The sequence below is a fragment of the Anguilla rostrata genome, chromosome 5 (genome assembly GCF_018555375.3).
Source record: "Anguilla rostrata isolate EN2019 chromosome 5, ASM1855537v3, whole genome shotgun sequence".
NCBI classification, from domain to species: domain Eukaryota; kingdom Metazoa; phylum Chordata; class Actinopteri; order Anguilliformes; family Anguillidae; genus Anguilla; species Anguilla rostrata.
Window position 1 is genome coordinate 12,725,864 of NC_057937.1, and position 144,179 is coordinate 12,870,042.

At 41.7% G+C, this 144,179-nt stretch overlaps 3 protein-coding genes across 9 annotated transcripts; 2 read left to right on the forward strand and 1 right to left on the reverse strand.

Moving 5' to 3' along the window:
- The first annotated feature begins 4,368 nt into the window (after positions 1-4,368).
- On the forward strand, positions 4,369-43,600 carry npnta (nephronectin a). Of its 4 annotated transcripts, XM_064335172.1 has the most exons (14): positions 4,369-4,925; positions 10,474-10,574; positions 14,269-14,319; positions 17,470-17,562; positions 22,795-22,884; positions 27,299-27,418; positions 29,400-29,519; positions 31,169-31,303; positions 32,229-32,351; positions 34,025-34,420; positions 37,161-37,250; positions 39,095-39,193; positions 40,432-40,691; positions 41,394-43,600. In XM_064335172.1, exons 1-14 carry the CDS (start codon positions 4,855-4,857, stop codon positions 41,502-41,504), a joined length of 1,860 nt encoding a protein of 619 aa, XP_064191242.1. In that variant the 5' UTR covers positions 4,369-4,854; the 3' UTR covers positions 41,505-43,600. The 4 variants fall into 4 exon arrangements, with proteins under 4 accessions (XP_064191242.1, XP_064191244.1, XP_064191243.1 ...); XM_064335174.1 differs by lacking the exon at positions 22,795-22,884 and having other exon boundaries at positions 4,371-4,925; XM_064335173.1 differs by lacking the exon at positions 14,269-14,319 and having other exon boundaries at positions 4,371-4,925.
- Positions 43,601-46,468: 2,868 nt separating this feature from the next.
- On the reverse strand, positions 46,469-99,547 carry tbck (TBC1 domain containing kinase). 2 transcript variants are annotated; one of them, XM_064335176.1, is made up of 26 exons: positions 99,392-99,547; positions 98,586-98,801; positions 97,624-97,696; positions 96,279-96,393; positions 95,929-96,002; positions 94,785-94,926; positions 94,379-94,439; positions 93,897-93,958; positions 93,653-93,714; positions 92,619-92,767; positions 92,049-92,187; positions 91,449-91,548; positions 91,084-91,133; positions 90,709-90,838; positions 90,092-90,190; positions 89,926-89,988; positions 89,677-89,803; positions 89,155-89,205; positions 88,862-88,945; positions 88,018-88,103; positions 85,656-85,692; positions 81,745-81,906; positions 75,327-75,502; positions 64,474-64,649; positions 59,106-59,265; positions 46,469-48,413 (listed from the first exon to the last, which is right to left on the reverse strand). In XM_064335176.1, exons 2-26 carry the CDS (start codon positions 98,776-98,778, stop codon positions 48,303-48,305), a joined length of 2,682 nt encoding a protein of 893 aa, XP_064191246.1. In that variant the 5' UTR covers positions 98,779-98,801; positions 99,392-99,547; the 3' UTR covers positions 46,469-48,302. The 2 variants fall into 2 exon arrangements, with proteins under 2 accessions (XP_064191246.1, XP_064191247.1); XM_064335177.1 differs by having other exon boundaries at positions 98,586-98,798; positions 99,392-99,531.
- Positions 99,506-112,731, forward strand: aimp1a (aminoacyl tRNA synthetase complex interacting multifunctional protein 1a). 3 transcript variants are annotated; one of them, XM_064335180.1, is made up of 8 exons: positions 99,506-99,584; positions 99,933-99,981; positions 103,614-103,747; positions 104,522-104,635; positions 106,155-106,322; positions 107,010-107,215; positions 109,577-109,745; positions 112,447-112,731. In XM_064335180.1, coding segments are annotated over exons 2-8 (960 nt in total). In that variant the 5' UTR covers positions 99,506-99,584; positions 99,933-99,979; the 3' UTR covers positions 112,614-112,731. The 3 variants fall into 3 exon arrangements, with proteins under 3 accessions (XP_064191250.1, XP_064191249.1, XP_064191248.1); XM_064335179.1 differs by lacking the exon at positions 99,506-99,584 and having other exon boundaries at positions 99,845-99,981; XM_064335178.1 differs by lacking the exons at positions 99,506-99,584; positions 99,933-99,981 and adding an exon at positions 100,179-100,225.
- The last annotated feature ends 31,448 nt before the right edge of the window (positions 112,732-144,179 follow it).

The following is a 144,179-nucleotide window of genomic DNA, read 5'->3' on the forward strand; positions in this document are numbered from 1 at the left end:
TAAAGCAGTGGTTCTCAAACTGTGGCCCCTGCACCACTGGTGATCTGCAAAAACCTCCTCGATGATCCATGGATAAAGTTACTATTTTATGAGAATTATATTGTTAGTTTACTGCTGTATTATTCTTACAAGGCTTTGCAAGTCTGCCAAGATTGGCCTAATTGTTTTGGTGGTTCATCTGAAAAAAGGCTTGAGACCCTGATTTAAGGAGGAGACAAATCATTAGCTCTTGCAAAATGGCAAGCATTAATTTCACTTAAGTCAGCTTAGGTAGCTCAGCGACCCTTTCACTGCCCGCGGACCGTTTGCGGCCTCCCTGCTTAGAATGTAAGCCCGAGATGGATGCTGCAGTAGGGTAGAGTTTTCCTCGCGTCTCATCGGAATTCCAGGAGCACAGGCAGAGTCTGTCAGAGGGGTGAATGGCTAGGGACGGTGTATTCTGGAGCTGGAATCATTTCAAAGGAAATTCATCCTCTCCCTGTCTTGGTTTTCAGTCCCGTCCGTGTGGACCTGACACAAACGTGTGGGCAAGGAGAGGGCAAACAGCTCGCTAAACGTGTACTAAAACTGCAAAGCAGGTTCCGTGGATGTGGACTGTGGGTCCGACTTGATTTTTAGGAACGATAAGAACCTGACGTGGCCGTTTGTGTTGGAATGGAAACAATGCACAGACTTTATCTCAGTGAAATGAAATGAACCAGCACGTTGTGTTTCCTGCTGTGCATGTCCAGAGATGTGTGTTATTGTTTTATGTTTGTGAGTTGGTATTAGTTTTTATTTTTATTTTTTATGAATATGCTCTGCTCAATGTGATTTGTAAACATTTATATTACAGCTTTCCCTGTGTCATCTCTGCCTGTCTGGAGGATGCACATAATTTGTAGACTCCAAATGGTAAAATCTTCTCTATTCATTTATGTTGTTTAAAACTGATATCTGTGGCTTTTTACACCACTTTGAGATTAATATGATGTTGACTCCGATCAAGAGATAGAAAAATAAAATATCCGGGAAAGGCATGCCAGAGAAACTGATATGTGCTTTTGCTTAAAAAAAGAACAGATGACAAGCAGACCGCCTGTCGTGTTGGTGTTGGTTTATTCAGACAGACAAAAGCAGAGAAAGTGACAGATTGAGATGGGATCACAGTGCAGAAAGTGGTGGGGGTTTGAACTGCCAACCATGCAGGGGGATGCAGTGGATGGTTTGAGTCAGCCACCCTACAGACTGCAACACACATCTCACCTTTGCAAAAAATATTAATCAAAAACAAAATCAAATATACATTTACATTGTTGTGTTTTTCTGAAGGGTCTTGGCAATATGTCCTTTGAATTTCCTGTGAATGTCAATGCCATTCTTCCATATAAACTTAGGGCAGTAAAGCCCTTCTTGCAGTTAAATATATGCAGGTGCCAGGGTCCAAGATGCAGCCTAGGATGTGATGGGGAAATAACTCTGCCTGGGGAAAAAGGGAAATGATTCTCTTTTAAAGCAGATTCATATGAAAGACAAAATATAGTCATTTCTTCACAGGTGCCAGAAAAGCAAAAAAAAAAAAAAATTAAAATGAGAATTTTATCTAGAGACTCAATAGACTTGTGCAATAAATGCTGTTTTGAATTTAATTAATCATGAATTTCATTAATTAATCATGTGGGGGGTATTAAAGCAGGGCACAGGCATTCTTTACTGTTATTGCTAAGTTCATTTTTATATTGTTTAGAAATGGATGCAGTAATCTTATACAGTGAATATACAAAACCAACTAAATGAGATGGAGAATTGATGGAATTGTGTTTACTGCTTGTGCTTTGTGATGTTGTAAGATGTCACTATATCAGGAGCAATTTGAACTGAATATGTGTGCATTTTTATAATGTGGATAGACAATGTGCATCTGCGTTATTTTAGCAGACAAAAACAGGTCCAAGGTTCAAATCATTGCTGATAGCATCAAGTTAAAATTTGAATCTTCTATGATCCAGGAAATAGGTAACTGTTTCTTCCTTCATACATGTCACAAGATGCAGGAAGAAGTACCTAATTAGATCAATTTAAGCCTGTGCTTCATTTTTCAAGTACTAGCTTGGAAAAATGAAAACACATACAGTAAGGCAGACTTTAATAATTTGAGGCTGTGAGACTTGTGACAGAAAGATTAGCCATTAATAAACTGAATTTGTAAAGATGCAATGAAGTGTTGATGGCAAAGCCACTGTATCAGCAGACTTTTGTCCTTTTACTGAAACACTGACTTGACTGCACAGCAGTCTCATCAAATTTCTTTACTCGGATTAGATCGAAGTTTTCTGCTGATGCCCCTAAAGGAAATTCATCAGAAGAGTCTAAAAATGATAAAGGGTACTGTAGATTAGTGGAGTCTGCAAGAAAACATTTCAACTGTAAGAATTAAACATCACACACATATGCACATACACAGACCTCCTCCAAATGTATGTAGAATTTTGATTAGGTAAAAAATGAATATTTGACAAATGATTTACAGTATGATTGCATGAATACTGTGCAATTTCAGTTATCCCAAAACTACACAGAGTCATGGTATATTGTTGTTTAAATTTTTAAAAAGAAAGATCTAATATATGTAAACTTAGTTCTCTGAGAATAAGGTCCTGCAAATGCAATTCTGCATCAAGTTTCCTGGAAGTGGATAGAGGCTTCTGAAACTTCAAACACCTTTAAAACCACAAGGGGTTGCAAGTAAATGGGGTTGCACATGAGTGTTACCAAGGGATTTCTCAGAGTAGAATGTATTTCTGTAATGAGAGTCAGAGCGATTGCTACATTATTAAAATGGTCAGATACACTGTTTGCTTCATAGAGATTTAGCACAAGACACTAAACATTTCAGTTTCTGCATGAACTAGGGCGCATTATCAAATAGCTCAAAGTTGCTCGCAGGCAAGCCATCTTGCCAAGAGGAACTTTCTGTGAGGAAAGTGGTTTTGGATGGAAAACGAAAGGCAATTTTGTTGTTCCTGTTAGAGTTGTAAAAAAAATATGCCCCTTCAGAGACCACAACACAAATGCTGTGATTTTTTTTAAAAACTGCATCTTTGCAAGTATGGATATACAGTATGCTTAAGTTAGCAGTAGGATAGGTTCCAGAAATATGAGGTTCCGGCGGAAGAGAATGTCATTTCTTGTTGTGGTTTATTTACATTTGTGTCATTTACATCTTGGCACTTATACCAGAATCTAAGGAAAAATCGACTTACATGTCAGCAGGACATTTTCGATTAAAAAATGAACTTTGCCCTGTTGAGAGGCTCGATATTGGTTGGAAAAGGACATTATTACATGATAATGATCTGAGGCTTTGTATGATAAAGAGAGGGCAAAATCAATATTCTCGACTACCAAGTGCAAGTCTAATCAAACAGCACAGTCCCGTCAGACATTTTATTTCAAACTCAAAGTCATTTGAGAGAGAAAACCAAAATATCAGAAAGGGCTGTATACATTATGCAGAGGCATGTTCAAAAATCCCTTTGAACCTCAAAGAACTGTCTTCTTAAGAGTCAACATATATGTGAAGCTATGCAATCATTTTTAAAATGTGTGGTTGTTCTATGCTGGGCTGGTACAGAGGCTATAAGAATGAACATATATTTATTCCATTAAACTGATTGTTCGCTTGATTCTTTATTTTATTTTATTTTTTGTTAATTGATTTATGTACTGCCTTTAATTAATATATTTTGAGGCCTATATGTGGGTGTATGTACAACTGAGATAGAATTCTTAATGAAGTTGTCTCTGAGTCTAATTCGAAAGCGCGTCTTCCCAGATAAGAGCGAAACCTTTGTGCTGACAAATTCGTAATACTGAAGAAGAAAAAGCACCTTCTAATTCGTACATAAGAGAAGTTTTAATTTAAAACATTATAATGCAAATCAGGCCTCTGCAAATCCTGTCTGAGATCTTACAATTGTAACGCAGCATATAGTGAATAGCGAATTAAGACACCACACTGTTCTAATTAAGCTATTTAAGCAGCTTTGTGACTTGTATTTGAGCAAAGAAATACGTAATATCACATATAACACAAAGAAGCAAAGCGGCCTCACCCCTCTATAAAATTGAAATGGGGTAAAACACATGCAAAAATAGCTTTTAATCGTTTCATGGTCATTTACCGTCATTTTGTTATTGGGCTTTTGTGCTCGGAAACAATCAGATGGTGACTTCAACTAGCAATCAGTTAATTGACCGTATAACATGGCAACTTCTTGTCTACCTGAGAAACGTAACAGTTAAATTCACCCACCATCTCGGTGCGCGAACATTGCTAAGAACTTCTGCACAACCTGATGCGCAATATAACTCAATTTGTGATGCATGCGGGCGCAAGTGCAGCAATGTGAAATTTGTAGTAGGCTATTTGTTCTGGATGCCATTTTTGCTTTTTTGATTTTTAAAGGGGTGCAGCGCTTAAGGGATACTGTCTCGGCCGTGTGATTGTCAACAAGCAGGAGGGTTTTGCTGCGCGCAGAATAGCAGTTTTATTGGGCAGGGAGGTTGAATGGAGGGGGGAAACTGCGGGGACGCTTGAGCGCCAGTAGAGTGCACTCCGTTCCTCGCGCATTGGGTCATTCCTAAAGGCAGCGGACTTTCTTCAGCACCTCGGGAACACTGTAGCTACATGATCGCTTTCAAGGACACCATAAAATCTTTCATGCAGCCCTGGTTGTAACGTTTCAGCGACCTCGGGGGCTCACTTTCGCCCTCGTCTCTCCGTTAAATATCTGAATGCTGTGGTCTGCTCTCTGAGCGTACATTTGGATTGGAAGTGAACCGACGCTGCGTGAAAAAAATATATATCTAAACATGGAATTATGGATAAAGTTAATGTTGTTGGGCAGTTGCTGTATCGGTGCAAGTGCAGAGTTTGACGGCAGGTAAGTCATCTGTAGCGTTCTGACACGCGGTTGTATAGCTGCTCCAAGTTATTATTCTGTGGTGCGATTTTACTTGTCATGACGAAATTGATTGGGATATAAATGCCGAATAAGGCTGTTTATCTTCATGTATATTTGGGTAGTATTTTAATGTAAGCCTATTTGAAAAATAAACAAGTGGCACGTTGCACGTTATGAATGAGTAAGTTTTGAGGACGGTGGTATTTGAATTGTGCATTTTATGTGACTTTTTAACAATACTATCTGCTTCAGTGTGATATGGCAGCAACTGAACCGAGAAATTTAGCTCAACCAACGTAATGGGGAAAGGTTTGTGCGAAAAATAAGGAGGCACTGCAAGACCTGTCGCAGGGGTCTGTGGTATTCATACAAAATGTATCTGGGATCATGTGCGCAAGCATTGCAGTAAAACACGTGAAGTAGGCTACATCTTCAAAGCACTTTTTAACTTCGCGGATATTTAACATGGGAGTACTTTTATATTTAGCCTTACCCATTGCGACACTGTTTCATTTTCTGCCAAGTAAGTTATGCTGTTTTACGACGAATATCGAAACATTTTGCCGATTAGTCAATGTGGGCGCATTCAGAAGATATTCACGTCGAACGGGAGTTCTTGCCATTTTTCCTTCATTTGCTGAAATAGTGACAGCCTTCACTATTCCTGGATTTTCAAGTCCATACATGAATCAGGTGAAGTAGGCTATTTGAAGCACAGGGGCGAATCGTGCCAAAGCTGAAGAATGTGCTTAACGTTTGCATCAGCGAAAAAAAAACGCCGAGTTGAGTTTGGGTTAAATTCTTCTTAACAATTAAAAGCAAAAAGTGCGTGTGCGTGTGCGCGCGCGCGCGCGCGTGAGTATGTGTATGTTTGTATGAGTGGGTGTACACACACACACACACACACACACACATAGACATACACTTTAAACTGTATGTCAGTGTATGCCTGTGTACTTATAATGTCGTGAAGTGTTACCTAAAGTGTTTCTTTTTTCAAGTTTTACATTATTTGAGAAAGTCTTCATATCTCACCGCATAGGTGATCACCTTTCAGGATGCACTTCATATTATAGGCTACCCTTTATTTACAGGATCGGTCATTATGCAGACAGTGTGTACAGGATTTAGCCGGCCATTTGCATGGGAGGTTGCGCTGAAACTATGAATCTTGACGAAGTGCGGCACACAGATGCTGTTAGCGTAGGTTCTTCCTACACCCAATGATATTAACCATTTTGTATCGGCAAGTAAAATTAGTTTGACACCATGTCTAAGGGATTGAAAATGTTTGACCATTATTCTCACAATGGAAATTGTACAGCTACCTGACAAATTGAGTTGGATTATTTATAGACATCAAAAATATATTTGCAAGGGGATTTACTGGTTTCATAGCTTCATTATTAGCCTATTCATCCGTGTCTGTTCCCGAAGATGTACATTGCCTCAAGTGGCCTGGTAGATATACAATTTACTTGTAAGAATGACAGATTTTCAGAAAAAGGTGATTGTGGTGCGAACGTCTCAGTGCCAGTTAGATATCCTCAGTGGTCAATTCTGGCTGTACAAGTCTAACGCATGCAGTGGTCAAATTTTTGAGGCCGCTTTTCCAGCAATCTCTTGTCAATCGATAACCTGTTTAAAGCTCGCGATCTGCCGAGGTATCTCAGGCCGGGATTCCGAGAGTGACGCGCCGGCTCTGTTCCGTGAGCACGGTCTGTTGAAGTGTAATGGTTTTTCATCAAGTGTAGGGCTGACCATAATGAGCATTTAGATTAACCCAGCGGCATAAGTTATTAATGGCGGGACTGATGGAGCGAGGTTGTCACATGGGCCATTATTTGCCAATTTCCCTGGTTATAAACCTGCTTCACTGCCTCGATCTAAATTCATAGAAAGAATATCCCCCGAGAATACTGTGAGAAAAAACCATTTGTTATCAACAGGGTTCACGTACGGCTGTGCACAGTAGTATCTAATGGCCCAAGCTTGGCTTGAGGGATAGCTTGTCAGGAATTCTGCACCACTAGATTTGTACAAGTACAGATTTGTACAGTTTTAATGAAGTATGGTAGTAATCATAATAATGTTATGATTATAAGGAATCATAAAACTTTTAAATACAGTCGTATGTTATGGGTATAAGTTGAGATGATGGTTCAACATAATATAGAAGTACAATCACACTTCAGGCTTTTATTGATATTCTTTCAAGAAATACTACCCATGTGTGGTCTAATAGGATAATATTTTTAAGTACACTATCTCAAATGATGGGAAATACCTTTAAGTTTTTAATTTCCTGATGATGTAATTTAATATGTCTGGTCATATGTCTATGTCATATTTGACTTTGTTCGTGTTAATCTTTCTGGTTGTGGTTGTAAATCACACTCTTGCTGGAGGGAAAGTACCTTTACCCCCAAATTAAGTCTTTGGCTTCTTGAATAAATGCTTAAAAACATTTTGCTTTGCTTCTAATTTATACACAGTCAGTTGAAAGGGGATTGAACGGGGATTACTTATATACAGTGAGTTTATGGAGAGCTTGTGGGGTACTGGGATTAAAACATTGTGCTTAGCCCATTTGTGTCTCTGATTCATAGTTGCTCAATCCCCTTTCTCTCTCTCTCTCTTATTCCCATTCGCTGTGTCTTTGTAACCCCCCCCCCCCGACACACACACACCCCACACCCCGCAAGATACAAACACAGACACAGCATACCTTTCTGCTAGGGGGGGACACATTCTGGAGTGTGGTCATTCTCTCCTTGACACAGAAGCCATATGTGGATGCTCATGTTGTTGCTGTGGAAATTAATTTGTTTGTGGTCAAACCAATTTCTGCTGCTATTAGAGACAATTGTGAGGTTCCTTAAGCACTTCTTTCCAATATCCCTCCCACTTGACCCATTGGGGCCTGCAGCAGACTTCACCTTGCTTTCTGCTCTTAATAAGAGCTTGCAAAGGCCCCAGAAGACTGAGAGTTACACTGAAGAGTAGAAATAAATGGCTTTTCACAGAAGGAAGGCCATGAATATGGACATGCAAATTTAATCTAGTCGATTATTATCGCAATTCATCTACACCAATGCTTGGATAATACACTTAGGCCTACATGGATATAACCTAAGTATAAAATGTATGCCTTATAACATACCGTAATCTCTAATTAATTGTAGTATACCCGTCACTGAATGTTCAACTATTAAACTAAAATCATAACACTACTTACTTTAAAACAACATGGTATTTTTACAGCTAAATTTGTAGAATCAAACGCAAAACTTACTGTAAATGGAAAGCAAATATACAGCATATTGCATGCAAGCAAATAGCTTCACTGCAATGGAATGAGGCTCAGTCATATTTAACAAGCAAGTGGCTCAATATTCTCTTTTGAGGCAGATTGATTAGTCTGTAGAGGGACTTTTGGCTCCTTGACTTGGTGTGCTGGCAATAACACTTGTTGTGACAGTCCAGTTGCTGAAGTAAATGAAGCTGTTACTTTTAGAGTATTGTGTCTGGTGCTTGCGCGTGTGTGTGTGTGTGTGTGTGTGTGTGTCCGTGTGTCTGCGCGTGTGTGTGTGTGTGCATGTCTGTGCACGTGTGTGTGTGAGCTCATGTCTCAGTCTTCATGCCTCCCTTGGTGCCTCGTGGAGGTTGCTGCCTGCTATGTTGGCACGTGATTAATCTCTCCTGGCTTTTATAAGCTGCACTCCTTGTTCATTTGCATCACTTGTTCTGATACCCAAGCACCAGATCGTCTTGCAGTCTAGCCCCCCCAAAAAAACGCTTGTGGGCAAATGCATTACCATAAGCTTTCAGCTGGCAAGCTGACACCACTATTAGACCAGGATGCTTATTCATTTTATGGGGGCATAAAGAATAACTGCTGAATAATATCCATGATGTTGTTTAATTATTCATGTTATGACCAAGCATTCTCCTAAATTTTAATGCATGGCTTGTTGCCAGTAGTCACACTCAAAACACTTCTTGCACTGATGGTTTGCAAACAGGGATTGGAAATATATTACTTGATAATTGGTGAATTTGGTACATTTGCTTAATAGGGATTACAGCCTCACATGATGCCCTTCCAGGCTTTTGATTGGTGGGCATGGGCGGCCTGCAGGGGCATATAAATGGCATCTGGCAATAATGTGACCGCCAGACGCAGAACTGCATTGCATTCCCTATGCTTCTCTGTGGACTGTTTGGGTTTTTTCCCGCCCCGAAAGACAGCAGGCAAACTGTTTCTCTCTGGGTGTCATTCCCGGTTACGTTTTGAAGTCAGGTTCCAGGAAGTTGAGTGACAGCACGGGAACATTAGCATTTCATCACTTGGCAATGGAGACGATCTGGCCCAGAGAGCTCGCAGAGCGTGCCCTGAATACACCTTATTACTTCAGTTTGGAGGCAGCAGTGCACTTATGGTAATGTGGCACAGGTGGTGCTCACGGCAACACCAGAATGCAGTCTTCTCTTTCATTTGACCAAAAATGAGTTTGCATCATAGCTAAAACTGTGAACATTGCCTTTAAAAAAAATAACAAAAAATTGAAACAGGCATGGTTCTTAAATTCTGTCCAGAAACGTTTTGAAACATTTGTGTAATTTACCTCCACACTAAGGAGGTTTAAATATTTGACAGATTTTTACAAGATAACATATTGGAAGAAAATTTTTTTTTTAAGTTTACTATAAAAAAACATAGCATAGCAATTTTTATATGCTCTTGTGCACATTCTTTAACAAAGGGTGCAGCATTCCAAAGTGTTTGGCTAGCGTCCTGTACAGGCACCCCACTCAAATACGTCCTCTGTTATTCTGCAACAGGCTGCTACCCATGGGCAGCTGTGCGGAGACCGAGATTACAGCCAAGTTACACAATCCTTCTTTATACCCCGTGTGTTTCAGTGCTCTTCTCCTGATGACAGTCTCTCCAGAGATGCAGATAAAAGTGACACTGACCCGGGGATGAAAGCAGGACACGTTGTTCCTGTCAGATCGTATCGAGCCTATTACCTGCCGCGGTTCGGACCTGACCTCAGAAAGTCATTTGGCTGAACGCGTCCTCCGGTAATCTTCCTGGGCCGGGACCGGAATGTCTCCTTTTATCAGTTTGTTAAGAAAAACAAAAGGAGAAGAAGTGCTTCTTTTGCTGATGCCGAGTTTTTACGGGTCATCCTAAGGGACTAACGGGGGGGGTGGGGGGAAAAACACAACGCTTCCCTGGGTTTCATTGCATGTTTAATTGATCGTGTTATTGCCGTGGACCTCCGAATGCGCCCGTTTCTGGTCCTGATCCAGCTGATATATTTACTGTGAAAGACGGGCTTGCGGGCACCTCTGGATTCTGGCTGCTGGCGTGAAAAGAAAAGAAAAGAAAATCCCATGGCATCCATGCAACGCCGCAGGATGAAAGTCTGCTGTGGATGGATAGGCCCTGGTGGTGATGGAGCTGGGGTTTTAGCGAGTGTTTTATTGGCCGTGACCTGACACAGCTCCTCTCTGACAGGTGGCCCAGGCAGATGGCCTCCTCCAATGGGCTTTGCCGTTACGGTGCGAGGATCGACTGCTGCTGGGGATGGACCCGGCGCTCCTGGGGCCACTGTCAGCGTGAGTACTGCTGCTTTTTTGGGGACGAATCGGGCCTAGCTGGGGCTTCTACACTTTGTGTTCGCTTTAACCTTATCAGTGTAGTTCAGAAGCAATAACCGGGGCTCTCTGGTACACACAAACACACACACAGGGGTTTAATATTGGCAGTAATGAAACAGGACAATCTTTGGGCAAAGATTGATTCCCGTAGAATATAGCTGGCATATAAACAGACATGCAGTGTCCATGCTGTGATTCAGTCAAGTCTACCCTCACCATATCTATGCTTCACCTAGTCTTTAGTGCTTTAGTGCTAATTGTTAAATTACTTCTCAGTGACAAGCTTGTGTTTGGCCCTTGTTAATTAAAAGGGAGGGTACTGTATCTTAAAATTGCACACAATCCATGCTGCGATGCAGTCAAGTCTGCTTGCCATTTGGAAAATGAAGTGGGAACGCTTTCCTGTTGAAGTGATTGGTATGGCAGCTGCTTTAAAACACAGTTATGTGTTTCATTTCTTCTAGCTGATCGTTTCCATCAAGCGTTGGTTATGTACAAGGCGTCTTTTATGGATACACAAAAGCTGTAATTCAGTTGAGCTCACAGATAGATGAACTGTAACTGCAGGGTAGCTACGAATGAGAGTAATTTACAGATCTAAGTAACTTCACATAAGCATTGTACTGGGATAGATATCGTTCTATTGTCAACAGGTGTACAAGAGATAAAATGAAATCTTGAGGACAGTCAGTTATATCAGGAGTTTCACTGGTTTTTCAATGGTAGAGTAAGAAACAGAGGTTTTTGGAAAATTGCCATGGGCATTTTTGGTATCTGTACAGTTTACTTTCTCTAGATAGCTTCAAAAAAGCTCTGTGGAGCTGAGTATTTGTTGAAAATTTTTATATTTTCATGACATGTTTCCAAATTCACAGGCTGACACATTTGAGACACCCTGCATGGCTGCTGCATGAGTTTCAGCTGTCGCTTGCTACGGAAGTGTGATAAATTGCGGCTTGCGTGTACATTTAGAGGAGAGGCTGCACGCTGTCACAACTGCCTTTAAGCCCTAACTAATCGTTAACACTCTCTCAACCGTGCTGCTGCTGTTTTCCTCATTTCATGCAGTTTATAAGTCACTGCCCTGACACACAAATTGCCATTTTCCTTGTCATGTGCTTGTATTTATCTCATGTGTTGTCAAATATGTTGGCACTAATGCTGTGCTTTTCTGTCCCGCTTTATGTATTTAGAGATTTTTTAAAAAGCGCATTCGGCGCAACAGTTCCTGTCAAAAGTGTTTATTTTTCTGAAACAGAAATGTTCTTCCAGTCCAAACAATGGATGGCAAAGATTATGGTTCCAACAACAGATGACTGTTGAATATCGCCCAGCGCTCTGCTCTCTAAGCCAATAGGAGAACATGAATTCTTGTGTAAGTGTGCAGAGCACATACGTTCAGCACAGTGGCCAAGTCCTAGTATGCGTCACTGGGCACATGCCTGTCAAGTTAGCGTGTAACTCGTGGCATGCTGACCTTGTTCCTCGGCAATCTTTCACCGTTTGAGAAATACAAGTTGTGCTAACGACATTCCAGCCTAAACCCTGTTTGAGAGACAGAGCTGGAGAGCGGCCGGTCACCAGGGCCGCTCGCGGTGGGGCAAAGCGGTGTTCACAGAGCCGTGGAACACTCCTGTCGTTACGGCAGCCATTTGTTTGGGCGTGTAGCAGGTCAGAGTTGAGCCTACCCTCACCATACGTCTATGCTTCACCGAGCCTTTAGTGCTAAAGCTCCATGTTCCTGTAAAAAATAAATGCCCAGTGACAAGCTTGTGTGTGGCCCTTGTTAATTTAAAGGAGGGTACTGTATCATACAAGTGCATTGGCTGGGCCTGTTTTTTTTTTTTTTACCAGCTGATCCTGCCCATATACAGCCACACAAAGTATGGGCTCTATAGGGCATGCTTCTGCATTGCGTATAACATGGAGCCTAATGTATCGAGTAGATTCTTGCATCAAATGTAAAATAAATGAATGAAATGCACAGCAGCAAAAAAGTTATTTTCTTTTCCAGGCGGTTAAACACTTTTGACAGGATCTGCTCTAACTGTTGGTTTCATTAGGCTGGCGCCAAAATGACATGTGTTGCCTGTTGGATGATTTCACCCAAAAACATGCCCTTCCATAAAATGCTTCTCTCACCCAACCACACGTTTAAGGTAACAGTATCACCTCCCATCCTCATGGCTAGTTAACTGCTGAAAGAAGGCACAGAGTGCTGTTTGTTATCCAATTCCTCAAAACGTTCTCAACACGACAGTCCCCAAGCACCACAAAAGAAAAAGGAAAAAAAATACCGCCACCAGAGCTCAATCACTGACCTCCTCAGGTTCCCGGGGCCCTCGCGGAAGACAGCGGCCATCGCAAATATAACAGCGGTCAGTTGGGGAGCGCGATTAGATCGCCGCTATCAGGTCACGGCTGTCCCCGCCGCAGAGTTCAGCAAGCTGAGCGGGTTCACTGCTCGCGAAGAATGAGGAACCTAATGAATCGTCCCGCCAAATTTCAAGCCTCAGTAACCGAGGCGGTCCAACTTTGTGCTCGATTACCGACGGGTTCCATTTGTAGCACCTTGACACGCTGTATAGCCACCTAAATGGGAGAAGACATGCTTGTGCTGTACCCAGGTAGCTATGTACACACTGGCTTTTCTTTTCTAACTGGCTCAATATGTTCTGAAAAACATAATGAATATATTAAAATCAGTGAAGAGGTGCCTGGCTATAAATGAATAAATGAGTAAATAAATAAATAAATAAATAAATAAATAAATAAATACTATTCATAAAATGATGTGCATGTATAAATGCTGTAGAACAGAGGATTTGAAATAAGGGCCCCAGAAGGTCCTGAGTTAAATTAATCTGAGATGGCGTTCTCAGGAATTGGGTAGCCATTTCAAGGGACCTAGAGATTAAAGAACCCTGACACAGAATACCTGGAGATTGTTGAACACATCCTATTAAGGTTATGCTGGAGACATGATCTGGGTTTGAACTGAAAGTTCAAGCCTCATATCAGTTCCTCTAGTCTTTGGCTTTGATCTCACAAGGAATGTGTAATTCCACAGTGATTCTTGGACCATTCCACGGTGGATCATGCCTTGTTGAAAAACATAAAACTCCCACATTTATTTAGTCAGGATATAACTTTGCAGTTTAAGTAAAAAATATAATGAAATCCCTTAGTTTGGGGAAACATCAAAAATAATCATTACTGAAACACATCCACAAATTCTTTTAAATAGATGAAATATATAGATGGATGGAGAATCGATACTGTGTCCTTAAAATGTGGTGAATTTGTTTTTCCTCATTGTTTAATTGAATGTAAAAATGTTGAATGCGCTGTCTTACAAAATATAATTGATTAATAAAAAAAGTGGCTGGGAGGCATCTTACACTCCAGCAGAAAAACATTATTTCATAATATATAATTAAATAAATACTTATGCACTTTTTAATATACTTTTATAAATGAAAGTTGAAAGTAGATCTTTATAAGCCTGTACTGCATGACTGTTTGAGACTGTTTGTGTTTGTAAGGTTTTAGGAATGCTTGCTTGTCCAGGGACCAAGTACAGCCTCCTTTCATGTTTTCTTTTTTTAAGAGAAAAGCCTGGAATTTCTTTTTTTGGACATTTGTTTTCCAGCCCTCTTCGTCTTAACGCACAGGGTAGCCAGGATAAGGTGCCGGCCCCAAGGTTAGCTCAACATATTTCTTGAAATAATCTTGGCAAGTTGTGTCCTGAAGGCACGTCCTCTGAATCCTCGGTTAACTTATTATATTTAGCACCCCTCCAGGAGCAAATATTTCTCTTCCCCCACCCCCCCACCCCCCTCTGGCCACCCCCCCCCACCTCAGGCCACCCCCACCCCCCCCCCCCTTGCAAACACCTTGCATTTTTCACTGCCACTGTTTGTGTCAACATACGTGAAATGAATGTCAGCCTTTTTCAGCCAATGAGCTTTGATTTTGTCCTCAAGCCTATTTAAGTCAGTTTCCTGCTTAGTCATTAACTTGCATCACAAACACGGTGCTTTTCTGAAGAAAGCCTTCTTATTCAAACCCTCCAGTCAATGTAAAGTAAACGTAGCATATGTATGTATGTATGTAACAACAACAACAACAACAGTAATAATAATAATAATAATATAAAAAATGGTCTATGGGTATTACTTTTTGCCCTTCAGACATTTACTGTTTTTGGTAATCTGTAATTTCACCAATTAAACATTGTCACAAGTGATAACTGCAGATGCATGCCTTGACATAAAGAGATGGGTTAACAATCAGTGGAAATTCAAAAAGTCCAATAAGTGGAGGAGGTTTTAAGGGCAGTGATGATCTATGTTGTAATTGGGCGCAAGAGAAAAGTGAGACGTACGTAAGCCTATGCGGTCATAGGGGCTAATTTAGAACAAGACAGATTTTGATGAGGTAAACGAATACAGGATATTTTCTCAGCTGACTCTTTATTAAAAGACGCTGCCCTTCTCTGAACCAAAAGCATGGATTGGCTTCTTCTGAGCATGCTCTTTTTCTATTGGCCCACATAAATATGTATAAATAAAACTTTGCTCATGACTGCAAATTATTGCCAGTAGTAATAAATGGTTCCATCGGATTTAATCGGGAATCATCTGACTTGACAAGGAGCCAGCCCAGATCAACTTTGAGTACTTTAAATTTATATATTTCCATATTTGGCAGGATTTCTCTTACGACCAAATTAGGGGCTACATTTTACTCTGTACTTTTACCCTTCTAGTTAATCAGAGCTTTAATCTTGTGACTGAGGTTTTAACGGTCTGGCCTTCAACACCCTATCTTATATCATAGGTTTTTTAAAGTAGGTTAACAGGGTCTCTTGATTAGATTACACAATCCAATGAAGTGAAAGGCCCTTGATTATATTATCTGCTTAAGGGAAAAAAGAGCCAGACTAATGCCAGTGAATGCCACAATGAACAGTGTCTCTTACTAGACAAGGGGATATTCAGACCACGTCAAGCTGAAAAATGCAGGTTCAAGCTTGAGTTGTTTTTAAAGCTATGACTGGGTGTCAAGTGCAATCAATAACCATAATCCACCTAAGGATTATTTACATTTCACACCATTAGAGTATTGCTGTACTATAGCAACACACATACACACAGACACCGGCTCACACAGAATAAGCTATGTGTCTGTACAGTCAAAAAAAGAAAACAACATTCCTTGCGGGGTATTCACTCAAAAGAATGTTCCATAGAACCCACTGCAGGGGTAGTGATGATGTCATTAAGCATAGCAAGTCGACACCTGGCCAGTTAGCTTGACAAATGGGAGTAATAGCTGAACTTCGCCGCTACTGGATTTAAACACTCAGAAGTGTTAGGATTCCAAAATATCCGTTAACAGGTTCACACATATCAGTGGCTATAGTTTAAATAAATATGAATTTAGGCCTATTTATTTCTGTCACAGATGCACTTATTCGGGAGCTTGTTAAATGCAGACCTGCAATTCATGTTTTCCATCAGACAGAAAGTGCAGTTCTCCGATTGTTGTCTCTATCTAAATGGCAGAGATAATTAATTGCTCAAATTGCCCCATATTGTGACACACTCAATGATGCTTTTAATGGTAATTAGCAACACTTGGCTGCATCCCACACGTCAGGTCTGCTTAGCATTCAGAAAACATCACCGTCAAATAAAAAAAATGAGTGTTTGGCTATGAGCGGAAAAGGTGTTATAAAGTTATACGATCCTCATGGCTGAATGGTTTCTAGCATTCAAAGAGTTTTATCTTTATTTATTTACTTTCTGCTGTGAGTCACTACCGGTCTCCCAGCTGTTGGCTGTCATGGTTGATAGTTATTTTACCATCAGATTCTGTTTTTGCTTATTATCAATTCATCATATCACATGTCATTTCCCCTAAATGGAGACTTTCTAATCCTGGGATAATAATTTTGGATTAAGCTACTGCACCCAGCCATGCAGATGCATGTAACCCACATAATGAATGAATACTAATCACCATGACTTGTTGCTGCCTTTCATAATGTCATGTGGAGCTTGCCACAGGATATCTTGTTTACTGTATATGGATGTGCAGGCATGGCTGGTATTACATGAAAGGAGTGAAAGATTTGGAATGAGGGACTTTTATTGCAGAAGGTACAGGTCCAGGGCAATTTAGTGGTAGTTTGGTTTGATGGGACTAAAATCATCAAGGAAAAGGTAGGTTCCACAGATACATTTGGAAAGAGCTGCGATTGAACAGTTGGATAGTATAGTTGGATTCATTGTTTTGCCCAAACATGTAATACAAAAGCCATAAACAACCTATTTGCTCATGAATTTGCGAAACAAATGCCTACCTACCAATGATGACCCATGTGTGCCTTATTGCTATCACTACAATACTGTATATAAGTCTGCTTAACTGAACATGTACAAAATGCTAGTTAGACTGTAAAATGTGGATTAAATTGCCTTGAATGTGTTTTGAAGGATCTTGAGCACTAATATGTTTTACTGGTATTAATAATACTTGCAGTCTCATTATTGGGGCCCCTGTGATCAATGTCCTTGTGGCTCAGTGCAAACATCCCAGGGGCCAGTTTTCGGGCCTCTAACCCACAGATTAAGACCCAATGGCACAGATATCAAAATAAATACATACTGAATAGCACATTGGCTTCTGCTTTTATGGAGGCTTGGCTGGTGCTGGACTGCTGCACAGCAAGAAGACATAAAAACGATGATGATGATGGATGGAGCGTTTATATGGGGTAGTTATCAGTGCAACTGCGTGCCGTTGGACGTCCCTTATCTCTCTTATTTTTTTGGCTGCCCTACAGCTGTCTGTCAGCACGGCTGCAAGCACGGGGAGTGCGTCGGGCCAAACAAGTGCAAGTGCTTCCCCGGGTACACCGGAAAGACCTGCAATCAAGGTAGGCCAGCGCTCGGGTACTCCGAAATAATTGTAATGCATTCGGCGTGTCCGGACTGACTGCGGACCGCCGAGGGGGGGTTGAGAGGTCATCCTCGCAGCCCAGTGTAACAGCGGGAGAAAGTGCTGTTATTGCCCAAGCCCTCCGCCTTCTCTGCATCAACTGGATTGATAAATCCAGCCCAAAAAAAAGGTGTCTGTTATGTCTGAATAATCTGTTCAGCTGGGATTGCGACTGCCAAATAGCACCTTTCTTTAGAACTATCCATGTGTACTCGTACTCTTTATCAGAATTCTAAACCTTACTGAGAGGCAGATAACATTATTCAGTGCAGCAAGGGTGGCTTGCTTGCTGACAAAGTTTCAAATGTCAAATCTTTAAGTACCAATTGAAAATACGTGGCCAGTGTCACTGTGGGTTACATTTTGCTAATTGATTCAGAATAGCAAAGCACCATTTATGACAGCTGTATAGGATGTAGATTAGCAGCAATTCCATGAGTTATCTTAGTATCTCAGTATTGCGTAGGATGAAAATGATTAAAAGATGAAGTGAAAATGCATTGTGCTTTTTTAAGTAAACTGCTGTGCTGTTCAAGTCTGAATATTAATCATAACTGATTTATTGATTATATATAGTCTCCCTTATGAAATATAGTATACATATTAACTAACCAATTGTCGGTAAGCAGAAAGAATTACAATGTGAATTCATGATAGAATGGTTCAGCATCATTGCTTACTCCCTAAATGTGGGTTTCAGTGGTTAGACCAATTACATCATTTGAAAACTTCCCCATCCCTCAAAACATCACTGGGTCAGAAGTAGTATCCCAGTCCAATAGAAGCTGGTTGATGCCTGATTATAAGTGATAGTTTTCCCAGTGGAAGTTTTAGTATCTGGCTGGGTTCTATGGTGGTGTCAAATTAGCCCTGTGCCAACTACCTGCATAGGTACACATTTCTATGCACCTATGCTGGCAAGTGATTGGTACTTTAAAATAACCTAAAAAAAACTGTTCAGGATCAAACCGAAGTGTTTTTTTATGTCTGGTAGACCATTGCTGGTTGCCAACATGAGAGCAAACATTTGCCTGCACTGTTTTGTATCAGAATGTCCTATAAACAATGTAAGAACAAAATCAGCTTGCAAAATATGCCAAAGATAATCACTAAAAAGGAGAGCCATCACTTGGGAAGCCCAAGCAGAAGAAAAAAAAATTCTAATGGGACCCTAATTACAGTTGGTTTAATTACTGGTTACTGAGTTAAATCATGAGTTGTTCATGTCTACAAAATAATAGTAGCTAGGAATATGGGTATACAATTATAATTAAAAAAGAATTCCATATTTCAGAACATTTCAGTTTGAACAACCCAGTGTGTTCCTGTTGTATAGCAGAAGTCAAAGCTGTCATATTGAGCTGCTGCAGCCATCTCCATGACCCATTTAAACAACTCTGTCATTCAGGAACTTCCTAAACCTGTTGTGGATTGGTATCCAGCCATATGACCTGGGCATTACTTCTCGTACTACACCGTGTCATCTGTGAAACTAACATATTGAATTTCATTGGATAGATTATCGAGTCCAGCACTGGTTGTATCAGGTTGGTCTCTGAGCTCTCGGGGGGGCAAGATTGGGGGTTTATTTTTGGAAATGTCTTCTGCAAGGTTACAGTACATTGTGATTTGCATGGGTTGAGGTTGAGCTAACCTGAAATATTGGAGAATTATTGAAAATGGGTTTGAGGTAGAGCTTTAGGGATTTAAGATGAGTGTGCACAGTATTATCTGAGGTGCTAGACCTTACTGAAAAGCACAGAAAAGCTCTGATAGAAGCAATTATATGTTTAATTTAATGGCACTGAAATGGATTTAGATGTATGAAATTGTTTTTGGAATTTTCGCCCCGAGAAAGCAATTGGATATTGTGTAATTAAAAAGCAAGGGACTTAAAATCCTCAGTGGAATGTGGAAATTAGCCATCTCATCTTTCTCCTTTAAGAGGGTTTACACCACCTTGGTTTGGTGCAGCCTTTTGACTGCTTCAAACTGCGTGATTGGTCCATGAACAAGAAAACTTCCACAGTGCACTCATATTGCCATTATTGATATAATTAAATTTACCAAGCAAAATGTTATTACAATTGCCATGTTTCAAAAGCAAATGGCACATTAAATTGATACATCATTTGTCAGCTTTGAATGTAGGACAATGGTATAATAGAAAACTTAAACTGACCTACAAAGTAAGAAAGCAACCATGAGGTCTAAGGCTAGTAGGCCTTAATTAAATTGGAAGAATGTGGTATTTTTGCTGTAATGTTTATGTATAGTATGTGATGTCTGTAGTTTTGTGAGACTACAACAGTTCACATGCAAAAACAACAAAAAATGAAATAAATTTTGAAAATGCCATAATTAGACACAAAACCTCATGACATAGAATGTAAACTATGCAGTTTTAAATCCAAATCTTTTTATCTGCCAAGCTTGGCTACATCATAATCTCATAATCTGCTTGCTTCCAAGCCCTGGTCACACATTATTTATGTTTTTCCACTATCATCTGACTTCGCAACTATAATTTGGCATCTATTGAACGAATGCATTTCTCCAGAAATGCCTCTTTGTGTACACTAGAGGAAAGTATGCTCATCCACTATTAGACAAACACGCGTGACCGCAAGTTCCCTCGGTCACTGCGACGCGAAGACAGAAGCATGACCGAGGCACTCTTTGATTAACATGAACATGAAAAGCCTCCTGTTCAGTAGACGGGTGTGCTGGAACGTGAGGGAGGACCCGCAGTGAATGAAAGGGCTGAATGCGGGGGGAGGCTGGTCCGAAATAAGATCTAAGCAGGGCTGCAATCTCTACGCTACTTACGCCTCAACTCCACAGCAGGCAGAAAGACAGGGACAAGACTTTCAAGGGCACCGGAGAGGGGTCATAACTCACCCTCTCTCAGAAACAAAGAAAGCATGCCAAATGTCAGAAATGTACTATGCTATGCAACAGATCTTTCGTCCTCTGTAGATCAAATAAAATGTTTCCTGAATTTGGGAATATAAATTAATAAATCAATTAATCAATCAAGCAATCACTATTTTATATAGTGTAGTACAATTTGCAACTGTTGTCAAGTGGAACTTCACTGTCGACATTTTCTAGAGGGAATTAAAATATAGTAATATAAATTTTCTCTGATTCCTTAAGAGATAATGAGCTGATTTTTTTATTTATTTGTGCACATGTTTAAACTACACATGACAATGCAATAGGAAGTGAGATGGAACACCTCAGTTCCTGTATTTCCCAGCTCTACATATCTTTTCAATATAATGCGGTCATCCGTTATCAATTAGCCTCATAATAATTTGCATGATCTTGCTCTTGAGAAACACTGTAAAAGCTTTTTAAATGGGCCTTTTGTTGGGACAATCTTTTTCTTCAATGCAGAAAAAAAAGCACCAGTCCCAAACTTCTGAAAATGTGTGCTTGAGGCTCCCCACTATTAAACACTGAAAAGCTGAATTAATGAGCCATGTGAATCTCTAACTGAACCAAAACCGCAAGCCAGAGTGTAACATCGAATTACAACTGAAAAGGAACAGCAAAAAAAAACTGAATATGGTTAATAGATTAAAATTTTGCACGCGGTGCATAGGAAATTGTCTTAAAGGGCATTTACAATGTACTTTTTTAATGAGTAGACACCCATTTCAAGTGACTTCCAACTTAATTGTAAATTGTCGCAAGCAGCATATGAATCGGTTCTGCTGTGTGGGTGTTTAAAAAAGCAGATGGTCTACATTTCCCAGAACAAATAATCTAATTAAAAATCTAATTTGGTCAGAAGTGGTGTGGAAAGGGGAATACATTTTTTCCCCTTACAGATCAACTCATTTTAATAAAACGATTATTTCTCGGGATAGGGACAAATGAATATTCCATGAATATCCCAAAGTTTCCCTGGGGAAAAATAGTTATTCCATTCTATTTTACATCTGTCTACCTGCCATGTTGCAGATGCTCTTATATGCTTTAAGGCTTCTGTTAGAGACTAGTGATTCAGTATTGTTTTTTTTTAGATAGAAAGAAATGACGTCCGCAGTGGTTTCTTTAAAATTCCCAAAGCTTTTTCCCACATGTCACTTAGCATCAGCTCTTCAAACATCATCGTCCTCCATTCAAGCATCAGTCGACCGTCCTCTCACACCTATATTAGCTTTCCTGTTCCATTCCCATTAGTGCAGAGCTGAAAGCTCAGCACTGGCGTAGGCCTCTGGCTACATCTAAACACGCATGAAGCCAAAAAGTTCACTGCTTTCGAAACTGCTTAGATTTCATACTGTTTTTTGGTTTGTTTTGGGGCAGTTTGTTGTGTTTGTTTCTGGTAGTCTGGAAGCCCGAATGTTGGCGCACACTGCCGTCTGAACGGTATTTATAAGTTGAAAGTAAAAAGCAGCTGCTGGGATTACAGTTGATGCTATACATGTCATCATATAATTAGTCATAACCCCACTGCATTGTCCAATTAGAATGCATTTGATCTTTCTGCTGGACCCCACCCTCCCTCCCCTGTTCAAGGTCACTTTTTGTAGCTGTCTTTCATTGGTTACTTGGATGTTGGGGAAAGTTTGTGGTGAGAGGACGCAGAAGCCAACTAGTGTGGGTTTGGATGAGTTACAAAGATCTTTTTTTGAAACGACAACAAAGCACCTAAACTATTCCAACTTTGCAACACTGCGCAAGTGGGCCTCTCATCTTTCTCAGTTTGATACCACATTAATGAAAGCTAGTGAAGGACGAGGATCACCATCACGAGTCTCATAAGTTAAAAATAGTGTTTGTTTTTTTATTTTATGTTTTTATACCACGGTTTCATGAAATGAATTGCAGCCTCAAGTTATTTACAATTAAAAGTACACGATGAGACATTGAAGTCGAAAAAGAGGAAGACATGGTAATAAGAATATATAATAAAACATGAAGTGCTATTATTCATGCATGGCTGTTCTTTTTTTATACACAAGCTGAAGGTGAAAACTGAAAAGGTGTGACATTGGGAGTCTGGTGAACTTGGGCTCCCACAACCACCCCCTTTTCCTGCCTAATGTCATTCTTCCCCTCAGGAATGTGGTTTGGTGAGTGCTGTCTGATAGGTGTTTCTGTTCACTCCTCTACTTGCTGTCTGTTTTTTCCCCCCCTCTGGCTTCGCGAGAAGACGAGGAGTATTTAACCCCCCCAATATGGGACAGTCATCCTCCTATCTTTCTCCCCCCGGACGTCCAGCCAGCAGGTGTCCCTCCAGAGGGTGAGCTATTCCACTGATCGCGAGGCAACCCCGCCTTCCACCTGCCCCCCGCATGGCTCACCCTCAGTGAGGTTGAATGCCCTCCTTCCTCTAGCAGATGCCAGTGCTTTGCCAGGCAGCCAGAATGACATGCCAATTCCAAGCATGACATTGCACCAAGAAATGGCACCTCCTGAGCCTCTGAATCCCTCTCTCCTGTTGACTTTCGTCTCTCCTTCTCCTTATTGTAGCTCAAAAAGGCTGCTGTGCTGTCCTTTGTTGCATTTTGTTTCAGGGCCATCTTGTGCATATGCATTCATACTTGTTTTTTTTTTGTTTTTTTCAATTTGCTCCCTATTGTTTGATGATAGCGGGTAGCCACCTTTAGCACAGTAGATTTTCTAGTTGCCTGAAATGTATGTACTGCTGTGAAGAAACTTTAAAATCCTGTGTGTTCTATTATAGAAAAATGAAGGAAGATTTGAAGGAAGAAGTGCTGAAACACTAAGATGCCTTCAGAGTTACCATTTACTGAGTTCATCTTAGACATTTTGTTCTGCGTTTGTAAGTATAGTACATAGGTACACATCTTTTTTTTCAGTGCCTTGGAATTTGAGGGTCATCTAATGGCCCTTGGTCATGGCATCAAACTGCTTGAAAAACAGAGCCAGTTCAGAGCAACGGCTTGTAGAGCAAATTCCACAGCTAAAAAGCCTAATGGCTGTGGTCTAAAGTTTTAGGAACCTCTCCAATCGCAAACCTGTGGGTAGAATCGTGGCAGAAACTAAAACCATGAGGGAACCATGGTAACGGTATTTAACAGCAAGTTACACTATTGCTGCCAATTGGATAAATGCTCCAGATTTTTTTTTGTTTTATTTCAGGCCAGGATCCTTCAACTAGTTTTTTTAGAAAGGAGAAAAATCTCAATTATCTCTTTTTTATACTCAGTTTTTTAGCGCGCTAATGAAGTTATCCTCATTCCAGAAGAGTTCACATATTCTGTTCCCCCACTCAAGACAATGCATACAATTGTGACCAGCACTGATAAGGACCAGCACATTCCTTGTCAGTGTCTTAAATCCTTCAGTGATAGTGATGTGTATGTGTGTGTGTGTGTGTGGGGGAGGGGCGGGGGAGACATGTCATACCATGTAAGACATGGATAATAAATCACTTCTCTTAATGCATCAGCTAATGTGATTTCAACAGTTTGTCTCCAGTGGAATCCCAGACAATGCCCCACACATCCCGCTGTGTGGAAGCCGGTTGACCACTCTGACTGCTGTCTCCTTTTTCAGAACCTCTCCCCTCTCGCCCCCTTTTTCCAGGGAGAACGCACTCGCTTACTTCTCTGGCATGTGCTACTGCTCAGAGCTGAATAATCTTCTTTTGGCTTTTCCAGCTTGGTGCAGGTGAAGATCCGTGTCGTCACGGTGGTGTTGTGCTTTCATGCTGTTGTCCTCTTACTGTTCACAGTTGCTCTCGCTGTTGACAGTGTTTGATGGGAATTCTGTCACAAGGGTAGGCTGGCTAAAGCCAATGGGAACACGCTGATATAATTTTTTTGTGTGTTCCAACAGTGCAGTACTCCTGAGAGACCCACAAATCTTAAGGAATAAGGAAATAAAGAACTCCAGTTCTTTAGGGGTTCAATAAAGGGTGTTAGTCATGAAAAATGTCCTCATGAACTGGGTCAATCTTCTTAAACATTTTTATTTATATGACACTAATGTTACCCAACAAGAAGTTATTGTTATTATTACTATTAATAAATGACACTTATGACTTTGTTAGATATTTTGACTGTTTTAATTACAAAGAAAACGTTTGTATATCTTTGCATATCTTTGTTGCATCTGGTGCATTCAAAACAGAAAAAAATAGAATAAGTGGTGGCATTAACACGATAGATTAGCTTGAAAGGGTCACTTTCTCTCAATTATGGTTCAAGCCACCCTTTAATTATGACTGAATTTGCAATCTCGCAGGCAAAATGTGAAGCTCAGTTTTTCATCATACGAAGCACAAATTGACTGAGCTTGAATAATAAATCTTTCTGACACCTCATTATTTTTTTTCTGAATTAAATGCATGGTCTGAGTATCAGACAAACGTGGGTTAAAATAGTGTTTTGTCCTCAGAACCTGCTATATGCAAGTGTCAGAATGAGTTGTGATATATAAGATCATAAATAACAAAGTTTGAGATCCCTGAAGTCTTCAAGCCTTGATGTTGTTCTGGATCAGGTGTGGATGAAATAAGCCTGAGCTCCTTTAAAGTCACCCTAGATTTGTGGAACTGAGGCGCGCGGATAGAGACAGTGAACGCTGGCCTTTCTCCCCAACCCCCCATTCCATTTTCACCACTCCACGATTGTGACGTTCCGAGGAGTCACAGGGCTCAAACCGGCCAATTAACATTAACCTTGTGGAATATGGAGTGAAGTCCAAGAGCCATTCATCTATTTAAAAACGGTATCATCTGTCAAATATACAGAGCGTGCCACTCCAAAGAATGCATTCCGGGCATTTTCCCGAAGCTAAAAGCGGGTGCCGTTTACTCTGAAGTGGGTCAGGCAGTCGCTTGCGTACGGTGCTCAGTCTATTTTAACACGGCACCATTACACCACGGAAACACGTAGCGTGCGTGGCTTAAAAAAAATAAAGGCCCCGTAACTTATACAGTTGTTATTTTATTATTAGACCACTTCACCACTCCTGACCCCCTCAATGGGCCATCAACTGGGGTCGGGATGACACTCTGAACAAGTTCCGGAGAGGACCGCTTTTGAGATCCTGTCTGGCCCCATGTCGCTTGAAGTGCATTAGAGAAGGTGGGGATGTTGTACTGGGGAGGTAGCTATGACCACCCAAGGTTTTAGGATGAATGGTTGGATCTACTGGGATATTATACATCAACTGTACACCCGCTGCTCATTTTCATTTATGATGTATCCACAGATGTTCTGTGTAACTGACCAGATATGGAACTCCAAGTAGGGTTGTGTCAGTTTTTGATGCTACCAAACAATACAGTGCTGAAAAGCTATTGGGGAATATTCTCCAGTACTGGTTGTACAGTGAGTCTTGTGGTCATAATCAAATTGCACATGGACTTAGTGCCTGAACATTTGTTTCCTGTTTTCCACTGGTGCAGTTAGACATGCAAAGTTTAATTTGGCAGTAACAAAGGCCTAGAGCCTTCTCATATACTTCCTACATTATTACATTTGCTTTTGGACCATTCTTTTCCCCCTTGCACTTATACATAGACTTATGCTGCACCTAACCATCATAATAGCAGCAAATATTTGGGGTATAGCTTATATACTATGACTGTGTTTTAGTTTTGTTTTAGTTTTTTTTTAATTTTTATTCCTTTTTCCAGTTAAAGCTGTTTTTTTCCTCCAAAATAAACAGCAGCAGTTGCCCCAATGTTGCACAATGTTTTGTTTTCTAATAATTCTTTTTTAGCTTTTTTTCAGATTCCAAATGCAAGAGAGATATTTTGAAACCGTCTGGGTGTGATTCATTGTAGTATAATGGTTGTAAAGTGATGCAGAATCAAATAGCCCAGAAACACAGAATGATCCCTTAAGAATAATCATAACTTGCCAGCAAATGAACTTACGTAATCAAAGAAATTGAGCTTTGAAGACAACAGACAGAACACTAAGTGTATTAAGCATGGGACGCCATTTAGAATGCAGTGCATCTGCTGTATACTGTATATAAAGCAAATATTTTCCATTTGCTGTCCTGATTAAAATGGTTCCGGGAAACCGTATGAGCAGTTTAAATTTCAATAAAAAGCGAACAGCGGGATGAAACACTGATACAGTTTTTCCGGTATCCTATGGTTCCCTTTATGACCTCAGGCAAAAATTCTCAATCATTTGCAGGGTAAGTGTTTCGGGGAATGCTAACAATCTGAGTTTAATTCGAGAACACCACGTGTCATATGTTGCACTCCGATTGCGTTATACTTGCCCCATAAATAACGCCCATTACTGCACTATCATTTTCTAATAATATTTTCCTTTGGCTGCTAGTAGGTGTGTTCAGACATTTATAGCTGCATAATTATTTAAATACACCTGCATTGAACTAATCTAAATGTCATCAGGGTGAAATTAACAGAGTTATGTAGTGTCGTGGGTACGAAGGCATAAATGAAGGCATTTTACCTTTTGTGAGTAATGAGCGCTTTCTTTGAGCTGCGCCATTTCCTGTGAAAGAATAAAGGAAGAGAAAAAAGCAGGAGAGAGGGAGTGGGCTTGTTGAAACACAGCATCCTCCTCGCCCAGAGCCAATGATCCGACCTTCACACAAACAGATGGGGGAGGTTTGGGGATTGACCTCTGACCTCTGACCCACGCTAATTGCCCTGTATCCTGGAGCCTTGACCCCACCCCTTCCTTCCCTGCCTGCAGATCTCAACGAGTGCGGACTGAAGCCCCGACCCTGCAAACACAGGTGCATGAACACCTACGGCAGCTACAAGTGCTACTGCCTCAACGGCTACATGCTGATGCCCGACGGCACATGTGGAAGTGAGTCATTCTTGTTTGTCCTTCTTTTCCCATTACATTACATTCCAATACATTTATTTGGCTTTTATCCAAAGCGACGTGCAATAAGTGCATACTGAAGGTCATTGGAACGACTACAAAACACCGATAAGGTGGAATACTCATTGTGTAAGTTATCCGTAGCCATGAACACATTGAGTCCAGTTCACGCAGTAAGCATAGGCAAGGTCAGAAAGTTATGGTAAGTCGAACTAGGAGGCATGACGACGAGCTACAGAATCAAGACAATGATTCAGGTGCAATATAGGTGCTGGATGGAGAAGTGTAATATGAAAGTGCTAGAGGAACAAGACAGGATACAAGTTGGGCTGACGCATTACTAATGTTCACTCAGGTTGGTCTTTACCAGTTTTCACAAGGGAAACTGGTGAAGTTTCCCTTGTGAAATTTGCCCCCGCGGCCACAAATAGAATTTATGTCAGACTCTTTTCATGATAAACGGATATGATGAAGTGTTGTTCTAAAATAATGACCATAAATACTGAGGACTGGCTGAGGGGAGGCAGACCGTATTCTTGAGGAGTGACTTAAGACGACTGAAATGAAAAATATGGGGGAGAGATGAACTTCAGCCCTCGAGTAATGTGCTGTGCTTATTGCTGGCCTCAAGGTATTCATACCCTGGGCTGAAGCGGTGTCTAGACTTGCCACGCAGTAGCTGCACTTTGAAGAGGTTGAGATTCTCCTTGGAGATAAATGATTTTTTTCCCTCGCACCTTTGCAAACACGGTCCCATCCACAATCTTATCATCGCAGATGGTGAACCTTTGATGGGGGCCACTAACGATATAGCGAGCGTGTGAATGCGGACGGCGCCTTCTCTCCTGAACGAGAGCATTTCTGCAATCTGATTCCAAGTCCAGCATGGCTGGAAGGCCTGCCTTTAATTATTCAGTGCCTCTCTGCATCAGAATATCCATCAAACACCTTCGAAGGCTTTTTTTTTTTTTTCTTTAAACTGCAGAATAACTGGATTTGCAGTGTAACCCTTACCATCAGGGCAATGCTGGAATGCATTGTTTGGAGAGAGAGAGAGAGAGAGAGAGAGAGAGAGAGATTATAATTGCGAATGCATTTTAAGTGTTTCTATACCTACCTGCAAAGTGTGTGTGTGTGTGTGTGTGCGCTTTGCGCTCTGTGTTGGCAAACTGTGACAAAGATGTGAATACGCTCTGTCTACATTACACAGCACAACCGTGAAGGCTTGCTGGTGTTTAGAGTCCACAAACTCAACCCTGCCTGAGAGAGAGAGAAAGAGAGAGAGAGAGAGAGACTTAAGAATAAGTGAAATAAATGAGCAAATCACATAAGTGAATGTGTAAACAACATTTTTGTGTCCTTTAAATGATTGAAGGGTAATGCTGTTGCTTTCTCGGCTATCTGGTCAATGAAGTAACTTGCAATCTCGCAGGGCTCTCTGTATCTCGGTGATTTGTTGCGTTTGCAGCGAAAGTAAAATATGTTCTTGTGAAGGGAAGTCGGGAGAGTTTCACAGAGCGATTTTGTGTAATGGCGGAAGCGCAGCGGCCTGACTGATTGCGGCAGGACCGTTACTCAGTGTGAGCGGAGCCGTGGCGCGGAGATCTCTCGGCAAACATAAATCAGAGAGCGAGAGCGAGGAGGCACGGAGGACATCAGATGTACACTGCAGGAGGAGCGGCTTCTGGGAAGGAGAAATCTAATAACACCGGGGCTATCTCCCGCTTCTTCCCCTGAGCCTCTCTGTGATATTGAGAGGTTTGCACCAAGGCTGCGACAGATGCTAAAAAAAATGATGTTGTGTTTGAGTTCTGAGCTTCTCGCCGCGCACGGAATCGGGGATGATGTGTCGGGACTCGATCGCAGGCACGCGTGCTGGTGCCGGTGCGTGTGCATGTGCATGGTACACATGATATGGATGGCTCCCGCGTTGCCCCTTACCTGTTCTCTGTTCCCTCTCCAGATGCCCGCACGTGTGCCATGGCCAACTGCCAGTACGGCTGCGAGGTGATGAAAGGAGAGGTGCGGTGCCAGTGCCCGTCGCCCGGGTTACAGCTGGCCCCCGATGGCCGCACCTGCGTGGGTATGTGCACTGCTGGCACGTGTGTGTGTGTGTGTGTGTGTTTATGCATGTGTGTGTGGATGTGTGTGTGTGTGTGTGTGCGTGTGTACGTGCATGTGAGTTTGTGTGTGTGTGTGTGTGTGCGTGTGTGTGTGCAAAATGCTTTTTGCTCTGTAATTTATTTGCATGGATAATCTGTTCTCACTCAGGAAAAATGTGTTTCATTTATTTATTTATTTTTTTTCCTGGTCGTGAAATTGATTAATTGTCAGGCAATGATCAAAGGAATGTAGATGACAACATTAAGAAAATTTGGGCCAGAAAAACACGGTTCAGAGATTTCAGCAAGGCCCACCATTCATGACAAAAAAACAACAATATGTGGCTAAAATACTGCTCTGGTCTCCGTCTGTCTAATTGCCTTTGAGGTTTTTGGCAGCGCCTCCTCCCACTGCTATTCTAATGAATTTTTTAGGATGTGTGTATGGTATGTTAGTGTTTTTGAGAGGATACACCAGGATTCATTTGGACCAGAACCACTGAGTCCTCTACTTCCAGATATGCCACAGCTGTAGGTGTGAAGATCAATAAATCACAGACGGAGCAGGACAAATTGCTGCTGTTAACTCAGATCCTTTTAAAGTATATGTTTCGCTCATTGGTCAGACCTAGGTTGTAACCCCTTTAGCGGCCTGTTATTCATTGATTGTCACCTTTGTTTGGTGTACCACCCCCAAGGTTAAGCCAGGACTTCAAAAACCACCGAGCATGAATCAGGCGAAAGGGGAGATTCTGAGTCACAGGTGTTTTTTTTGGAAATAATTTGGAGGCTGACAGCTTCAAAATGGGAGCGGGGACTTTAAAAAGGAATCGCATTCACAGTTGTTTGAAAGAGAAGGATCTTCAGTTACTAGTTGTGAAGCCTGACAGCCTGAAGCCGTTGTTCTCATTTTTGTTGTAAACCGAAGGAATTGCAAACATCTGCTGCTCGGTGTTATGAAAAAAATGTGACCTTTTTTTACAAAACAAGCAGTTCACTTTTTATTCATCGAGCAGCAAACGCGATTGAGATAAATCATTTCTGTGCACTGAAAATTCCTGATTTATTATCGAGGCTTGGTTCTTTGTTGTTTATTACCAATATTTTTAATCAGATCTCATTTTTCATTTGTATGCTTTTCCGTTCCAATTAATCAAAAGCCTTATTTTGGGGGGAAAGGAAGAACAGATGAAGGGAATTTTTTTGAAAGAGGACCCTCTTTTAGTGGATGAGTGACTGCAAGTATAGGGCAAAATGATGAATAAGAGAGCACTGCTCAATATCTCTAGAGTCCCAAAGCCAGGACTACACACCTTCTAACACAGCAGGCAAAGAGTCACTTACATCTCTTCCGATGCGTTTTTAAAAAGATTATTCTCGCCACACACAAGATGGTGTACCTTTTGGAATTAAGAATCCAAAGCCCATGGCCCTCAGGAAACATCCTCCTCTGTGGTGATGCTCTATAGATTTCCCGACCCACAGAGACGCTTATAGCAAATCCCTTGATCTTGTTCCTCCTGTCCACACAGGGTGGTGGGCTAAAGACACGACTCGCGGATGAATGCGTGTTGAACGCGCTGAAGGGAGAACCCCGCGGAGGGGCTAACCGGTGGCCTTATGCTTGCAGATGTGGACGAGTGCGCGACGGGCCAGGCGGTGTGCCCCAGGTTCCGGAAGTGCATCAACACCTTCGGCAGCTACATATGCAAGTGCCACGAGGGATTCGAGCTCCAGTACGTTAACGGGAAGTACCAGTGCACAGGTAATGAGCGCTTTGATATTCCCACGATGAGTGTTTCCGGAACAATCCGTCAACCGCTGTCCCCCCCCCCCCCCCCCAATCTGCTTCCCTTGCTTCTTTCGGCTGTGTGAAACCGGGGAGAGAGCCATCTGTTAGCTAAATGAATATAATAATCTATTATTGCCGTGTGATTATGATGATATTATTTCTCTGTTGGTAGTATTTATCTCAGTGTTCCAGCAGAAATAGCGCTGATTCTTTCTTTTTTTTTTCTTTCTCTCCACTCCGAATGTCAAGTTCTTGTTTTCAAACAAATGGCATCCTCCCTCTGAAAAGCCTGCTGCGTTCGGGGTATTTTACACCATCAGTCAGGCAAATCGAAATTCGGGAGCTAAAGACTACGACAGAAATATGCGCGCCATCAGATTTGTGGATGCCCTGCCCCATTTAGGAGCAAACCAAATTAATCTCCTTCTTCATCAATGGAGCTTGAAATTAGTGGGAGAGGACTTTAACGGGAAATCATTCATACGCGATAGCAGCTTTAGTGTGCGGTCTCCTCCCTGTTATTTTTTCTCTTTGTGCGGAAAGGAGCCGGCGATGTGGGGCATGGACTCTTTCACCTCACGAGAGGCCAATTAGCCCTAATCAGCGGCCCGTGTGTGCATGTGTGTGTGCGCGCACGCGGTGCGTGTGTACGCGGGAGTGGGTGTGCGAGTGCTTGCATTTCTGTGTGTGCGTGCATACGAGGGCGTGCGTATGTACGTATGCAGGTGTGTGTGTGCATCATTTTTATGTGCTGCATGTTCATGCACTTACTTGTGTGCGTGTGTGTGTGTGTGTGTGTGTGCATGTGTGTCTGTGAAAGCTTTCTTTGTGGTGTGCTCTGTGGTGCAGCTCTCTGTCCTTTTTTAAAGTCCTTCTTTCTGTTGTGTGGCCCTTTCAGATGTGAATGAGTGCACTTTGGCACAGCACCAGTGCGGTAGCTTCTCCGTGTGCTACAACACGCCGGGCTCCTACAAGTGCAAGTGCAAGGATGGCTTCCGTGGGATGGGCTATGACTGCAAACGTAAGTGCCGTGCACCGCCAGGCCCTCCGGTGTGTGTGTGTGTGAGTGTGTGTGCCTGCCTGTGTGTGTGTGTGTGTGTGTGTTTGTGTGTGTACGTGTGTGTGCGTGTGTGTGTGCGCCTGTGTGTGTGTGTGTGTGTGTGTGTGTGCATGTATGCTTGTGCGGGAGCAAGTGTTTCAGTCTGTCTGTCTGTCTGGGGCTTGGGTGTTTCTCTGTTGTTCATAGACACTTCTTCTTTAAAGAAAGATTAAAGGGAAAAAATCATGCAAGGTATGAACCAAGAAAAGAGTGGTTTTCTTTTTTTAAGGTTTGATTGGCTGAGATCTTTCCTGCTGTTAATCTCCCAGTAACTGAATAAGCTGCAGCTTCAAAAATTCTAGTGTCTGATCATTTTAATCTCAAAATGGCAAATTATCACATTATCTTCTATGTCAAACACCTTTTTCCCCTGCTCCTAGGGATTCCCACGCTTTTTATGCAGGGGCGGAATCCTGCTTACATTACCTAAACCACAGACACATACTTTTGTGATCTGGAGTTAATGTGTGAAGAGTACCCTGGTTGCCATTTGTCTGTGGAAAGTAAATCATTATCATTTGTTTCTCATTGAGCTTTTGTTGAAGTGCTTGATGGGGTTTCGCACTGGACTGAGTTTTAACCTCTGAACTTTTACGAATTCCAAATTTCATGAACACATAAACATCTCTGTCAATCTTTAATTTGGCTGTTGTAGAAGCTGTGGGGGTTGAATAGTAATGTCCTATATGTGTATTATACATCAAAGACCTTACACACGAGTAACATGAGAAACTGTGGGTTAAAAGAATCTACTCCCAGACATGAAGCTCCTTCTAGTCCCTAGATGGCTAGCCTTGCCTTGGTCGTCTGGAAGGCAAGCGTGAACTCTGAAGAGTGTGTGCCAACCAGTAATGTATTTTTAATGTGGTATCACACTATTGACATAAAATAGCCTGCGGCATTAACCAGCAGCATAGTCTGGAGTTACATACAGAAAACAACAAGCTGAAGGAGAAAAATCCCTCTGTGCAGAAGAAGGCTTATATTCAGTTATTCAATTAGATAAAATCATTCCGTCTGGCTTTTGTAAGAGTGACATTGCTAACAGATGTGCATTGTTACTTGGTCCCATTTCCAAAGGAGGGTCATTTGTAAAAAGTATACTTGATTCAATAGCTGTTTTGTTCAGCGTAAGTAAAGCTGAAATATTTCATGAGATTTCCTTACGATGCTTATTTTAGAATTACTTGAATAATAGCTGAGTGTTTCAGTTTTATTGAGTTTTGCCTCGGTTTTAAATAATAGGCACTATCAGGCCTGTTCTCTAATCGAATCATGTCTTCTTTCTTCTAAAGACACATATTGCATTACGTTTCATCCGAAACAGCCACTTTCATTTATTCCAATCCCAGGTACTCTAACACACAGAAAAGGCTCATACTTCTGTTATACCAGTTGGTTACTGTTTTTGGTGGCGATGAGGCTACGATAAAACAATGATGTGGCTGTTTGGACCCACAATCACATCACAAACCATGATTTTTTTTTTCAAATATGCAAAATACACAATTACATATTGTTAAGAAAATCAGTTGTTGTTTTTTTTTTTTGTCAGTTAATATCAAATACTAATTCTGCAGATGCTCCCTTTTCAGCCATCCCTAAAGTGATTATTGAACCGCCCAGACCTGGGAAGGAAACACCAGATCCGAACAAGATCCCAGACTCTGACCGCAAGAGGACCACCACCGTCCGCCCACCCGTAACACCCAAGCGAATCCCTACCACCACCACCCGTGCCACTGCACCACCACGCAGGCCCCCCCCGCCCCCCACCCGGAAACCGGCCGTCCCCACCCGCAGGCCGGTAGTCCCCACCCGGAGGCCGGTTGTCCCCACCCGCCGACCGATCATCCCCACCCGCCCCCCACCCACGCGGAGGGTCCCCACCCGCCCCCCACCCACGCGGAGGGTCCCCACCCGCGCACCTTCCGTCCCCGACAACAGCATCCAGAAGGAGGTCACCCAGAAGCCGAGGGGCGACGTTCACAGTAAGATTCTCTTGTGCTCGCTCCCATGATGCCACTGGGGCAGGAAGCTGTGCGTTACACTGCTGGATTATTAATTAGACCATTGCATCCAACTTTAACATGTTTCAAAGTAATAGAGTTTACACAGTGGGAGATTAGCAGGGATAAACTTTATAGCATTAGAGATGATTCAGCACTGAACATTTTGCTGTGCACAGATTACCCAACAAACCCCAAGTGGCTTCAGGCATCTTTTAATTGGATGCTTTGTCCATTCTCTCACACATGTCTCTTGTTGAAGTCATTTTTAGTCCTTGAAGTGATTCATGTGACTCTGACACTGGGAAAGCTGTTGAGCATTACAGTCTACACGGGTCTATTTACCATGGTATTCCGAAGTACAATGTACAGCCTATTTTATTTCACTTGAGCTGGAATTTACATTATAAATAATGTCTCTGCCCCGGGTAATTTTTATAGAAGACTGATAAAAGCACAACAACTGTGACGAATGCTATAATAAAGTACAATCTCTAGAGACTTGAAATTATGTTTAAAAGTTAGCGGTAGATCTGTGAGTGCCCTAACCTGCTTTGAATTGCCACAGATTGCAGGGGACTGTCGCATTACTTTCTCTGTAATTGGGTACCTTAGAAAACGAGCCACATCAACATCCCTCCAAATGTGGACACTTCAGGATAATTGGCAGCTTGTTCTGTCTGATGATGCATTTCCCATTATGCAACCGCATCCAAAAGAATACTTTAATCCAAACTGAAAGTACTGTTCTTTTCATTTCAAATACAGTATTTTCAAACTCAGTGTGAATTCAGCTTTACTGACCAAGCACATATTTGCTCTGAATTAACCGGCATGCACTTAAGCAAATGCGGTGCAATTACTCTTTCAAACAATTACTTTCAATTAGGAGGAAAGGGCAAAGAGGGGTCAAATGCACTTCATTAATTTTTTTCTCTTATTGCAGTTTCCTTTCGGATGAGCTACGTGCTACTTGCCTGTCACTTATAGCATATTTCCCATTCAGAATATAGAAACAGCGTGCGGGCTAGCTGTATCCAGCTGCGTGTGTCATGCATAATTTACAACCGCCAATAAATGTCGCGGCTGTTTTTTCATCGTCCCTTGAATGATGAATGTCGCTGCAGTGCCACGAGTTGTTCTTGTGTTTGTTTGCTTTCCGAGTGCTGAAACACTTTACTGGGCTCCCGTGCCATTTAAAGATAAGGGAAGCAGCACAGGCTACTACAGGCAGAGTTGACTTTTTGTTTTGGGCCCTATTGATAACTTGATATCCGTCCAGACATCTTGGCAGAGAGGAGTATGTCACTGATACCTCAGAGCTTAAATCAGGAACTAAACCGCGGCTCAGATAATTGACTCGGGTTTTTTTGGGGGGGGGGGGGGTGAGGTGGGGTGGGCCTTCCTTGGCTGAATGCCTGGCATTGCCGGAGTGCCGGAATCTCACCAAGGCATTCCCATGCAGCCTGCGCTTCCACATTCCGCCCAGCCGTGCGCTGCATCGCTGTCAGGTGCAGCCGCGCATTGTGCGAAATTACACACAGCGGCGGGCACATGCGCGGGGTCGCAGGTCAGATGCTTTGAAAGCACATGTTCATGGAATGCTAGTGACCCGTGCTTCTCTTTAATGGAGACCGTCAAGCCGTTGATCGAGCTACCTCTGCATTGCCTACTCTGCTCGAGCAAACATCTTTGCCTTGTGACGTCACCGCCAGACAACTGTTTGCTGAACAGTTAAAAGCCCCATTTTGGTCGGTGACGTTTGGCTTGAGGAATACTCAACCCCAAAACCCAGCATGGGTTTGGAGCAGCTGTGGGATTGAAACTTTGAGAGGGTGGTAATACCTCAGTGGGGGGGTTATTTCGGTGCAGGTTTTGTCGCCGCTCCAGAGCCGGGGCTTATGGGTAGGTGGCGAGCCTGTTGTTTGCACTGTGCTTGCGTCAGAAACAGCTGAGGCCCTGCTGAAATCCCTGGCAGCCGGTCTTAGCGACCCCCCCCCCCCCACCTCCCCTCACAGACGGCTCATTTTGTAGCCTCAATTCCACCTCACAAAGGAAAACATAGCCATACACATAGAACCGTTCCAGCTGGAGGGCAGACAGAAGAAAACTATTTCATCAAGTCCTCAGTAAACCCAGAATGAAAAGCTAGTTGCTAAGCCTAACAGACGTCTTTTCTCTGTTTATCTCTATAAACGAGAGTGTTCCTTTTGAAGTTCATGTACGGTTTCTCATAGTCATTTGAGTTATCTTAAAGGCTTGAATGTTCCTTAGGGCTTAGATATTACTTCATAATAAACCAGGTTGTTGACTCCATATTCTTAAGATTGAAAGTTCTGTCTACCATTCTGAAGATGTGTAACTTTCCAGCTAGATGCGTCTTCTGATTTGTATCCAAATAGGTTTAACTGACAATCTGGGTCACAAGAAACTGATGTGCCTAATCTATGCTTGTGTTTCCAAAAGATATAAGAATATCTTTTCTTAAAGTTTATCACCACTGTAGGGAACTGACCATCCTTTGACCAGAGGCAATGCTCCAAATATTTTGAACAGTGTCTAGTTGGTTGGAGTGGTATTGCTAACCTTGAAGTTATGGTAAAGATATGGTCTTTCTCTTCTCAAGTAGACAGGAGAGGAAGGGAGTCAGTGATTGTTTTATGTTAGTAATCATTCAAGTCCCTAATTACCTCGCATGTGGCAAATAATTACTTTTTTCCAGTTCCTCGCAATCCTGGACAGAACAACGTGTTTGGGGTTGATTTTGACATTGAACTTGGAAATACTGCAGAAAATGCAAAGGATGACTCAGGTAAGTTCATACTGTACATTTGTCTCTGTAATATAAAGACAATATTATGACTTGAAGGAATGGTCATGTCTGCAAATATCCATTTGGATTTAGCAAGGCATGTGTCTAAGTTTTCTGTAAAAGAACGTTTCGGCCCTAAAAATGAGGCAAATACAACTTAGCAAACTGAGCTTTATCACCATCATTGTATAAATGTTCTGACCTGGCAATGCTCATGTAATCTTCTGCCCTTGAACTTGCACATTTAGCAGTGGCCTGATTATGCCATTTAATACGCCTGTCTTTGTAATCCCAATTCAGAAAAGTCCAGTGTGTCATGGAACAGTGTGTGAGTTGCTCTAGCTGTAGAAATGCCATAATTGCAGGGCAAATGATGAATATGAGGCCTTGGTTTCTGAAGCAATGAGCAGCATTCTTAGCATCGACTAACAGTTCTGAATTCTGAAGAAGAGTGAGCTTGACATACCGCTCTGGAAAATGACACCCTGGCATCCTATTAACGTCAGAATACAGCGGGAAAATTTTGACTGTGTATTTCATTATCCGTCAACTAAAGTGGTGATTAAAGTGGCCTGCTTTTCTTTGCTTATCGAATCGTGTAACTAACATTTGACATCTGTTGCTTGCAGAGTGGAAAAGGAGATTTTCAATTATTTGATGTCTATTGGCAAAAAAAAAAAAATGATAGAAAAGGAAAAGGTGGACCATATTGTTTGAAAATTGTTCCGTCAACCAGTGGGTATGCATTGGCAACAACAGGTCATAATTACACCATCTAATAGTTTCATTACACTGGTGATTTGTTTTGGCATAAAATGCACTTTATTAGCTCAGCATGGTTGGAATGACAAAAAGTTTTCATTGGCTGTAAAACGAGATGTAAAATGTCTTATCAAAAAGCCATTGGCGGGCAAAATGATGGATGGGTGATCCATCTAGAATTCAATTTCTACAACCATGTGTAGATTAATATAAATCATGTTTTTTTTTTTTGCAGATGTCGACAGTGAAATTGCCAAACTCATTGCATTAGCTTCCGCACTTAGATACAAATTATTATTCAGATTTGATTATTCTCTGTCTCGTGCAATAATGGATTTGTTGTAGCCCATTGTTTGCGAACTGCGGAGTAACCGATGAGTCTGACACTCGCGGGAGATTTATCTGTGTTAATTGTGCAAATCGAAGGCCGGGTTTGTCAGCAGTCCCACTCAGTACGCTCTCGTCTTGTTTATTGGCGCATTATCACGCTAACCCCCTGGGGAAATCAGCTGTGAATCCCCTGCTTTTCTTTATCAACACCACCGTTTCTCTTCCGCATTTCCTCCAGCGAAAGTTGGCAGCGTAACTTCAACACCAACAGACGACTGCAAAAAACAAACAAATATACATGACATATAGTCACATGCACAGTGCTGTACTGTAGGGTGTGGTGTGCAGTGTCTGTTTGGTGGCCTTTGTTGGTGAGATACTTTTTTCCCCCCTTCTGGGTGAACATCAGCTGTTGATTTTTCTCCATGGTTTTTTTGTGGATGTTTTTGTACCCTGGCTGCACAACACATTTCCCATCTGGGACAATAAAGTTTAGTGATTGATTGTCGCAACACTAGCTTATCCATCCATCCGTGACTACCCTGGGCCCTAAACCACACAGAAGCCCATGGAAGCCCAACATGACTAACATGGTTACAGTGCCTGGGATGATGCTGACAGGTTGCTGTTTGGCAGTTGTTTTTCTGAAGATTTTCTGATGCACCAGTGCCAGCACCATTGCACCAGAACCAACGGACGACCTGTTTCCGATTGGTAATCTCACCCAACCCACTGTGGTTTTCTTCTTCCAGGAGCTGGGTTTCTTAGCTGTACCTTTGATAATGGACTCTGCGGTTGGATCAGAGACAGAGAGGGAGATTTGCATTGGGAAACCACAGCAGATCCGTCAGGTATTAACACATCACAGAGATTCACTTTGCACTTTATTCTCATTACTTTCCCACTGAGAGAGAGTGTGGCCTTATTACTTACAGAATGAACAAAGACACATTAAGCAAATTCATTATTCAACAGTGTGCACCTACCATAACCATAAAATGTCCACATATAATACATACAGTTTTATGTTATATGGTATGTTATGATCTTTATTGCTTGCTATTCCTATATCTACTAGCATTTTCCAAGACTGTGAAATGTCTCGCACTATCACAGAGTTCACATGCTGACTAGACTGAACCTCAGTTAAAGGTAGCACCATGTCAGACAGAAGCTTTGTCTGCCAAGTCTTGCTGCCCTCCCTGTCGAGGTCATGGCCGGTATGTTATAGCTGGGGGAGAAGGGGGGCAGGGGGGGTCACACAACTGAGGACACACTGGGTCCTTGTTCCCAAAGGTCAGGGCCCAATTGGACAGGGGCAGGGTGGTGGAGATCCACAAATGACCTCCTTCGAATTAGGGACACAGGGTTCACAAACGTGCCCCGCTTGTGACTCTCGCTGTCTGTAGTGTCACCTGGCAGGGGCCCGGCAGTTACATCTTTCATTAGAAAGAGATAAACTGAGGATGAAAAAAGGAATAAAGGACACAGATCAAAGGAAGAGGGAGGAAGTAAAAAAAAAGGTCTGGTACTGTAACCTTCAGAATTCTGGATAAGAATACTGTGCAGGTCACGTAATTCTCCACAGTAAATGTTTCATCATACCTTACCTTTTGTCAGTAAGCATGTCTTGGCTTCATGGAAACGATGGGCACTTTTTCGCTTCTTAATTAAGAATTCACGTCAGATTAAATGTCTGTTACGTAGCAAGCAAGGAATGACTATTCACTGCACAATAATGAACTGCTTGGAGATCATTATGCAAAACCTCTTAACCTGTAGAGTATTTAAATTTTGATGAAATGTTCTACAGGTTAAGGAAACAAAGGGACATAAATCTTTTACCAGCTTAAAGGGCACATGGGGTTAGAATATGTTAAAGTAAACCTAGATAAAGGTATGATCAGCATGCCAAAGATATATGGCTCAGCAGACGTTTGACCCAATGAATGCAAAGTATTAACATTATAGCTTCAAATTCCATTGGTGTTGCATTAATTACTGTGTTTAAACCTGTCCTGCAGTTTGTGTGCTCTGTGTTCAGCGTGGGTTACCGTGTTAATGTCTTCTGCGCGTGCTTTGCGTTCAGGTGGAAAGTACCTGACGATCCCAGAGGTGGGGAACAAGAGGAGCGGTCGAGGGGCGCGGCTGGTCCTCCCGCTGACTGAGCCGTGGAATTCGGGCAACCTGTGCCTGTCCTTCCGCCACAAGCTGGCGGGGCACCACGTGGGCGTGCTGCAGGTGTTCGTGAAGAAGGGCCGGCAGTACAGCCCGGCGGTGTGGGGCCGGACCGGGGGCCACGGCTGGAGACACACCCAGATCACGCTGTGGGGGACGGGCTTGGAGAGCGTGAGTACCCACCCCCTCCCCCTTCATCTCACCAGTCTGGAGTTCCCAAACTGTTGGTAGGGACCAAATGGGGTATCTTGAGGGGGGTTGAGGCCAATCCTGAGTAGGGTTGGGTACTGAAACCCACTGCCACAGTAGCAATGGTTCCCATATGACCTGTACCTATGATACCCACACCTAGTCCTGAGAAGCACTGGGACATACTGACATATGTATAGATTTATTCCACCTCCACATACTTTCAATTAATCAACAAATATTTTCTTTGAAAGAAAATGTATTCTCCAGGTAGCTGGTATCTTTGAATTGAAAGTTTCGGAAATCCTAGAGGTTTAGAGGAAAGCCTACAGGAAAGCGCAGGTCAGCACATATTTAGGAGTTCAAGAGAAACATATGGATTCTAAAGTTAGCTGCATCCAGAGGTGGAAAGTCCAGGGGTCAGAATGTAAAAGTTCTGACATGTGTTTCTTCCACCCATGAATTCAACCAGCTGATTTCACTAATTAGTTCTACCTCCTGGCTGAAGAATTGTGCTAATTAGCAATCCCAGGTGATTGGAACAAAATACTGGGGAGGACTTTTACTTTCTGAACATGGAGGTTGGGTCCCTCACGGCAGCAGCTTGACTGCTTTTACTGCTCCTAAATGTTTGTGGAGTGCTTAGTGAAGGGGCTTATTTGGGCCGCACTGCCATTTTTGCAGGTGATCCTGAAGGGCGAACGTGGGAGGGGCCGGAGCGGAGAGATGGCGGTGGACGACATCAGCCTGAGCAAGGGCTCGTGCACCGAGGAGCACAACCTGAGGAGACTTTAACACGGGCGCTGACAGACACAGGGACACAGGCTGCCCCCACCCACCACCCCCCTCCAACCCCGAGAGGCCTCCTCGCTCCACTCGAGCCCGGCTCCGCCCACATGACATGGCCGGGGAGCCGTTCTGAAGAGGGGTGCCCGTTTTCAGTCAAAAAAAGGAAAATTTAAAAAGGAAAAAAAAAAAAACTTTGAACAGGAGGACGGACTTCCCAATTGGTTCCTTGTGGTTTCCCCTCCCTGGTTCTTTGCATACTGTATTTAATCTGTGCATGCTCCTATAACATGCTCATTATAACAAGGTGCAAAATTCGCACAGCCAAAAAATGCCTAAATTGAGTCACTGTTACAAAAATAAGCATATTCTATTTGGGCTGGTGTTTCATACTGTGTGGCCATGTGGTTTATTGAACGAACCCCTCTAAATTTTCAGCAGGGTGAGTGGCCACCTGTGGTTAGGTAATACAGAAACTCACATGAAGTAAGCAGGAGCACATTGATTGGGTGACATCACACAACTCTTTGGAAAAATGGTTTGTCAAGGTCTGATGATGTCAGTCACTTTATTAAAATACGGTGATGGTCACCAGCAACTGAGGAATTTACTTACTTCAATTGAGTTATGGATCATAGAGCAGTTTTCTCTACAGATTATTTGTATGAAATAACCAGAAAATTGGGTTTTGAGAAAACAACTTTTACTGGCTTGTCAAGATAATTATTCTTTTCTAAAGTTCTCCAGAGGTTTTACACATTTATGATATTCATGTGAAAGTATCTATATCCTTATACCCTGGTAAAGGATCAGTTGTGTCTGTTGAAATGCATATTTATTTAAAAGAGAACTGAAAATATATAATGTTTTCTATGATATTCACCTGAGAACGCTGTTTGTTTTCACTTTAATTGCACCAATAACAATCATTTCACTTGTGTTCATGAGTATATGATGCCAGTGTCACTTGCAGTATGTAGTGTTTGAGGCTTTATACCTGTAGGAATGGTATTATGTTATAATGACATTGTGCAATTCCTCAAATTTATGCAGGTGTGGTCGACTTCTGAGATGAATTTGATGCACTTGTTCTTATAAAACACACTGAAATGTCAGACCTTGGTACTGTACCATGCTAATTCCTATTAACTGCTATTAGCATTACACAACCCTGTATGTTTTTTTTTCTGTTGGTTTTTTGTTTTTTTTTAAACATAGTATTACAATGAATGTCTAACTCAGACAGGAACAGTACTGTACTATTTCTGCCATTTCAACATTGACAGTGACTGAATTCCAATGCAATTCATTTTGTTCAATGTTGCCTATTATATTGATAATGGTCTTGAATTACTTTTGAGTTACACAGTGTATTATTGTAAATGTAGTCATGCGTGTACACATATTTCATTCATAGTTTTGCTATATAAAACATTGCAGGATAACAGCTATGTGAAGTTATTGATTGGAAACTATCTAGCTGTCCCTGCAGTTAAATATCAAAGTGTTAATTAAAAGCAAAAATTGAGACCATGTGGAATGCAGACACAAATTGATGCTGGTTTTTGATATTTTCTGGTAAAAAAACAAATACATTTCATATTGTATTACTCCTGTACATTGAGTGCAAAATAGCACTAAACGTACAAACATATTGCTTGGTTGAGCCCAAAGAGCTAGTGTTCTTAGCCAGCTTAGCAATTTCAGAAGAAAAAAAACTTCATTAGAGTTCAATCTGTCTTCAAATACAAAGTGATACACAGAAGCTAAGATGAGCTAATTGGGAGTTACCATATACTTTCCTTATTCCTCCAATGATATAATGGTATGGAACATAATTTTAGGCTCCATTCCAGGCATTGTTGTTAATAGGTTCAGTACATGCTTTAAAAGTGCACTTGGCTTTCACATTTCATTTGTTTAAAGACATTCATACAGTGTTTGTGTCTGTAAAACTTGCCTTCATTTGGCTGCATCAGCCATCGTGTCCGCATAGGTATGCCCATTCCTTGTCCCTTTGAAGAGAACTACCCTGATAGGTACTGTACAGTGTATTGATGATTTTCTTTCCCTTGAAGAAGTGTTAATTAAAGTGTTATTGTTCACCTGCTGTTCTGTTATTTCTATACTGTGTGCGTGTGTGTGTGTGTATGTGTGTGAAAGAGAGAGAGAGAGAGAGAGAAAGAGAGAGAACAAGCCAGAAAGAGATAGACAGAGAGTGAGAGAATGAGCCAGAGAGAGGCAGAGAGACGATGACAGACAGAGAGAGACTTTTGTTATAACTTTAAATAGTTACAGTAAATCTTCCTTTAATATGTTCTGGGGAATCACTGCAACTTTCCCACAAGATGAACAGTTTGGCTGTTTTCATAGACATCGTCCAATGCTTTAAAAAGATGAATGTTCATAATCTTGGCTCCTGCTGCTATGTTGCTATAAAGCATTGTACACCCCTTCTACTCTATTTTACGCATACCATTGGAGGGGAGCTTTATCGCTCAATGCCAGGTGGTTGGGAGCTGGGTTTCAAGGATTTCTTGGGAGTTTTATCGAGCGAATCACAGTTCAATTTCACAAAAGTTTCACTCGAAAGACATGCGAGTTACATTCTTTTTTTATACCATACTTACATTACAGGGGAAATTAACAAAACACTAAAAGTCACATAACTAAAACACATGCTGATTTAAAATGAGTTCAACAATAGGTCAATTCGCCACCCCATGAAACAAAAGGCAATATTTACTTTTCTCAGAGACGTCTCCTAACACCGAATCAAGTAACTGTATGTGGCAAAAAAGACACAGTTGGCACAGATCCATCAGATGAATCATCCATGCTCGCAGTGCCCTTGGGTGAGGAACAAGTACAGTAGAACAGCAAGGGATTTATTGGCCTTGCTTTGAGAACTGGCTACTGCCCAACATTCCTGCAATGAACAGTAATGGATAACTGTATAAAACGCTGCCCAATGATGCCAATCAACATTATCCAAACTAAGACTTTCCATTGTACGCGCTAAGATTACATTTCCAATTTAAGCTCCAGAGTTGACCCAATTCAAAGCTTTCCATTTTTGGAAGTATTGTTGAAGGCCTCTGCAAGCGGTGGAGGTATGTGTTTAAACGTAAGTTCTTGTTCTGTGCAGCAGGCGCTGTTCTGAAGTGTGGAGAGACTGGTTTTTCTCAACAACCAAAGCTTTACACCCCATATATATGTGAACACGTTTTGGATCAGTGTTACAGCGCCTGTCATATCTTAAAATGACCAGATGCCCAAAAAAGACATCCTTTGTTTGTGTGTGAAAGCATCTTCCGACATCTGAAGACAAAGGCGATGCATGGGTATAATTTAAATCCAATGAGTATAATTGTATATACAGTATGTAGTTCAGTCACAATTCAGCAACAGCTGACACTGGCCTAATCAATCATAGAAATTCACCATCCATTTGATATGAATGTTTTATGATTTCATTTTAACCGCCATGGGCTGTGCACTCAGTTGAGATGCACCGCCAACATGTTTACATCTATTCATTTGAAAGAGTTTGTATTGGGTAAATTAACATTATTGAGCAACAAAATAGAATCACCCAAATAACTTTGAGGCAAACAACTTGCAATTTGTAGTATGTCAACTGCAGTGATGAGATTCTCCAGTAGTTAAAAATCACACATTCATGTAGTGTCTATACGTAAAGTAAGTACGTACGTAAGTAAGTAAAACCACACGGAAACACACAGACACATATATGTATGTAAATGTCCTCAACACTTTAGCCTCATTTCAGCAAATAGCACACGGACACACGTTTCTGTATGCATGCCTGTAAAACTATGCACACCATATAGAACAGAAAATGTGTACAATTAAGGGCAAAAGTATTGGGATAGTGACACAATTTTTCTTTTTTTTTTATTGGCTCTGTACTCACATATTGCATTTGAAATGATGCAATGAATAGGAGGCTAAAGCGTTGACTTTCAACATTAATCATTAATCTGAGGGTATTTGCATCCATATCAAGAGATCTGTGTAGGAATTGCAACCAGTTTTAAACATAGTCACCTCCCCCGATTGGATTACCCAATTGGGACATAAATGGGGTTACACGCTTCTGGCTTCACCGCGATAGGATAAAATTTTCATCCAAAATATGCTATGCTATACCTATAACTGAAATCATTTTAAAATCTGCATATTTTATTTACATAGATATTTGTACAGAAAGTGTATGATACATAGTCACACATACATATTCCAGCAATGCACAAAACGCTTAAAACAGATACAGCAGGAATAAGGTGTCGCCTAGCAACCTGAGTTATCCTCAAGCTGTCATTCACTCGTGGCATTGCTGTGCTGGCAGTGCAGAACATATATAACAGTCATTGCCGAACAGGTTCAGCCAATAAATACTGTTTCATCATCTCTCATCACCGCTGCTCCCCCTGCATAGCAGCACCTTGCTGTGTAACTCCCAGGTCTAACAGGGAGGCAGGTGGAGCATCTAAAAAAAAAAAAAAGCCAAAGAACCGCTCGATTTTTGAGAGGACTCAGGCACCCGGCCGGTTTTATCAGCGCAAGACATCCGTAGAAGTTAGGCGAAGACACATCGTCTTGTACATACCTGTCTGCGGCGAAATATGGGCCCCGTCGAACAAGTGCAGCCCCGAGTCTGACACTGATCAGATAAAGCAGAGAATATTAGACACACTGACAGTGAGCGCCCTGTGGTCTCAAACAGATAGAGGACATCTGCCCGTGAGCTGCCACAAATTTCTCATTCCCCGTCACTGTAACGTCCCTGACACCTCGGCTGAGCTCTCTCCAGATTTTAAAGAGACGGAGCTACGTGCCTGCCCTCTCCCTTAGGGTCCGCTGGCTTTATGGAGATTACTTGTGCTGGCAGGCAGCATATTTCCCATGGTCCTCTCCTCTCGAAAGTTCACAGGGATTCCATGAGACAAATGGATCCAGTTGCTTTATTAGGTGAGTTGCCGTGACATTCATGCAAACCATTACTTGCTCCAAATTCATGACAAAAACACTCTAGTAATGTCAATCTAAGCGGATTTGATTAGATGTCAAAACTGTGGCCTTCCGGACTCCAGGAGCCACAGTGCAGGGAGTAGTTGTTGCTCCTTGGCATCCTGGTCAAATCTTTTGACTTTAGTCATCTCATCTGCCAGTTTAATGGCCTCAATAATTCACTCTCTCTCAACCTGAACTGTAGAGTAATGAACGTTCTGTAATTAACTAACTGCTCTGCATTGCACGTATGGGTTTAAAAAATGCTGACGGACAAGGTGATTCCCTCTCCCTTTCATACCCTACTAACGCTCTTGAACAAAAAGTGAATCAGCTACAAGACAAACAAAAAAAATGAATGGCAAGAGATGTTACATTTTAAATTGTTTTTACGTCAGAAGGTAGCTGGCAGCTAACAACAGATGCACCTAAGAGGGACGTTTCATTGCCGAATCGTGAGAATTGTGAGACCTGTGTGGGTCAGCTAGGGTGCCAGCATATGCATAGCAACTTTCAGTGGCCGCATTACAGGGTGATGTTGAGTACAGTTCTACACAAACACAGTGGAGATTTTATACAACAGGGAAAATCAATGCAGGAGCAACCAGAATGTCCAAATCCTGTGTGCTTCAGTGTGTGTACGTTGGTGTGTGTGTGTGTTTTCACTTATGAAACCAGCACTGGTATGCAATCATTTGTTCTTCAAAGGAAAAAGAGGTGCGGTAAATGAGCATCTACCAACATAAAAGCCAAATGTAAGAAAATCTTTCAGCTATTTCTGAAGACAAGTAATGTTTTTATTGAGCTAAATTGGTATCTTGGCTGTGCTTGTCATTTGCTGTCATTGGTGTTGAGTATGTAGGTAAATATTTCTTGGATCTAAAAAGAAAAGCAAAAAAAGGGGGAGAAAGAAACTGAACATAAAAGCAAAAAGAACAGTAACAGAAATCAGTGTAGCAGTTATTTGCATTTCATTTTTCAATGTAAAAATTATCTGTACTGTATGCTTTTACCATCTGTGATTTACAGTCCATGCCAGATTATACAGCACACACATTAAACATTCAGCAGCATCGCATTCGCCCCGATTTCTGCACCAGGTCAGTGCTATTTATCTTTCTTTGTTCGCTTTAAAAATGTATCATAATAAAAATAATTCATTTTTTTATGAGTTAAGGAACAATTCTTTATTCCACTGATAAAAGGTGTAACTTATCTACTTTTGGACCACAGTGCCACAAACTGAACAGCAGGTACTCACCATAAAGAGATTATTACAGTGCCTTAAATCACACACATTTATCACATCATGATCTTTGGCCATGGCCTAATCATCACACAAGAAAAAACGGAATCTACATTCCAGTTAACAGAAAAAAGGGGGGGAATGGGGGGGGGGGCAGGTGTCAGAGACTTGCAGAGGTCACCAAGAGAGCAAACATTGGACAAATATTGGAGCTATGCTTAGTTAAATATTAGAAAGTAAAATCCCTTTTTGACAACTGCAGATGATATGTTTCAAAATAAGAAAATAAAAAAAATACATCAATACATGGCAAAAAGTAAAATTCAATAAAATTCTCATCTAACTACAGTACAATTCTCTTTACAGTCCACCTTATAAAAAATGATGGCCAGCCAGGTAAGTGCCTGTTTTTCCCACTCAGGCAAACAAAGAAATGACACAGAGCTAGGCTTAGCTCAGACCTCAGGTCAGTTCTGTGAAGAGGGAGCAATCTGCAGGTCCTTGGGATCTGTCACAAGGCGCTGATCTCAGATCTGTGGGGAGGGGACGGTCAGCAGCCCCGTGGGCTTCATCTTGTTGATGCCGCCGTCCAGGATGCAGACCCGCGGGTAGTTGGCCTTCACCAGGTGGGCTGTGAACTGAAGAAAGGCCAGGACGCCGTTAAATTAACCGATCTAAGTAAACAAATTACAGGAACTTAAAATGTAGACCACTGGGCATTGGTAAAACAGGAACTGTTTACAGTACGTTAGCTGGTGCCGCCGTTTCATCCTGTAAAAATGCCCAAGCTGAATTCATTCTAGGCTATGGATTTCTCACGCTGGGAGTTACAGATCTCAGCTGGAAGCAAACTGGAAATGAGCAGGCAATGATGCGTGCGGCCAGTCAATGTTCACCACGAGCCCAACAGCATGCGCATTTCTCACAGAGGAGAGATATTTATGTATCAATCAATACAGCTCATAAAGTCCTAGATGGTGGTAGGGCCAAAAAGGACAGGTTAAACTGCTGCCCACCTATGCACACTGAACACGGTTGAGGAATCACCCTCGGTTACTGTAATTGTCTTTCTGTGATCCCACAGACCCCCTAACACAGCCAAGCCTTAGTAAAAACGCACCAGACTGAATATGAAAATTGACATTCCAAAGAAAGGTTTCTCCTACAATAGATACAGCAGTGGGGTGGCACAAGTCAATAAAACCGAAAAAAAAAGAGTCAATCAAAATATAAAATAGAAATAAAATAAATACTTTTTCAGAAACAAAAAAAGGGGGGGGGGGGGGCAAAAATGGAAATGTGCACAATAGTGGTGTTCTTGTTCTAAGCCCTCTTGCATCATCGCTCCCTCGATGGCAGTGAATAATCTCTTTACCCGCTGGAATAGAGCTGTCACTTATCCCTCGCGGATGGATTTCAATGGCCTTCAGTGAGTGGCAGAACGAGAGCCGTTACAAATTCTTAGGCTGCTGCTGCTTCAAGTCACAGCCAAAACACAGGAGTATGGTTAAATAAAATGAAAAATAAAAAGATTCAACCAAATCAATCTGTCGATATTTCTGACAGAGAACGCATGACACATACAGTGAATATTATATTACATTCAGGCATTTAGTAGACACTCTTAAACAATGCGACTTACAGAGCCTGTATTTTTACATAATATCCGCTTATACAGCTGGATGAATTACTGAAGCATTTCAAGTTTGGTACCTTGCTCAAGGATACAAGCATGCCCTGCACAGGAATCAACAGACAGCATCAGTTACAAGTACAGTTCCCGAACCATTATTACACACTGCCACCAAAAGCATTGGCCTCAAAAATGATTTACACCATTGATTAAGATGAACAAACGAGGCTGTATTAAAGAAATAATACACCTGATGGGCTATATTATATGCTCAAAATATGCGAAATATTTCATACTAGCACAATTTCTCTGAGAAAAATATTTTGGTTAACAATGTCTTTTCCAAAAACCTTTTTTCAGTATTCAAAACACAACTTTTAGAATGGGTTCAAGTATGGGGATTGCAAAAATAATTTGGAAAGGTTGCTGCAAAGATTGAGCTTCCTCTCATGGGATACCAGTTTTTTGGCCAAAATATCTTGGTCCTTGCTGGAGTTCATGATTCCATTGACAAAAAGAACCCCAGGGCTAGCAGATCCAAAACAACCTGACTCCAAAGATTTGGCATCATACTTTACCGTAGCTACGAATACAGACATCCTTTTCCTGAAGTCATTGCTAGTGCATGGGGCCAAAAAACCTGTCTGACCATAACACCCAGTTCCAATCAACCTTCCAATCCACTGGTACTGTGAGTGGTGGAGGGCTGCGATGGTGATAAAGAAGCCATTCATTTCTACAGCTGTGCTCTAGTCTGCATCCTCCGTCCCAGTGACTCCCACACCGATACAACATGCGTGCATCACTCAGTCTTCTTTCTAATGAATGGACCATAATGGTGGCTGCCACATTCCAGAGCCGGGCCGATGTTTTGACTGCGACTTCGCAATAGGATCCGCGTGGTGAAAGGCGACGTCTCCAATGTCCTTCCTGTGATTTTAAGGAAGCCGCCTTCCTGCGTTTTTGCTGCGAGCCACTTGCTATCCGAACTTAAACAATCAGAAAAAAATGATGACAGGAGGATACCTCTTTATGCTTCAAGAAAACTTTCAAAAACCATCAGAAAAAATTCAAGACACTACTTCAAGCAACTAGGCTACTTCAAGATGGAGGAGTTTCAAGAAGTCTTAAAACATGCCAAAAAAGGTCAATATGAGCACATGCAAGATATCACAGAAAAGACAAAGGCACGTTCAGACAGAGAGGATGAGCTAAACATTCTTATCAAGATAAACCTGGTATACAATAGTTTTCTTCCTATTTTTCCAATTAGCCTAATTACAGACATGAGAGCCATCACGTAGGTGGCCTTGGCAGACAACGGCTATTCAGATCTCATATTTCTTTTCCAACCTGTTTTTTTCTGAAGGATATATGCAGGAAGCTTAGACACCGAGGCTTGAGGGAGCATGTGAAGGCTTGTTGGACAAAGTTTCGGACTTCCACGTCAAAACTAAGAACAGTGTCTCCCAACTTTGACAATGCAATCATTAAAAGAACACTTGATATCGCATACTATTAAACACACACAAGCACTGTACCACACTATCAAATCAACAACACTTCCAAAGCAAGAATGAAAAGCTGAAAAAACAACCGTACATTTTTGCTCTTTGCTGTATCGTGCTCAAGCTGAATTATATCACAAGTTTATATTTAAAGGGGTCCCCAACCCTGGTCCTGGGAAGCCACAGGATGTCTTCATTGCTGCTTCCTAGGACTTTAATTATCAATAAATTAATTACAGTCAATTACAGTTAACTTGCCTCACTCTGCCTCTCGAGAAGATGTCGTAGGAGGTGCAAATCATTATTACGAAAAATATAATGAAATATATTTAAATACTTAGCCTATATGAAATGTTTCAACATTATTTCGCTGGCTAGTGATAACCGTGGCTGACAGATATTGTAACTTTTAAAGTTCACATATTGCTATAATGAATGTGAAACAAATATCCATTAAAATGCAAATGTAAATGCAAATTAATTTCTTACATACTACAAATGCTGCCATTTTTGTTCAAATTTTGAGATAAAACGGAGCTCTGAAATTATACCTGAATTTCAAACCTGTAATTCCGAGTTCGACAACCGTTCAATTGTTTTTTTGCAAGTCGGATCTCGTTTTTTTATTTTTTTATTATTAGTTTCAAGTTGTCTTGACTGCAGCATATATATTTTTCCCATAAAAAACCATATCAACACGTTCGGTACACCTTGTGAAATAATTCAAAATTGCTGCAAAATAGCACGACATGGGACCTTAAGGGACGTGTCCACTGAACACTCTAGTGAAAGGCATTCTAGACAAACAACAGGCAGCACTTTCTGGGAACAACAATCCTTCTGCAATTTTAAAGTTCGTAAGCTATGCTCCACTGACTTCACACTGCATGGAAAATGTACACCCTGCAGTGTAAACACAAGAAACTAAAAGGAAATAAAAACCTTTTGCTGATAGGCCTTGGCTGTAGGTTCAAAGAAGGAGTGTGATTAAAATAAATTTGTACATTGTGTCTTAGACAAAATGGCCCAAGGTATTCAGTAACCTTTCGAACTTATTAAAGCAAGAAATGTTGGTGGATTGTTTAGCCGATCATCTATAACAGGGTCATAGTCAATCATGATGATTGACATTTCCAAGCAGCAAAATAATAATGTTTAATACAGGGGCAAATTTTATAGACATGTGACCTGGGTCAACTTAACTGATTTAATAGCTTTTAGTTACATAAACACGTACACAACAGAATACATGATCTAAGAACACGGTTACAAAAGTCCTCACAAAATAATTTAAGGCAACAGCAATCCTACATAATGAGGCAGCACTGTGAAGATTTCATTGGGTGGTACTTGCAGGTTAAAATTAATTTTTATTTTCTTTGATCTGTTGCTGGCGGAATTTTTGGAGATCATGCAGATGACTGACGATAAGGAAGGAATCGGGAATCTCGAACAGATCTCAATCGTCTGATCTCAGTCAGAAGAAAAACTGTTGTCACAAAGAACTGATGACTTTGTGAGCACTGCAAAACAAACAACCTTTCGAAAAGGACGCCTACCACTGTATCAGTCTCGGGTGTCTACCTCACTAGAGGAAATCAGGCAGTGCGGGCTGTGTAAACATTCATAACTAATGCATTAGTGTGCACAATCTTGCAGTCCTTCTTCAAACAGAATTTCGCACACATATACCCACTCCTTGTTGTCCAGCCATTTCAATTTGCACTTCCTCATTACCAGGTTTGACAGCCCGACAGCGAGACAGAAATTGCACTTTAAAGCTCGGTGCTGTTTGGAGTCCCTCACAAGCAAAGTATTTCAAACACATACAATATTCAAGCAGAAATGTTACATATCTCTTGTTTAGTCAGCAGGGATTGCTTTTTTAATATTTCATAAAGATATCGACTAACGCAGGCGCGGTCTAAGCCTCAAATGTCAAAATGAGAAAGGGAGTTCTTGTCTGGCGCGGGGAATCAAATTCATTTATGAACAAAAGGGCAGCTTGTTTGCCAAAATTAGACCTGCCTAGGCTGGGAAGCTTCAAGTGTTTAGAGAGCGTGTTCAGGGGAATGCTTACAGAAAGGGTCTGATGAAACAAAGCCAGAGCCATGGCCCCTACTTGGGCATAACACCAGCAGCACATCTCCTCTGCAGACTGCAGAAAGCTTCAGAATTGAGGCACAGGAAAAAGAGGAAGGTGGCATAACAACAGAGCTGCAGTGTTTGCGCAGACTGGTACCGCACCTAAGAGCAGGTGGGCCAGCAGCCGGACTGACAGGACGGCACAGCCGACTCGTCAGGCCTGCAGTTGGTGGCACCGTCAGCGCAATGTGCACTTTGCGCATCCACTTGCAGGGTCCAGGAAAGTCTGCTCTCAAAACCTGCATCAAAGCAGTGCCAGTGATAAGTCAGTCGAGCAGGAGGAGGAAAAAAACAAAAAAAAAAAAAAACACCAACTGCCACTCTCTAACCTGGAGGAGAAAGGAACCAATGCCTAACACTCCAGATGGCAAATAGCAGGCATCTCTTCAAATCGACACCTTCAGCTTCATTTACCAAGTAAACAAAGGAAAACTCATCCGGCCCGGAAAAAAACGCTCATTACAAATCTCACGAAGACACTGCTGGCCAGTTTCTCAAATTATAACAGCAATCGTGTGCTAGCAAAATACTCTGTGTCCTGGTTCTGTCTTTAAAGGATCACTGCTTAATGCATTGCAATTCATATTCTTTATTCCTAGTAGGCTTTAAATGTTCAGAGAAAGTGATCTTGCCGTTGAAAGGGCTGCCCCGCAGTACAAATAATATTTGATTCTGCAGAGGAGAGAAAATAGCCAGAGAGTGAGCTTTGCTCCTTTAGTGCAGGCCCACTCCCACTCAGACATCACAACCAGGCTCTGGGTTGCCCTGCCGCAAACCATCAGGAGAATCTGATACATCTGTCCATTTCAACAGCACATACTGTAACCACACACACACACACACACACACACACACACACGTGTGGGTGAGCTCCATAACGATTTTATTGATTTAGCTCGGTACTCCACAATTTTAGATTTGTAATTAAACTATTCACATGTGGTCACAGACTCTTAGCTTTTATTAAAGGTTATTTTAATACATTTTGGTTTCACCATGTAGAAATTTACATTACTTTTTTATACATAGTCCCCCCATTTCAGGAAGATTTCTGGGACAAATGGCTTCACGGGTCTTTCTGATGAGTCATTTGGGTTCTGTTGCTTCCTTAGTGAAAGTATAAGAGCTTTCAAAGTCTAGTCTTCAGTACGTCAGACTTTTGATTGCCTATGCATGCTGTTATTGGCATTTGTCAACATGAGGACCAGGGTTGTGCAAATGAAAGTGAAGATAGCAATTATGAGGCTGACAAATAAGAAGAAACAGTCAGGGACACAGGCAAAACACCAAAACCAACCGTTTGTAACATCATTAAAAATAAAGAGAGCACTGATGGGCTCAGCAATTGCAAAGACCTCTGCAGTTAATGACCAAAGAATTCTCACCATAATGAAAAAAAAAACCCAAACAGCTGTCTGCCAGATCAGAAACACTCTTCAGGAGGCAGGTGTGGATGTGTCCGTGACTACTGTCTGCAGAAGACTTGATGAGCAGAAATACAAAGGCTACACTGCAGGATGCAAACCAGGTGCAAAAATAGGATGGCCAGTTTACAAGCCCCTGAAACAAGCAGGAGATGAAGATGGCTGCAGTACAGGTCTGGTAGAGCATTGCCAGAAAAGACATACAGCACCTGGTGATGTCTATGGGCCATAGACTTCAAGCAGTCATTGGATGCAAAGGATATGTGACAAAGTACTAAGCATGACTACTTTCATTTATATAGCACTGACATATCCTAAACATTATAGTGCCCTGAAATAGGGGGACTATGCATAAAAAATGCTGTCATTTCTACCAAAATGTATAAAATATATATATACAGTACACACATGTTCACAAACAAAACCAACATATATGACCCATGTAAATAGAAAATATCACAGGCTATACAGGCATATTACGATAAGGTAAAAAAAAAAAGCACAACAGAAGCACGCACAACAGGTATTCTGTATTTCTGCATTAGCTGAACACATATTGTGCTCAGTAGGCCTGACATTTAAAAGTGCCCCACTGTTGAAGCTAAAAGTGTGCTGATTGGCCAGCTCGTCAGGAGCACTCACGAGGGGACGGGACCAAAGGCGGAACACCCACAGGCAGACGGAATACCTGTGCAGCAGTCTCTGGAAGTGAGCTTCAAACACACCGAGGGTGGGATTTTTTGGGAGGGAAACGGTGTTTCACATACTGTACTGTCTGCCTGTTTCTTTGTAACAAGCTAGAGTGCCTCACATTCACTGGTACAGCTGCCTAACCGTGCTCATTGTTCCCAAAGTCGTCTCCCCTGCGTCCCTGGAGGTTGTGCGAAGCTGGCAGGGGGAGGGGGAGAGGGAGAGGGAGGGGGAGGGGGGTGGGGGGAATAAGCTGAAGCTGTCCTGCGTCTCCCAAAACCGTATGCTGACAGATGCAGTCAGCGCAGGCAAGCTCTTGGCTCCGCCAGCACGTAACAACTGCTATCCCCACTCAGATTCGCGTAAACCTTGATTAGCTCTTCAGAGAGCTACCTTTTACTTCGAGTGACAGTTGGAACGCAGCCCAAGGCTCGCGGTGCATGCCTGTCATTCCCATTGTTTGACTAAAAGGACAACGGTCATCTCCGTGAAACCCCGGACGTTCACATCTCATAACACAGTCTACAGAATTGCATTTCCTTTTTTGTGGTTTGGTTATTGGTATACATCAGTATCAAAGTCACAATATTTTACATTCTTTCATTCTCAATAACGAAGTACAGCAATTGAACTGTGTCTAGCAGTGAGGTTTCCTAAACATATCCTTTCACCACAATTAAGTGATCACAAGATTTTCCCTGTACTTAATTGTGGATAAGAGGCGAAAAAATATGTTTAAGAAGATATCGCCCTAATAGACACAGTTTAATCACTGTGCTATTGAGAATCAACTAATATGGAATATTGTGGTGTTAGGACAGACATGCATTCACATTTGGCAGACATTCTGTCAGAAAGGGCAGCTGACAATGCTAGCACGCTATCACTATTATGATAATTAATATAATTGCTACCTGAATGAATCACTTTGAGGAGGTGTCATGTGAATGGTAAAGAAAGTACCAGGCTTTGTCCTTATCAGGCCTTGTTGTCCTACTTAAAATAGACAAAATGTAATATTCGACAAAGGGAACCTGAGTAAACAAAAAACACACTTTAAAAAATATAATTTCATTTATTTAATGAAAAAATAAGTTATCCTATAGTAAGAACATTATGTCATAAACAAACTACTGGTTACACACAATTGTGTGCTGTTCAAGATAACCTGAAGGATTTTAAACATAGTTATGAGACCTTGAGTCCTATTTACTGACATGTCTTTTCTGTGGCATCTAGCGCACTAAAACTACAAGATAAGATATTGGATTCAAATTTCACATTACAATGTTGATTCAAAAGAAAAAGAGATATTCCTGTCAACAAATTTGCGAGCAAGAAACTTTTAATTTAGTATCCTTTGTAGGCAAGACCAAACAGTCATTAAACAGAGAAATAGGGAACAGAAGTTTCATTCTAAACTTCCTCTGCTGCCAACCATTTTCGCTGCACGGGAATAATCAAGTCAAAGATTTATAACGTATTGGAATGGAAATACCAGGCAATACCCTGCAGGCAGGGATATCAATAATAAATGGCCACCTAGAGAAATTTAATGGTTTTACACTTTAAAAGCTCTACTACTCCAATGGGACTTCAATTGGATTCTGCTCAATGTCTGTAATTTTGGAAAAGGCTCCTGATTTAAATGAATGGTATCAATTACCGTTCCAGCATGGACACACTTCTCTTCCCAAAGGCCTTCCCTTATCTTACAGCAGACAAATAGGTCAACAGTAAAATACGAACAAAATATCTATCCAGCCGAAACCGGTAATTGGCTGTAAACTTGCAAGACTCGAACGAATTTGCTTTCTCCCTTCAGCAGGCAGATGACCTGGCTCTTAAATACCACATTGACATTTGGAGATAAATTTTTAAATCCTTTCCCCATTGTGCTTTAATTAAAAGCAACCGGCTGCTTGTGATTAATTGAATGCTTAAATTGCTTAATCATAACAGACACTTGTGTAATGCTGAGAATCCGGGAGAGACTAAGCTGAATATGTTCACGCACTTAGCTGAAATGTGTTTTGTCTTCATGGGTTGTTTGGTAAAAGGTCATAGTGACAAAACAAGTTAGCGCAAGTAGCATAGTAGCTTCTTCCACAGTTTCAGCATCATGGCAACTGAACACGCAATACTTCAATTCCTACTCTTACTACTGCTAAGAACCCTCAACCCATCAATCAAAGAGCAACTGGACAAAGAAACAATGAATACCCAAGTTTAATTTCTTATTTTAAAAAATATATGTATATATTATTATGTAGACAGTAGAAGTGCATAATATGTCAAGAGAAATATACATTTAATTGGTCACATTTTATTAAGTCATTAGCAACATTGCTCTGAAAAAAGATCCTTATTCAGTGATCATTCTCAACCTCTTCTGTAATCCAAAACCTGGACACACTAAAACAAGCAGTAAAAGATCCAAGTGAAATGTTGACTTTTATGCCACTGGGAGTCTTTTTCCAGACTAAAGAAATGCTTGGCTTCTGAATTCAATTTTAAAACCGAGGTTTGGATTCAGTGTGGTCAAAGACCACGTGAAACTTGTCAGAGAGAGGAGTTCCCCAGAAATCACTCCAACCTGCCTCTCGCAATATGCCAAACCAATCATTGTAAATTTGAATCACTCAAAACAACAACAACAGCAGCAATGAAGTACTTACTTGTAACAAGTACTGTAAGCTTTGCGCTGTTGAACGGCACAGAAAGAGTCACATGCACTGTGAAACAGCACAGGGATATCTCCACAAACGCTCAAACGGTGACAGAGCGAGGGGAAATGGAGCTGTAATCACAGTGGCCCAGTCATTTGCGCTGTTTTGGTACTTGGCAGTCTCGGCGTGCCATTGGCTGTCTCCCCGAGGTAAACTGGCAGCCTTAATCAAAGCCCACGGACAGGGCTGAAAACAGGCCTGTCACAGACACAGCACAGCACAGCGCGGGCTATGCGTCTAGATGCAGCAGAACGATTTAGCGAAAACACCGCAAACGGGACTAGGCTACCTGACAGAAACCCCCTTCTGCAAAATACCTTGGCACGTGACACTGTGGTATATGAGCATTCTCAGCCAAGTCATTGAAATTAATACAAAATCATACTGCAAATAGGCTACTCACTGTCTGATACAAAGCCAGATTTATATAAAGACAATAACATATTTAATTTATGATACTTAAATTCCTTCCTGTATTGCGATGCCTGGCCAAAAGTACAGTGAACAGGGATATACCATTTTTATATATCACACTACACGCTAGAGATTTTTTTCAGGAAGAACTCCGAAGCACCAGTGCTTGAGGAAATGAAGAGGTCATAGATCAGTACATACTGTAAATACTGCATACAACATTCTTTAAAAATTAAAACTGAAAAACTATGGGGAAGTAAAACATGACATGTAAGGCAGCGCTTCCCAACCGGTGTGCTGCGGCACTCTGGTGTGCGGTCAGGCGAGGTCAGGCATGTCGAGTGATTTTTTTAAAATGTAGAAGTTCAAACAAATTTTAAAAACCCCAGATGAACAAATCCCATTCACAAAAGCAAAAATAACTGTCATTAAAATCCATATCGCTCAAGTCCCCAAAAAAACATTTAGACCTACTGTTGAAATGTCACATCAACGTCAGTGTGTCACTTTGAGCGGTGTGACACGAGACGAAATTTGGAATGTGTGCTGCGGAAGGAGAAAGTTTGGAAATGCGGATGTAAAGGATAAATCAAGTCAGCGGAATGCTGACATGATTTGTGAGAGTGTGGTTGTGCATTCCTGTGCATATATGTAAACGTGTATGTGTGTGCACTAGTGCGTCTGTGTGTGTGTGTGTGTGTGTGTGTGTGTGTGTGCGTGTATGTAGGTGTATGTGTGTGTACCTGCGTGCGTGCGTGTGTGTGCTTGTTGAGCGGAATGAGCTCACCATGCTGGCATTCTTCATCACGTGGCTGATGACCACGATGACCCTCCCTCTGAAGCCCAGCAGGGTGCTGGTGACAGCGGTCTGGACCAGCTCCCCGTCCGGGCCGGACGTCGTGCTGCAGGGGATGTTGATGCTCCCCGGAACGTGACCGCGGTTGAAACTGGAAAAGGCACGTCAAGGCCAAGCGCAGCTCTGTTTGTGTACACCCTACATTTACACCTTTTCAGTCTGCTAACAGTTGACAGGTTCTTTTTTGTTGGAACGGAATTTAGGTTAAATTGGAATGGCAACAAAAGCAATATTGACTCCCACAGATAATTATCACGAAGCAGTTTTACTTTCAGCATAAACAGCTTTAAAAATTGCACACAAAATCACACAGCTACAAAGGCAATGCATTTTGTTAATCTCTGAAACCAGAACTGAGACCTACATGTGCAGTAACAAAATAACACACACCAAACCTGTCGAAGGAAGAGAAAGCGAGAGGGGGAAAGAGGAAAACGCAAAAGTCATGTCTGAGAAGTAACTACAATCGCACTGTGCAAGGAAACTGCCACAAAGAATTGATATGGAAAAATAGTCCATTAACAACAATAGCTCTGTATATACTTTGAGTGTAGTTGAAAGGGGCTGAAAGTGCATATAAAACCAATGCAACCCTGACTTCATATAAAATTGACACAAAGCTGGTGGAGAAGACAAAAGTAAAGGGGAGACGTCAGCAGCTTAACCATCGTGGGCAAAAAAGAGAGAGAGGCTTATCATCCTGATTTGGGGTTTCAACACCATGATGAATCTCACCTTCCAGCCGCATGGGCTGAAATTTACATTAAAATACATTCCACGCAGTCTTTAAACAGCCAGGCTGTTATGTCCCCCATAAAACAGACAGCTCACTGGCACGTCCCTGAGGGCCTGTGGGTATAGCCCTTGTAAATTCACATAGTAAAGACAATAGCAGGGCTTCGCTTAAATAGCTGGAACAGCCAAATGGGAACATACAGGCGAACAACCTTTCTAATTTAAAAAATATATATATTCCTAATTTAATCAAGAACTTTTCTTTTAAAAATAGAAATAGGGGTCAACAAAGCAGCATTATACCTTTAGCGTTCCCTTCTGTTTACTGAACTGCAAAATGTCACCATTTAGTGAGAAAATGAAGCACTTAACACCCTTAAATGCAGATTGACAGAATTTATGACAAACGTTCATCGCGCCCACGCACACTGTTATATAATTTAATGACAGCTCTTGGAATATTCCGGAATGACAGAACCAGTGAAAACTGGTGGCAGATATGAGGGCAGACGATACTTTCAGCCGGAACAGTCAGTCCAACCTCAACCGAGCTGCTGAAAATGATGTAGGTGTGAAGGGCCCCAACGGAGACATCTACGAGAAATGGGTAACAAGCCCTTTCTCTCCGAGAATGACGGGGGGAAACCATTAGCACACCGACATAATGAGGGAAGATTCCCAGAGAGGTGGTGCTAAAATATCACCGCTCGGTAGCACCGGATCAAGCCGAGCCAAGTGAAATATGTACACAGAGAGACTCGTATAACCGAGTAACCATTCCCTGTAACTGCCTCTTTCAGTCTTAGCCCCTCTGCTAATCTGGGAAATGCATCATTACTGCCATGACCGCCTTAACTGCCTTATCTTTCAAAATGAAAAAAATGCAGAGCTCCTCATCTTAAATAATTCCATTCAGATTACTGTATTTTAGCCACGGTCACATTTAAGTCCATTTCATTTATTTTTTTACCACTTTTGAACTGCCAATTTCCTCAAGTCCTTGGTGATTTTTTTAAAAGAGCAGGTCACACAGTGTGCTACAGGAGAACCAGTACTGATCTGAGGAGAGGCACTTCTCTCCCTGATGAAAATGTTTAACCCTTGAGCTCCTGGTGACTCCTGCAGGGTCAATGTCATAGTCCAGACTAGCAATGTCTAAGCTACGGCCCACAGCATTTTACTCCGACCACATACAGACTAACTCACTCAAGACCTCTTAGTGTCATGTAATTCCTTGATAACAAATACAATTACACAGAGATAGGTTTATAGACACTATTTCAGTTTGATTCATTGTGTTGACAATAAGAGCTTATCTGTAAGAAAAGAACAATGCTTCACCAGAGGAACTGCCAACTGTAGCAACAAAACTTAGGTTATATGTAATTAAAATTGGTGCACATGGACATTTAGATAACTATACTTTACACTGTTGGTTGCACTCAGTCTGCTTATCTTACATTAGTATTCCACACCTGTACCCTCTAATGCTTTTCGAGCCTCTCTGCATCAGACAGTCTGAATGAGTCAGAATAAAGATACACTAAAAATATGCTGGTGGAATTAGATGTAACAATCATGCTTAATATGGTTTAGGCTGGATTTGAGGTTCTGAGGGATGTGTTTGCTTTTGGGGACAACCGTGACTGATGGTGGTGGCTTAGCCATTCGCGACAACGCCGGGAGGTCTGGTCAGAGGCAAATGCTCTAAGCCTCGAATCCGTCCATTTCCCCCGGGAGCCCGTTCGGGAGGACTCAGTCCAAAAAGCCTGGCCTTCACAAGGCCCCTCCGCTGATCCAGAGTGATTAACGGAGCTACGGCTCTCTTTAAACAATTAACATTTCCACTCAGAAGAATGCTTTCTTTTCAAAACGAAAGCATGCTTTCATTAAACACTGGCATGCGCACATGCACGTACGCACACGCGCCCTTCTCGCACACACATGCGCGCACACACACATTAGCACTTACCAGAACAAAACAAAAAAAAAAGTCTGTTAACAGAGAGAGAGAGAGAGTGCTGACTGGGCGCATGAGGTATTAAAGTTCGGCCTGTCTCAGCGGTGAGCCGAGGTAGATTTAGGGGCCTATTGAATTTGGCAACTTTTTTAAATTTTTTTTTATTGCGGAGCTTTTTCAAAAAACGCACCCGCGAGAGAGCTGTGTGGCCCTCCTTTCACTGCGGCTGGAATTAATCAGAGACCGGCCTCACCGCTGAGCACAGATTACACACCCCTACAGGGTGTCTCTCCTTTTCATACCTTAAAGAGAGAAAAAATGGACCGTTGCCGTGAATAGAGGGGTTGGGTTTTAATCAAATGTGCCCTACTTGCACAGTCGTACGCATTTGCTCAGAAGGCACTCTTTTTTTTCCAGGCGGATGTAATGGCGGCGCATTTGCGAGTAACCCTTTCATGCAACTCCCGGGCCGCCACTCAAAGTTGTTCAAGTTACGTGCCAATGAAACGCAATTCAGAAGGCTGTGTCATGTGTCAATCAGTCAAACAATGATCGTATTGAAAAAAAATATAACCTTTTCAACTTCTCTGCCTTCCACAACGTCAGACACAAGCCATAGTCCATTACTTCAAACGCGCACGGAAAGATCTCGTGAATATGAATTATGCAACTTATTTCACCGTCAGCAAAGACAATAATTAAAACACAATAAAATAAATTAATTCCAGAGCTATGAGCGGCATACGCTTCCTATTTAGTATTCCGCCACGGGTCACGTCAGTCATGATTCAGTTCAGAGCTAACGCAACAGCCAAGAAGCGCTGCGCTCACATGCAAAACGTTTTGTGGAGATAATAAAAACAGGAAGCCTTAACAGACGTGCTGAATGGATTGCCTTCGGGCCAAGATGACATCGCCTTTAATAAGCGTGCGTCCTCGCTCTCACAGATGCCGGGGCCCTTAAGACGGAGCATGCATCTGAACCCCAGAGAACGTTCAGATGTGTCCGATGCACCAGACCGGCCAACCACAGAGTGCCCCGGAGGCCGATTCGGACAGGTTCGGGTCCACGGTTCATTTTCATCGTGGTGCTGTTTGCTGGCACACAAGGGGGACTTACAGCAATGGGGCTTCGGGATTGGGTGCTAAGAGAGGCCACGAGGAGAGGAGAAACGTGATTGGTTATTTTTTCGACGTGCCCTCAGATAGAAATGCAACCACACTGCATAAGCGAGGGACGTCACACGTTTGGGGAAACACCGCTCGCTGCGTGAGCTGGAATCCGTCTGTTAGCTACGCCTAGAGCAGCTCTCCAAGGAGAACACCTAAAATTCCCATGCAATTATTCTCTAATTGGACAGGATTTACCAAACACAAAATACATCTCCCACAGTACGAGCCTCAGTACACCGTGGAGACGGCAGCCAATCAAGTCCAAATTAGACTGCAGTATGAATATTTTTATATAATTCATTAAACGGTAAATATCAATCTGCAATTCCTACAGCTTAATAAGCCATAATGAAGCAGAGTGGATCCATTTATCTTTGCTGTAATTCAATTAGTTTTGAGTACATAATGAACCGGATAAGAAACTGAAATACAAATTCAAAATCACTCCACAGATCTGTGAACCATCAATATGAATTTAAATTAAAAAATAAAATTTCATTAAAATCGATTAAATTAAAAAACTACTGATGAACATATATATAAACTATCCATGTTACATATACAGTGTATGTAGGAATTCATTCTCTTTACCACAGTTCAAACCACTTTTAATTTAATTTAAATATTTGCCCTCTGTAAAGAGAGAATGTGATCCTTGATTTGTTTGCCAGAGAACAAGCTGCAAATGTTCGTGAAATCCTCCACTAGCATTTTCTGAATTGCATACATAAAAACCCAACTGTAACATCTTCAACACATAACACTGAGAAATGTTAGCACTTACTGATAATAATTATAACAAGTGGGTGATAAACAAACACAAATTGAGGCTCCCTGGTGTCTCTTTGACTGCACGCAACTTTTAAAGTTAACTTTTTAAAACCGTTATGAAACACGGTGAACTGGCCCAAACAATATACCAGAAATACCAAAAGAATAATTATGAGCAGCTCTCATACCATGCAGAGAATGTGCCAATTAATCAACAAAGCTGCTGTTGTGCTTTTCAAACAAATGTTTGTATTCATATTTCAAACATGACCTTCACATAAAAAATGGGAGCACTTTGGTCAGTGTTGCTGCATTGAATGGAAAATGCCAAAGTAGCAAAAAAAAGAATTCCTGATAAATGTTTTTTTCGGCACACACTGGTGTCTGCATTTTTATCAGGTTTATCATGACAGTTCACAAGAATATTTTCCTTGGCAGCACTGGCAATTTCTGTGCGCTTCCAATAGTGCTTCACCTGTAACTTGCTCGAATTGACAAATGTAGCCTTTCAGCTGATCAACCAGTCAATCAATCAACCAATCATCCAAGAGAGTCAATTAACCAATCAACCAATCAAATTGACCAACCGAACAACCGACCACCCAGAGGCAGGGAAGTGGAGTGTTTTCGCGTGGGCTGCAATGCAGGAACAAAGGATACTCCTCGCTGCTGCGGATGTCCAGAGCCAGGATCTTGGGCTTGCCGGACTTGGTCCTCTTGGTGGGGGTTTTGAAGTGGGCGGGGCCAGACAGCTCGCACAGGTCGATGAAGTCCTCGACAGAGATGCGGGGGGAAACCTCGCCCTTCAGATCGCTCAGCTTGAGGGGCTCCCGGGACTGTGGGGGGAGGGGGGTAAAGTGAGGCATTTTAAATACAGTGGTAACGTGACACTACAAAAAATCCCTCTTCCACACACCTCACAGTAGTTACAAGAGAGTCAGGATCAGACCTGGGTCAAATATGTATTTGTTTCGGATTCAAATACTTTTTTTTGCTCTATTGATCGTGCCTGGGGTAACTGAGCCTGCCAATATGACTAGAAGGCGCGTTTTGCACTTTTTTACTGGTTCCAATACACCAGACAAGATCAGTAAAGTGCAGAAAAATATTTGAATCCAAAACAAATACGTATTTGACCCAGGTCTGATCAGGATTCAAGGATCCTTGTTAGCAGCAGAGCTACCATGCAGCACAGACAATCAATGACTTAAAGGAAAATATCAAAAAGTTACATTGAAATATTTTTTGAATCCAAAAACCATAAAATTGGAACAGAACTCAGCTAGATGAGTGCATGGTGGTCTGTTGGGTGTACGTGTGGACCACATTCCATTCCAAGAGTGACTTCAAAAAACCTCATTAGTTGCTGGATCCAACCCAGACAGCAGCACTGGTGGTCATTTATAATTATCTTGCGAATTAAACCATTCATTTAATGAGGCCTCGACCCAATACGGTTTATCTCGCCACTAAAGTGTCCTGTGTTTTAGATTAAGGAATCGATCACCTAAGAGCTGCTGCATGGAGGCAGAGAGGAGACAAGTGCCCTCGCTTTCACCCCGACTCTGATCAATCCGTAAAGCTCACATCCCCAGCTATTCTCCAACAGCACACCACAATCTCATGAAATTTAAACGCTGACGAAATATTTAATTGTACAACTGATTTGAATTTGCTAATCTCGCCTGGAGCAGCTACAACATACGAGGCTACAATGCACAGAGAGTGATGCTAAAAGGCGCTAATCTGTGGTCCTTGGTGTCGTAATAAAAATTCTATGCGAGGTTAAACCCAACGTACTTTCAAATTCCCACAAAAAATCTCTACATTTATCCACGTAATCACCCCTCTGCATCTAACTGGCTACATAACCCTCTGTACAGCCTAGCCAAATTGATCTCCCAAGCCATTGCCGCACATGAGAATTGAGTTCTCAGTTAGCGCACCAGGTTAAATAGAAAATAAAGGCATAAATAATCAATACAGTTTACGCGCACTGTATGATTCCACAGCATGGTGGGGGATGCAATGTCATGGGTGAGCATGTCCAGCCAGAAGCAAAGAGACCCTACAGCATCCCGGAACAGTACCAATGAGACTGACCCAATTTAATTTTATTATCTGGGATTTCCATCATCCCTCTGCAATGCCCCCATGAAACAATTTACGGGGATGGGAGAGGAATGGGGGGGTGAAAATATCGGTGCAATACGAAAAGTGCTTTCATCCATGAAATAAAACAGCTGTGCTTGAGTAGGAGGGTTTTGCTGCACCCCTCCAAACGGCCTCTGTCCCAGCCCTCCCTAACAGCACTGGGAGGGAGGGAGGGAGGGAGGGAGACAAAGAGAGAGAGAGAGAGAGAGAGAGACAGACTGCCATAACTCTCGTCCACCTACACCGCTAGCTAATGCTCTTTCTCTGTGAGTCTGTGGATAAGCTCCAGTGAGCAGTACCCCTGGCCACAGGCACTGTTACTCGCGCTGGCTGAAGTGTAATTGGCACTCAGTGAACATCAGGGCTCGGTGCGGCCCAGTGCTATTTTTTTTTTTTTTGGGTGGGGGGGGGAGCATCTCTGATATACTGTACGTGTGGGAGCTCTCAGCCCTCTCCTCTCATATTTGTAATCATCCCTGACATTTCACGCTTCCCTCCCTTAAATGATGCACTTGTGAAGTCACAGCCAGCCCCCCCAAGCAACCCCCCCTCCTCCCCTGAGTTTCTGCAGACACACGCGGCTGCTGTCTCAAAAACAGCATACTCTCTCATCGAAACCTGAACCCACCCCCTCAAAAAAGATAACGGCATAATAAAAAAAAAGAGTGCCTTCGTGTGCTTACATGCAACCACAGTCCCACATCTCCAACTCTGTCACACATACACTTTATACCTTTCGAAAGTCTACCCGCACACATGAACAAGTTTGCACACCTTAACAGAGACATAGATGCGTGCACCGCACACACAATCTGACAGTAGTACGTAAATGTGAAGAAATCCACTGAAGACTAATCCATTTTAGAACACTGAATAACAAAATATGTCCAAATTGACCTGCCATTATGCATTTCTGCAAAATCACAGCAAAGGAATTCAAAGAAAATTATAAATTAGACTAGAACATAAGAACAAAGACCAAGGCTGAGAACAGACCATTCAGCCCACCTCAGTTCATTGCTTCCTACCATTTAAAATAAATCTCCCAGTGACCCATTTGGCCTCTGCCTCCACTACAAATCCTCATTATTATAAGTTTGCTGCATTGTTCCCCATATAAAGAGATATTATAAATGTCAGCGGAAATTACTTCCCACTTTCATTTGTTCATTTGTGACAAGCTTGGCAGATCACCTTGTTAATTCCATTTAAAAATCTAAAGAGGTCATTCAAAGCACCAATCTACACAAAAGGTCCTAACCTCTGGTTATGTCAGGTCACGGTCTGTAACCCTCGGAGCTGTGGGGTGGGGGAGGGGGCACATTTGTCCAAAATCACTACAGTTACCTGGATCAGGCAATGGAGGGCCAAAGGACCATTGGTCTTAGACCTGGAACCAGATAGAACTACATAGTACTGATTCTGGGTGCTTTTCCTTTTAAAAACAGGACAAAAAGGAACCCACAATACAATATATTGACTGCGCTACTGGAGCTGGTTCCAGGCTGAATAAGAAAGAAAAAATATCGGCCCTCAAAGCCCCGAGACATATAGCCGATTACAGGCGAGGATTCACAGCCAAGCTTTCCAAACAGATTAACATTTTCTTTGTCCAATGAGAAAAGATGTAATGAGGCAAACTGGCCCGACACCAGCCAGACGAGTCTTCCGGAGAATTCTCTCTCACCGCCCAGGTTGTGCACTCAGAATAAAAGTGAGGCAGCTTTCCCGCTCTCATCTGCACCATCCAGAACGTGAGGCTAAACTTCGGTCACATGACACGCTAACACCCATCAATTTTAATGGTTGCAGGAGGAAAGCTAATGTGTTGGTAGAGTTATTACCGTTTCAAATGAAATAGTTTAAGAGTAATAATTTAATATAGTTTAAACCATGAAAAAACCATATCACTTAATATGAGAGGCTAGCCATCTGCTCAAATTTCTATCTGACTGCCTGAGTAGGCTATAAGGCCTCAAATTTTTGCTTTGAGTCAGAAGACCTAACGTCTAATTCGGTTAATTTTTTCTACAAATTGTGGAAGTGCCATCTTCATCTCTTCTGCCAACATGTTTACTTCAAGTAGACACTGGAAAAATCTGCTAGTTTTTCCCACTGCTCTCTGTCTGGCTAAGTGCTTAAAAGGCTGTTTCCCTATAATGTAACAAGGAAAAATGGCTCCATACTTCAGTTATCTACACCAGAGTGACTTTAAAAGAAATGGAGAACATAGGTGTTCGACTTAGGAATACAATAGTGCAACATTGCCAATAAGGCACAGAAGGTCCATTGATAATTGGCAAGTGCAAAGTTAGCTGAACAAATCAATAATTAATATTGAAAATGAAAGTAAATACCACTACACAGCTATACGTACAACATGACAATCCCAACTTGAATAAGGTTATATAGCCTTACATACAGATTCAACACACTCTAGAGAATGGTTTGGGCGATTCTGACAAATATCAGCCACTAAGATGCAGTTCAGTACAGCCTTAACAGCCAAATAACTTACTGGACTGTTTGGGCAGTCAGGCTTTTAACATTGGCAATGTGGTGGCTAGACAAGAGGAGATCTATAACAAGTAGTGAACAGTCTGCATTTTCTTGCAAATGCTTATTTTACAATTCTAAACAGATTTTAGCCTGTTTTTCTCATGACAGATCAAAGATAAATACTTCATACTGCTAGCAGCCAAAGCACGGGCATCTCAACAAGAATAACAATTTCATTTTCTGCACTCTGTACTGGGCGGATTCCATACCTCCTTCAGTAAATTTGGGAGCACTCCGTCTCCCCTGATTGACTTGTCCTGGCATTGGGGCTGGAGCAGCTCCAATGAAGAAAATGAAAAGAAAAAAACAAGTCTGAACCCTTTCAGCTTTTTTTGGTTCCTGCTTTTACAGCAGTTCCCCCCCAGGCTCATATTCTGAAGAAGGGGCTCCTCTCCAGGACCATGTAGAGGACCATGGACCAGGACCATTTAGAGCGCATGTTCCACATCTTTATGAGCGACGGTAGAAGTTTTGCAAAACTTAAATTGACGCAAACTTTTATTTTATTTTCATTGACGGATAGCCTTCATCTCCATCTTTGAATCTGAATGTAATAAAACCGTGTCCTGAGGGGTATGCAGAAATCAAGCGTGGAGACCTTCCACGGACGCCAGCAAACTCTCAGCCTCAGTGAGAGAAACCAACGTTCCCCCGGGATGATAGATATTGGTAAATACATCACAGAGCTCAATGACTTGGGACAGATTGCAATTTTACAGGCCTGTCGCGCATGGTTGGGCCTGAACGAGGTGTGTGGGGGGGTGGGCTGGGGGGGAGGGCCGGACGGGGGAACTTGGCAGAGGGAGGCTGCTTAGCGTCATTACGGCTATCAGGCCTGCTTCCTTCATTTATTTGTGCAATCTACAGAGCAGGAAGACAGCAAGGTCGCTGTCTGGCGAACGCCGAGCTCGCTACAGTCATGGAACTTCGACGGCTCCGACAATCAAAAACCAGGTAAACAGGCACACAGCAAGCAAACACGCGGGCGTCTGCTCCACAGTGAGGAATGCTTTCAAAGGATTACTCACGTTTGGGGGAGAAAACAAACACATCACAGAGTCGCCTAAGACGTATCACTGCTAGCTGAGCCCGTACTCAGACACGGTTCTCCAGAGCCGGCCTGCTCTCCGCAGTGGCGTGGAGAGCCCGACGCCGACCCGTCTCTTTAAGCCTGGGCGGGCGCACCGATCCGCTTTTAGGGAGTCGCTTTCAGGGGCGCGTTTCAGGGGCGCGTTTCAGGGATGCGCCCTCGCTTTCCGCCCCCGCTGGCAGGACCGCGGGCAAGACAGAAACCGCCAACAGTCACCTCCAGGTCAAAGGTTAAGAGTCAAAAGTAAAAAAAAATAAAAAAGTCATGGCTCCAACTCAGGAAGTTTTTCTTTCCCTTTTTCCCCTGGACTGGAGATATGGTGTGTTAATCACTTTGGGCGCATTAATGACCATGATAAAGCAAGGCTCCAATGAGTGAGGTACTGGGAGTCGAGACAGAAGACAGCTTTAAGCAGAGTATATCTAATGGTTTGTTTAGATTTTAAAAGCAAAGTAAATCCCTGTGAAGGACCGAAATCGCATTTGGTTTCCTGTACCATCTGTGCGTGTTTTTGGAAAATAATAAAAGCTGAGAGGAATGAAGCAGAGGAGAGCATTCAGAACAGAAATAAAACTTTCTTACATAGGTTCGAACAAATTAACTTATTTCCGCAAAAATATGCAGCCAATTTGATCAATGGCTGAAGGAGAGGGTTCAGGAGTACACCATATTAGAGCTATAAAACTCTAATAGATAGGTAAACTTGATTGGTATTTAAATCATCATGCTTCAGTACATCAACTAAACAGTTCGCTTGTAAGTTCTAACCTTATTCCTTTGTAACCTTACTAACTATTAAGCTGCAATAGTTGCACATCAGTTCATATATTTAGCTCGATATATGATGTAAAGAGTAAAAACAAACAAAATTTAGTTGAGCTTATCCATAAATCATGATCGGTATTGTTAATCTGCACAATCTGAATTCAATGACAATACAAACAAACTGAAATAATAATAATCCTGTCAGCGTTAACTTTATATGACAGACACGGCATCCCCACTGGCACACTCAGAAAAGGAGCTTGCCATGTGCACATGTTGCACCCTGCGGTGGAAGGTTTGACCCTTCATTTACCAGAGCAGGAGGAGGACACAATAGGCATTCTGCCCACAGGAGTACAGTGGGTTTTAAATGCCCCACGGTTCCTTGGGATACTGTTGCATGGTTCCGCCCAGTGATTCCTCAGGCGCCCACGGGTTTCAGCTGTTAAGTGAGACCTGTCCTGTAATCGGTGCCAACTCTCCTGTAACACTGTGGCGTGTGAAATAGTCCCTGGCTTTGGAGCGAAGAAGTGCCACAGTAATGACTGAAAGAATCACCATTTGTGATGGCACATAATAGGAGAAAACAGTGGGTAAAACCAATTTTTTTTTTTTAAAACATAGGCTATATAGTTCATTATATATATATTGACACCGCTATATCCGTAGTGAACACAAACACACGCACTCATGCACGCACAAAAAAACACACACAAACCCACACGCGCACACACGCACGCACGCACACAAAAATGCCCGCAAAAACAGACACGCACGCAATCGCATGTGCCTGCATGAGCTCACTCCTGCCAGAACAAAAACGAGCTAAAAGTTCATTTTCAGGCCATGCAGTGACTTCACTGACAAGGCGTGCCGTGCTTGCCAGCTCACACAATGCGCTGGAGGACGACACTCCCGAGGAGGGTGACATTGATTTGGCGAGACTGCAGACTACAATGCACAGGACCGATGCAGACAGGTTTTAAATGACACACCGCCTCGGGCAATTGACAAGATGATAACTGTGGCACGTCAGAGGTCGCTTTTTTAAGGTTGTATTGGATTACATGCTACTTTGTTTACATACAAGATTTATTCCAGTACGGTACACAGATGAAACTGGATCCTGACTCCGAGAGAAAAATAACAACTTGAATAATATGTTCATTACCCGTGTTTGTTTACGTACGGTTTAAAAACAGCGTATACATGTCTGAGGATGCCAATATAGTATTAATATAACATAAAGACACTTATTTTTCCTGTCAGTTACAAGTTATGTTCGGAATAACGTCTTGCAGGCATTTAATTTTTTCATTGAACCTTTTCACGTTCACTCCGGTTAAAGCCGATTTCATATTTGGAGGAACAGCCCTCAAAGTTACAGTCTCTGTAGCAAGACTAAGTAGATATCTGGAAGCTATGTGAATCCATTAAAAGAAAAAAAGCACTCCAGATGAACAAAGACATTTCACTTAGTTCTGACTTCCTCTCAGTATTCACAGTGTTGCTCAGTTCTATTTATGGACCCACTGTCGTTGCAGGCATTCCTGTAAAGTAAATCACTTTCTCTCTCTCTCTCTGTCTCTCTCTCTCTCTCACTCTCTCAGCTGTCACCAAGCTTTGAGAAGATTTTTAAAACAAAATCCCTTTCAATATCTCCTAACCAGAGCCAAACAGTCCACGTGCACGAAGCTCGGTTTGATGTTGTGAAAGGGTCATAATTACCGCGGAATGAGATAAAATGTCAGAATTGGATGCCGTACAGGCTCGGTAGATGCGGCTGCCAGCGCTTCGTCGTTTCTCTTCTCATTTGCAATCATTTAATTTGCTTTTCCATGCACAGTGAAACAACTCACCTGTCCCAAATGGCCACTAAAGTGACAAGCCTCACCATACTATACCACTACATTTACACATTGTTTCTCTATATACAAAACCACAGTTAGACTAGCTGCTTGTTACAGTTTTCCTTAATGCACTGGAGGATTCTGTCTGTGATAAACCTATTTTGTTGCTACAGTGTCTGCAGACTCCACAAAAGGAATCAGAAAAAGAAAAAGAAAGGCTAGTTCAATACAGTGTTTAAAGATGAAGGCTTACGTGAATGGCTTATCCATTTTAAGATTACGCAGATCGGATTGCTTTTTGCTTTTGATTGAACAGTGATAAGCTAATGAGAAAGTTTGCGAGACTGGTCCATGTCAAAGAGGAAAAATAAAATGGAAAGACAGATGAAAGGGAGGAATAACAAAGGTTCTGGGCGTACATGGGCTTGCTTCAGACCTATACTACACTTTCAGCCTTTAACCTTCAGCCCATTCTAAATCTGTTCATATCTATACGGAAAAAGCCTCAGGGTGAACTTGCTGTGAGAGTTTCCCCCTGTGGGCTACTGTCCAGTAAACCAATGGTGAAAAAAAATGTGAAACAATCATTTTTTCCATGGTGATTGGGGTGAAAATGAATGCCATTTGGGCGTGACTGTCAATGTTTTGAGTTTAAATCTGTTGGCCAAGTCACCTGCACCAGTGGAAACAATTTAAACGTATATAGCCTATAAGGTATGTACGCATGTACGTATGTATATGTCCATCAGAACTGAATCTGTTAAATGGCTTTGTTTTTTACAAGTGCATAAGTTTTTATAGATATTTTATTTTGATCAGAAATGAACTAAAATGGCTGGCTAAATTAAGCAAATAAGTTTGGGATCAAACTGGAAATGTTCATTTGTTGGCCGAGGAAGCACAACGTCGCAGAAGGACTTCTCAATACAGTCATATAAAAAAATATAAAAAATGTATTCATCCATCTTAATGGCCATAAATACAATTTATGTTACGTTAAGCCTAATACTGTGCAATTATGAACCTTCAGCCATTAGGCCCGTGTACGGATGAGCTGTAAAGATGTTATCAGAAAGAGGAATGTCTTCTTCAGTCAAAGGCTGCTGAGCAAGCATGTGGAGCAGAAAATGTGGTGGGGAATTCTTGGGAGGGTAATGTAGAGGTCTGGACAGATTGGATGTATGCTGTTGTACCAATGAAAACAGGAGAGGAAGAAGAAAAGGAAAAACAGGAGGCTTTCAGTTTAAAAGTGGCACTGTTACTTGGGTAACAGTGTATTACAATGGTTAGGGAACTGAACTTGTAACCTACAGTTTGCGGGTTGAAACTTCAGGAAGGACACTGCTCCAGTATATGTCCAGCTGTATAAATTAATACTATACAAACATGCAAGAGCTGCGTAAGTCTGGACGAGAGTGTCTGCTAAGTGCAATGTAATGTAATACTCCACAGCAGCTAATAAAGCAATGATTTGTTTCCAGGGGCTATACATGTGAGCATATTAATTTTATAGCATTTATTCACAATTAAAAACATAAAAATCATATTTAGTAATAGTCTTTATATTGTGACAATATTTATTTCTTTCTTGGTTTTCAAGCAGCGCAAGGTCTTCTCACCCAAGGACCCCTGTAGTTATACTGATGTAGGAAGCCATGCCGCAGTTTCCTTCAGCACATGTTGCATGGCAATAGGAAATGGTTCTAATACAAGATTAAATGTCATGTTTTCAAGAATAACTTGCTAATATGCACACATAATCCTCTGGAGGCACTGCAAAAATAGCTTTGGAGTTACGTAAAGTGAATTTTTTATAGTTTAAGACACTAACGGCTGAAAGCCCTAATACTCATCATTGTAAAGCCAGCAGCCAGGTCTTCAGCAACCTCTGATAAGTAGCTGAAATATCCTTCGTTCAACACAAGAACTGCCCAAGCCAATAAAAACATACACTAAAACTGAAATAATATAACAAAAACTCCAGAAAGTTAACTATCCCGTTAAATCAGATAACACAGAACCTCCAGCATTCGAGTTTCTTTGCTCTACCTGAAGAGTGACAAGCACTGAGCAACTAAAGGTCATCATGCGCCTTCATGGGTGAATGAGATCCTGCACAGTGAAGCATTTTGTTATTAGCATCATAATGAATACTATTCCCAATATCACCCAGCTCTGTACATGGGAAAGTTCTTGCACTTCAATAAAAGTGTACCTGGCAGCTCACTTAGTTCAAGTATTTTCTGAGAAGTTATACGCTGCTTATATGATCAAAGCGTGATGAGTCAATATGTGCTGTCACTGGGCTTATTAGTATATCTGTAAAAAATATAGACTTGCTAACGACAGCCTATATTTACACAGAGCCAGAGACATCATTTGCAATGGAAAATGGGATCAACAATGATTGAAGATTTAGGCACCACCATAGCCCCCACAGAATAGGGGTGTCCATGTCCATGCAAACAGAGCACAGGTAAAACACATCAGAAATACGCAGACTGACCTTGGGGCAATAACTGCGTCTCAGTTCCTTTGTTCTGGAAACCCATCTGCTTTGCAGAGTAATTACTTTAAGAGCGGACCTCAGTTACTTAATTGTTTTATCGCTCTTGGCTGCAGAGCTCAGGTACTTCACTGTGCAGCCAAGCGTACGTCCATTTCCAAGGTAGTCACCGAGGAGAGATCGGAGCAATGAGCCAATCAGCAGCTGGCTGACCTCAGATCAGCAACGGAGCAGCCCGCAGCAGGCCAGTGCACATGCTCAGTATTGAGCAGAGGGCTACTGCAGGGAGAAGCAAGGCCCCTTGTGGAGAGTAAGCATCCATCCACAGACACCAGAGCACGTATTCAATCAGCTTCGACATTCACTCGCATAAAGTGTTACTTTTGCCCCCTCGCAAACTAGCTTAGGACACGTATTGATCGACTCCAGGCCAATGCTCGTCTAGAAAGGTGCACAAGGCGGAGAGAACAATTAAATGAGCAACGAGAAAGCCAAACTCGGTAGCAGGCAGACGTACTCTCACAGGAATGCAGATGAATCCTTACCAGGGCTAAAGAGCCAAAATGGCGGCCTTATGGGAAGCACTCACCCAGTCCGATTTGGGCAGGTCCTGGAAGTCAGGGGAGAAGCAGGAGGATGCCTTGCTGAAGCCGTTGTTGTCAGAGGGAGTCTTGGGTGGCTGGGCGTGCTGCCTGTAGGTGGCACTCTTGGGAGTCCAGCAGAAGAGGTTGATGGATTCATGAACACAGCCTTCGATGTCAATCTCTGAAAAACGTGAAAGAACCTGAATTCATGAATATGAAAAATAAAGCTGAAAGACACATACATTACTGAGGTATGTAAATAAAAACACCCTTAATACTGAAATATATTTAAAACAAAGAAAGAGTTAATAAATGGTTTTGCACTTCTTTCTCACCAGTATCATAAGACAGAGGAGTTTAAGCAAACAGCAATTTTGTGAGAATGTGCATCTATGCCAAACTTTAGAGTACTTTCTTCTACCAGTTAGATCCATTTGACCTTCCATCTTGTTTCCATTCATTACTTTTAAGGATAGCTACTTGGATTAGCACCAGTAACTTCACTTGGCTCTGAAAAACAGTCTTTCCTGACAAAAAGTTCCATTCACGCTCTCACCCAACAAAAAGGATTTTGAAAGTGGCTTTCGCCTTGTGTCACGGCACTTTCCTGTACGATGCACCGTAAACCAGGGATTAGAAAGGGATTCGTGGGATTAGGGGAGGACTTTACAATTTAGTGATTCTCCTGCCCTTTTCCAGTCACTTACCAAAATATCAGAAGGGACGCTTGTCGTGACCAGTGCAGACTACACTGAAACCGAACATCAGAGATTTTTATTTTTTGTTTTTTTATGGGTAAGTCAGATTCCTGCTGGTCAGAGAAATATAGATAGAATTCCAGGGCCATTCCATGGAAACAGCGGTGGTCTGGGATTCTGCTACAGGCTGGGAGGGTAATTCTCCAGGGCCATGGAGCCATTACAATGCAGCTCGCTTCTCCTCCCGACAGCACTGCACCCAGGACTGATAACCATTTAAGCGGCCAGCTGAAAACCCTGGGCCGAGCACTTCTCTTAAAAGCAATCGTTTCTCGAACCGGGATTAGCTCCGCTGATTGCCTGGGGTTCGAGCGCCTTTTGTGCCAGACCGGGCCTCGTTAACGCAATCAAACTCCGGGAACAACTGGTGCTGAGCGTGCATAAGCGCTCATTAAATTTCAGCATTAAATTACGTGTGGTGGAGACTGCGGGGGGAAGAAAAAATAATTACAAAGAATAACGGAGAGAAAATTGCCAAAGCCTTGTCCAATCCGTCATCGCCAATGAAATGAACACCTTTAGAGACCCTGAATCAGCCTCTTAATAAATGCAATCCTACTAATAACTTTGTTGATGTTCTAATCAAATCAAAGGCACTGCATTTACTGTAATGCTACATTAGCGTACCTTTTCATAATCCCAACAAGAAAAAGTTCAGAACACTAGTTACAAAAAGCCCCACTGTTATAATCACCAAAACAAAGCAATAATGCTAAACTCCAAACTTATGAGCTCAATGTACAGAGGGAGCATGTGACTTACAGTAAAACTCCTGTGCAATGCTGCGATTGGTTACATGCGACGCTCTATGAAGTCTTTAAACTGTGCGGGCACAGGGCAGCTAACGTTTGACGTGACGGGGGAGGGAACGCAAATGCGCCTCCTGCCCGCTCCATTTCGGCCCTCATTATTCAGCGGAGCCGAGCGGACCCGCGGGGGCCAAAAACGGACATCTTTAACGCGCGATTCCGAGCACGGAGCAGTCCCTCTCCCCCGCTTTTCCGTAATAGCCCTGTCAATGAAAATGAACGTCAGGAGAGATATTCGGTGCATCCAGACCTATGAGTGTCTGCTTCATTTAAGGCCCACTAGCCTGTGTCTTCATCTAAACCGTTACCTTTTCCCCACATCTTAAGAACAGCCAACGGAGTGAAATTCAAGCTTTGTAATGCACTACAACATAAAACCATTTAGCACGCACATTTATCAGTTTTAAGTATCAGTTAAAATAAGGTGGCTTGATGGGAAAAGACAAGGAAAGAGTGGAGAGAAATTGTATTCAAACAAAGATTGATGTAGTTGGCAATAATTAACACATGGAATCAACAACGCACATCAAATGAAATTAGAACCTACAGAGAGCTCCAACAACCCACCTGTTAAGCCCCAGCAACGCGCTACAGGGGAATAACCACAACAGCAAATGTGCTCACAACTGGGGGCTCTTAGTAACCGACTTGTTAGCGCACGCAATATTAAATGAATATTTCAGGATTCATTAGAAAGATTTCAGATGTCGCCCTTGAAAATGCGCCAAGCAGAATCGGGTCTAGTCTAGGCATGGATCCAAAGCTCTTCCATTTATTGTGCGCACATGTGTGGGGTGTAGGTGGAGGAGCGAAGTAGACAGTGTGTGTGTGTGTGTGCGTGCATACGTGTGTTGGGGGAGTCTTGTCTAGTCTCTTGTGCCGAGTTTGAGCTTTTTAAAGACGTGCACACGGATATCGTGTAGCTACAAGTGGACAAAGCAGGAGGAATTAAACAAAGGAACCCCGGCCACAGAAATGGGGGGGTCCATCAATCTTCCTCTCCTGACAGGCGGCGGCGGTTCCTCTGAGGGGAGAAGCAGGTGTGCGCTACAAATCACCTGACTCTCGACCCCTCCCGAACTCACCTGGCCCAGTTCCCGCTGATCCCGGGCCAGCACCTGGCGTGCCCGACGAAAGTCCTGAACCTGCCCAACCTGGGCCGCGCCATGCCGAAAATGCCAACCGCTGCACCTGGCAACGGGGCGCCCGCGTTAACTGGCCCTGCGGGCGGTTCGGGAAAAGGGCTACGTTTAAGGACCGTCGTGAGGCCCCGTGTTTTTATGGCGGCCGCCATTTCGTTTTTATTATACAGTTCAGCGTTTGTTTTACTGTCATTTTCGCCCGATGCCTATTTAGTAACGTTACGACTCTTTTGTCCCTGTGTTGTTGTTTTTAGCTGCTTTTGTGCGTTGAATTTACCGCTTCATGCCATATCAGCCTCGTGCATTTCTCTGAGCGAGAGAGCGCACCAAATACACAAGATAAGCTCTGCGCCGGCTAGCAGGTGTTGCGGAAGGAGAGGGGAAAATATAATGTAACGTTCCATAAAAATGATTGAATGCAAACCTCTTTGTTGCCATTGGCTCTCCACCAATGAGAATCTGAGAGGCGTTTTAGTATTTTTTTTTTTGTGCTACTGTTAGGAACCCAGAGTGGGAGAAGCCGGATGTCCAGCGGAGGCCTGCTTTTTGCGGAATGGAAAGCAGGTGGGTCATCCTTCTCTTTAAGTGGAGCGGTGCCCAAATCCGCACGCTTCCCAAACAACCCCCCCGGGTCCCCCGGAGGTGCCCACAGAACCGGCGCGCGGGGGTCTGAGTCCAGCGACCGAGTGAGTCATCAGGGCCAAGCGAGCGGGGCGGGGCTAGCGGTCTTGCGGCAGAGAGCGACGGCAGCTGCTCTCTTCATTTATGGCAGACCTGCTGGGCGAGGCCCCCGGCTAAAGCGATATGCTCCCTCCTCCTCCTCCTCCTCCTCCTCCTCATCCACCTTCTCTATACAGCACTTGGTCACAAAGGTTGCAAAACGTCCGTGTACTGTGTGTGTGTGTGCGAGGCGTTTGCCCTGTTCTTGCATTCGGAAAGCTGCTGAAAGAAGCACAGGACCTGGAGAGACCTATAATCCTACACAGAAAAGGCGCCGTTTGAGAGAAACTCCAGGTAACAGCACAGTAAGGCACCTACATTCTTACAGACCCAGTGCAATCATGATTGACTGACTGACTTACTGATGATTTGTCAATAGTTATATTATGCATAAAGAGCCAAAGAAAACAAATGCATTGATATTAAACCTATAGTATTAATTTAAGGCTTCAAATGTATTTTTTTTTTCTTGAAAATGCCAGTTGTTATATTGTCACTGCAGGAGGGTCTCTGCATTGGTCTCTTGGAGACAATGTAGCGCTGTGATTTACATTTAAACCAATCAGCAGCGTGCCTGTTCTGTGATTTGCCAATCGGAAATGAACAGCGCCTGAACAGACAGGCAGACTCATACCTCCAGCTCCAAAGCTTGAAAATGTCACATTTTACCTGAAAATTTAATTGCATCATTTTAATTTTTATACATTTGGTAAGAGTAAGTGTGCTTCTTTATCCTGTGGCATCGTGAACGCTAAAAAAAGTGATTGCGCAGGGTATTTAAATGGGAAGCCAGGAGAGTACTGCTGTACCACTGACGATTACTGCTTTTAAGGGCAGATTTTATGAGGAGACTGTACAGGCACGAACATCTAAGAGAACCCACGGCAGCTGACGCCAGACATATTACATCCCGAGCATAGCAGGCTAACAACGCTCCAAGGTGAACTCTGCAGCAATCATTAAACGCTGACAGAATAATCATTCCAATCATAATAATTAGAAATGCAGCAACTGCCAATCTTTTAATCCACGTGCTTTTAATCAGTTTCCATCGGCTAATGAAGTGGTTGACGCTATGAGTGGGGGAAGCCTGTCAAATAAATCATTGCGGTGATTCCCCCTCTCTGTGTGACCGGCCCTCTCTCGAATGCTTACCAGCCCTTTCTCAGAGGCTAGCAACCGAACAGCAGTGTAACGGATCGAGAAGTGAGAAGTTCAATACGCAGCCCTGTGCAATATCTGCTGCAAAATGAGTTGACAATACAGACCGACAACTATGAGCGGGAGGGAGAGAAAAAATGATTACCTATAAGCAGCGATCTCGCCCACTCAAAATTGCAATAAATCACAGGTTGAAGTAAGGACATTGATATATTGTGCTATAAATCAAAGCAAAAGCAGAGATTAAAGCTTGTCAGTCTGTGGCACCTTTTCCCAGTATGGTCTACACAAGACATACACACACACACACACCTAACTGTAAAATCTTAAAGAATTCATTCCAAACGCGCTGCCGAAGTATCATAGCTAAACGCTCCAAGCGTTTTCTTTCTATCCTCAAATGCCATGGCAACCAGAGCTTCCCCTCTTGTTTTGGAAAGTAATCCTGCCTTTGTATCTCTGTGTACACAGAATTAGAGGCACGCACCGCTCTGAATGTGCTCGGTAATGCTGCCGCATTTGCTTCAATCATCGTTCATCACTTTTAACTGGCACCGACTCGAAACGGCAGAAGCCCCCTCGGGGTCGACGTTCTCCACCGAGCATGCTGGGAGGACTTGTGCCAAACACGTTCTCCTGGGTAACTGGTTACCTACACCCGTCCGCCCCGCAACGGCTTAACCGTGGCGACGGTCGCTATAGGCGAGCAAAAAAAAAAGGACTGAGGACCCACAGCGGATGTCGCGTCACACTTCAGACTACTGCTCTACATCTCTCCTTCCCGCATCATTTACCACACAAATTGCCCAGGCAGCGGGCTCTGACTGACGTTTCTCCACAAGATTCCGAAGTCCTTATTTACCCCTGTTAAGGCGGGAGCATTAGGGAATATTCTCCAATAGCAGCATTGCACTTTGTCACTTGGAGCAAATACCGCTACGTCCAAATTCCTCATCACAATACCATGGCTGAGAGGTACTTCAGGTGCTAATCTGGATGAACCAATAAAAATAAGGACCATTTTCGATTTTTTTTTTAAATCGGCAATGTTTTGGGAAAACGGAGAGAGAAGGTAAATTGGTTCACTCAAGAACACGGTTTAATCATCTGGGAAAGTGGCTGGTTGGAAAGGAAAACATACAGACATTGCAGGGCTGCAGGAACAAATATGAACAGCTTTGGGTTCAATACAAAACCCAGAAGAAGGAACACAAACATCCACTACAGCCTGAATGGGTCTGTGTGCATGGACACAATAGAGTAGTCAAACAGTGAATGCTTAGACTACATTACATTATAATTGATTTGCTTATCTAGATTTGATGTGTTATTTATGCAGATGACCATCAGCCCAAGACCAAGAGTTGCTCCAAATACTTTTGGTCATATAGTGTACATTTCTACAGCTGTTTCACTCATATATGCTCAGGAACCACTGCAGTGCCACGGACCGAGATCAGAACTTGCAACCTCTGCACTATGGGCCCGGTTCCCCAACCACTACACTATGCCATCGCCCCTACTCATAGCCCGACAGACAACACAGAGAATGTGTTCAAAATGTTTTCATTGGTTTTATCTGGTCTACTCAAAGATGGTTTGCGCATGTTCTTCACTCCAATGTTGCGTGAAACACCTGCTTACCGCGAAAAGCGTACTGTACACCGAATGAGACCCATTGACCTTTACACTGAATATTCTCTGGGGACTATTAACCATCTGGCCTGGGCACAGATGGCATTCCCGCTCGTCTCGCCAGTGTAAGCCGAGCCGGAGAGGAGACGCCGCTGAGGTCACGCGAGTGGGCGGGGCAGGCGGGCGGGGCACTCTCACCCGGCAGGTCGGAGAAGAGCAGGATGCACTCGTTGAAGCCGTTGGCCAGCAGGCGGTCCCTCAGCTGCTGCAGGATGGCCACGCCTATGCAGAAGGGGAAGGAGGAGTTCCCCAGCACGAGCGTGTCCCACAGGTGGAAGATCTTGTGCAGAGGGAACACGTCTGGAGAGGGACGAGAGGGAGAGAGAGTGGACAGACTTCACACCACATAGCGCACAGACTCACTGGGTTATCTACAACATAGAGACATCCTCGCAAGGAATTGTCACAATCTGATCAGACACTAACTTGTTTATCAGTAGCTTGGATAAGGGGCAGGGGAAAAAGCCAAATTACTTCACTCTGAACACTTCTTGAAAAAGATGTTTTTGCACAACGGAAAAAGAAGCGCTTGTTCTTGTTATTTGGGGGTGTGTCAACCTTTCTTCATACTTCTGTATTAGTCATTTGGCGATCAAAATGTGAATTTCCATTCTGTCCCTCAACATGCATGTGGAATAAATGCTCATTCCCCACTACGCCCTCAAACACAAAGGCTGCTGTCAACCATCAGTTTAGACGAAACCCTTACTTTTAAACAACCCACTAAGCTTCCCTTCCGACTGGCTGTCATGCTTAGAACAGTGGCGGGTGGGCCGCTCCGCGCGAGTGTGGGAATGCGTGGGCGGGTGACAAGACCGCGCAGAGAGACCCCTCAGAGCGGCGCATTAGCGGACGGCTGGGACTCCGGCAAGGGCCGTAGGGAGAGACAGTGGGGGGGTGAGGTCGAGACTTCAGCCGCTCGCATTCCCCACTCTGGGGACCGGGGTGAAGGCTTCCGGAACTTTCATTAATGCAGAGAATCAAACGCGGGTGGTAGGAAAAAGGGCAATCAAATTTACAGATGAGCAGCCTGGCAGAAACTATTCTCAGCGATGGCTAAAAAGTCCTGAGGTATTTCATGGCAGAGTGGATATCAGCCATCCAGCAGTGCCCAGGCATCCTAGGCATCCATCAAAAACACTGACAGCTGCAAAAATGGAACATATTAAGGTGTTTATTTGGCTCCTTAGCCCTGTCATCTTGGGGTTGTGGTGTTAACTGAACTTACTGTTCTATGGCACCAGAAAAGTTTAACAAAAACAGCTACAAGCCTATCAGGACTCCACTTGTATTGGTAATCCTCAATAAAAGCCCATTTTTACTCACTTGAAGTTCAACACACGAACGCACACACACACAACACACACACACACTTTCCAGCAACAAAAAATTGAAATGTAGCCAAAGCAACTAGTGAAATTAAAACTTGTTGCCGGTGTTTGCTTTGACGTGAGGGAAAAACAAGTGGAAAATTGCCCTGTGGGCATGTTACCAGGGCAACCTACACAAACGGAGGTCCCAGCCTGTTAGGAATGGGATGAATAGTTAATTTCGCAAAAACCAGAGACCATGCCCTGTAATCTAAAAAACAAAATGGCTAATTCACATAGGGATAAATTACAGATGAGAGTAAGTATACAGTTGAAAGCAATTATGTATCATTTAAAAATGTAGTTATCCCTGAATAGATACATTTCAAAAGAAGATTTATGTCATTTTTTGAGCAAACAATGAGAACAAATGAGGCAAATGAAGTTGCATGAATGGATGCTTTTTTGTGACAGTGATTTATCTAGCTTGTAAGAATTTCAATAAACTCTGCAACCATTGATTGAGACTGTACAGTGTTTTAACTTCTCCATGAAGCTAACTGATTCTTGTGTGATTTACCAATTTAGATGCCAGAATAACTGTGCACTCCTGCACTCTAAAATGACTGAAGGTAAAACTGCAATTATCTAAATGAAACTGAATTGCATTTAATGCCTTGACCGAAAAGAAACAGCTACTAAAAATGACAATATGCATGTTCCAGTGTGATGAGTTGATTTTATGTCTGTAGGGCAAGATCAATGGACAGTTCATTTAATTTAGGCTGTACTAGAATATAACAATTTTACAAATAAGAAGCAATTTCAGGGAACGCTCCTTAAAGAGGCCTTATTTATATTATTAAATTATTGAAATTCCAATTGTTTTTGAATGTGACAAACATTTTTTTAAAGGTTTGGCTGGTTTAACAGTCCTCGGGACTAGATCCATTGCTGGGATTCAATCAACATTTTTCCTTAAAGGCATACAATGCAGGATTTTACCTGGAAAACGTTATGAAATAACCATGCATATCTATGATGCACTGGCAATCTCTGTCTTTATGTGCTTTTGCTGAATCTGTGCACCTTTACCTGCATTTGTTGCTCCAAGAAGTGTTTGGGATGCTTCTGGATGTGGCATTCTTTTCTGTGTGGGGAAGGGTGGGTGTGGCTACACCCACCCTTAAGCCTGTGGTTTAAGATCAAACTTCAGCAGAGTGTTTGTTGCTAGCTAGCTAGTGAAGAAGCCCAGATACAGCAAAGCAAAAAGACAAGCCAACAGAGCTCCCTGAAGAACTAGTTAACCTTGGAATTGCTTTTCCTTGGCGGCGTGAGCTGAAGTTCGCCATGGGGATGAAAAGTGACATGGAGTTTGCTTGCTTTATGTTGCACTGTTGTTCGGTTGCTGATTTCACTGTAGTAATATACTAACTCTACTTAACTAGCTAGCGACGTTCGATGGGGTACTCGGGATGAGTGGTCGAGATTGGAGACTTCTTTGATTGTTAACACAGGACCACAGCAAGGCTAAAAAATCCAACATAGTACGCCTTTAACTTTGATAACATTTAAACGCAAAAATGTATTGTCTTAGAAATCAGTTTGACAAGCGAATCACTAAAGCTAACTCGTCAAACAGAGTTGAAAAAGGACTTGCTTGTGTTTACTTGTAAGTCAATGTTAAGGACAAATGCTCAATTTGCTTAAATATGCTTAATAAGTCTACAGTCCTGACTCAAAAGGTTTGTAATGGCCAACGACACTGTTAACAGCCAATAAGGTGCGCTTTCTTTGTCTAGCATCAGCACACCGGCAGTGACAGGGCTCCAGTCGTAAACATGTAGATGCTGATGGGAAAGCGTCTTTTTGGCTGTTTTAGCTCAGACCATTACACACACAAGTGCAGCGGTGGCCAAAGGCTGTTGCTGCTGCTGCTGTTGTGCCCATTTAGTTTATGCAGTGCTGTCTTCCTCTTTTCCTTCTTTGTGCAAGTTTCCAACAGGAAAAGGGGGGCTAAGCTAAAAAAATCTCTAGAAGAATCCGGTAGGGAGTCTTATGAAGTGTGAAGCTGCATGATTCCCAGTTTTTACAGAATCTTAAGATGTGTGCACATCAAGGACTAAAAACCCATGACTTATGACAGATTTTTTTTTAAATGTGAGTGTTCGACTTTAGTTGTCTAGAAGTCTTCTAATGTATGGGAGGCCTAACAATTAAGGACCAAACAAAGAGCTTTTCAGAACTAGGGTGCAAGTCTGCAATCCATGGGTGTCCAATCTTATCTGGAAGAGCAGATGTGGGTGCAGAGTTTTGTTAGAAGCCCAGCATAAAAAAGCTTAATTCAACTAATAAAGTTCTTGAGTGAGGTTTCCGTAGTGCTCGTCTAAAACAAGGCTGCACACAGGCCTGCCCTCCCTGGATAAGACTGGAGCCTCCTGTGGAAAACTGAATGATTAATTGAGACAATTAAAGTACTGTGATGTGTTTATTGCTTAAAAAGTGGCTTCAGAGAGTTTTATATTGACCTTTTGGTGTTGGAGGACAGAAGTTCAGGTAATAAAAAAAGAAGCCAGAAAAATCTCACGGCTCTACTCATAAGTGAAAAAAGAACACTACAGGACTACAGGACACAGAACTTCACCCACAAACACAAATAACTCCCTACTCCCCACCTTTTAATTATAGTCAATTTACAGAGCTATCCTATTCTTACTGATGTAATGAACCCGGACTTACGTGTAAACATGGTGAGGAACCACGGAATGGCGTATAGCTGTAGATAAAAGGGAAAAAAGTCAAATTATACAACAGCATAAAGCAACAAAAATAAACAAACCGAGTCATAGGCTTTGGTTCCCACACAACCGAGGCACTGTGTACATTCCTCTTTCTCCACTTGAAACTTTATTCACACTGAAGTATGTTAAGAGTGCCCAACACAAGTGCTGGAAAGGGTGGCCCTGGAAGCAGATTTTTTATTAACAGCGTTCCACTGTGCCGACAGATAAAGACTTGAGGATTACTGGGGTTAGCTGTCAAGAGTTGCAACACAGATGAGAAAGAGCTCCACAGTGATAGCTCCACCGTACGCTGTGAGAGCTTGTTATGACAGCCAGTTAGCCGCATTACGGTTATATTCAGGGCAAACCATTGTAAGAGGACGTTGAAATAAAAAAACAAAATGCACCATCCTCTACACAAACACCTGCTCCAATGCCTCTGAGTCTCACTGAGCAGTCTTGTTCAGTACTTGATTGACAAGTGGAAATGTCGAGCCGGGCTGAGACAGCTCCAGAGGTGTGCCTCATCCATGGTTCAAGGGTGTGGTGCATGCCACTCAAACTCATTCGCAGTCTCAGTGCTCATAATCTACATGGGGCTCGTTCTTCCGACCTTGAACTTAAGGTGGACAAAGCTAAATAAACGTACAATACATTTTCAAAAAAAGAAGAACAATAAATCCTCCAAAATTGATTTTTGAAAATGTCGGCACTAATGGCACCACAACGTCTACTGAATTCAAGATGCAGTTCTTTAAATACTGTAGTCACACAGTGCAAAGTTCATTCAAGAATGAATTGTAAGAACTGGACCAATAACTGTACAAATAAAGCATTTATTGTTAAGGAGTACGTGGGTATGTGCAATGTCCTCGCAACAACAAAGTCTAGCCTTTGTTTGCTTCAAGCTAGCAGCAGTATGTTAATATTTACTGTAACTAGTGTAGTTGGTAATTTAAGTTGGTAACTTCATACATTGATTAATCTATGCTTTGCCCATGGATTATGTTCTTAAAAATTGATTATTCTTTAAGTTATAAGGTAAACAACAACTTAAATAACATCAGTTGTTTTTTTGTGTTTTACTCTATGAAATATTGTATTATTTCTATTTGTCCTCACACATCAGAAACTTCAATAAGTACACGGAAAACCAATGCTAAAAAAGAACCAGATGGGGGAAAAATCTGTTTATATTCCTTGTAGTGGCACTGCAAGTGAGAAGCGAACATGCTATTTTGGTAAAGTAATACTTGCATAATTTTACGATGTTCTCTGACATTTCAGGATTATTTATAGTTTGGGAAGTCTAGTTCCTGGAAATACTTCAAACGTGAAGCGGCAGCGCTGAGCTATGCTCAAACATTATCCTCACGAGGCTGCCAAAACAAGTTTCTCTATCAACAAAAAGCAAAATGGCAAGCTGTTGTACACTGCGCTGCCATCAAAAACATCATGATAACACCATTTGCGAAATGGCACCAATTTAACAACCTCTAAATACACAGCCGGCAGGGTCTCCTTTCTTTAGAACAATAAACCAGTAATTTAAAGAAAGGATGGCCATAAATGCAGTGCAGTTCTCTACATTACTAAACATCACCTTCTGCACTGGTGATGAGAGATCTGAGAGTTCTACCAATACCCGAAACGGAAGACCCCTAAAATGGCCACTGTTCTGCAAACAGAAGCGCCTGAATGAGCAGTTAACTAAATCTGAAAGAAACCTCAAACAAAAAAAATTTTCTCTGTACTTTGAAGAAGAAAATTAAAACATTCTGACTTCTGAGAATGCACTGCAGTCTCATCTCTATAGAGCTCTAAGCACGCAGAAAATTCCCTGAGTCAGAAGTCCTCTCTAGTCTTTCTCCTTTTTCTTAAGTACAAATTTATTACAAAAGTACCTCCCAGCACCATTCTAAGAACCAGAGGCAAACCAGCCGAGGCCGCAAAGTGGCACATATTTGCTTAACCTGAGCCGTCTTTAACCTTGTCTTAATATGGGCAAGGGAGAGAGAAGCACAGACGCTGAGGGATTTCCAGCCACGTCTGTCATTAAGAGCACCTGATAAATCATAAAAGGCTCCGCAGGAAATCGCACAGGGCTCAGCCTGAGGACCGTACGCTCCGAAAAAGCGAGGACTGCCCGGAACGTGACTCAACCAGGCTTTTTTTGCCCCCCTCTCTTTTCTTTCGTTCTGGTACACAGCCAAACTTCTGCCCCATTGTCCTTCGCTCTCGTGCCCGTCCACTCACGGCCGGCCGAGAGGAGGGAAAGGACCCCTCTCCTCTCGAGGGGCCCCCCGCTGAGTACTCACGTCTGGTATGAATCCAATCTCATTGAGGTGATTGCTGAGCTCGGGGTCGTGGAAGGCTATCATCTGAGAGAACACAGTCAGGTACTCTGGAGAAGAGACGGAGGCAGAAGGAGAGGGTAAGAGAGAGAATTTTTTTCATCACCAACACTAACTTTCTATCACTAGCACACGTTATTTATTCATGCTTGCAGGTAAAATAAAAAGGGAATCAGTGAGTGTGCTCACACAAGTATATTTTCCGAAGCAACCTCTAAGGTTGAGGCTGCATGACAGAGGCCAGCAATGGACAAGATGTAAGTTTCATCGTGCGAACACTCAAGGACAGATATGTGTTGCATGGGAGCCAGAACATGTTTTTGTCCGTACACGCGTGCGGAGGCACCCTTGCACGCACGGGTGTCTGTCTCCCGGTCTACCAGCCAAAGCCGAAATTAGCTTCTGATGGATCGTCGCGGGGTTGGCAATTTCATTTTCGACGCGCTCAAATGGGAAGTCATAAACAGTGGGCTCCAACGAGACGCGCTCAAATGAATTTCCCTTTTCATAAACAACAACGAAACGAGAACAATAATCAGCGCAATGTGAGGCAGCTCGCCGATGTGCTTACCGCCCTGGGTAAGCAGGTTCTGCGCTATCAGTACGAACAGCTCAAAGGACGTACTGGCCTGTCAGACGGATCAGAATCCTGCCCCTTCTGTTGGCCATTTTTCGTGTTCAAAGGATGCGCTCATTAAGGACTGATTTGTGGCTGGGAGGGGGGGGTTGGCAAACAGATGCATTTGCTGACATCGCCATTCCCTCTCAGATGCATGGATTAACACCCGTGCCGGGCTGGTGGGCTCACCTTGAATGACGTGAGAGTTGTCCTTCAGGAAGAAGTTGTACAAGTATTTAGGAATGAAGGCAGACATGCAGGCGTAGGCCAAAGCTGAGGGAGGGAGGGAAGGAGGGATGACTCAGAGAAAGAACAGAAACGGAACAGAAACACACCCAAGTATACGCTCATCTATGCTAACACCCTGACATTTCCATCACGTTCCCACTGGACTGCCCTTCCAGCTCGTGAAATATGGAATTATGGGAAAAAAGACATTACCTACATAACCTAACTACTGTACTTAGAAACCGTTCTCTTACCTTCGTTGTTGAAATTCAAATACAGGAACGGTGCACAAAGGGAGTCGAGACCTGAAATGAAAAAGTGATCACATTCATATGTATTCATCCAAAATGAGAGATAAGAAAATAACACAAATTTTGAAGATGATATATTTTGAACATAAGACAGGCACTCAAGTTCCCTCCACTAAGGAACATAACATTTGAAGAATGGGCCACGACTGCCGCCTAGTGGTTACACGTCTGTAACATTTACAAACAGCAAAACAGCATCTCTTACGGAAAAGGGAACATTCAACAATTTACTGCAAATATGTGGTCTTTTCAGAAAATAAAATGATAAATATACATCACTGCAGTTTTAAAAAATATGTAGCAACATCTGAAAGCAGCAGGAATTTGCAGATTTGCCCATATATTATGAAGTGCTGCAGTATTAAAATACATTTTATTTGTGGTATATTACATTTTTATAAGGGATTTTAATTTGAGCTTTGCATTTATACAGAAAGTAGTGAACCAGCGGAGAAGGACACAGACCCTGCCAGTAGACCAGGTCGGGGTGGGACACCACCCAGGCCTTCAGCACCCGCCTGAATTTGACGTGACCTTGTGGGGAGGACAGGAGCTCGTCGTACTGGTGACAGCGGGGGATGTCCACCTCAATCTGGGCAGAAACACCGTGTGTCGGCCATTTTAGAGAAGCAGATAAAACTACCCAAAAACCATTCAAAACTGTGTGCACTCGCCCATAAGACACACAGAAACGATCAAAGTAAAATTCGGTACCTGTCTGTCAGTAGGGATCGGCGTGTCCTTATCTATGGCATCATATTTAGCCTGAATGTCTCCCTGAAACGGCATAAAGGGCACATTTCCGTTAATGTCTTCCACTTTATTTCCTCCATTTAGAATGATGAACGCCCGCCAGTCCCCTCGTGCTTTGCTTCCCCACCTCCACTCCCAGCAAGGCTGCCCAGGTCAGGCCTCGGAGCAGCGGGGGGATATCCACTCTGGCCTCCCTCCAAACCTGGTTCTTTTTGAATGGGTACGCCTACAGAGGGAACACAGCACAAAGGCCTCTGTCAGACTCGGTACAGTCGGACAACTCCGCCCACGCACAGCTGAGGATGAAATGAACCGGAACGGCAGGGCAAACGTCCGCGCAAGTTGAGATGTATTGGAAGAGGACGAGGGCCCGCGTTTAAAGCAAAAAAAACATGCAAACCCTGACAGATCAACAAATCAATGTGGAAGGAGGGAAAGGACAAAATCTTTCATGAAAAAAATGCGTCTGCTGAGCTCGATAATCTCAAGGATATCGCTTCACGTCTCACTCCTCACCTTCATATCGAGAATTTACAGAAGAAGAAAGAAGAGCTTTGTTTTATTTGCTGCAAAGCTAGGACAAAATAAGCAACCTTATCTTCCAACTGTTACCACTATTGACCAGACAGCATCAGGAGGTGTATTTGTGTAGCGCTAGACCCTGAGTGGGAAAGTCTTTTTCTTCCCCTAATAAGTATAGCCCTGCCCAAATTGTTGCATTTACAGGGAGGGGGGAGCGTGTACCTGCAGGAGCCGGTCAAAAAGGACGATTCGGAGGAGCTGGTACTCCGTGTCCCTCTCTCTGATGATGAGGGGTAGGGTGACGGCCGCAGACAGCTCGTTGCTGCTGATGGAGTGAGGTAGGCTGGATTGCCTGTTGAAGACGGTAACAATCACACCAGCACTGGAGGGAGCTCGTTTTACACCGAAATGAAGCGCACTCCCCTTGGCGCAAACACACAGAAGCGCGCTGATCATAATAATTCAGTAACTACATTCAATAACAGAACTCCTACTCAGTGTTTTTCCAGGCAGAACGAGGATAAAGGCTCGAACCTCTGTTCCCATTACTGAATTGGCGCTATGTTACGAAATCAAAATGAGAAAATGCATTCGTACTCGTCCTCCAGCAGTGGGAAATACACTTCACCGGCGACATCCTTCAGCCTCTGGAACAAAGAAAGGATTTAATCAAGTGGTTATCCCGAAAGTGTTTTTCTTCCTTTCACATTCACCGGCTTAAACAGTGTAAAATAAGACGACTATAAAGTTAGACAAGTGGGTGGCCTGAGCCATCATGTATTTCATAGCACGGTAATGTCATTTCTGAAGGGCTTTTAAAATAAAAGTACAATATCAATTCCGGGCACAGTCGCAGCGACCGCTGGCTTTCATACAGACCCCGCTCTGTACGGTTTAAACGGAGAACGGTTCAGGCGTCAGAGCGCTAACCGCGAACCACGCTCCACACAAAGCCCACTCACGTTTTTGAGCTGACACAGGGACAGGGTCACGGTGGTGTCGTCCAGGAGGAAGCTCCTGTCCCTGCCCTGCCCGAATGACTCCCCGTCCTCCAGGAGAAAGCTGCGGGAGAAAGAGAGGACGCCTTTTAACGTTTGCAGCTGTAGTGGTGAAGACCTGCAGGGGCTTTTAGACAGGATTGACACCTGTAATGTCAGGCCTCTGCAATTGCCATCCAACCACCTGCACTATTGAATGGCTACAATTAGCACTGACCGCCAGTGATGATCAGCAATGTGTTAAAATAAGAGAAATAGCCATAAATGTTTCTTTCACATGGCCTGTCAAAGGTATATAAACCACACAAGGTACATGTCATTTGTGTTTAATTTGCACATCCACTTGTCCATAACCCCAGAGGGATTAAAAACACAAAATAAGCAATTATGTACTCAGCCACTCCTAACAGGCAGAGAGTGAAAGGAGAGTGTAATACCGAGTATGCAAGTATAGTAGGTGTATTAATTTTAGAGAGAGAATGTAGATGATAAATGCAATTCATTTGGGCTGTGTACATTCCACATAGATTTGGATTTAAACTGGATTGGGTAAATGTGGATTACTTGGGTAGAGTGCAGACAGGGGGCTTGGACTGGATGATCCCCTTATTGGTAAGCTCTTTCTCCAGGTCTCCCCCAGCCAGACACCACAGGTAATACACCTCATCAATAGACCTCTCGGCCAGGTAGTCGTCACCATCGTCTGGACAAGGAAATCGACAGTGGGTACAGTTAAACCACGGAACAAAGGCACCTCATCTCACACAGATGTGCAACTCCAACAGTTCATGTTACATGACCGTGACCTCACATTAAAAAATGCAATGGTGACCATGCCTGAGAAAAGTACAATCATGAATTATCTTATCAGCAAAACATTTATAAGCATATGAATCCCAGGGATAGGATGTGGTTGGACATATCACTAAGGTTCACATGGCTGTTCTATAAATGTTTGAACCAAACGATCTAATATAACCATCATTGAAAGTGTATGACAGAATAAGTTTCAACATAATCAAAAACCCAGAATGTAGTCAAAAATTTATATGAGATGTAAAGTTGAGGGCAAAACGTTTTGCTCCCCAACAGGAGTACTTTCCCAGAGTGGGAGACCCCATGTGGTGGGCAGACCTTTGCAGAGCTCGCTGATGTCATCGGGCAGCTCCAGGTGAGCGCAGCGCAGGGAGGAGGAGAACAACCCCACGGGCTTGACGAAGGGCGTGTAGAGGCGGGCCACGCCCTCCAACACGGGGTCCCTCAGCAGCTCCGCCGGGGTGGGCCTGCAAAACGCAGAACGCAGAACTCTCAGCGCGGCACGCCGTCTCAGTCACACTCATGGGGCTCGCTTACTTTATCTGTCCTCGTTTCCTCAGGCCTTGACTGACCCGGAGATCAACCGCCATATGGTCATTGAGGGAGCCAGGAGTGAGGAGCTAGGAGGCTCCCAAAGGATGCTCGAGCAAGGAAACAAGAGTGCATCCTTTGTGGAATTTTTTTTTTGAATGCATGATGCATAAATGATTGACCTGCGGATCCACCTCTCCCTCCCATCTATAATTGACGTGGCTTCAAAATAACGCTTGAAAGAGCAAGGACGTTCCATTTTCCTAATACATATTTCCTAAATTCCTCTGTCCCCGCATCGTTTCCTTACAGTACGTCCTTTCTTTGCATCCTCTATTGGATGGAGCTAAGGAAAGGATGCAATGAGGTAAAAATAAGGGACTGGAATGAGCCCGTGGTCTTTCGCAGTCGCAGTCACAGTCTTTACTGCCCACAATACCAAATACATATTCAGTCAGTACAGTACAGCAAGAGATATTAATGTCTCTCAATAGTTTTCCAGGTTATGTAGCAGGAGGGACTCCTTGGACGTTCCATGACAAGACAATAGGAGATTATGCAATATGACAAGCCTAGGTGGACTGAACAGCCTGTTGTTGACACCATACAAACCCATACTGGCTGCACATGCACTAAATACACATGGTGATACATAATGTTTTAATCGATTCTGGCATTGGCATTCCCTGTATTAATCACATATTCCATTTGTCACCTGACAAAAGTATATATGTTTCTTGGACAAAGAAGCTAATTTCTAGAGGGAGCAGTCACTGGGACAGCCACTGGAAGACAAAGGGGAAAAAAGATAGGCAAGCTACCTTTTTGATGGACTAAACGTCAGACATTTCCTTAATAAAGCCAAAACGTTTTCAGGCAGCTCCTGTAAAACACAAAGAGCAAAAATTCAGTCGTGTGAATATTCAAAAGCAGTGTTTATTCCTTTTGAAAGCTAGGGGGATATATCAAAACAAAGAACAATAACTTTTTATTCAGTAATTCCTGAGGCTCGGCTACAAAATTTTTGAAAATATCAGTCGCACAGAAATTATACAAAAAACCCACCTTGACCCTCTCTAAACATCCGTGTTCCTCCGCAAGAACTGTAATGATGTCATCCATGCACCCTGGAACCCACAAACAAGCATGAGTGATTGCCGGCAACACTCAAAAACGGTGTATTACAGCACTTTCCTGATTATTATAAGGGATCCTGATTTCATGGCGCCAAAACCTCAGTGCCGTAAAACCGCCCTCAGTTAATACAAAAACTGCAGAACCGTAAGAATTATGGGAAGGAATAGAGATCGTCATTTCATGTCTCGCACAGACTCTCCGAGTGCCCCCGAGATAATTCTCTCAAACTGTGCCGCGAAGGAGCCACTAAACGGACTATTTATAGTTCACTGTGTTTACTGCGGCGCAGGTTAGGAAATGAAAAAACGTCACTCTCTGCACCGCACTGTACAGAGTATTTTGAAGTGCTATTTTCCCTGCAAAAAGAAAAAAAAAAATATATTCCATTACACAAAGAGAAAGGAACTTACCCAGAGTCAGAATAAATTTCAGTCTTTCACTGATATCAATGCTTTGAAGTAGGTGCCTCCCCTACAAAACAACAATTGGAAAATATATTAAAAGAAAAGGAGCACAGTGTGTGTTTGTGTGCATTAAATATGGATGTGAGGAAAAAAATAAAAAGGCAAATCAGCGGCTAATTTTGGAATAAAGGGCTGATGGCAACCCTTTCCACACACATTTTAAAAAACAAAGCAACAACCAAATTTGTGAAATTCAAATCCAAGCTTCAAACAAGTTGCATCCATAGCCTTCCACAGTTTTTGAATTAATACGCTGTTCATTTGTTGCCTGAGGCTTTGCCTGATGGCATGCTAAGGAAGGAGTTAACAAACATTATATTTTGGGCTGGCGGAGCAATTTCAGGACACCTACCACACAAAGCTCCAACAGCAGAAGCCCCAGGGACCACACATCTGTTTTGGGCCCTGAGGGCAGGGGGGCCTCCCTGTGGGAGGGGTCACTGGGGTGGAAGGATCCCTGGGCAATGACCTCTGGGGCCAGATAGGATGGGTACCTGGAAATAAATCAGAAGGATAAAATCCAACCAGCTGCTTACAGTAAAGCCATTCAATACTGCTACACAGACATCCAATGCAGTGTACACATTACACATTGACCACGAGCATATAAATCCAACAGCGCCATATAACTGACTGTATTATGTCAAGACCTGCAATCCAAAAGTGATCATTTTTACACTTAATAGTATTTCATTGCACGTCAACTTGGTAAAGGGTACATTAAATTATCCCCGTAATGGGTAGGGCAAGGTCATGTCATCGTCAGACAAGCTGCTTCCGTTTGAAGAAAACCAAATCGGAGTTGGGGAAACGAGACAAACTGTCAATCATCTCAACTTCCAGCTAAGAACAATATATTATGGATATGGAGGGCAGTCGCTGAGGGCCTCCTGGTTAGAATTAGACCTCTCCTTGAAATAATGATATTCTTTTGACCAGTACTGTTAATAATGTGCCAAATGCTACATTTCTATGCCCCTGTTTCATATGAAGCGTTGTATATAAGAATGCTATGTAAAATAAGTGTATCAGAAAAAAAGTCTGAAAATCTTTAAGAGCCTTTCCACAAGCAGACCCCCCCATTTTTGGACAAATCTTGCCTTGATACTTGTCCCCAAGCTAGTGCTACTAGCCATGCCCATGACTTATACCAGGACACAGTCTAAGGAGTAGTAGTGGCGCATATCTCATTGAAAGGAGCTGGAGAAGATGACTTTGAACTAACGTAAGCAAATCTAGGACACCAGACGACTGAATGACCAACTATCGCAGATTGCCTGCATTGCAAACTTACCGAAAAAAAGTCTGGACATATTTATTTTAAGGACATACTTTTCCTACGAGCAGGATTTTCGTGTGTAATACAAACCAAATTTTACAAGTGATTCCGGCGTACCTAGCCTAATGCACTACGGCTAACATAATTTAGCCAAAGCAGCAATTTCATTTCAGAGCAATAAAAAAAATCAGAAAGGAGCACAAGTGAGAAGTCTCACCCAATGGGGAAGTCCACATCTGCTCCATGGTCAGTCATGTGATAAAGGCCAAATTTTGCAAGTTTGACATTGCCCTGGTTGGAAAACACAAGTTTTTACATTGCATTCAGAAATATTACAAAAGCTTTAAGGTCCAATCTGTAGAGTCTATCAATTAAAATTGTAAATTAGAGCCAAAGTTCCAGTCTCTACAGTGCAATAACACTGCAACTTCAGTCCAATGTTACAGTCTGCACTGTAGATTAATTAATTGTACCTTAATGCCCACTGTTCAGTCTGTACAGTACATTAACAGTGTACCCTGCAGTCCACTGGCCAGCTCTGCACAGTACATTAACACAGCACTGTACCTTGCAGTCCATGAGGATATTGTGAGGGGCAATGGCTCTGTGCACCATCCCATGCTTGTTCATGAACTCCAGTCCCTCCAGTGCCTCATAGGCAATCTGCAGCACCTTCTCTGGGCTGCAAAAAAGAGGTTAGGTACAGTTTAAAGAAGGGGGATCCCTACACTGAGCCATTTGCATAATCTGCCATGTGATGTGAAGGACGTGCTTTTGAGCCGTGCTTTTGAAAAGCTCTTTAAAATGAAGCATTATACTGGAAGCCAGACAGGTAATATTTCACTGTGTTTGAGATTCGTTCCACCCAGGTGGAGATAACACTGAAAAGGCTCCAGTGTGCATACTGGAAGTTCAATTTTCTTGCCGAAAGCCTGTTTTACAAGAAGCCCCGTTGAACCCACCCAGAAGTGGATCTTTTTCCCCCATTATTCTACAACTTCACATTCGTAATTTATTCACCTCCAATGAATAAAGCAAACTCTGTTTAATTATATGCTCATTGTTCATCGGAAATCTGAGCAATTGCTGAACAATAGATGCAGTGGAAAATGGTTTATCTGACAGAAAGGAAAATGTGAGGCAGATACGTTCATCAGCTGATCAGAGCAAAATAGTGAACATAGTTCAGACTGAACATAAATTTCAAACCAATTTATATTGTTCTTTGCCTATACATTTCCTTGTGTTCCCCTGCATGTCACAAACCTACAACTATGATGCTGTGCGCTTAGGCCAAATACCTCCCTCCTGGTTTTAAAGCTAAACCACAACAGCCTATGACTCGTTTGTTTTAATCTTGCAGTCACTGTTTTTCTGGGTACTTTTAACTGAGTGAGCTTTGTTTTTCAGTGGGAACAATTTACTGCATTTACGGTCCAGTTCACAAGTAATGTACCCTTTATTAAATTGTATTACATATGTGTTACTGTAAATATGATGCATGTTTTCATGTTTGTTTTTCAAAGTGTACTTTACAATTATATTAATTCAAGAGAAAAGATAAGTGACAAAATACAATCTCAAAGACAGGCCTAGCAATTTCAGTGTTCCTTGTAACAAAACAAAAAAAAATTATGAAAACTACCTTGTATGAATGCTGTGCACAATTTGGATGAACACCAAAGAATAGGTACACCGTTACCCTACTCAACCAGTAGATGGCAAAATAAGAACATTTTATATGGTGCTATGGGCTCCCCAGTCTTACAAACAGCATTTTACACAGTACACTAAAAGATAAACCACATGCTTGTATATTTCACCACAAAAGATAGAAATTGTCAACAACAAAGGAACAATCAGCCAAAGCCTCCAGCGAGATATACTATGTGGCGTTAAATGTATCCCTTACCTCACTGGACTGCCTTGCTTGTGAAAGTCGTTCAAGCTGCTTTCATAGTGTTCAGCAACAACCACAAGCCTCTCTACAGAACAGAACAGAAAACATGATTCAGCAGTGACCCTAACAAGTAGCTGTCACCCCACATACTTTACGCACTGCCAAGACGAGAAGACAAACAGTACTGAAACAATGCAAACACAAGGCCACGGGCCAGGAAAACCATAAATGCCTGGCTGTTAACAGTGAGGGGAAACTCCAGCTTTAGACAAGTTTGACATAAAATAGAAAGTCAATAAACAGAACAAATGTGTCATTTAAAGCTCAGTTGTAGACTTTGGCTCCTTGCTTACTTCAAACATTTCCTGGTTGTGATAAAATTCAATATTTTTAAAGAAACAAACCAGCAAAAAGGAATTTGAGGAAAAAACGTTAAGAGCCAGATGTTTTACCTCAGACTTGTTGGTTTTGGGCACCTGTAATACATCTAGACAATTAAAAGTTTAAGAGTAACAGAACAAAACCCTTTTTATTTGCCCTTCCACTCCAATATCTATCTCTAGTATTCTGTTGCAGCCTAAATCAGTAATCTTGTCAAAGCATAAACCCAAGGAAATATGTTGAGTCTTATTGTGTACAGAACAGACGGCAAGCAATCCAGTGCTTTAAATTTCCACCAGATATTCAAGTCTGTTTGAAGCCCAGTTGTAATAAAGCACAAACAACATGCTGAGTTTCTAGGAATCAATGTCATTACCATAATATAAGCAAGGAACAAACATTTAATGAAGCCATATCCAGCTGATTAAGTCGTGCATGTGGTTAGACATCGGGGCTGCAAGAAAAGGAATCCAAGGACTAAAAGATCCCATATCAACGTTATAAATATGCTTTGCTGCGTGTGGTCTTTCAGTTCTGAAATCACTGCACATGTTCGAAGGAAAACAAAAAGAAGGGGAAAGACGCGAGAGTACCATGCTTTCCTCTGGAGATGTCCACGTACTGACAGAGCCTGGGGTGTGTGATGGTCTTCAGGATCTGGAAGCGTCCCAGGATTTTGATGGAGTTTGGGGTTAGCGGAAGCCCATTGCTTCCGCACACATCGTGAGGAAGGGACGAGGCGAAAAAGGTGAAGGCTCCCAATTGTGCGTCCATCAGCGGGTGCATGCTAGCTGCACTACGCTGCCCTGCTAAGAACCAACACATCCCCATTAATGAGTGAATTGAAACATCGGCAAACATCACAGCATGTCACTGCGCACCTGAGCAAAACAAACTCGGTGGACAAACTGCTGTCACATCAGCTTTTTTTCCCTTCTTCTTCTTCATGTGAATTTTTGTCCAAAGTGACATCGCCAAGTGTAACTCACTTTGGCATTGTCACGTTGTCATGACCACTTATGGCCATAAATAGCGAAAACGTAAATTGATAAATAACGTCGAGCTGGCTGCTTTCGATGGGAAACGCCCACCTAGCTCCACTGGACCACCTATTAGCTCACTGGACCACCTAGTCCAGTGAGCTAATTTACAGGTCCTCATCATATTGTCCTTGTACACTTAAATTGATCTAGAGCAATTATAAGAATGACAATGGAGCAAATACAACCTTTATGGTGTGCCATATATACACAATTCATAGATCTTCACAATTATAGTATAGGTAATGTCATGTTACAGTTAAACGTGAGAGCAATGTAGCTTGCAAACTAGACATATCAATGAAATTCTGCTTATTCGGCTGTTAATGGGTGGTCCATACTTAGGCTGTGGTACTTACGTTCAATAATCGCCTTCTCTCATTACCACAGAATTCACAGGGAAGATAACTACTGCAACCGGCGGTGTCCCTTGTTTTTCCGCTAAGATCATGCAGCTGTTCAGCTGAGCGGAAAAGTTACGTCATCTTCCAGCGCCGCTTCGAATTTTACTTGTCATGTACAAAATAAGTTAGCACAACATAAACATATGCTGTAAGAAAACTTTTAACTCATATTTACTCATTGTTTTGCCCGAGTTCGAGTTCACTAGCTGTCAGTGAGTTTTGCTTGCCACACTTCTTAGAATTGATGGCTAAAGCCGCGTAGGGGACGTAGCCAGTTTGCTAGCTTAGGTCCAGTTGTAGGCTTTATACATGGCCAGCTAGCAATAAGCGACCAATGCTTGCTACATCCGCAATGTTTTAATGTAAAAACGATTTATGTTTAATGGTTGATCTTGTGAATCATAATAAATCGGATATAAGTATTTTTCCAATATCCAAACCAAATTACAGGCATTGAAAGGACAACTTTCTAACTTTCAATCTGGGTCCTTCACAGCGGAGCAAGGTCTGTGTAACGTGTGTTCTGGTCTACAGCAGCTGTTAATGTGAGTAACATTTTCTAGCTAAAATTGCTTAGAAAATGCGTTACATTTAAATATAGGATACATCAGTGGCGCTTCCCTTCCGAAATTCATTGTTTATTCAAATCAAACGATTATATCAAGTGTTGCTGGTTAGCTACCTCGCTAATGTTAGCTAACATAAGTTGTCTGGGATTGCTTGGTTGGCGTTATACAGGACTGTAATTGCACAAAAAATGTGGTGGAACCTGAACTTATTTACGCCAAAGTATGTAATTGTTATCACTTTCGTTTGTATTGTTGACGAATTTGTCCATGTTTATTTGTTAAATGTAACGTTAGCAATGACTGAATGTTTAACCATTGGCAATATGTTTTGAATTAATGAATTCAGTGCAAATCACTCATGCTATCTAAATGGCTTTTGAGTCAGCGTGTGAATCAGCCGAAAACCAAATGACTTTTAATTCACTGAACTACAGCCTGCGACTAATTCTCACAATGCAGCCAAATCAAAATGTAATTGTCGCGAAGGCAGTTGCCTGGACAAGCTGCCAACTGTCCTATTTCTCTACAAAAGTGTTTCTTCAAATATGGGTCCCCAAATGATTCCATAGTCCACTAGGCAATGCTAGTATGTGTATTCCATGGGTCCCTGAAAGGTTCTGCATTTCTAATTTGGGATATTTAAGAAGTTTAAGAACCTGCGCTGTATCAAGTTAGGGATGCACCACCAACAAAGCATATTTAGATTAAAACGTATAGCGGCTGATATTGCTCTGCAGTATGTAGATGATGTAATCATTTACATATTGTTGTCGTATTCTGGGGGTTATTGACTCCAGAGATCTCTGTTGGATATGCAGTGTGTCTTGCGTGCGTCAGAGCCGCTGTGTTAAATGTAGGCACCACAACCTGTTCCTCATAAGAGTGTGACTTCAAAAGTCCCGTAGTACAGCTGTGAGCAACATCATACTTTCATTGAATTGGCAGGCAAGGTTTTCATTCTAGTGCTTTGTCGTGGCGCATTGCTCCTGTAGCCTGTGGCGTCAACAGCAGTGGGGCTGGCAGCTGCACTGGTCAAACTTTACGCGGTGCCGCGAGTTGGAAAATGAAAACAAGCTTCTAAAAAGCCCCAGATTGGAGACTGGGGCTGGGGGTGCAGGCAAAGTGAAGCAAATTTGATAGCATAACATTAAAACCGGGACCTTTCATTTCCATCCTGTTTGCCCTTAAAGACAACTCTTGATGTGTTCAGTCCACTGGGACTTGTGAGACTCTTAAGTACTATTAAATCTTTAAAGGATGTGTGTACTGCCTCTTGAATTTGGCCATGTAAAGTCTAGCTTGTTTGACTATAAACCTGCTATTTGATTGGTCATGTGTAGAGAAAAGTATGCCCAGCTTTTTTAAAACTTGAGGTGCTTATATAATCCTTCTGTGATGTTATTATTATGTCTGCTTTTGCCAGTGCACTTCACCCGTTAGTGGAGTGGATGTCTTGCTGTTTTCATAGTTCCAGTCAGAAAAACACACTGGGATAATGGTGGTTTCAGAAGGTAAACTACATAGCCAAATGTCTTTGGTCATCTCTTCTAATTAGTGGGTCGGCTACTTCAGCCTCACCCATTGCTTACAGGTGCATAAAATCTAGCATACAGCCATGCATAGACAAACATTAGCAGTAGAATGGGCCGTACTGAAGAGTTCAGTGGCTTTCAATATGGCACGGTCATACAATGCCACCTTTCCAACAAGTCAGTGTGTCAAACTCCATACTAATGCCCATGGTTTTAGAATGAGATGTTCAGCAAGCACATATGGGTGTGATGTTGGGGTGTCCACATACTTTTTGGCCATGTTGTGTTCAAGTTCCTGAACACGTGCCTCTGGGCTCAAAATAGAGGCGTTAATGTGTGGGGAGAGTATGGTTGACCGAGGGAGAGTGAGAAAAAGAGTGTATTCTGGAGTCTGATGTCCTTGTTCTTTCCCATTGCCCGTCCCCCCCCACCCCAACAAAGCATGACTCTGGTCTCATATGAATTACTGTTCACAGTCAGGTTTGTTTCACATTGGTAGAATTCTGATTCAGTTCAGTAACCTTAGAGTTTCAACCGAATTTAGGCACCTTTGTACATATAATTTATTTACCATTTGATGGCTAAATTGTCCTCTCTGCTTTTTGTCATATTACTGTTGATATTCATTTCATTGTCACATCTTCTCTATTTATAGGCAAACAGTGGGAGGGGCTATGGAATTTCTAGCAGCTGTGGCCTGTCAGTCTAGCCGTAATCTCTCCTGAACCTTCCATCTCAGTCATGCTTCCCCCCTGACTGATCACACCACTATTAGTTCCATGAGACAGCAGGGACTGCCTGTGTATTCCTGTGCCCATTGGTGGAATACAGCCATACTCAGAGATACACCCTTCCGTGCAGAAAGTGTATAGTGTGGAGCATTCAATCGGTTTCCTTCTCACGTAGTCGTTCCATCTACAAAGCTGCCCTTTTTGCTCTGAACAGATATTTGCATTCCCAAATCTGTTGTATATCCAGAAGAAGAACTGGAAAGCCAGATGTGGGCAGGAGGTTGTTAATGGTGGTTTGAGCATCTTTGCGAGTGCACTGTGGTCTTGACCCTCCAACACTCTCAAGGGTGTGGGAGTGGGGCCCACTGTTGTGTCCAGGCATCAGTGTAAGGGCTTGCTCTAGTGCTGGCTAAATGGGAACAATGCTAACACGCAAACCCCACCATTGCGGACCCAATTAGCTACATTGATTTAGAGCTCAAAGAACAGGAGGCTTTGATCCGTGATATTATCAGCTTCGGCACCATCATGTTTCTAATTTCCTCACCCTCTTTTTTAAAAATCTAGCGGCAGTTGTTTTCCAGCACAACGGAATATAAAGCATCCATCGTTTTCTTGTCCCTTTTCTTAACCTTGTAACAAAATCCCTTTGCCTACTCAGCAGTGAAGGGTTTTGCCAAACTCGACGTGTCCGAATCGCATGCGAGCAAAAGAATTGGCAACCAGCTGGTGCCTGGTGGAGTGGCATGGGTTTTTTGTTTTGTTTTTTGTTTGAACATTGATTAAAAATGTCCACAATCCCATTAGTCACAGTGGTCATGGAGGAGAGGATCTGTTGGGATTTCAATAGCAGCGTCCTTTAAAAATGGGAAAACGCGGATAATAATCAACATCTTGTTTTGTTTTCTTGTTTTTTTGTAATTGATTACCCTATTTTTTCGGCCGTGTCAGTTGAGAATTTGGCTTTAACAGTTTGGCCTGAAGCTTGTCGAAAACAATTATGATAGGATACGTGCAGCTGTGTGTAGACGCACTCTTTTTTTTCCCTGCTGTGCTTTCTTTGTAATATGAGAGCTGAGATCTTGCTAACAGATACATTTTTAAGCTTTTATGTTGGTTTCAATTTGTTTGCCGTTTTGAGGTTTGTTTATTAGCATCTGGCTAATGATGTAATATGCGAAGATATCTGGAGTGATGACTGAAGTTATTGACTTCCGAAGCATTGAATAGAGAGCTAAGAAACTGATAGTGCTTGGAAAATAGGGGAACGTGTTGTGTGGTTGCTCTTAATTCCTTGCTGTTCGTGTGTCTGTTCATTTTCAGTTTCCTTTTGAATGCGTTTCAGGTTCCTGGCTCGCACTGTCTTCAAGATGTCAGGCCAAAATCCTTCCCTGATTAGGCTGGAACAGAGGGCCGCTGAGGCAGACCAGATCATTGAGTACCTCAAACAGCAGGTCCAGCTGCTCAAGGAGAAAGCCAGTAAGAGAGCGCTAACCTGCCGAGCCCCAGCACACATTCACAGGGTTAACCACCCCGATGTTGATACACAACCGGCTGTAGTTAATGAACTCGCGATAGCTCTCTCACGGGGTTTGATTTTTTAGGGGGTCGGGCCATCCTCTATTGTTTGTTTAGTTCAAGGGTGTGCGAGTGTCGTTGTGCTCGGTTTGAACAGAACCTGCGCCCACACCGGCCATTTTAAAGTAAGATTGGAAACCCCCTGATTTAGCCCCTTGTATTTCACATTGGGCTAGATTTTATCTTGTCATGTGCGTTTTGTTATGTGCTTTTACGAGAGCAGATAGTGATTGCGTCAGCATTCCTTGGGGGTTTCATGTAATAAAAAAATAATTAAAAAAACTGGAACTGTATGTTCCCGCTAATTCATTCTTTTTGTGCAACCTAAGTGAGCATCAGTCAATACCAGGGTCTGCAACCCTGTTCCTTAATTGATCGACTGAAACACTCAAACTCACTGTTCACTCACCTCACCTGGTTTCTTGGGTTTGAATTGGTTGCTGATTTTAAGGTGAAAATAAGCCAGCCAAATCAATGTGGGTCTCTAGGACAGACTCCCTGGTCTGTTGCACATGCTCTGCATATTACCTGAAAGTACTACTACCTCCTATTTAAGCAGTCTCACTCCAACTTATGTGAATTTAACAGCATTGCTTTGCATCTCGCTTGATTGAAACTACACTTCGAAAAGCATAGGATGAGCACATAGAAGTGACTAGTGTTTGTCAAACGCAGTTGTACAGGCCACCGTTCGGGAGGAGAAGAAGCTTCTTGTGGAGAATGCCAAGCTGAAAAAGGACATCGAGGACCTGAAAAAACAGCTACTGGAAAAGGAGAAGAGGAGAGGAGGTGAGTTCAAGTCTCATATCCATACCTCACTTTATATATATATATATATATATATATATATAAAGAATTTTTAAAAGAAAATGTCATTTTTGTTTTGTTCTCACAACTGGGATTGAGCGGTCCCGATTGTAGGCTTGTCCCAGTGCCACCACATCTCCACCAACCATCCCTTCCCATTCAGGAAAGCAGATTATCAATCGCATCCTCCAAAATACAGCCACCCGCCACCTCATCATGCACTGCAGTCCCCCAGTTGAGCTGCGCTGCCATTGCATCTGAAGACTAAGGGAACTAACGCAACAGGGGTGCAGTGCACTGAAGGAGTCGCTCTGCTGTGGCTAATCCAGTGGCTCACAGTGAGGCCACGGTTAATGATGGCGCAATCAGGATCGGAGGGGTGCACCACCGTACAGAATCAGTTTTAATGAGCCGTCTAGTTGCTCTCACTGTGCGGCTATGCAAACAAAGATCACCGCCTGTTATTTAGTTTAGAGCAGAGGATAACGGGTAGACTACTGCTGAAACTACAAAGTTTCTTAACCCTGGTGCAGTGTCACAGTTACTTTTGGAAGTTTGCATACTACTGCCCTATTGATAGAGAGCCATTGGAAAACAAACAGAAAATGGCTGCCCGATTTGTGCTTTAACATCTTCAAGTAGACGGGTGACTGGCACATCATACTCCACCACAAATGTTCCATTGTTGCCGCCGGTGGTTCATATTTCTCGTTATGTGTGTTTTTAACGCTGGAACCACTGTAGGAACTTTTTGTTTCCTATTATGCCGTTAAACTTTATTAAAGTATTCGTCTTCTTGGTCTCATAAAGTCCAGACATTTCTTGCTCTTTAAAGCATGGATTTGAGATGACAAATGTGCCTGTTAGGTAAGTGGAACGTGGAAATTTGAATGAAATGCCAGGCCTTTGCGATTGCCCTGTGTGCAGTGTTGTCATATTTACCCTCTATTTTTCATTTGTTCACAATGGATAACAGACCCATAATCATTAACACAAGTGATGGTTGTCAGAACCTTGAGGTGGCGAAAGTTTCACGACAGCAAGAAATGTGCCTCTTTCTGTAAACTGTGTACAGATATGGCACGCAATTTATTCTCTTTATTTTTATTCATTTATATTTTTGCATTTGAGGTATTTACAGACTATAGAATTGGCCTGAATGAAATTGAGAAACATGTTCAAGCAAAGCTTGATTATCATTAGAACAATAATTTGTGTCTATAGAGTTCATTTTCAAGGACTTTCTAAAATGCTTACTTTTCTGGCTTTCGTTTATGGGAAAAAGGGCTCTGTGGAATTGTTTTAGAGCTTGAGGCTCTCTTTCTTTCTGTTTTCAGACACACTGTGATTTTTCTCTTCAAATTGTTTCTATCACTAGGCCTTTCTGAATTATGTCACCAAAACCAGTTATTAATAGGACAGACAACTATCGTATAGCTGTCTGCTCCTGTGTTCCAGCAACATTCCGTGTGTCCTTCATTTTCTCATGCTGTCTTTTCAGTAAGGGAGGTGGCTGTGCCCTCAGGAGACTCCCTGGGAAACACCCCTGTCCAGTGCACCCCCAAATCAGCTGCTCCCGCATCAGACGGCCCCACCTCACCCCCTGCCCTCAGTAAAGGCGCGCCCCCCAAAGACGAGGAGGGCAAGAAGAAGAGACTAGGGCAGAAGGGTAAGTCACGCTGAAAACAAAGACTTTTACTTTGATTCTTAAAGTTGTTGTATCTTGTGATGCTTTTTTCTCTGTGCGTCATATTCCATTTTCAAGTCCAAAATCATGGAATTTCTGTGCTCTTTTCTGCATCCGGTCTCCAGATCTGCTCCATTCTCACTGCATGCTTAGTAGGTGCCCCATCTTTGTTTATTTGAATATTTTGAATACGGCAGATGCACGCAAGCGATCAATGTTAATATGCTCTTTTAAACTTTTCCGAATTCCGAACTTCAGATGTTTTGCTTTTGAATGGTGCTGGGGGGGTGGGGGGGGGAATAAAAATACCTCATGGAATTTCACTCACGGAGCAGATGTGCCAGCTGAGCAGAGTTTCCTGAAGGCCGTAAAAACGTGTTCCAATGAGACCTGAGGGAACTGTATCAAAACGCTGAACCGGACTTAAGAACTTCCATTTAATGTGTTTAAAATTAACTACTCTCTCTAAGACAATGCGCACCAGGCCTGCAAGACCTGCAGTGGACGCTCGGCGACGTACGGGCCCGCCTTTTGAACCGTCCTTCACACGTTGCTCGAGTGCCCTTTTTGTAGAGTTCAGTTAACAAGCCTTGCCACGCGATTCAGACGAGAAGCAGAAGGACAGACAACTGTGAATGCCGAGTTGACGTGTCTCTCCGTGTGACGCAGTCGAGAAGAAGGAGAAGAAGCAGAGCGCGGCTCCGGAGGAGGAGGCCAAGGTGGACGTGTCCCGCCTGGACATGCGCGTGGGCCGAATCGTCACGGCCGAGAAGCACCCGGACGCCGACTCCCTGTACGTGGAGCAGGTGGACGTGGGAGAGGCCGCGCCCAGGACGGTTGTCAGCGGGCTGGTCAAACACGTCCCCATAGAGCAGGTACTGTAGAGTCATCCATTCACAAACGTGGCTTCGCTAAGCAAACGAGGTTCTTCTAGAACAGAGGTGTCAAACAAAATTCCCCGGGGGTCTGTTGTGCCTGTGGGCTTTTGTCGTTTCCTTTAAAACAGCTGCCAATTAAGGCCTTGAGAACAGGAAATGACTTAATGATCCATTGGTGCCAAGAACACCTCGAAAACCAGAAGACACTGCGGCCCTCCGGGACTGGAGTTTGACACTCATTACACCCATAATGTGGTTTAAGAGGGTGAATAATCCCTCTAAATAGGAAAAGCACCTAATTAAGAAAAATTTACGACTTGTTAAAATTCTGGGATTTCAATTGTGGTTGGAATTAAAACCAGCATACGCAGATGTACTCCAGGACCGACAGTGTAGCACTGTCGGGAGTTTTCTGTTTTAGTGCAGACTGTCCAACTTTGTACTGTGACCTGCTTGAGTCTGTGTATCTGAGTAGTCATTGATTTGAGTCCTTCTGAGTGGCTATTGTACCAGGCACTGACTCCGTAATGAAGAACAAATCAAAAGCCATGCAATGTCTACAGCACACATCTCCATAGCAACATGATTCTGCTTTCCCTTCCTTTGAACATACCGTCCTACGCACATCACCCATAAACCGCTATGGACAAACTGGCCATAGTGCACTGAATCTGGGGGAAGAAACGACTGACTTGAATTTATACATTTGACGTATTTTCCACTTCTCAACAGCTGGCATGGTGTTGGTGAGCCTGTGCATCCACTATATTGTGTCATCACTGTCGAGGGAATATTCTTGGAATGCTAAAACGGATAATGCCTCAAATTATTGGTGAAATATTCCACCCATCTAATATATACAGCATATAAAATATAGAATGACTACTTTATCCAAGTTTTCCTGTCATTTTATTGGGTTAATGTTGTCATCTGACTTTACGAATTTCATTAGAGTTGAAGCAGAATAACTGAAAGATTATTTCCTTTGCCTCCCTGTCCCGAATCAGTCCAATTTTTACTATGGAAAGGCTATCAAAGCATTCCATTCCACCCACGATAAATGACGCAGGTTTAATAAAATTTTCCATTCTGTATTAGAATGCTAACATTGATAAACAGTCGCCCTTTTGATTTTGATGACCCGCTTGCCTCCAGGCAGTTTTCTCATGATGGTGCGAGTTATGGTTTTGACATATGGTGGAAATCACTTTGGCGTCTTCATATTTTCATAAATCCGAGAGATGCGGAGAAAAGAAAGAGGATTATCTTGATAAGAATAAGTAATGGTATTTGAACCATATGCCCTTGCATTACAATGTTATCTCATGAAAGTATTCATAAGTGTGAAACATTGATGCTACTTATTCGGAGATGATACATGGAGATAGCATAAGACAGAAAGAGGTCAGCAGTCTTTAAATTTTGAAGCACAGTTTAAGAGATTGAATTGCTTTTTATATTTATGTATGTAGAAGAACTACAGCTGCCGAAGCTTTAGAATTTGCTGCAGCTTTAACATGTGATGCTTTCATAAGCATCCCTCTCTCATAGACTAGAAGATTTGTAGCAAGCGATGACCGGGTTAAAGTTGTAAATGCCCCGTGCTTTGAAACGAAGGTTAGGTTTGCAGCGGAGACGGCTGAGGTTGGAGAGTCAGACATTTTGATGCGTTCCCGATGCTCGGATTGAACGTGTGCTGAAGAGCATTTTTACGGTCGCGTTCTGTCCCATGCCAGAGCCACGCTCAATCCAAAGGTCACATGTGCTACGGTTTGGTAGGCCATAAACGGCGACAATAGTTCCCAACCCAAACCAATTCAATAAAAGCATTTTTTTGGTATCTGGTGCAGTTGTTACTGCAAATGCTTATGGGATGTGTAGCATTTGTATTATAAAAGCATCTCCAAAAATGTGTATGTGAAAAAATGTAAATCTTTTATTGCATAATAATTATTATTCGATAAGCCTCAGGCTGATTGAGTCTATCGCTCATGTGGTCTGGTCTTTCTCCCGTTTGCAGATGGCGTAACTTATTTTCTTTCATAGCTGGCTTATTATCATTTAATTAAAAACAAGTCCTATCGAACGGGCTCACTTTCCACATGCAACGTGGATATTCTTTCCACATGTTTGTAACCGTGGGTGGATTGGGGTGGAGTGTTGGTGCGCCAGTAAATCGAGAGCATTGGATCCACGTGCACCTGGGATCCACAACGGATCGATCCTGCGTCTGTTTCCCCAGAACGTTTCAGCGAACGAGCGGCTCCCTCTGCCCGAGGTGCTAAATGCATTCAGCTGGATGAGGCCGTGGGCCTCGCGAGCGGAGAGTTTCTGACGCTGCTTCCTTCGATCGTGCAGATGCAAAACCGGATGGCGGTCATCCTGTGCAACCTGAAGCCGGCCAAAATGAGGGGCGTGGTCTCCCAGGCCATGGTGATGTGCGCCAGCTCCCCGGACAAGGTGGAGATCCTGGACCCGCCCAGCGGGGCCGTGCCCGGAGACAGGGTGACCTTCCAGGGCTTCCCCGGTAACCGCCACCCCCGTCTCTCTGCTCATCCTCCAACCCGCATAAACAGGGATTACGGTGACTTCCAAAAGCATTTTTCTGGTTTACCATTCAAAGTCAGCAGTATTTGTGTGGTAGTGGCACAGCTGGGAGGAATCTATGAAACCAAATGAACAGGTGCAGATGTGGTCGCCACTAACAACCTTAAGCTCTTTGAAGTTTAGTTGTGATGAGTGGCTTTCCGTGTGTGAAATATGGACGTGGATCCATTTTAGCTTGTGGAATTTTGTTTACTGCTTACTGCCCTTGTTAGAACCCAGGGATGGATGGAGGTAATCGGGTACAAGGCTGAAAACAAAACCATTCTGCTGAGAAGTTTAGGCTCGCTTAAAAATAAAAATTCCAGGGTGATAATGATCTGAAAGCAGTTTACAAACTATGCCAGAATCCCTTTCTGAGAAACAACTCAACCTCAACACACATCAGGAAGTGAAAGGGTGCAGAAAATGCTGCTCATCAAGGTCTAAATACGTTTATAAAACATCATACATTTATTACGTACTCTAAATACATACTGCTGTCCTTGATGGTATCATTAAAATGAGATTATATACTTGCTATAATGCATGTAAAAAATTGTAGTATTTCCTTGGTCAATGGAGGTACAAATGCATTAAGAGGCTAATATATGCACGCTTAATGAAAGCAGGTTCAATTTTGGAAGTGTTCTGAGGAGTTCACAGTTTGTGCTCACATTTTCTTGCATGTGATTAGGGCTCAGTTTCTGGGTTGTCTTCAGTTTCCTGATAATGACTAATCGAGGGTTTAATCTCTTCAAGGAACATTCTGTTTTAAACATGTTCTCGAAGAACGTATTTACCACTGCTTTAATTTTTCCAACATGCATAACGATGTAGAATTGCAGCAACACTTTGGTCATTTGATCTTCAGATAGTAGAACTGAAATTGACTCTCTCAGTGTTTCAAACAATATTCAGAGGGGAATAAAACCGATGTAGGTATGACCTCTAAATAGCAATTAATTTAGCACCTGAAAAAAAGTTTAAATCCAAAAGGATCAAAACGTTTATTTTTATTTTTAAACTTACGTGAATATCAAAATTGGAATGTGATGTAGCCTCTTGAAACATGATTTTCATTTTTTTTAAAGAAATGAGAGCCATTATCCAAGTCTTTGAGGGATAGGTATATAATATATTACCTGTAGTATACTGATCATTTTATTTAATTTATTATTCATGACACTATTATACACACCTAGGATTTTTGACTCTTCTGAAAGCCAATAAGAAAATACTGAAAGGACCTATAGGAAAAGGAAACTGGATTAAATCCTCATCGCCAGCATCCAATTACATCACTGAGGCAGGCAATACAGTGTGATACCTTCTCTCCCTTCAATACCCTAGCAGCTACACTTCTGATAAAAGGAATCTGATTGGTCATCCTGTCATGTCCTACATGCAAACCACCTGGAATAAAGCAATGGGTATCTTTCATATTAACCTCTGTTGGGGCTATTCTGCTGGAATATGGGTGAAGACCAGGGGGATCCCCTTGTATTTGAATGGGGTGGATGGATAAAGAATTCTCACTAATGGTGACCTTTTTGAGGAGGAAGGTATTAAATTATTCACTACCCTGTCACCAATTCAATTTAGCTATAGGCTAATAATTCTGGAGATATTTACAGTTAAGGCATCTTCTCAGGAGTGTTATTGAGACTTCATTCAGGATGGTTACATGCTTATGCGACAGATAATAGTATGTGCTTATTGCAGTCAGACATGAATGATACTCAATGTAGTTATTTTAGAGCCTCAAATGTCCAAATATTTGAATATTTACAGACTATTGAAGTAATAAAACCCCGATTTCTGCAGAAAGTTCATTTCTGTATGGGCAATTTGTGTTTTTTAAGGATGGTTTTTGCATACATTTGTCAAGTTACCACGTCTTTCAAACGTGAAATGAAAATAAATGTGACTGTGATTAAGCTCCAATCTTTTGAGGCCGTGAAACATGGCGTAATTAGCAGAACAAAGGTTTGGAAGAGCGTGGTTACTTGAGAACAATAACCAGCTGCAAACATCCTGCTGAGATTAATTTGGGAGTGTCCATCAGCACGTTCCTGTGACATCATCATGATTTTTCCTCTCCCAGGACACTTCATGACTCTTCCCCAAGCTGTTTGTTTTACAAAGGGAAAAAAAAAAACATTTTAAACAAGCTTCCAGTTCAGGGGAAAACCTTTCTCGCTTGTCCGAACTAAAGAAAAGGCTTCTGACCTCTGTCTGCTCCCTGCACAAATACCTCTCCAAATTCTGTGCCGATGGCAAGTTCTGTCCAAAAACATAGGGCTTTATCCCACTTGTTTCCAAAGTGGGGTCAGGGGATCTGTAACTCTCATGGGGATATGATATTTCCATATTCTGTCACTTACGTTGAGATGGCTTGCTTGTTTTACGCATCCAATATATTGAAATCTTCATAATTACATGTTTATTCAGAACTAAATGACAGCGTGTAGATACATGATGTAATAACAAAGAAATTTAGACTTGCATCCATGTACATGGAAGGCAAGTAGCTAGTGTAGGAGGCACGTGCTGAATTGTTAGATTGTTAGTTTGCATTGCCCTGTGATCAGGTTCGTAAAGCGTCTGCTTTAGAGCATCGTTGTTTGAATCTCCATCCGCAGGTGAGCCGGATAAGGAGCTGAACCCCAAGAAGAAGGTGTGGGAGCAGGTGCAGCCCGACCTGCGCACAGACGGCCATTGCGTGGCCACGTACAAGGGGGCTGCCTTCGAGATTGCTGGGAAGGGGGTGTGCAAGGCCCAGACCATGAGCAACAGCAACATCAAATAGCCCGCCCGCCCCTGCCCAGCCCCCCCCTCCCCTTTGGGGGTGAAGAACAGCGTTCCCAAAATGTGACCGAGGAAGAAGGAATGTTGCTGATCCACAATAAAAGACTTGTTATGATGAATTCTTGGTTTTTCTCTTCAACATTGGTGCGTGTTCGCAACTTGCTATACTTATATGCTATACTCCACTCTAGTGACCTTCAGTTGATAATTGAGTAACTAATGTACCCATTTGGTAAACACTGCCAAATGGGTACACGAGTTGATTCAAATGCTGTTATAAAACAGCAGGGTTTTTTGTTACACAGCTGTAACGGGTCTTATGCGATGCTGTTAATCAGACTTTTGGGCAGTACACACACTTGTCCAGCAGCACACCCTCTAACTTTCAGTAATGACTTCTTGGCTTATTATATAACGCAAAGGGACAATATTTGTTTTCTTCTTCGAAAGAAAGGATTTAAAGTTAATTAAACATGTCACAGTGCAGACAGCCCTCTCATTCGACTTAATTGCATTAAAGCGATTGACCGGTTCATTTCCGTTCCATGGTTTCATTGTCAGCTGTTATGACGTCATGTGTTGTGGGATTTACAGGCGACGTAATGTGTAGACAGCTTTGCGAGGAGGTTTATTCCAGAATTCCATTTCTGCTTTATGTCCATTGCACAAGAAAATGTTTTCCAGTGTATTTTTAGAGTGTACCAACACCTAGAAACAGACCTTGTTTTGGTTCTGCATTATTACATTTCTGGATTTATTTTATTTTATTTTTGTATTTATCTTTTTCAGACCTCGAAACCACAAATTATAAATGGATCATCTTCTGATCTCTGGATTTGATTTTCCATAGATTTAGCTCACACGTATTCCCTGAAAGTATTTTTATAGCTCTTGCGTTGTGTGTCTAATGGAACGGATCGGTGAGATGTGTGGCGTCCTCAGGCTGGCTGACTCCCCAGCCATGTGGGAGTCCCTCCCTTTCCCCCGCCTCGGCACTTTCTCAGCTGTGGTCCCTTCCTCTATCTGTTGCCCCCTCTGCGTTCTGCCTGTCTAAATATAAAATAATATAAATAAAGGAGCCTGCCCACCATGCCCTCATAGGTCACATCTTTCCAAGTCGAGCCCTTCTGCTGCTGAAATCCTGGGGGTCGTGTTTTTAAATGTAGGGGCGGTCAGTCGGGCCTGCTCTGTGGGAAGGCTCTGTTCCTTTTAATAATGGGCAATGCCAGGGAATCAAATAAGTTTAGAATACTGTTTCTAGCTGGCTATAATTGTTTTTCCAGATCTTTTGACTTGGTTGCACGTATGAAGTAACCTAGGGGCCAATCGCAGGTTTGGTTTTTGCTTGCTCTATGCATCGCACACATGCTCTGTGATTAGAAATGATTTGGTCAGAGAGAGCCAGCTCATTTGCACTCCTGTAATGTGACTTGGATCCAACGAGGCAAAGCTGAAGACTTGCTATGGCCTTGGGTCGTGAGTTGAATACATCTAGCCCACCTGTGACCGATCAACCCAGTCTGAGTCATCCATACGCTCACATACTGCACTCGTTGGATTACTGATAGCACCATGGCTGTTTCAGTTCACTTTAACATTTTACACTTTTTTCACATCTTCATTTATGAAGCAGATTAGCCAGAGGCTAAAAAAAGTGTGGAGTCATAGGAGTCATTGTTTTCACTGGAGGGGCACCAAAGCTATTTTTTTTAGGTTTCCAGTGTTTCGCTGCCGGATATTTCCTGGATATTGCGTTTCTGGAAAGATCCAGATCCCTGCCGATGCAGCTTTGGTGGAACGGTGTGACCCATTCAGAGGGGATGCGGGGGTGTGTTGCTTTACCTTTGTGTGCGACAGCAGGTTTGTTTGGAATGGCATGATCTGTTATTGTTTTGACGTTTGATTGTAAATATATTAATAGCATGTTTCTGCCTTTACGCTGAAGCAGTGCGTATTCATTGGTGTTCTCAGGCCAGTGGAAGGGTAAAGGGGGGGATACACGTTTTTGTGTTTCTGCTATGAATTCTGCCAAATGCAAACCCATTTAAAAAGAAATGTTTAAATGCAGTGCTTGCTTATCATTCAGTATCTAGTGTATGTTCTCCTAAATTTAATGCACCCCAGACACACACACACACACACCTGGATTGCAGGGGTTGTGCCAACAGTCTCTTATTAAAGTGATCAACAAGTGTGGTACTGTCCAGTTATACACTTTGTGACTGCTAGTTATGAATAATTGTAATTTCCATAATGCAGTGTCAGCTGTAACACTGGAATATATAATTGCTTTCTATTTTAGCCTACAATTCACGATATGGTAAATGCATTTATAGTGTGACTTGGTTTGTGGTCTACATGAAGATGTGTGAATACTGACTTATTTCGGAGGATAATTGTTTCCTTCTAAGAATTCTTGGAAGGAAACGGGCAGGAAAATTTATCCACAAGAAATAGCTGAGAAGTGACCGAAACTGAACATGAAGAATTGCTGTATATCATGACTGTTAAACTGTTCAGTCATGCCGCTTCAAAATGAATTTTATTGTGTGAAGAAAACGATGTGCAGGCCCCCTGTACATGTACACTTCAGCAGCAGAAGTGCTTGACTTGGAAAGATGTGACCTATGAGGGCATGACGGGAAGGCTCTGCCATATTAAAATCACCGAAGCATAGAGTAGAAACGCTGTTCAATCAAGAAGCATTGTCAAAATGACTTGAACATTTTGGACACATTTTGATCATCTGTGGCAGAGGTAAACATGTTTTGTTTTTTTTGTTTTTTCTAAGTGTTTTACAAAAAACTTACTGCATTACCTGCATTGGAGCAAAGGGAATACAAGGTCAACTGGTTATTTTCATGGGGATTAATTTTGCGAAATAGTCAGGCTTCCCATAGTCTTCTGTGGCTAAAATCCAAGTCTCCATCAGGTTTGCAGTTCTTCAATGGCTTGTTGGTGGTATCCTTTCTTCTTTGATGTTCATTAAAGTCTGTGTGACTGTTTGTGCCTGTCTGCCAGTCCTACAAATGTGGTTATAAATAGTAATTCTTATTTCCCAACAATGATAAAGACATTAAAACCGATTAAGCACGTTAACACGTGGTGGTGCCTCAGTCAAATTTGCCAACAGATGTGGGTTCTCGAAGAGTAACTCGTGCGCAAATCGCTAAACTGCATAGCTTGACAAGCTTGGGCTTTGATCTTCCACGCTGCTGGCAGACCGCATTCCTCGGTGGTGACGCGTCCTTAAAGCTGTTGAAATGTTCGGCGGCAATGCCTGACAGCAGTGCCAGCCACTGCTCCTTCATGAGAAAAGTGCAATCGTTGTACCGGTCCACAGGCACCCTGAGCTTCATGGTTCATTAGAATCACTCGGCATCATGATGCTGGTCTTTTTTTTTTCAAAAGTTACGCACAATTATAGCGAGGCCATCTTATGTATACCGAGATTCTATTCTACCACTAAACTGTACTTAATGCTTAGTTTACCTAAAAGCTAGATAGTATCTAATACTGCATCAAGCCGGGCCTTGAATACCCCCAGTGTATCTGTCTCCATGAATTAATGAAATGGCCATCCAAAAAATCAGTTTATTTTAAATAACAATTAAAATGTAGTTATTGTGCTCCCAAACATAATTACTTGTGAAGTGCCATGTCAAGTTGAATTTGGTAAAAAATGATTCATTGTTTTCTCTAATTCTTCGGCCAGACAGTAATACCCAGGGATGATCTCTTAGGAAGCTCAGACGACTGCAAAACACCTTAGAAAGCTTGGTTCAGTTCGTAAACCAACCAAACCAAAATTATCTTGCTTTTCTTCTGTTCTCCATGCCAAGTGTTTTCAGAAAGCCTGACAGAACCTGTGGCATCTTAGCATTTGTACCACACATTTGCACTTGAGTTACTGCTTCAAATTTATACCAAATTTTTGGTTTCTAGGAAGGCATCATTTCAACTGAAAGTGTTATTTACAATGTTCAGATTGTCAAATTCATGATTGCTATTAAAGAGCTGGAAGGGGGGGGGGGGGGGTGTTGCTTTCACAAACTGGAATAGAGGGCTATGGTTGGTAGGGCAAAAATTGCTATTGTGGGGCGGGTTAGCTTAATAGTTTCATTTGCTTCATTTGCCACCTTCCTGATTTCCTCTATTACTGCATATTTGTTACACTGAATGCTTTCAGATCTTCAGACAAAACATAATATTATACAAAGGGAAACTGAGTAAACACATCTTAACTTTTTATTTTGTTTATTTAATGAGAAGTCATCAAACACCCATATCTCCCATGTGAAAATTCCGTTGGCCCCTTAAATTTAATAAGATGGCGCTGTACGTAATTAACACTCTCCCGTTATCAGCCCTGTGCATGGAACAGATGGATCATAAATGGAACTCACCAGACAGGTAAAATATGATATAACTCAGGGGCTGGACTACTGCTGCTGGTTTTTTGTTTTCTCATTTCTGAGAGGGAATTAGAAAGGTGCTTCTCACATATGAACAGCAAAGAGATGAAATGGGTCTCTGTTCTAGCCATGCAGAAAGATGAGATCATGTAGGAGAGCCAATGAGCACTGCAAGGGAAAAACATGTTTTCTATTTGTGAGATATTTGAGGCTTAAGCTTAGGTCGATGAACGAGATCTTTACTGTGGCTCTTGTTTTGAAGAACAGCCAGATTTGGTGCAGTTTATCTACTGTACAAATCTTCCAAATAAAAAAAGTCTCAACTGATCGAAAAAGTGTGCTATGGGCAAAAATGTGGGTCCATGGAGTGTCATTGATTTGCTCTCTGAAAACAGAAGAGCATTGTATTTATAAAATACATTGCAATAGGCATATGTTTCCTGATTGTTATTCGCAATAAATTAAAAATTACTGCTAAAAATGAAATTGACACTTGCTGTATCACTGCATCCATTAAGAGCAGTAAAAATGATCTGTATGTTGGAAGGGTTCAGCTAATTTTAGTAATATGGCTTTCTTTTTTACTTACACTATAGTGCATGGTTCAAAGTTGAAGGTGGCTGGCTTATAATAAACTGAAGTGACCGTGTAGGCTTGCTTGACTATCTACTTCCTTGTGATTGACGGTGTCAGATTAAACATAAATAGTATGCCGGTCAGAGCCTTCATGCTGCATTTTCACCATTTTCTGCTAAAATACAACTCAAGGTGATAGGTCAGAATCAGATTGATGTCATTTGGGTTTGGGATAAGTAAAAGTTGATGATGATTGAATGTCTTGAAACAGACACACTTAAGATGATTAATACTTTGAAAGACCAGGGTGATATAGTGGGATAGAGGACCTCAAAAGCCTAATGGTCTGACCTCTGTCCAAAGAATCGCTTTCAAAGGTAAATGCATGAATTTATTGTCCTGTATAGAGTCACAGGATGCATCATGGGTCTAGCTTTCTATGTGTTCCTGTTGTAACTGTGTGTAATAATTTCTTATATCCTTTACCTCTGTACCTGTAGCAAGCTTTCTGGTGTAACACCTGAAAGTAAAACAGGAAATAATACACTCTTAGAGTATAAACAGTTCTGTGTTGATGTACTATACTCAAGAGTATTACACATACAGTGAACCTGGGACACAAACCCAGGACCTCATGCTTACAAGACCTACTCATTTGACCATGAAGCCTACTGGCTTTTGGAAGATTTTAATTATGCTAAGCAGCACTATGCTTTATTACCAGGCACTTGCATCACAAGGTATTTTAACTAGAAAAACAGGATCCACACACATGCGTTACAAACATACCAGTTCAGGAAATGTTTCTAATGTTGCCAAGCAGTGCCAGGAAATTGAACTCAAAGTTAGATCACTGGTTCTGGTTTGTGTTGAAATTAATGAAAATACCATACCAAATGCTTTTTATATTACGAGAGATATATAGACCCTTCATCCATAGTCCCACAAATTCACACAAAGCTATGGCTTTGTGTCAAGCCTGAAGTTCACCTGAACATGTAAAGTTCCCCCTGGAATGGAAAGAAAGAAAGAAAGAAAGAAAGAAAGAAAGAAAGTCATACAGACAGGCAGATGTTACCCTTTTTACATACCAAAACAAATATTTAATTCAAAAGTTGTTTATCCATCAGGCTATATTAGCCTTAATGCTGACAGTAACCACCCTTATTGATTTGCCAAGAACCTTTTTGAGTTATCAAGAGTTGTCAAGAGCTACAAAGAATCTTTTTTTTTAAATAACAGAGGGTTCTTCGTGTTCAAAGGGTTCTATGAAGAACCTTTAGCCATTTGAAGAACCCTGCAGGAATCTTTTATAAACAGTGTACTGAATTAAGTCTTTTCTGTGGGTATTATTATTAGCACAGTATCTTTCTAATGAGGGTATAATTTTGCCATGCTTCTTTGCTCAGCCTGCAGCTAAATGCTGTCATCCTGGAGTGACTAGTGCTTACGAAAATGAAAATTCAGTATCATCAAGCAAGGAGTAAATACAGTCTATTGCTGTTTCACCAAGGATATTATACTGCTATTCATTTCATACTACAAAGCTCTCATCAAACAAAGGAGGCTTTAAGAAATATGCTCCCACTACTTTCTTCTTTGTTGGAGGTATGAGAGAAACTGCCCAGTGATGCTTTCTGGAAAGAGTTGAAAGATCAGCTCAAGAGCAATGCTTGGTGTGTGGTTTCTTTAGACTTTGCCAATGTGTAATGTAGACGGATTGCAAAGGTTTATTCTCACTGCTCTGTTAACAACAGGAAATCTATTAGCCATGTCACCATCCAACTGGGCCTTTTTAAATGCAGACCTTGTGGTCAGAAACCAGCACGGTGGCTCTGTCACTGACCATTCTATTTCGTCGACCTAAGAACCATCTTGTGTCATATGATTTAAGCTTCATCATCCATTTATGTTTCTATTCATATCAGCCAATGAATCTGACAGATTTTTTCATTTGTAACTTATTTATCTTAGAAGGCAATTCAATCAAAGCTTTCCAAAATGGCTTGGACACTGGAGTGATACATTTAAGATTGTTTCACTCCTTGGCATGATATGCGCAATGTTTCCCTGAAATCCAAAGCTGAAATAAATGTATCATGTTTCAATAAAACAGCAAACTCGCAACAAGTCCCATTTACCGGAATATACTGTGAGTGCTGAGAACTTCCTTTAATGTCCTTTCTACGGGGGTATGATGTATGATGTGTATCTGAGTAGAACTCTAGAAAGTCCACTCGCCATTGGCAACTTGAACCAATCATCATATCCATTCTAAAACAAAATATGCAATCACAGACTTAAAACGCAGTTCATAACTATGTAACTATGTAAGGAACTATGTAAAACCCTTTCACTGGGCAATACCATTGAATATTTTGGGTAGATAATTAACATGGGGCAAACTCCCTCTCTTTTTTCTTAAATTTTGCTCATCTTCAAACAGAAATGGTTTTGTCTGCCTGTTGATGGGCTGTGGAAGGGATGTTCATGCGCTTAGATTACATATCTGATATATAATATCTTAGGGGTGGTAGGGTGAGTTTCTGAGTTCAAATTGTCGGAACACAAACAGGAAGTGAAACATTAAAGTTTAATAACAAAGACAAAGAAAGCTATTTTTGGAACATTGATCAAAATGATTTTAGAGATAAGCTACACATCAAAGCTCCTTTTAAATTCCTCTTTGTCAGCTCTCTGTATTGCACCATTCTCTGTATCATGTGAACCTAATTCTGCTTTAGGGTTTGACATAGTTATGATTCATGATATCTGTGTGACTGTAGAGGGAGATCTAAAGAGTTGACCGGATATGGCTCCATTGACTTTCAGGGAAAGAGTTGTAGAATTCCTTTGTACTTACATTAGCACCACAATTGCTCATTGATTTGTACATCTTTATTGAGACAAATACATTTTTACCTGTCATCTCTACAGTGATCTAGAAAAATCCTATTTTCCGTGGTATCATGTCACAGATGAGAGAACAGACTCTTCAGTGCTTCGTTATCTTCTTGTCAGTATGAACGGAGTTGTTTGAGTCGTAGCCATAGCGACCACATGAGGGCAGAGCCTGACCAGTAATCAATTCCACATGCACAGTGAGATTCAAACTAGCCTATAAGAAGTCCTTCTGTTTTTCTGGATATGGATATAGAGTTCTGTAAAAAAAAAATGAGAACATAATACATTATAAAAGGTTGGGTTAACGGCAATTATTCTGCCATTATTCAGTTAAATGCGCAATAAATATTAATTCCGAGAGTGGATGTGGGAGTGTGTGTGTCTGTGTGTGTGTGTGTGTGTGCGTGTTATTGCAATGGGTGCAGGGGGAAAAGGCGGTATTGAAAAGAGATATTTTCTGGGAATTTGTTTTCATTTTCATGTAATTACTAACGCAAATGAAATATAATTACATGAAATAAAATATGCTTCTTATGCAGGAAACAGGCAAAAATATCACTATTTAAAAATATCAATACCAAATCCACAGCCAGTGGGCAGTATACAGACAACATGAACTAAATGTATAATGTATAATCAAACCATTAAAAAAAGAAGGGTTGAACTTCCCAATGGGATTCAAGTTGCAGCCCTTGATCTGGGTATTCCTTACTGCACTAACAGGCAGCCCCAAAGCATGTAATTGGTTGTGGTGTCACCTAGAGTGGGAGTGTGTTGGCAGTTTGGTCCTACTGTATCATCAGTAGTGCTAACTGTGCATGAAGTGTACCCGCTGCACAACAAACATAATGGTGTTTAGCTAATCAGTATAGGGTAATTTATGAGGATATCTTAATGGCTGTCAAGAATTCCTTTCTCAGTAATATTTAAGGATAACCACATAATCGTACATAAAGTGGCCAGTACTTTTTTCATCCAAGCTCCTGGCTAATGTGATTGGCTGGGGCAAGTTTGGGTTTTTTCTGTAGACCCGGTGTCTGACTTGAAGTAGTTTCCAGCGCCCAAGGATTTTCCCCATTTGTTTGTGCAACATGGCACACACAGTGTGACTGTATTCTCACAACATGCTGATGATGAGAATCACTTGGGTTGAGTTCAAAAAAGGCATGAGAGACATGTCAAAGTATGATTTTTAGGCAAATTAAGGCTAAAAGATCACTCTTAAACTCTGTTTCTGTCTCTGTTACAAAGACTGTACTGTCATCATTGTATATGTGTGAGATAATGGCATATGTGAAATTGATTATATTTTTACCTTTGTGGAACTAAGGTGATACTTTATTTATTTATTTTATTAGTTCTGACTTATGTTCTCCCTGTAACATTTCCTTACTGTTAGTGTATATTTCCGAAACAGTCTGAATTACATGAATACATTTAATATGTGATATATGATCCAGAAGAATCTATACTTCTTTCAAAAGGAAGCTGTCTTTTTAAGAATGCATTAAAAGATGGGAACTATTTTCCGCTGGCATTCGCTGTTTTGCAGCATATTTGTCTAATCAGTGTGCTCATGATAAATGAAAGACCCCTCAGAAAAAAATGTGGTCCAGATTTTCCAAAGACTGCACCCAAAATGGGGAAGTATATGCATGCAGTCTATCCTGATTCTACTATTAAAATAATAAAATAAATAATTTTCTTTTAAATCAGCAAACTATGTGGGAATATTCTTCTTTTTTTACAGTTAACCTTTGTTTAAATCATTTACACTGATTTTGCATTAGGAGATAAGTGTAATTGTTTTCTATTCTATAGCTGTGACAGATATTATGATGCGATTTGGCAAAACAAGATATACGCTTTAATTCAGTTTAGCCCAAGTGGCGCCAGATATGGAGGCCAATGCCCCCTTTGTTAGCTTTTGTTGATACAGATGATTCCGCTACAGTACATGAGATAAACAGCCACAAGTTACTTTCTATTTTTTGGGGAGAGGTGAGGAATTCAAAGCTGCTGATAAAAGCGATGGCAAAAGGTTTGATTTCATCTCCCATAATCCCCTTCACTCTTGCGCTCATTGTAATGGGTAGGAATCAGGGGGAAACTGCATAGCTCTAGACAGCTCTGTTCATCTGGCAGCAGAAGGACCGAACCACAGAATGTAAACACACCTGAACTGCTTCAGGCTTCAGATTCACCCGGTGTTGTCCCAGTCTCCTGGTTACGCAACCAGTCTGCTAACAGTGAGTATCGAACCAAGCCTTTGAGAAAACAAATGACGAACGATCCGAAAGCAGCTGATTGTGAGGGAGCCAGCTCCAGGATCAAAGACTTGGCCCCTTCACTCCGCCCCCACGCTAATGGAGCAATCTTGAAATTGCGCATGATTCCTCATTAAATACTGTGAGCAATGTTTACATTAATGCATAAAGAGGCTGCTGGAACCAGCGTGATACTGTTCTGGAAGAAACTGGTTTCCAGCTCAAAGGAGTGCACGCCTACCTTTCTGGACCAAATTTAAGAACCCTAATTGATGAAATGGAACCAAAAAGTTTTGAACAAAAAAATGGACAGGCAATGCCTCCAGGAGGCTCAGTCAGTAAAGGTGTTTACCCCGAGTGAAAAATTGGACCCTACAGTATATCTTCAGATTTGACCCTTAGCCTCAGCTATGGCACTAAGCAAGAGATAACGTGGGTTAAAGCTTGTCAGGATTCCTTGGGTTACCATTGTGTGTGTGTGTGTGTGTGTGCTGTGCCATAGCGGTAACTCATTTTTTTTTTAAATTTTTGAATACATGGTTTTCACAGTAATGGTTTTGATTTGAGATTTGTAAATTCATATTTCTGACACTATTTCGACGTCATATGTATGTATTTAACACTATAGCTTGAGGTTGCAAATGGTTTTCAGTGAAAAGTTCATGAACAGAAAAAACATGATGTATAGAAACATTTCCAAGGCCATCTATAAGACCATAATGTTTCCCTGAGCCTTCCCTAGAGTTTATTTTCTAAATGAAGGACAGCAGTGGTGGTAGCCAAACTAGCTGTGAACAGAGCAGTGGGAGCACACCCCGTGTTGTCAAATTCACCAAGGAAGCCTCAAAATACCTCCTTTGATCCAAGCTGTCTTGTGAATCATTATTCAATGAAAATAAACAGGAGTATCTCATGGAAAGTTTTATCACCACCTCTGCAAAATTGTTTTCTTTGTCATTCAAATATTTTGCTAAACTCTGCTGAACCACCACCCCCGTCCAGATGTCTTTTTTAAATAATTGCTTTTCAGAAAGGTTTAGTTCAAACAGAAATTGTATCTTTACTAACATGCACTGATGTAATATCTGATATTAAAGGGACATGCACAAGCTTCCAGCCCTGACGGTGTGACTGGTGAGTTTCATTGTTTTGTCTCCTGGAAACACTTATGAGTGCAAAATGCCAACAAGACTTAAATAGTTTGTGACCTCAGTATATGTTAGCGTTACACAAGAGCCTTTTTTTTTTTTTTGGTACGGAATGCGCATCAGTCATTCATTTCAGCTTTATTTCAGCTCTTTTTTTCTATAAACAAGTGACAAACAGAAGACATTTGTTACATGTCACGTACACTGGATGTGTATATAAAGGATTATGTCTTATCACACAGGATACAGATTATGTTACAAAAGTAGAAAGATAAATCACACAGACAGATAAGGAGTTCAAAACATGTCCATTCCTCTAAAACTAAACTATGGTATGGGTATCCTTTTGATTTGATGTATGAGGTCCCCATGGGGTTTTTGACTGTGCAGTGTAATGGATTCATTAAATAAGACACACATGCATACGTACACGCACACCCACATGCACACGCACACACGCACACACACAATTCATTTTATCGACCGCATTTCTAAATCTGCAATACTCTAGGTCACCTTACATGATATGCTAAAAGAAACTACAAATAAAACATATGAATGCACATATATTATATTTTTATGAATGTAGTGAAGTGGCATCAAAACTACAGCTTAAAAATTGTTTATTTTGCACTAGCATGAGCATAAACAAAACAAATTCCAAGCATTTTTTAAATCATCAAAAACATAGCCTTTTCTGAGAGAAAGGGGTTCTATGATCCATTTCAACAGATGTCAATGTTTAAGTCCATGATGAAACATATTTGGTGAGTCTTGTGAAATCTTGTACAAATGTAGAAGACCTAGCCCACATTTCCAATGGTTGCAGACCTTGCAAACACAATGGATAGAACGTAAGTCAGAATATGATTCCATCTGTTTTGTCAGGCAGTTCTGGCATTTGAAGCATCAATGCCACATTCAGATAGAGTCTTGACTCTTCTAATCGAAAGAGATAACTTTGCATTGAAGGTGGACCAATCTAGTGGATATCACAATTTGATTCAGGGAGGACTTTTATTTTGAAAGTCAAAACCACCAGCTTGCCAGTTGTATGAATGTATATAGTATTATATAGTTCAAATATGAATAATATTTGTTGGTGGAGCAAAAATGGATTCACCAGAGCTGAGACGTGCAGCAAAACAGCAACCTTAAATTCCATGAGTGCACAGTTGCATAAACTTCGAAGAATTCTCCAGTAATCAGGCACGCATAAATCTGTTGGAATCTGTGCCTGGAAATCAATGTTGTCCTTAATGAGATTACTTAAGGACATGACCTCACGATCAAGGGTTTTATATCTATTTTATATAACAATTTGATAAGTGAACACATCAGTTTGTTGCTCCCAACAGAGGACTATTGACTCTCACAAAGCACATTACTGTCCAGGTATCACAAGCCCCACTCCAAGGTTTTGTTTCCCCCCTCGCAGGTCATGCGTTGTTGCTGTCCCGCACGTCCACAGAAAACGGCCTGTTTTCCACATTCAGGCCACTAATATGTTTTCTGCAATCCAGATTTACTAAACCTAAGGCCTGAAAGGCCATAGAACAGAATAAAAGCCATTTCTGCATTTGTCTTATTGTAGGAAAATAAAACCAAACTGTTTCCAGGCATGCAGGAATCTCTGGAAGCTTGTGTAGCGGGGTAGCCTTGAACGTAAAATCAAGCTGCCGCTTGCCAAGCTCCGACAACAAGAAGAGCTGGATGTGATGGACAGTCTCACACAATTAGACTTCACTCCAGACCAACAAGAGAACCATAATGAAAGGTTGCCTAATGCAGGGATTTTAAATTCATGTCCTCGATGGCTGCATTTCCGCGGTTTCCTTTCAACCAGCGGCCAATGTACTGTAAGCCTTGGAAACAAGGTGTGCAGGCTCTTCAGTCAATAAGTGCCTTGAATTAATTGCTTATGTGCTGAAACACATCAAAAACCTGGAAGCACCGTAGCTCTCCTAGACTGGAGTCTCACACTCCTGGTCTAATGACAAGCTCAAAAACCACCTGGCATGAAGGTTTGAGTAGATTATGGGCAGTGCGCCCTGAACTGTCAGACTCCGCTGCTAAGGCTCTGTTGCTCTATGCCACAGCTTACTTTAGCGCTCAATGGGAATTTCAGCACTCAGTGGATTTAAACCAAGGCACTGTGGCCAGCTGTTTGTTGATAACCATAGGTGACAGAAGCTGTTACTACTGACATTATGCATCTATGCACCACCAACCAAGCATGGACATTGCGCGAGTAAGTGTTTTAGTCCTATTACTTGTACGATCAATCAAGCAATGGTTTTATAATGGTTTTATTTGTGAGCAATATAATATGGTGATGATTTGCTGTTAGGAGTGGGTAGATCGTATCTGTATCTTTGGCTTGGGGTACTCCCTAAAAAGCTCCCAAGAAACCACTCCACGGTTTATCAAAATCAGAATGTTTATACAATTAAATTCATTTGACTTTCATTTAAATAATATTTGACTTTTTATAAAATAAAATAAAGTGCAATGGTCCAAGAGTCATGAGATCATTGCTGTTGTATCATTGAGTCTGGCTGTTGGAATACATCTGCTGGATGACATATATTTTCCATGGTGCTTGTCGCAGTTGCTTTGAGTTCAGCATCATGGATTTAGAAGGTAACTCCCCTGTCTGTGCATTTTGCCTAATATGTTCTCCAAGGAGAAGAATGACTGGGGGAAAGGGGGCCTGAGCATTTTGGAGTGCCATCAGAAGTCTCAGAGTTGGGCAGTACATTCGATTCATGTTCAGCTTCTGTGTGGATTATGCAGAATGTCAATAATTATGTAGAATGATTATTGTCAAAAACAGTACAGCCCCTTGGCCATAAATAGTGTCATGTGACTGTAATTGAAAACAAGGTCAAAAACATGAGAACTCCGCAGAGCAGCCTCGTGATCTACTGAATAATTAATGCAGAGCTCCTTTGAGTTGCGTGGAGTTGCCCACATGCTAAAAAGCACCACTACACTGTCGTTTCAGAACCACCCACTGTGTTATGGAAACCAGAACCAAAGTTTTATTCACTGCGGTCTGTGGCTGGGGAGGGTACGGAGGCCCCCAGAGTCTCTTAAACCTTTGAAACAACAAGGGATCTTCAGAATTACCATTTAGTCATTTGTAACAGGCCATTTCAAAGTCCTCCATTAAGTGTGTTCATATTCGTACACTTCGGGCTGAGAGAAGTTTTCTATACCCGAGGTTCAAAAATGAACCATACTGTCACCTCATCACTGCAGCAAGGCTCTCATTCAAAACAAACTTGTCCATGGTTATGGCTGCCCGCAGACCACATGAAATGATAGCCACTCTGACCTCTCACGCTGTGTTTCGGTTAACATTAGTGCCTCTCATTTACTAGTGGTCATTTTCATGTGCTTTGCGTACTCGTGCCAAAAAAATGCTTCATATTCATTTTATTTCACCAGTGTTTAAATTTATACAAGGTCCCGTGTCACAACATTACATTACATTTATTTGGCAGACGCTGTTATCCTAAGCGAGGTACAATAAGTGCATACCGAAGGTCATTGGAACAATTACAAAACACAAGTCCGATAAGGTACAATATTTATTTTGTAACAGTTATTCATAGCCATGAACGCATTAAGTCAAGTTCACACAGTAAACATTGCTCTCTGACCTAACCTATGCTAAGTCAAACTAGGAGGCACACAACAACACAACAATTGGCATCCAATTTTCACAGCAACTTGCTCTGGAACTTGAATAAAAGAATAGTACCTTCTTCTCTATTTTTGTTCTTTGTACTATTGTGAAAATTATCCAAACTCTCAAATTCACTCAGTAGAAGTTCAGGAATAAGCCCAAAAGAAACCTAACTGACAAATACAATCTTCCATACTTGCTACTGCGAAAACTCTTTTTTTTTTGCACAAAAATGAATGAATCCATACTGGCATTTAGACTCAAAATCCAAATTCTGTCAAAAAATAAACTGCTGGTAAACTCTGCATGACAACCCCTGTTCATTTGACAGCTTGTAGAACAACAATAATAATTCAAACATGCAAAAACAATCATCATAATCAAGAACATGACGAATTGTGTTGTACCAACTACAAATCAGGTTGCATAAAGCCATCTGCTAAACAAATGGCGCACACAGTACAGTAACTCTCAATACAGTTATATTCTGTGTTGAGCGTGCTGGGTGGCTAAATATACACTGATATGCAATTGTTTCTCATCTCTGGCAATTAAAAAAGTTTAATCTCAAAAGTTATACAGTATCAAGTGCATGTAGACTGTGAACATGATTTAACAGCCCTTAAAATGAAAGGGGTTTGTTGAAACAGTGAACCTTCATCTGTCTTATATTTTCAAGATAAATGTACCTTGCATTTTGGCCAGCTCTGAAAATAACTTGGCCCAACTGATGAAAAGTTTTGTCAAATGTTCAGCAATGTAGTGTTTCCTTGGACAAATATTAAATATACTGGCAGAATCTCTTGTATGTTCCTTTAGTACACTCAGCATTTGGCCAACGGGAACAGAAAAGTAATCAAACATAGAGGCCATCTCTGGAGGTTCATGTATAATTTGTACTTGCCTCTCTGAGTTTCTGGCAAGCAGTTGCAAAGAGGGGAGGACCATAGGCTCATAACATTTAAACTTATTTAAATTCATTTTTCATACTTTCCTCAGTATTTGATATATAAATATTATTGCAGTTATTCACATTGTCTGCATTTTATTGCCCTCCGTCATGAAGCAAGAAAGTAAGTGGGGTCTACGTCTACGAGTGATGGAGCCATGTGTGTGTGTGTGTGTGTGTGGGCGTGCGTGTGTACATGTGTCCTGTGTGTACGTGTGTGTGTGTGTGTGTGAGAGAGAGTGCATATGTGCGTGGGTAGTTGTCTGTGTGTGTGTGTGTGTGTGTGTGTGTGTGTGTGTGTGCCTGTGCTGTTGTGTATGTGTGTGCATGCATGCATGCGTGTGTGTGTGTGCCTGTGTCCTGTGTGGGTGCCCATGTGTGTATATGTGTGAGCCTGTGTATGTGTGTGTGTGTTTGTGTGCCTGTGCCTGTGCCTGAGTGTGTGTGTGTGTGTGCGTGTGTGTGTGTATGTATGCGTGTGTGTTTGAATATATATGGTATATATATGCGTGTGTGTATGTGTCTGTGTGCCTGTGCTTTTGTGTGTGTCTGTGTGTGTGTGAGTGTGTGTGTATATATGTGCGTGTGTGTATGTGTGCACTCATTGAAGTTGTCCCTGCCCTTTATGGGTGGAGGGGGGATGTCTCCTGTCTTGATGAAACCTTGGCGTCCCTTTTGTTGTTTGTGAAAACAAAACACAGCAAAAAAAAAAAAAAGAGGTTTCAGCACCTGGACAACAATAGCGTCTGCTTGGCGGCGGAGACATGATGTCATGCAGTGGGGCTCCCCGGTGTGGCTTGCAGGGCGGGGTCTCCCTCTGTCTCTGGCCAGATGAATGTGAACCGAGGAGACACCAATTACACATAATGGAGAGGTTAACGGCTTCACTTCCGCACCGCGTCCGTGTGAGGGAGTGACATTTCCAGGTCATTCTTTCAGACCGGGTCCCCACAGAGAGCACGAGACAGCAGAGGGAGGGTGAGACTCACTGGGGATCCCTGCCGGGGGACCAGTGTCCGTTGTGAGAGAAGCGGAAACTGGATATGATGCATTCGGCGTCTGAATAACAGCAGTTAACCAGGGTGCAGATCTCCTTCTCTTCACATGAAGCAGCTCAAAGTCAAATTGAGCCTTTCCTGGGAATGGCTGGTTTTACAATATTTATTAGGGATATGTTCAGCTTGTTATTGTTTCTTTAATATTGCATTTTATATTATATTTAAATCTTACATTTTGTTGTAGTTTCCTTGCATTTTATTCTCACTGCCAGCAGCTACCACAGATTTTAATTAGTCAAAAAGGCTCAAATGATTAATTTGTTGCTAAATGTCTGTGTGTGTTTTTCAAATACACCTTAGGTTCCACACTTTCTGACTCCACAAACTGTGCAGTTAAAAAATAAGATATTTCTTGTCCAATGAATTAGACAAGAGACCATGAGATAGCATGGGCAGCTGCAATGGAAATTGAGATTCATTTCCATAGCCGATGAGTGATAGTTTGGAGTTTTGAAGTTCACATGACTAGATCCAATGAATCACCATGATTATGACAATTCCTGTTTGGAAATCTTAAAAAAGTAGTTTATGCAGCATGAATAATGTATAAACAAAGTGTCGTGAGTACTTCCATGATTTCTACGTAAAGCTAGAGTATGTACTTGTATTAGTTTATAGTTAACAATAGCAGCTTCTGATCAGTACATTGAATCACATTTGGTGCTATTGCCTGCAAGACTAGACTATATTTGTCCGCTTCATTATATAAGTTTGGGATAAACAAGCCATGGTTTCCTAATTTAGCATGGAAATCATTTGGTGGACGGAATTCTTAAACCTTTACTGGCACCCAAACTCCCAAATCCCAAAACTCAAAATAGCACCTATCAGGTGAAATTGGCAGAATGAGACAGCCTGACAATGCATTCTTTAAGAGAAGAGGATTGACACCGGCGAGAAGAGGGGCAGTTAAGAGCCGGTCTCTGGGGAATGGGAGGGGCAGTGTCGCTGATTCCCACTGCTGAAAGGCAAACAATGGCCGGAGAGGGGGGATCATATTTTCTGGTTTGGCAAACGGATCTCAAGCGCAGCCTTCAGCAGGTGCATTTAAAGAGGTCTGGGGAGGTTTAAGGTTTGCAATCTAGATGTCTGCCAAAATTGTGTGGCCTTTAAATCTAAAATCTTGAACAATATGCATTTTAATAAAAATAAAAAAAAAACATTTTCTTTATGTGAACATGCAATCTACTTTGAATTTTAAATGAATCTATGTGTATATCTGTTTGTGCCCATTTGTGTGTGAGTGTGTGTGTGTGTGTGTGTGGATATATAATACATATATTGGTGAATCAAACTGAATCTGCAGTCTTCCCTAACACACCTGAATACACCAGGATGGAGCTTACAATATACTTCTTTGAAGCAAAAACACTCCTGTGCTCAATTTACTTTCCCCTATAAAATCAGGCACATATTTTCAATCCAGCCTGTAAATCAGACAGGTTGTTGATCAAAGGGGCATTGTGAATCTCAGGCAGAATGCCCTGGATTCCTGTTTGATCATATTCACATGCTTTTTAGCCCTCACAAGATGTATTTACCCAATGCACATAATGTCTTTGCATTTTAAAATAGATGTTTTGCATTTATTATCCTGCCATGTCATAGGCATGGAAACCAGCATTGCTCTGGTTCGGCTGAGATACAGTACTACAGGGGCCTATATTGGACATTAACCCATTTCTAACCACAGAAAGTATTAGCTTTTAATATTTCTTAATATTTTATACAAAGTATTTAAAAAATGTTCAGGTTAACAGCCAAGGTTCTTGAAAATGAACTTGCTGATTGTAAGAAGACTTGTGATTATGTGTTATGTGCACTGCAACTTTTCCAACTGAAACCATTGACAATTGGAATTTAGTAGGCCTGTATATTTTACTAATACCCACAGATTGAAATACCTTGAGATGTTTTTCATATAGTGTCTAATTTGCTCAATAAGTTTTTACAGGCAGTAAGTTTTATGCATGGTGTAGGTGTCGACATGGCCAGAACAGATGGACTACATTCTGACGTTAAGAGAGGGGAAAGGAAGACTCATGAAAGAGCCAGAAACGAAATCCTTATTCCAAAAGGTGTGAATGTGATCCATGCTATACACAGCTATACACAGTAAATCAACCTCTAACATGATGTATGCTAATCTGGTGGGAAATATACGTAGGTTTGCACATACATAAAGTATCTATTGTCAGATACTATTATTTATGAATTCTTCATTTTATTGGCAATGGAATACTGGGTAGAAAAATAACATGTTTGATGTAATGTTATACAATACAAATCTTGTATGACACCAAGCATTAGTCACACAAAAATGCTATAAATGTAAAAAAATAAATATTGGAACATGTTTAATTATTCAAATACACAAAATCTACATTTTAAATGAGTAGTCATTCCAGGTCATGATAAAACTGTCCTCTGATCAAAAAATTATAGAAAAGTGCTTAGGTTTTTCCACACATCATACAAACATTTTGCTGAGCAGATCACGTACTGCTGTCATCTCTCTGTGATGCTGTGCCAGTGCGTGCTAGGCTGTAAATGCTAAGTCCTTCCAGGGAGAAAAGGCAGGAGTATCTCAGACTCTTGGAGCTTGCCATGGTCTGTAAATAATGGAAGATGTCAACCTTAACTCCAGCTTAACCCTCAACATTGATACTGAGGAGACACAAAAAATGGGCCATGAATATTGCAATATGGCTGCATCTCTTGCTTAAGTTGTGTTCAGGAGATATAAGAAAACTGTCATATATTGAAAAATACATTAGTAAATAAGGAATGACTGAAAAGAAGATACATGAACGTTGTACATGTTTGTTGCATTACGTGAGACTTAATGCAAATATTTCATCAGACGTTTAACTTGTTTCATTGAGAAACGAATGCTTACACTCCATTACAGGGCTTCCCAACCCTGTTCCTGGAAATCTGCTGTCCTTTTCATTTCAGCCCTAATTTGGCACACCCGATTCTGCCAATCTGCAGCTCAACAAGATCTCTAGCTGTTGAATGATGTGCTTTGTTATGGCTGGAGTGATAACCCACAGGACGAAGGTAGGTTTCCAGGAACAGAGTTGGGAAGCCCTGCTCTATTGCATTTAAAGAATTTAAATCACCCTGTGCCATTGACCAGGTTCTCAGTGTCCATTTAACAATTGCAGATGCCAAGGAAATTTGTGGCATCAAATAAAGGTTTGTGGCTTGCATTTTTTTAAATGAATAAGAGCACAATATAGCTGTGATGTTGACATTTCTTGTTTGACCTCCTTTACGCTACATTGCCAGAGGACTGGCATGGTGACCTTTCATTAATTTTATGCATTACACCAATAGAAAAAGTGAGGACAGCACATTAGCACAAGACTGCAGACTGTGCAATCACAAAAGAGCATGCAATTATCAAATATGGAGCTGTAGCAGGATATCACACTGCTGAAAATAATGTTATTGGAGAATGTACTTTCTTCAATGAAAAGCATTGGATAAGTTTCCAAAAATATGCTATCAATTAAATTGCAAGTTCTCTGAATATGATTTGGGGAAACAGGGATTTGATTACAAGCTGTGGTCATTCAAAATACAGTACTATTATATAATTTGCTTTCTGATAAACTTTATTTAAACTATCCCATATTTTTCGTATAAACCGGATCAGGGTTGTTTATTTTCAGTGATATTGCTGTACTTGTATCATAAACAAGTCAGGATTTATTTTGTTACATCTGAATTAAATACTTTTATTTCCAAAAAATGAAATAAAATCCACCTTGCCTTTTATATGCATGGAAATTAAATTTATTTTACAATGAAAACAAAATTTTCATCAGTCAGCACAATTAAACAAACAATGTTAGTGAAGAAAAAAGTCAAAGTCTTTAATTTAATTTCCAGTCAAAGTTAAGAGCAAGTGTTGATTGAATCCAAGCCAGAAGCTTCAGTAAGATATTTCAAGTTATCCTTAAGCCAATTATATTTTCCTGACACAAAATGATGATATAGAGATATGAATGTCTGGGGACCACAGTTTATTGCTGAGCTGAAAACCAAAAGTTGATTGATATTTTTGGTTCATTCACAACTAATTGGTCAATCAAATTTTTGTGTTGCAAGAAAATAATGATAATTTCAGAAGTTGTGCTAACATTTTCTTATTGTAATGACACCATCATAAACAAATGATTAAAGACTGGATACACAGTATGCATATAATTACAGGCTGATAAATGTTTTGCTTCATTTTCAGAGAAACTCCCCTAAATATGCCCTAAATACTAAATTAATTGTATAGCCATGGTGTACTCCAGGGCTAAGCAGTGCCACAGAATGTCAGCAGGCTGTTTTAATAACCTTTGAAGTGAAAAGGGTATTTTTCTTGGAGTTTAAGCTTGATACATTTAGGTGGAAAGTAAATGGCTTGACAGATGGATAGAAACATGTATCGCCTGAATTGCATGTATAAATAATCATAATAAAGGAAAGTATAACCATCTGAAGAAATGAAAGCATAAAACCCTTATTCCAGCCAAACGTGATGACAACCATGAATCTCAATCAGAACAGAGAAGGAGGTCACTGAATTTTCTACAGAGTACTTATAATAATGATGTAGCAAAATAATAGCAAATATTGCATTTGTATGTTTAGTTAAAGTAAGAATCCAACGTAGTTGTAATAATAATTCAGAAATGATTGCACAATCTGTTATAGCAAATTAAAATCAATAGAAAGTTAGTATTTTACTTCTCTCATTTAAATGACCCCTTTGACTCAGAATTAGTAATATGATATGATAATGTGTATAATTACATATAATTACTATAATGTTTTAGTGTAATGCCTTAACTGCAGTCTTATACTGTAACTGCTCAGGTAACTACATTTCCCAATGCCAAGTTTGCTAGTTGTGCACCAGAAGAAGACACACTGTTATTTCATGTGGATCCCAGCTGGAAAATAATGTATTATTTTCTTCCCTGAATCAGTTTGTCAAGGAAACATTAAGCCAGTTTGAGAAAAATTGGGAAACCTCTGCCTGGTCCCCTCATCCATATCTAGCATTATGAATTAATTATCCACTTATGACATCCAACAAAATCCTCATTACTTCCCTGCACCTTCAGAAGCAGGTGCCTTCCTTAAACCATCAGAGTCATGCACACTCCCTCACCCTCAGAGTCATGCACACTCCCTCACCCTCAGAGTCACACTCACTCACCCTCACAGTCACACACACTCACTCACACTCAGAGTCATGCACACTCCCTCACCCTCAGAGTCACGCACACTCACTCACCCTCAGAGTCACGCACACTCCCTCACCCTCAGAGTCATGCACACTCCCTCACCCTCAGAGTCACACTCACTCACCCTCACAGTCACACACACTCACTCACACTCAGAGTCACGCACACTCACTCACCCTCAGAGTCACGCACACTCACTCACACTCAGAGTCACACACACTCACTCACACTCAAAGTCATGCACACTCCCTCACTCTCAGAGTCACACACACTCCCTCACCTTCAGAGTCACACACACTCACTCACCTTCAGAGTCACACACACTCACTCACCCTCAGAGTCACACACACTCCCTCACCCTCAGAGTCACACACACTCACTCACCCTCAGAGTCACACACACTCCCTCACCCTCAGAGTCACACACACTCCCTCACCCTCAGAGTCACACACACTCACTCACCCTCAGAGTCACACACACTCACTCACACTCAGAGTCACGCACACTCCCTCACCCTCAGAGTCACACACACTCCCTCACACTCAGAGTCACGCACACTCCTCACCCTCAGAGTCACACACTCCCTCACACTCAAGTCATGCACACTCCCTCACCCTCAGAGTCATGCACACTCCCTCACCCTCAGAGTCACACTCCCTCACCCTCAGAGTCACACACACTCCCTCACACTCAGAGTCACACTCACTCACCCTCAGAGTCACACACTCACTCACCCTCAGAGTCACACACACTCCCTCACCCTCAGAGTCACACACACTCACTCACCCTCAGAGTCACACACACTCCCTCACCCTCAGAGTCACACACACTCACCCTCAGAGTCATGCACACTCCCTCACCCTCAGAGTCACACACACTCACCCTCAGAGTCACGCACACTCCCTCACCCTCAGAGTCACGCACACTCACTCACCCTCAGAGTCATGCACACTCACTCACCCTCAGAGTCACACACACTCCCTCACCCTCAGAGTCACGCACACTCCCTCACCCTCAGAGTCACACACACTCACCCTCAGAGTCCCTCTACTCAGAGTCACGCACACTCACTCACCCTCAGAGTCACACACACTCCCTCACCCTCAGAGTCACACACACTCACTCACCCTCAGAGTCACACACACTCACTCACCCTCAGAGTCATGCACACTCCCTCACCCTCAGAGTCATGTACCCCTCAGATTCACATACACCCTTATAGTTATGTACAGCCCTCCTTCCTCCCTCCGTCCCCCCTTTTGAAGAGTCATGCGCACTCACTCACCCTCAGAACAATGCACACTCCCTTTTTTTCCCTAAACATAACTAGCCCCCTCTCCAAAATCGTTCAATTTTACACCATCCCTTGCTCAGCCTCACTCCAAATGCAAAAAGCTTCCAAACCAAACTCCACCAGGTGTCAGAACAAGCTGTATCCAACCTCAACTCCAGACTGTTCACGTCTTCACCAGAACCTCATACCAGATTGAAAGGCAATTTTGCTTGCTGTATATTGTGCAGGAAAGTATTTTTGTTGGCCAAAGATGATGAATAGCGTGCAATAAGAACATCTACAATGCTGGACACTGCATGTAGTTCAATCTTTATAAACATGCTTTGCACCTGATGTTGGAAAAAAATAACTTCACAAAGTCACATATTCTAACATACCACAGTCTTTGTAATTTAGAGTTGTAACAAAACAAGACTTAGATCATGATTATGTAATTTTGTTCTGCTGGGGTACTGTATATTGCACAGGGAATACAGAGATGAGACGACGACAGTGAAAACAGAATTGCCACATGTCAACAATGCCAAGAACTGAGTAAAAACCGGTGGCATGCCGCCAGCATAAACACTATTACAGCATATAACGTGAAACTTTGGTTTTTGTGTGGTTTCGACTGACATGAGTCATAATTTCATTTCCATTACAATCTGATGAATCCTAACTGAAGTTGTCAGATGAAAGACTAAAGTTCTTTTGTTGCATTCCATAATTTGTCTTTGCGCTTGCATCAATTGTCATCCATTATTTTGTCATTTAAAATATAAAATAGAAATGCGAAAACATTAGATTGCCTCTAAATATCTTAAAATGTACCAATACGATTTAGTACAATAAAATATATTTGGTTTCATCATGCTCGACGTTTCAATATGTCTGCCTTGGCCCACACACATTGTTGCCATGCCAATAACACAGTAACTTTTATTTTGGAGTATAAAATTGGCTTTCATTGCGAGCGGATGCCTGTTTGAACCCCCGAGTTTATTCAGGATATACAAAATTTGTTTATTTTTATACTAAGACGTTAAGACTTTATGCTAGATGTTGGAGCATTGCTGGAGGGATTTGCTGCCATTCTGCCAGAAGAGCATTAGTGAGGTCGGGCACCAATAGGGCGATTACACCTGGCTCGCAGTTGGCTTTCCAAATGATCCCAAAGGTGTTGGATGGGTTGAGGTCAGAGCTCTGTGCAGGCTAGTCAAGTTCTTCCACACCTTCCTTGACAAAACCATTTCTATATGGACCTCGCTGTGTGCCCGGGGACATTGTCATTCATGCTGAAACAGGAAAAGGCCTTCCCCAAACTGTTGGGGAAGTCCAAAAAGTGATTGTATGCTGGAACTGAAGGGCCGAGCCTAAACCATTAAAAACAGCCACATTATCCTTCATGGTTATGACATAACTCTGAATAATTCCTTACTTCATGCCCTCATCACATGGAACTGGTTGCATTGAGGGAACACAGAATTGACAAATGTTTCTATTACATATCAAAGACCATGTGACAAGCATATCATTCATAAGGTAGTGTGGTACCTCATGGACAACATATTAAGAATTTATTTCAAATAATACCTTTTGACTGAGATTAAGATCACTGACTGCTCATTCATAATGCCCAGGTTTTCATCTGAGGTTCAGTTTTTTAAAACATCGCTTGTTGCTTCCATTTGAATGTATTGGAGACTGCGCATCAGTGAGAAGCAGGTGAATCGACAATGCAATAGAGCTGCTTCTGTGTGACTTGGGTGGTTCTGAGTTTCTTTTGAACAGAATCCTTAGCCTTTGTTTGAAATAGCAGCTCTGGGACACTGTAACGGGCCTGAGCTCAGTTGCTCAGTCAGTGCGTTTGCTATGTTTTGCTGAGTCAGCAACGGAAACTTGAAGTCAGACATCATTTGCAGCCTCATTTGTCTGAGAGACAAATTTCGATCAGGTCTTTTACACCCGTGGGTGGCCCAGGGAAAATAAAATCCTCTGACAAGTTCACCCCGGCCTTTCTGCGCTCGGCTTCCACCCAAAAGTTCAATTTTGCGGACACCGCTGCTGACGATATCTCACGGTGTACATCTGCGTTTTTGCCGATGTTGAGCTTTGCGATAATAGAAACCACCATGAACTTCGAAATCTGTGGGAAATTAGGTAGATTGTTATTTCCAGTCAGAAACACATGGGAAATATTAAAAATCATAGCTGCGCAATAATTGGATAGAAAGGTAGTTATAACTACAGTATGTTCTCTACAGATAAATAGGTTGGTAGTTAATCATTTCAAAAAATGTTAACATTTTTCCTGACATAAGCAAGAAAATGACGTATGACTTCCTGCACCAATCACTATGGTCTTTATCTTATCAGAAAAAATTGCACTATAATGACAATAATTCTAACTACAATTTTATAAGTTATAAAGCTTTTGTGGCAATCGGTGCTTCTTTACAGACATACTTAATGCAGAATCAAAATGGTAAACGCATATTGTTACATTTATATGGAATTGTAATGATCTTCTTTACTGAAAAAGCAGTTATGAAAAGCAGTTACCATAAAAGAGACCAGGAGAGAGTTGCTGTGCCTGGGGACATTAGCAAAACTCGGTTTTGTTTGTGTTCCTGAGAAAAATAGCAGCACACTTGAAATGGTGCATAAAACGGACAAAATTAGATTATTTGCCACTGGCGGCAAAGATGCAGAGATTTATGGCTTACTCTCTATGCAAATGTATGCATGGTTAAACCTGAAAGGGAAAGAGTCCATAAGAGACCGTAAACAGTATCAGTGTGGGTCAGAACCAGACTCACAGTGCTCAGGAAAAGCATGGAACAATACAGAAGAAAAACTTTTCCTTGCTTTTCATCGAATAATAGAACCAAATGATTTTCTGTATTTTTGATATGTTTAAAGCATGATGTATTTGATACGACTAGCCACTAGTGTACTTTGAAATACTGAATCCACAGCTATCAGATGTGTGGTACTGTAGTGTTTCTAGCCTGCCTTAATTTAAAACACATGGCCCTAGATGAGCTTTCAGAGAACAAGAAAATAAATGAATAATATATAATTTACTCTACCACTAATTATGCTGGAGCTATATAATAACTCTTTGAAAGGCTATATTTTCAGTTGAAACTGAATGCAATTAAAGGCAATTAACAAAATAAAATGTAAAAACAGGTACTCACAACCAAAATGTGTTATATTTCTCTTAAATATGCAGCACAGGAGCTGCATTTCTGATGAAATTCCGCACAATTCTATTCGTTGATCCTACATTGATGCTTAAGTAGTGCTCATAGGCTGGTAGCCACACTCACGATATAAATACACCTGCAAAACCAAAGAGATCCATCCCTGAAAGCCATTGCAGTGAGCATGTTACCTACCTGTATATACAAAACACAAACTGTTCCAGATATTGATTTCATTCTTGCTGTTCATAAAACTAATCATTCTGTCCTTCAATGGAGAGGTAGAAAAAAATATTTTACAAATAATATAGTATTATACAAAATGTTGGTTTCTGTTACTCAGGCAACTGCATGTAACTCTATTGTGCATTTTCACATTCAATGAAACATGAAGTATTCAATAAGTAAATATTTGTTGATTTTCAAAGCCTACTTTGGTTAAATTGTGTGCTTAATGTTATTAAAGTGTGTGCTCACATTGCATATTGAAAGAGGAAACAACTTTTTAACAAAAAAAAAAAGAATTTACATTAAAAAAGTTCATAGCAAGGTACTCAGAATTTCTGATGAATGTTTGTGCAGCCCTTTTGTCCCATAAAAGGCAGTATCTATACACAGCCTATCCTCTTCCTTCCTGTTACAGTTCATCTCAAAATACGAAACATAAATAGCAACTAATTTAAGACTGAATCCACAGAACATACTGTAGACATGGCAGCCAACTGAGGGGGATTAGTTTTCTCTGTGTCTAAATGTGCTTCAGTTATGCTTTGTCTATGGAGTATATAAATACGTTCCCTCTTTTAAATGTGCTTCTCATGAAAGAATCATTGGGCATCTGGGAAACATATTGGAATATGTTTGCTTTTCAAATTTCCAGCTCTGTTAAAGAGTTTAATAACTTGGAGAAAATTTTGAGTATGGAAGAAACCTTCATGTGGGAAACTGCAAAGCTGCAGAAAAATATGTAGAGGAATTAAACTCATGAAGTCTATTTATTAAACTGATGAGCAAAAGAATGTGCACAGAACCAGAAAACAGTGATTACTCCAAAATCTATTTGCCACAATCTCACAAAATAGCAAAGGATGCCATCTATAACATTTGAATGTAAATGTTTGAAATTTGTCAGCTTAATAAGAAGTTGTTATGACAGGACTGCTTGTGGTATCTTCATTCCAGCTGCACATTTATTTAACTAATTTGATTAAATTTGAGGAGCAGAATCTGTAGAAATATTGTATTATGACGGTTTGTAAGTACAAATCAAATGGTTTTTAATGAGCCTTTTATGTTGCTGGAATGAATAACTACACAAATGTATTATGTAAAACCTAATGTGATTTTCAGAAGCTTGTAGAAGGTAATTATTTATTTCTGTTCACTTCTTTATCCATTTTGCACCATTTTCCATATGAACTAATGGAAATGCAATACAAAATGTTAAGTGTGGTCAGTCTGAATTACAAGGTTGATTTTATTATTATTTACAGTTCCTATAGTCTGGCACTAATTGTGAGATCATTAGAAGTTACGTTTTATGTCCTTCATTTTTTGTTTGGATTAAATTTATGTAACAGTTATACAATTTTATTGTCTGGGGTATTATCCTCAACACACAAATCTAAGCCACAGTTTAAAAGATATTTCTTTGCTCAGATGAGCAGTGCTCTTACTTTCAGTCTGTCATGAATGAGTAATGTAATGAAAATGTGGAATTATTATCTTATCATTTGTTTTGTTTTGTTCTTTTGTAAGATTTCTGACTTCAATACAAAACTTTAGGAAGCCAAGCTGCCTATGAAGTTTTCTGTTATTACAAGATTAATAGCTTATATTTAATGTCTCCTGTATGCTTACAACAACCCTGATCAATCCACATATAACTGTCAGTATACTGCACTCAGTATAACTGTGAAGTTCTTCATTTTGCATTTTTTTGTACCCTATAACATCCCACCATTCTTTCTTTCATTTTTTTGTGAGATGAAGACATTCAAACCTGTAACATTATATGCTGTGAAATGAACAAATCCAGAAAGAACCTTTTAAATACAACAAGAATTCTTAAGAAGGTAACTTTAGAAAAATGTGTATATTGTGCATATGGATCAATGAAACAAGCAATTTGAAATAATCTTGCTAGTGATGTCCATCATTTGTTAATCATCATTAAATTAATTCTAATTCATGTATTTTCCACTGGTTTCTGAGTTGAGTGCATTCACTTTGGCTCTAATTTCTGAATTAGTGAGATACATTGAGGTACAGGCAACATGGTGAGTAGCACTATTGCCTCACAGCAAGAAGGTCCTGGGTTTGGATCTCGGCCTGGACCTTTATGTGTGGAGTTTGCATGTTCTCCTCGTGTCCACGTGGGTTTTCTCCCACAGTCCAAAGACATGCAGGTTGGCTAATTGGAGACTCTAAATTGCCTATACATATGAGTGTGTGTCTTTTTTGATTATATGTTTCATATCAATATGTTTCCAATATGTTCACAGGGAGTGGGTTCTATTACTGTCTATTTTTGTAGGAATAATTTCAAAGCATTGTTTTGTTAAGATTCAGAGGTTACAAATTTTAATATCAAATGGAAACTCTAAGAAACCTCAGTGATGCCCAAAGGTACTTTTGTGAAGACAACGTGAATTTCAGCATGGGAAAGTTATTATAAATGAAGCCACTGTACCACAGTGGCAAGTTAAATTAGACACTGGCCTGACTTCACTCAAATTTTAACGTTTGTTTTTAACTTTGACTTAATTCAAACCTAACTTTGGTTCAAGTATTCATTTTCCCCCCTTGAAAACATAGTTTGGTGGGTATATTTTTGTTGAACTGTGAAGAATGAAATAATGCTTGAATTTATTTGTACATCAAAGTTAAAGGTAAAAATCCGGGTCATTGAATAAGATAGTTCCACTCATAACCTAAACAGAGTCAGTCAGCATTATAACTCTACAAACATTATATCTGATTGCCTGCTCTGTCGACAGATGTTTCCCATCATTAACAAGGCTTTGAGAAGTTCTGCACATCTGGACCGTTGAATTTGAAGCATTAGAGGGTATTACCCCCAAAACAGGCCTAGAGAACGAATGCTACTGTGTGATATCACTACCCAAAACTGAGGATGGTGAATTGAATGGAACTGAACGATTTTCCATCATGTCTATGGGTCAAAAGGTTTGCTCCAAAATATCAATTCAAAGTGGTGCACGTAGTGGAGAATCATAGGAATATTTAATGAAGAAGACGTTTTGAATACAGAATTCAGAATGGAAACAGGTAGTGTTAAACAGTTTGATGTTAACTGTCATAGTGTTCAATGATAGCATCCAATCACATATTGTGCATTGAACAATCTCCTGCATTCAAGTATACTTAACTTATGTACGCATGTATATATATTCCTGCTGCAGAGTGGGAACTGCACTTGGTGTTCATAAGCATTCTCCTATATCTTTCCTCAGCTCAATTAATCCACCTTTATCAAATTAATTGATATCATTATAATTTTAGCCATTTGCCATTTATTATTAATGCAGTGATCCTTTCATCATTGCTTGTTCAGTGGATGCATGAAAGCTAAGGAGAAATTACAAAGATTATAGCTTTTAAAGTACAATAATCTGCTTGGTGTAAAAAAGGTACATTTAATTTTTAACAGCATAAAAAATAAAGCACAAAAATGGCACCATATGTATCGGTACTAAGTTGTTGTACCATTCGGAACAGACATGTTGTTATAAATGAGGACAGATGCGTTAGCCTTTGTACAATAGCCACTGACCACAATCTTGAAAAAAAAAATGAGAAAAGGTTTATTCATTTGGCTCGGTGTGAGAGGAAAATATGAGCATGGATGTTAGAACAAGCCGCCCAGCCTCGCAGCCCCAGTGCTCACGCTGGGGTGGCCAGATGGAATTAATTTTACGACTGGAATAATCAGTACAGTCTAATTCGTTTATGTACTGAGGAGAGTTTCCATAGTTTATAGTCGTAAAATCCCCAATAGTGTTTTTAATGTACTGCAACGCACCTGCGAAAGGTTATATGCAAATAGTTCTCACCTTTTCTACTCTAGATACTGGTACTCCTGGTACTCTCATGACTGCTCTACTGTGATTCCCTCTTGGCTGGTCTTCCAGTCGGAGGGGAATGGAGCAGAGCTACAGCCTTGCTCCATTCTCCTCCCTTCCCTGCCTTCTATAACTTACTATTTACTTCATTGACTGACATGATGTTGGTAATATCACATATAGCATCTCATTGTATGTATTTACTGTTGTGTCATGGTTCTGGGTTGGGATACTTAATCTGCATTAGTGCTTTAATGACATTGCATTACACAGTGGTCTAAGGGCATTGTTAGCCTGAACTAAAACTTATGATTATACTGGTTATTATGATTGCAATCATTATTATTATGGTGGGACATTATGCTCCATAATAGACTTTTTCTATGGCTTGGTGTTTTACAGAAGTGTTCCACTTATCATACCATCAAGGGAAAACAGACATTTTACCGTGATAGGGAGTTAGCAGGTGTGATAAAGAGACATTGCTCAGTTGCTCCTACTGGATCCGCATCATGTAAAACTTGGGTCCATAATACAGTGTAATCAGGTTTGGTATTGTTGGAAAGGGGGAACATGGGGGAAAAGTTATGTCTTTGGTGGTGGGGTTATGACTAAAGATCTTGACATCAATGGGTTAGTGCCCAGCCAGATACAAAGGTTAACCCGGTGTGGTATGCTTACTGAGTTGGCGCGAGCAGAATCATTTATTTACTGTTTTGTTGCGATTGTGTCTT

What these genes read in the sequence shown, in the direction of transcription:
- aimp1a (XM_064335178.1), top strand. Translation starts at nt 100,194, where the DNA reads ATGTGGTGGAACCTGAACTTATTTACGCCAAA. An exon ending in AAAGGAGAAGAGGAGAGGAG is followed by an intron (nt 104,636 to 106,154) that starts GTGAGTTCAAGT and finishes CTGTCTTTTCAG; the next exon opens with TAAGGGAGGTGGCTGTGCCC. An exon ending in AACACGTCCCCATAGAGCAG is followed by an intron (nt 107,216 to 109,576) that starts GTACTGTAGAGT and finishes TCGATCGTGCAG; the next exon opens with ATGCAAAACCGGATGGCGGT.
- tbck (XM_064335176.1), bottom strand. Translation starts at nt 98,778, where the DNA reads ATGCACCCGCTGATGGACGCACAATTGGGAGCCTTCACCTTTTTCGCC. An exon ending in CATCTCCAGAGGAAAGCATG is followed by an intron (nt 97,697 to 98,585) that starts GTACTCTCGCGT and finishes TCTGTTCTGTAG; the next exon opens with AGAGGCTTGTGGTTGTTGCT. An exon ending in GATGTTTAGAGAGGGTCAAG is followed by an intron (nt 93,715 to 93,896) that starts GTGGGTTTTTTG and finishes TGTGTTTTACAG; the next exon opens with GAGCTGCCTGAAAACGTTTT.
- npnta (XM_064335172.1), top strand. Translation starts at nt 4,855, where the DNA reads ATGGAATTATGGATAAAGTTAATGTTGTTGGGCAGTTGCTGTATCGGT. An exon ending in CTCCTGGGGCCACTGTCAGC is followed by an intron (nt 10,575 to 14,268) that starts GTGAGTACTGCT and finishes TTTGTTTTCCAG; the next exon opens with CCCTCTTCGTCTTAACGCAC. An exon ending in CGGAAAGACCTGCAATCAAG is followed by an intron (nt 17,563 to 22,794) that starts GTAGGCCAGCGC and finishes CTTCGCGAGAAG; the next exon opens with ACGAGGAGTATTTAACCCCC.